The sequence below is a fragment of the Quercus robur genome, chromosome 3, assembly GCF_932294415.1.
Source record: "Quercus robur chromosome 3, dhQueRobu3.1, whole genome shotgun sequence".
Taxonomy (NCBI): domain Eukaryota; kingdom Viridiplantae; phylum Streptophyta; class Magnoliopsida; order Fagales; family Fagaceae; genus Quercus; species Quercus robur.
The window spans coordinates 35,161,250-35,305,428 of record NC_065536.1 but is presented as its reverse complement, the minus strand read 5'-3'; the positions used below and the strand labels follow the sequence as shown (position 1 = coordinate 35,305,428).

General features: G+C 36.9%; 4 protein-coding genes and 1 long non-coding RNA gene across 9 annotated transcripts; 4 read left to right on the top strand and 1 right to left on the bottom strand.

The window, feature by feature from the left end:
- The first annotated feature begins 21,971 nt into the window (after positions 1–21,971).
- On the top strand, positions 21,972–24,096 carry LOC126719571 (exopolygalacturonase-like). The gene is made up of 4 exons (XM_050422103.1): positions 21,972–22,091; positions 22,299–22,607; positions 23,237–23,752; positions 23,857–24,096. Exons 1-4 carry the CDS (start codon positions 21,972–21,974, stop codon positions 24,094–24,096), a joined length of 1,185 nt encoding a protein of 394 aa, XP_050278060.1.
- Positions 24,097–31,873: 7,777 nt separating this feature from the next.
- On the top strand, positions 31,874–32,779 carry LOC126719570 (uncharacterized). The gene has a single exon (XM_050422102.1). The coding sequence runs from the start codon at positions 31,874–31,876 to the stop codon at positions 32,777–32,779; it is 906 nt and encodes a 301-aa protein (XP_050278059.1).
- Positions 32,780–79,174: 46,395 nt separating this feature from the next.
- LOC126717909 (pentatricopeptide repeat-containing protein At1g61870, mitochondrial-like) lies at positions 79,175–80,687 on the top strand. Its single transcript, XM_050419889.1, has one exon. It carries the CDS (start codon positions 79,219–79,221, stop codon positions 80,422–80,424), a length of 1,206 nt encoding a protein of 401 aa, XP_050275846.1. The 5' UTR covers positions 79,175–79,218; the 3' UTR covers positions 80,425–80,687.
- A 7,447-nt stretch (positions 80,688–88,134) lies between these two features.
- LOC126716390 (uncharacterized) lies at positions 88,135–91,395 on the bottom strand. Its single transcript, XR_007652103.1, has 3 exons — positions 91,350–91,395; positions 91,210–91,256; positions 88,135–88,222 (listed from the first exon to the last, which is right to left on the bottom strand). It is a non-coding gene; the product is annotated as an uncharacterized LOC126716390 (long non-coding RNA).
- Positions 91,396–107,556: 16,161 nt separating this feature from the next.
- Positions 107,557–119,091, top strand: LOC126717908 (transcription initiation factor TFIID subunit 15). Of its 5 annotated transcripts, none has more exons than XM_050419887.1 (8): positions 107,557–107,714; positions 108,482–108,682; positions 108,781–109,136; positions 109,249–109,446; positions 110,695–110,778; positions 111,463–111,547; positions 111,626–111,752; positions 118,537–119,091. In XM_050419887.1, exons 2-8 carry the CDS (start codon positions 108,563–108,565, stop codon positions 118,761–118,763), a joined length of 1,197 nt encoding a protein of 398 aa, XP_050275844.1. In that variant the 5' UTR covers positions 107,557–107,714; positions 108,482–108,562; the 3' UTR covers positions 118,764–119,091. The 5 variants fall into 5 exon arrangements, with proteins under 5 accessions (XP_050275844.1, XP_050275843.1, XP_050275841.1 ...); XM_050419886.1 differs by having other exon boundaries at positions 109,246–109,446; positions 111,466–111,547; XM_050419884.1 differs by having other exon boundaries at positions 109,246–109,446.
- Positions 119,092–144,179: the final 25,088 nt, after the last annotated feature.

The following is a 144,179-nucleotide window of genomic DNA, read 5'->3' as shown; positions in this document are numbered from 1 at the left end:
GCTTAAGATTCCTGGCCAACAGGATTAGCTCCTCACATTCTACACGGGTAGGCTGCAATTCCAAGACAAGATTTGTGTTTGAAAAAGAGAAAGCCTGCCAAGAACAATAAGAGAATGGGGAAAGCATGAGAGAAAAAAGAAAGGGTCGAAGCACTTACATCTTGAACTCCCTAGGTAATAGGATAGCTTATCACATTAGGGTTATGTGCAAAGGCGTGCTCCCTGGCAACCGCATCTGGACCATAAGTATAAACCGAGTATGAAAGGAATATAGGACTCAGAAGGCCCACACCTAAAGGTGCAGCATCAACAAGAAGGATAGCAGGCTCTTCCTAAGATAAGAGATGAGAATTTGAGAAACAAGTGGTAATAGAGAATGCGTGTAAATAAGGAGAAAAAGAAAAGATTAAGAAGCATTCCACTGGGACTACCCTGAAGGGAGGCATAAGCTGGCTTTCACTGAAGAGGTCGTAGCCACCTCCTCACCTAGTAATCACTCTGAGAATTCGACCTTGTCCTCCTTGAAGTCAAGATCGCCATACTCGTCATGCTCTCCGAGGCCAACATAAAGAGAGGATGACTCACCGGAACTCAAGGCTCATCCATAGGCTTAAGCTGAAGAGCCACTTGCTCTGCAAGGTACACTGACCTTAGTCTAGCCCTTCCCAAGATCTGAGACGAGGATGTAAAGGTCCAACTGGCTCTCTCCTCCTTATTAAAGATCATGGGATCGCTATCCCTCCAAGGCATCCACAGGACCTGGTACAAAGGAGATGTTTCAACAAATAAACCAAAAAAAAAAAAAAAAAGAAGAAGAGAGAAATGAAAGGAAGAAGAAGATGAATAGTAAAAGAAAGAAAAGAAACAGTTAGTAATTGTTCGGAAGTGAAAATGTGGGGAAAGACACCTGATGGCTAAAGTACATGTAGTTTAGCCCATATTGTTAAACTACGTGTAGTTTTAGTCACCCTAAAAAAAAAAAGAATCCCCATCGACTTTTAGAAAAGAATAAGGATCAAAGAAAAATCCAAATCCTCCCTAGTGGCTCCAAAAGGATTAGAATTCTAGAATTGCTCCTTCAAGCATCAGAAATTACAGAAATACCCCTCAATGGGTCAAGAGAAATTGAAAACCATACAAAGGGGACTAGAGAGGTTGAAAGTACCAAGATTACCACTTGTAAGTAGATAAACTTCCGAGAATCTCCCTAATAAGTTGAGGAAGTTGGAAGCACACAAAGATTCCCCAAAACTTCAGGAATGACAAAGACTAATCCCCCATGAGGATTTGGAAAGGAAATCCCCTAATGACTTAGAAAACACTTAGAGAACCCCTAGGGTGAGTTCTTCCACCAAAGTTACAGAAGACTACCATCACCATGGGAAGACATCAAACTTTGTGCTCATATCCTTCGAGAATTGAACATTCAAGCACAAGTCCTTAGGAACTTTGGATACCAGAGCAGAAAACACCAGAATTCAAGTACATATCCTTAGAATTGAACATGTACACCTGGATACCCATAATGCAGAAAATATTGAGATAGAAACATTTGCCACCAAGAATATAAGAGATTGAGACAGAGGCAAGCGCTATAAGAGGCAAAAGCCACCCAAAGAAGTTCAAGGCAAAAGCCACTGATGGACACCATAGATATGTATCCTTTTAAGCTTGTAAGAGTACCTTGTTTGTTTGGTTGACGGTTGACAGTTGTTGGCCATGTTTGTTTTCTTTTTAGTGACTCTAGGATAATGAGTCACTCACCTTTTGCTTGACAATTGGCAAACTAGGTTCTTGGATAATGGACCTGTCATTGCTTGTTTTTTGAGTAACACCCGTGGGACTTTGAACATATGAATCCCATGCAACTCTTTGGAGTTGCACCCCGCCCCATGTATGCATGTTGTTTGCTGTGTGCGTGGGTTGGGCCCAAGCCATATGTTGAAAAAAAATGTTTTGTCTCTTTTTATTTTGATTCCCTTAGCGAAGCTCACGAATCGAAAGAGGGACAACTATAGACACCTCATTTTGTATCCCTTATGACTCGAGCTCCTGTTCCCCAATGATGATAATACTAGGAGGTCTAGGGTTGATCTTGGGCCTGACTATGGAAACACTTTAGTTGAAAGATGCTTTTGGGAGAAAGAAAATCCTTACAGAAACCCTAAGGGTGTGTACACGGCCTTAAGCCAATGTCGCAGCCATAACCCTTGTATATGTAGCCACGAGCCTGCGTACGCAGCTAGGGTTCAAAAAACCTCTATAAGGCAAGTTTTATGAAAATCTTGGTAGAGGCAATCCCACATCACTCATAATTGCCTCCGCCTCTTCTCTTTGGACACTATAAAAAAGCCCTATAACCATTTTTCCAAAAACGCACAAAAGTTACTCCAAATAAGTGATTCAAGAGAAGCTTTTTACTTTGAAAAGCATCCTAAACTAAAGTTTCTTGGCTAGGACATATTTTAGTCCAAAGCTTTCTAGTTAAACTTACTAACCCTCTGGGTATTTTGTTTTGTAGATTGACTGAGGGGAACGATCAAAATAAAGCTTTAAAAACTTGCTTGTGTAAGGTACTTGTTCTTGCTTTTATCCTTTTTTTTATTTTTTTTTTTATTTTTGTTTTGTTGCTTTAAAATCTTCCCTTGTAGTTTAGGTTTGTTGGTTGATTTGTTCATAAAGCATGCTAGGTTGTTTAGATTAGGTTTTGATTAGTGTGTCTTTGTTGCATTTATGGGCAGGTTTGCATATGCAAGCTCGTGCATTCGTATGCAACTCCATGTCCCTACGTACGCCGGCTCAGCCCAGAAACCTAGAATTGTTCGTTCTTTTTGTGTGTGTGTGTGTTTGTTTAAATGCTTGTTTTAGCTTCTGTTTAGTTTATTTTTCACATGTTTAGGTTAAGGTCAATAATATAACATTTTTTAATATCTTTTTGCTTAGATTATATGATTAGGGTTTTATGCTTGATGAATAATATGAAGGTGCACATAAACATGAACATGCATTGATTGCATAGGTGTTGTGATGCAATAAGGTAAGTGAGGTAAGTCATGCGTATTCACATATATATGCATTTGATCTGGTTGTCTGAAATGAGTTAATTGATGAATATGATGAACATGCTTGTTTAGTGCTATGATGCCATGCTTTAAATCATTTGATGTTATGTGAGGATGTTCCTACCTTGATATACTTGCTGCCTTTGGATAACACAATTGAATGCCATAACAGACGAATGCTAGGGTTTGGGGATGATATGGTATGTTGTGTGTTTAGATGCATGTTAGTGTGTGTGTGTGTGTGTGTGTGTGTGTGTGTGTGTGTGTGTGAGTTTAGATAGCCTATTAGAAAACTCTTTGATAGGACAAGGATTTGGAACATAATGGGTGGATGCCGACTTACGAGTTGGGTGGGGTTGAGTGCCTAACATCTTCCCATCCCCATGCCTAAACTCTGGACATGTGAGGTAAGTCATGCATAATCACATGAACATGCATTTGTTTTGGATGATAAGTATGTTTGGTTGATGCCATGATGCTCTATGCTTGCATGTTAGGAATTCGATTGATGTTTATGCCTTGTTGATGCTACTTCCTTATGAGATGCTTACTCCCCTTGGATATAATGCATGGACTGATTAGATGAACGGTAGGACCTTATATCATGTGTTGCAATGGGATGATATGCCACATTGAATGCTAGATGCATGTTAGGGTGTGTGTGAGTCTATAATAACATGTTAGTGGACCTTTTTATGGGATTAGAATTTGGAACACAATGAGTGGAGTAGGGATGGCAATGGGGCAGGGTGGGGCTGAAGAATGGGGTCTTTGCCCCTGCCCCGCATGATTTTGTCTTGCCTTATCCCCGCCCTTCCTTGCATTACGAAAAAATTTAATTGCCCATCCCCTCCCCTTAAGGCCCTACGAAGCCCCGCCCCACCCCGTAAAACTCTATTTCTTATTAATTTGCCCATAATTGTTACAATTTTTTTAGCAGAACCTTTTTCATTAATAAAAATATACTTGAAATTATAAATAAAATTTTTACATCAAATCAAACTAATTTTTAGCAAAAACTGAATAGTATTATACAAGTGTTTAACAAGACAATATCACAAAAAAAAAAAAAAAAAAAAAACACATAATACAAAATTAAAGATACAATAGTATATAAATTTGTTTTTAATAAAGACAAAAGAAAACGTTAAAATTTCTACCTTATTTTCAACCTTGGTAGAGAGAAAAAATGAGGCAAAGAGCCACGTTGGGTAGAATAAAATAAGCTAATGATATGTTTGTTTAAATAGTAGGGTTTTAAGGTATAAAAAATTTACAATTGAACCCTTATCAATGCAGGGCAGAGCGAGGATGGGGTGGGAACAAGCCCTAAGAAACAGCTCAGTTTGTGCTATGGAGACAAGCCCATAATCCTATTAGCCAAAGCTTCAAATTCACCTTTATATAGAGCCATAGATGAAGTCTACCTCAACCCAGTCAAGGCCTCTATTGGATCATCATAAGCTGTAGACCCAAACTGAATTAGCATTAGTTGAACCAAGGCCTCCCAATTACCAAAAACTCTAGCATCTTCTCCTTCTTGAAACTAGACCAAGGCTTCTCCCTCCATATGTAAAGATGCCATCATCAACTTCTCAGATTCTGGAATTCTGTAATACTTGAAATACTGATTAGCTTTGTAGATCAAAGAAGTTGGCTCCTCTCCACAGAATTTGGGAAAATCCAATTTCACTGGTCTCGACAAACTTGAAACAAGATTGTGACAAGTACGGCCTTTTGAAATATGTGAATTCTTAGGGCTGTGCTCAGCATTATCCACTGAACTTAATTTCTGTAAAATGGTAGTCAATTGTTGACTCATTTCATTCAAGGTACGGGTATGGATGTTGGTAATTTTGTGAATTTCTTGGATGTCTTTGTTGTGGTGATCTGTGGTGGATTTTAGGGAAGCTATGGTTTCATTGAGAATTGTGGTCGAGCGGGTTTTAGTCATGGTGGAACTTGTAATCACAGGACAAGCCTGCTCTGATACCAATTGATAAGATCCTAAAGAATCTAACAAGGATTAGCTGAATTCAAGGACAACCAGGCTCCAAGAATGAAGGAATGTAGAGAAAAAGTGAGAAAGAGAGAGAATAGAGCAGTAAAGGAAGCAATGAATCAACGTGTTATTTCTTATGATCCAATTAGAACAATCCAACCTATTTATGTAACAGAATCCATGGTAACTAACTAATTCCTTAATCAAGGATTATATCTCACTAATCAATGCATTAACAATAAGTAGGCAACTAATTAACTACCCATAACCCCCTGCTCTAACTGCCTAACTGACTAACTACCCCTGAAGCCATCACATCAGCAGCCCACACACCTCACAACAACAGCCCACGCACAACACAGCAGCAATCCACGCACCCCAGTACACACCCCAATGCGTACATTTGTGCATTACACAGAACACCCTAATGCACCAGCTGCCTTAGCACATGCCTCAGTATTTGGCCTTATATGACTAGTAAGGGAGAAAAGGAGTTTTTTTTTTTTTTTTTTTTTTATTAAATATTTTATTAAGCAATTTAGATAATTTAATTACACAGATTCACTACATACATCATGGTGAGTTTGGTTTTGGTTAAAAGGAAGAACTGTTCCATTCACACCACAATCTGACAAATATTTGTGCACTTTTAGCTAAAGGAGTAGAGAAGTTTTAAAGGGTTATTAAAATTATAAATAATTTTAAAATATCGAGTTTTTAGGAGAAAAAAATTACAATTTTCAATGCATACTTTATAAATCTAGAAATTTAAAACACTATTCAATCTAATATGTGAAACACTCAAAACAATAAAGAGCTAATATTAAAGCCTTACTTTACTTCCTAAGCCATTATAAGTTATGATAGACCAAAAAACAAAAAACCTTAACTTTCTAAATTTTATAATTCAATTGTTATATTTGGGGAGAGAGAATTTAAGCCCCAGATGTCTCAACTAAAAATACCAAGAGATTTTAGTTGAGTTATAATGCTCTTGGTTATCTATCATAATACTTAATTTGACCCTCAATCTGGTAAGAAGTAAGATAAATTTATATTCTTTTTACCTAAAATTTGTCAAAAGGCCATTCATGTTGGACATAGTTTTCAACATCCTGTTAAGGCTTAGTTGGGCTCAAATTTCAGGCCCCGATAGTTTGGGCTAGAATGAAGAAAAAGCTAACTTCAGCCCCAATACCTCTGTAAGGTTGAATTTAATCAACCATCTTGTTGGCTTTATTCCGTGCCAAATTTGCTTGTATTTCAGCAATTAATAACCCTGTATTTAGGTGGGATTTTTGTAAGGGTAATGGGTGAGATAGTGTGGAGAAATGCTCAAGAGTGTGCAAGAAAAACAGAGACTCGCGACTGGATCTTGCGGGTGACTCACTGCTGTAAGCCGCCAGAATCTGCAAACGTGCCAGGCATGCTAGAAGTTAAAGCGTCATGCTAGCTGGAGCACTACAGGACAAAATAGGACAACTGGCCGTTCAGTTATTTGGCGGCTAGATCTCGCAACTTAGTCAAGCCGCGAGGACAAGCCGTGAGCCAACCCTATTTTGAAAAACCTGATTCTTCACATTCCATTCTCACCCAAGTATAAATACCACTCATACCCACGAAAGTAAGAGAGCTTCCAGAGAGAATTTTGAGAGAGAAACCCTAGAGTAAAACAAGATTGATTCATCCACAATCTTCATAAAAGAGACTCTTCAAATTCCTCTACTCTCTTCCTCTCCATTGTTAAATCCTTGAGAGGCCTTTTACCAAAACCTTTTCTTACCATATCCATTTCTGGGAAGTAGTTAGGAAGGAACCAATATCACCTTGGTTGATACTGTGGTCAAGTAGCGAAATCTGGGAAGCTAGAAAAGAAATAGGTTCGGCGCAACTTTGTTGGAGCAAGAAGCTTGGAGGGCTTAGGTACATTGGGTAGATTAGGCTTGGAGGGTCTATTGTTGTTCATGTATCCCAACTACATTTTCTAGTGGATTACTTACCGCTTGGGGGGCGGCGGAGAGGTTTTACACCGAGGGCTTCGGTTTCCTCTTCGATAACACATCGTTGTGTTGTCCTTGTATTTGCATCTCTCTTCCCTCAATCTTTGCCTTTTATTTTTTGCTATGGATGTGATTTTAATTGGCTTAGATTGTTTAGCTTGTGTTCATTTTCCGCACACTTATTGTTTGTCATAAAGCTTGAATTGGTATTTTTGTTATTGGGGGTCTAAACGTTCAAGGGTGTTTTATACACTATTTGAACTTTCAACCTCAAATTATAGACTGATGTCTATGATAATAAGGCCGAACTTGGATTTACAAGTCTGGACTAATATATGGTATAGTTTTAGAAAAGGTCTCACACTTGATGCCTACATGATAATTTTATGTCCAACTTGCAGCTCGAAGTGTTAATTGAACTAGTGGAATGAATGATGAATCACCGTTTTTCACAAAAAGAAATCAATCCACCAAGACACCAACCCAACAAATTGGGCATTCATAGGTAGCGAAAAAAAGAAGGTGATGGTTTTTTTTTTTTTTTTTTTTTTTTTGAGGAAAAAAAGAAGAAGGTAAAGGTGATTGCAATAGAAAAGGAGAAATAGTTTAATTACGTAAAGAGGCATAAAGGGGGATTATTGGACTAAATTATTCAATTGCAATCATTAGCTTTATGCAAAATTGCTTAATTGGTCACTTCCATCAAAGAGAAAGTCTATAAACACAAAAAGAAAAAAAAATTGACAAAAATTTTCACAACAGCTAATATAGTAGATTGTTATTAATAGCTAAAAAAAGTGGTGTCAAATGTCAATAGTTGGATCAGATAAGAACTAGTAAAATTTTCCTAACTCAACTGTTGTGAAATTTTTTTGTATATGTATGTAATGTTGCTATTCCATCAAATATATTTTTGGAGTTAAGATGGGACATATTTTCAATAGAATATCATTCATTGTGTATGTTTCTCTCCGCTATCCACATACATAGGCATTTGTAACATGTTTGTCTTATGGTTGTATCCGTTACACCTAGGAGGCATTGACAATGACCCTAATCATAAACAAATTCCACACCTTGCTAACCAAAATTGAACACATAAAAACATAATTTCAATCCCCATTACACCACAAACAAATAATCAATGACTAAATCACAATTTCTTTTAGTTGAATAAAAAGGGTACAAGGAGACTACTATTGGAAACTACCTTCTATGTCATCTGCGGATAAAGAATTAACAATAGATGTGCTCTTTTTATAGTATTTCTTGGTATGCTCTCCATCCAAAAACCTTGATTTTATAAGGAACCCAAAGTTTCCAAAGATTTCTCCATACTTGTTGGCCAATTGGATCCTTAGAGCTTTCAACCCGATTCTCTTCTCTCAGCACCTTCCTTGCCACATGGTACCTGGATTGAATAGAATACATACCATTCTTATTATTAAGCCATACAACTGAGTCAAACACAAACCTATGACTTAGTGGTATATATTCTGCAAATGGCCTCGGCATCTTTCCTATGAAAGGTTGCCATGATGAGATCACGCCTCCACCAATTTAAATTTGGATCTATGAGGTCAAAAACCCGCCACTCCTCATGCATCAGATAGAGAACTTTATTTGTTAGGTGATTTGGAATCCATTTATCTGCATGTACTCTAATGGATAACCCATTTCCTACTCTCCAACAACATCCACTCTTCAAGATAGGCATTGCTGCCATAATACTTTTTCATACATAAGAGTTATTGGATGACTCAATAGGATCAAGAAAGTGGCACCGTGGAAAATATATAGCTTTGAAACACTGGAAAATAAGTGAATCCTAGTCATGCAACATTCTCCAACCTTGCTTTGCTGACATAGCTATGTTGAAATATCTCAAATCCCGAAAACCCATCCCGCCCTCTTTCTTAGGTTGAGATAATTTACTCAGCTTTTCCAATGAATCTTCATATCATTCCCAACTTGTCCCCACCAAAATTTTGCAACATTGTATTGAGCTCATCGGATGTGTGGTGGTTTTAGTTATCCACTATCTAGTATTGATTCGCGTAATATTAATAATAAAATTCCTAGTTTTTTGTTTTTTGTTTTTTTTTTGGGCATAAAAGGAGATTCATTACTAAAACAGATAGAGTTTTTTTGGGCATAAATGCATGACATACAATACTTGATAAAGCATAAAATGGAAACACTAAGTGTTTTACTTTATTTTTTTTTTATCACCTACACCTTGTCACATATCCATTTTAATCTTTTCCTTTATAAAGTAACCCAGTGGTGGAACTAGGAATTTATCTTTGTGGGGGTCATACATAAAACTAGACAACAAATTTTTTGTGAGTGTATGAAATCTAGAATAGTAATGTATAATACAATTTAATAATCAATATAAATTTCAAGAATGTGTCAATAGTCCTAAACTTACTAATGAAAGACAAACAATCATTCAAATTTTGACCCATAAAAAAATCTAATAAAAAACAACTAAATACATGTTATATTATTTCATCAATAAGTTAAATGTTATATAGTAGTATATTTTAATCAAGTACATTTATAATGCCATATGATTTATATATATATATATATATATAACTGTAATAACAAATAATATATTATAAGGAAAATTAAAAGAAAACAAATGAAAAGAAAAGTGCATTATTTGGTAATTAGGAAAGTGGGGTAACAAAGGGGGTTAGGGGCACAGCTACATAGGGGCCTACCCAGAAGCTTGGGGAACTTTGGTTGTCTTGTCTAGTCTAGTTTGTCATTATTATTTACACATTCACATGGAAGCTTTGTTAGTTTTTACATTGTAAATCATGGAACTACAGCAATGTAGCCTAAAGGAGAGAAGAATTGGAGAGAAAAAAGAAGAAGGCAAATGGAGACAGAGACAGAGAGAGTCACCTGTGTGAGCACTAATCAAAATGTTCTGCAATTGTGTGGTGGACTTGGTGGTGCAGCAGATCAACAAAGCCTTTGACCTTCATTTTATAGATGCTAAATGTCTAATTATTGCAATTTTTTGACACATATATTTATCACTAATTGGATTGTATTCTATTTAAATAAATGTTATATTTATTTTTAGACTTTCTTAAATCTATGTTTGCAAAAAAAAAAAAAAAAAAAAAAAAAACCTTTTATTTGTTGAGGTAATTGTTAAAATACTTCTGTGTTCATTTTATAGATGCTAAATGTCTAATTATTGCAATTTTTTGACATATATATTTATCACCAATTGGATCATATTCTATTTAAATGAAAGTTATATTTATTTTTAGAATTTCTTAAATCTATATAAGCATATTATTGAGTATGGGTAACCAAAATAATAAGGGTTCTTTAAAAAGTTTCAAATTAATTAGGATAATTCCAAAAATATATATATTTCCTTTTTTTTTTTTTTTTTTTTTCAAAAATTCAGTCTAAATGTGGCTTCACCACTAAAGTAACCAAAATTAAAACTTGAAAAAGTCAGACACAAGATTTAGAGTCTATTTGGTAAAAATATTAGAGGGTGTTTGGTTTGAGAAAAAAAAGTGGAGTTTTCAGTTTTTACTTTCAATTTTTGTGGGACCAACCACAAAAAACACTGGTTTGGTTGTGTTTTTTGTACCTAGTTTTCATTTTCAGTATTAAAAAAATTGCGTACAATTTTTGGGCGTTTTCATTTTCTTGAAAATGAATATCATGTTATTTTCGTAAAAAAACCAATTCTGTGGATCCCACTAACAATGAGTTGTCCTTTCAAAAGCCCTCTCTCTCTCTCTCTCTCTCCAAATATATATATTTCCTTCTTTTTTTTTTCCGAAAATTTTAGATGGCCAAGGCCCCCTTCAATCTTAATGTGGCTCTACCACTAAAGTAACCAAAATTAAAAGTTGAAAAAGTCAAACACAAGATTTAGAGTCTATTTGGTAAAAATATTAGAGGGTGCTTGGTTTGAGAAAAAAATGTGGTGTTTTCAGTATTTATTTTCAGCTTTTTGTGGGACCCACCAAAAAAAAAAAACACTAGTTGAGTTTTTTTTTTTTGTACGTAGTTTTCATTTTCAATATTCAAAAAACAACATACAAATTTTGGGCGTTTTCATTTTCTTGAAAGTGAATATCGTGTCATTTTCGTAAAAAAACCAATTTCATGGGTCCCACTAACAGTAAGTTGTCCTATCAAAATCTCTCTCTCTCTCTCTCTCTCTCTCTCAATGGTGGTGGTGATCAATCGATGAGAGTGATCCATGGCAATGCTCACTGGTAGTGGACTCCTTTTGGCTGTGGTGGTTTTTTGGTGGATTGGTTTGTTGAAATGGATATGGTGGTTATTTGTTTTAAGGCATATGTGATGGTGAATCTAAGGTGTTTAGGGGGTGAGTTTGCTGAAATCTAATGGTAGATCCATGGTTGTGTGTTGTATATTTTCAGGCATATCTGCTCTGATTATTACTAGTTTGTAAGAGGTAAATGGTTTCTAGCGAGTATTATAACTGCCAAAGGCTTCCTCTGTGTTTGTATTTGTTGGGGGTTGTTACAAAAAAAAAAATAGGGAAAACAATAGTAGAAAATTAATGCCAAACAAAAATATGAGTTGGAAAAAAAAATGAGTACAAGATTTGAGTGCAGAAATGAGTACATAAAATGAAAATAGAAAATGAATACAAACCTAAGACAAACCAAACAGACTCTTTGTTTTTAGCTTTTCGATTTTCACCTTTTGTCTTAGAGCACTAACAGCTAGATTTGCAATGAAGAAAAAAAGAAAAAAAAAAACACATATTTTAATACCAAAAAGTTACTTTATCTACTTTAAAACACCATTTTACAATTTATCCAACATTCTATTTATTATTTTTCACATTACACTAAACACTACTCATTTTTTATTCATTTCACTCTTGTACGGCACCGAGCTCCCAAAGCCCATACTGGCCTTGGGCCCAGACCCATCTAGGCCCCGGGCCCAAGCCCATACCGGCCTTGGGCGCAGGCCCAGCAGAAAGTTCCAGTTACCTTATGCCCTTCTTGAAACTGCCTTAGAGCAAAAACAAGTTTTGGGTATTAAGTTCCCGGGGTTGACCGGTTAATCTTTCCCGGTAGAGCGCATGAGTCATATCCGGGAAGGTCATGATATGCACGGGAACGTGAGTTGCCGAACATAATCGGTGAAAATGGAACCAAGTTCCAAGATCATAAATGCTGCACCGCCCTTTCACCTAAACAACCACTTTAACCAGATAATACTGGACCTTCAATAGCACTAACGGTGACTGTAATCATGATCTCCCCACTAACCTTGGCTATAAATAGAAGAAAGTTGGGAGAAGAAGGGGTCCAGAAAAATTGAGAGAAAATAGTCAAGGAGAGAGTATCAACTGAGTGTTGCTTTGAGTCTCTCTGCCGAGAACGACCCATTGTAGGAAATCCTTAAACCCACTACAAATAAATTGTGAGCCCAAGTGGTCTAAGGCCCAGAATTCTTGTACTTGGTTCTTACAACTCTCTTTCTTATTATCACTCTCACTTCATAGCAATGTCTCTTTCTTCACCCACATATCAAACCCTATAGCCAAAAAAAAAAAAAAAATTAGTAGTCACCACACCCACCAAGAATCTATCATCACCACCATAACAAGTCAAAGGTATTCCCAATCCTCATTACAAAAGGAAAAGAAAATTTAGCAAATTTGAAAGAGGAGAGTCATCCATGTCTAGAAGACAAAGACGCAATTTGAGATCCCCAAAATACAAGAGAAGGCACGTAGAATCATTTAGAGGATATCCGTGGCAAAACCCAAGAAGAGCATATTGGGAAAGACACATGAATGACTAAAGCGTCGTTATATGTAATAGTTTCATTATTTCCTTTTAAATAATGTGCTTATATGTTAGTGTGTTTTATTTTACTTTTTAGTTTTATTTTCCAATTTGGTGTGTTTGTATTTAACAAAGACAATATAAGTATATTTATTGTACTTAATTTGCTTATATAATAAAGAGTTTGGTGTGTTTATTAGTTTTATTTTGTTATTACGTTAAACACATTTTCAATATATTTCTTGGGTGGAATATTTACTTTACAATGACAATAAAAACCTCATTTGATTTTTTTTTTTTTTTTTTTATACAAGATAGAAATTCTACTCTAGCCTAATCTAAGTGTATATGTGTGTGAAATTCCCTCTTGGAGACTTGAACATCGGCCATTGCCCCCCACATCCTACAAGCACTTATACTTGTAGAGCGACCACTGCACCAAGGGTGCACGGTGGTAAACCTCATTTGATTCTAATTGTATTGAAATTCTCAATGGCATTAATTTCCATACAATGTCAACAACAAAACCCATTTATTGACGCATGAGAGGACTTTATATACATTGTCAACAACAAAACCCATACCAATAGATAAAAATTACAATGAGGAAATTAAAGTCATGGATAATTGGGAAGTGGATGACTCACTTGCTAAAGCTTCTATGCTACACCATATGAAAGACAATATAATACCTTTATTTGAAGATAAAGAAACTGCAAAGGAATTGTTGGAAGCATTAGAAGCTAAATATGGACCAAGATCTAACACACATGTACAATTATTGTTGGATAAATTTAATAGTACACGAATGAATGAAGGTGATTATACAGGTGATCATATTAATACCATGGAACTTTTAGCCAAAGAATTGGCCGATGCAGATAATCTTGTGTTGGACAAAATGCTAGTAACAACCATTTTAAATAGCCTTCCACCATCTTGGGATCATATAGTTACTACACTCACACATAGTGGTAAAGAAGTCACTATGATATCATTACCTGTTTTGTTAGTACTTGAAGAAGAAAGAATGAAAAGAAGAAAGTCTGAAAATAAAAATCATAATTTGTTGATGACTCAAACAATTCCTAAATCTAAACCCCGTAAGCAACAATGGAAAAATACATCATTTCCATATAAGAAAAGAAAATTCCAAAAACGATGGCCAAATAAGCAAAGAAACAAAGGAAGACCAAAAAATGCTTGTTATCATTGTGAAAGATTTGGTCATATTAGGAAAAATTGTCCTAATAATAATAATAATAATAATAAAAACAATGGAACAAAGCAAATAATAATGACCATTTCTGAAGCAATGATAATTAAGCCATTATCAGACAATTGGTGGATCGACACAGCCGCAACTTGACATATAGCAAGAAGTAAAGAATTGTTTGTTGATCTGAAGGAAAAGAAGTTAGGAGAACAAAAAGTCTTTATGGGAAATAATACTTATAGTGATGTATTAGGTGAAGGAAATTGTAGATTATCTATTAATGGTATTATTGTAATTTTAAGTAATGTATTATATGTACCAGATGTTCGTAGGAATCTCATTTCTGTCTCTATACTAGATAAAAAAAGGTTATGAAATTAGGTTGAAGTTTGGTCATGTGACTATTTGTAAGGGCAATATAAAACTCAAAGGAGTGAGAATTGATAATATGTACGTACTTGACAATAATATTTTTAATAAAGATTCAGTTTTCTATTATTCTATTGTGTCAGATTCTTCTTATTTATGGCATCTTCCAAAGATCTTACATCTTATGAATATTGGACTGGTCACAAACCAAATTTATCAAACTTAAGAGTTTGGGGATGCAAAGCCCATGTACTAATACCAAAACCATTAAGAGATAAATTAAAAAGGAAGACGTGGGAGTGCAAATTTATTGAATATGTTCAAAAGGGTAGTGGTTATAGATTTTATAATAAAGGAAAGGGATTAATAGAAAGTAGAGATGCTATTTTCCTTGAAAGCACCAATCCAATTACACCACTTGAAGAAATAAGATTACAAGAAGACCTTGATAATAAAACACAAGATCATTATAAGGATGTTGCTGAAAGTGGAAGCAAAAGAATATCAGATAAATTGGTACCAGATCAACAAATCTTTGATCCTAAGAAAAGTGGGAGTAAAAGGATTAGACGGCTGCCAACTATGCTCAAAGACTATCATTTATATAATATAGAGGAAAATTTAAGTGAGGACCCAACTAATTATGGACAAGCAATGGCACGCAATGATTCAAAACAATGGCAAGATGCTATGATAGATGAATTAGAATCCATCAAGAAAAATGATGTCTGAGAATTAACATCTTTACTAGATGGAAGAAAGGCCATTGGCTGTAAATGGATTCTAAGAAAGAAATTTCAGGCTGACGGTAATTTAGATAAATATAAAGCAAGATTGGTGGCTAAAGGTTTTAATCGACAATCTGGTGTAGATTTTGTTGATACTTATTCACCAATAGCTAAATTTACTTCCAATAGAATAATTATGTTTGTTGTAACAAGAATGAATTACAAGCAATGGCACGCAATGATTCAAAACAATGGCAAGATGCTATGATAGATGAATTAGAATCCATCAAGAAAAATGATGTCTGAGAATTAACATCTTTACTAGATGGAAGAAAGGCCATTGGCTGTAAATGGGTTTTAAGAAAGAAATTTAAGGCTGACGGTAGTTTAGATAAATATAAAGCAAGATTGGTGGCTAAAGGTTTTAATCAACAATCTGGTGTAGATTTTTTTTGATACTTATTCACCAATAGCTAAATTTACTTCAAATAGAATAATTATGTTTGTTGTAACAAGAATGGATTTAGAGTTGCATCAATTGGATGTCAAGACAACTTTTCTTAATGGTGAATTAAAAGAAGATATATTCATGTTACACCTAGAGGGTTTTGAAATAAAAGGACATGAAGATAAAGTTTATAAATTAAAAATATCCCTGTATGGACTCAAACAATCTTCTAGACAATGGTATTTAAAGTTCCACCAAGCAATATTAGAGATTGGTTTTGAGATAAGTCCACTAGATTACTGTGTTTACATATGGAAACGCTACAATGAGTTAACAATATTATCATTATATGTTGATGATATATTATTAGTTGGAAATAACCCAAACATGATTCCAAAGACAAATTCTTTCCTATCATCAAGATTTGAAATGACAGATATGGGTCCTGCTACATATGTATTAGGAATTAAAATAACTAGAGATAAAAATACAAAATTCTTATATCTAGATCAAGAGAACTATTTGGAGAAAGTGCTTAAGAAATTTAAAATGGTAGAATCAAAAGTTTTGAGTACATCTGTAAGTAAAGGAACTATATTAAGTAAGAATATGCGCCCTAAGAATAAAGTAGAGCAAGAATTTATGGAAAAAGTCCCATATGCCCAAGCTATGGGCAGTTTAATGTATGCAATGACAAGCACAAGGCCAGACATTTTTCATGCAGTAGGATTGGTAAGTAGATATAAATCTAATCTTGGAATGGCACATTGGCAGGTAGTCAAAAGAATTTTTAGATATCTCCAAGGCACCAAAGGTATGAAATTATGTTTTGGAATTATTGATCTAGAAATAATAGGACATACAGATGCTGAGTTTGCAGGAGACGTAGATGATAAAAAATCTACTAGTGGTCATGCAAGGTGGAACAGCTGTCTCTTGGTTAAGTAAGAAACAAGGTTGTGTTGCAAAACATACCATGGAGGCAGAATACATATCATGCAGCACAGCGGTAAGTGAAGCAGTCTGGATTAAGCGATTTGTCGACAGTTTAAAATTAAGTATACCAAATAGACTAGTTGATGTGTTTTATGACAATAAATCTGCTATCTTGTTGATAAAAAATGGAGCAAATAGCTCTAAAAGCAAACACATTGAAACAAATAATCACTATATTCAAGATATAGTGGAAAGGGGTGAAATACAAGTCCGATTTATCCCCTCAAGCAAGATGGTGGCTGATCCTATGACCAAAGGATTAACTCTAGATAAATTTAAAGTACATGTAGGAAATATGAGACTTGTAAATCCAAAAACCTAGATGATATACTACATGTATTTGCATATATGGAAGGACAGGGGACGCCCGGAGAACACGGCTATGCAACTTCTGCTTTAGGGACATAATTGGTCAATATCAAGTAGAATAGTATTGTATAAGAAATTAGTGTATGAATGTAAAGTCCACTAATGTGCATCATACATAATATAGCTTGCACAATAAAAAAAGGTCGCTGAAGTCATATGAGAAAACCTTCATGATACTAGCTTAGAGGAAGTATCAAACGATTTAGTGTAGGTCAACACATGTTTAATATGTGTGGCTGAAGGACATCGACTGGTGGTGTGGGTGTGGACTAAGAATCTCGACTAGATGTGGTAACAAGCATTCCACCTATTTGATGCCATTTATTTGAAATAATAGTGAATGATAAGATATCCGGAGTATACTATAGGAGTGGTATATAACGAAGGGTGCGGTCAGTGGTACATGGCAAGATGGGTACACAATTTTTGCCAGAGTCAGACACTAACATCGATCTATGAAAGACAGAGATGAGAATCAACACAAGGCAATGCCACGATGACATTATAGTATATGTTAATTGTAGCTAACACCATTTATTATGGTGCGATCAAGTGGGAGATGTTAGAATATAATAGTGAAAGGTGATCACACCATAATATGGTGCACCCTTACCTATATAATAACACCCACTTAGTGAATGGCGTTGCTTCACCAACCAATAACAAAGAATTAATTAAGTGTTAAAGTTAGTTATTTATAGAAGTGGTGTGTCTTTTAGATAAGTTGCATCTCTTGGTAAATAGACATATCTTTTTTCCAAGAGGCATGAGGAGTCTATAAATATTGGGACTCCTCATTCATTGTTACGTTACATAATTTTATTCTCTCTATTCGTGTTGGTGATTCCCAATCTAACGACATCACCATACATAATAAGGACCTAACAAATTTAACCCCACTATCACAACTCACCACCACAATCCACCACATTATAGACCAAAACCCACCACTGCATGATCCACCAAAACCCACAACCCACAATGTCTCCACCCCAAGACCCAAGCCGCCGCCATTGCACGATTAGAGAGAGAGAGAGAGAGAGAGAGAGAGAGGGAGAGAGAGAGAGAGAGAGAGAGAGAGAGAGAGAGAGAGAGGGAGAGAGAGAGAGAGAGAGAGAGAGAGAGAGAGAGAGGAATGAGATACAAAGAGAATGAATAAACAAAGGGAGTGACTCATAAAGAAGGAAGTGATAGAGAGAGTGAATCAAAGAGAGGAAAAACTAGATAAAGTAAAAGAGAGACAATGGGGTGTCAGAGAGAGAAGAGAGAAGAGAGAAGAAAGAGAGTCAAAGAGTTGAGATGGAGAGAGGTGAGAGAGAAGATGGATTCAGAGAAGAAAGAAAGTGAATAAAATAATAATTTTTAAGTTTAACACCAAGTTATAGTAAGTTGTAAAATTAACAATTTACTATAGCAAAGTGTCCAAATATTTTAGCAATACACACTTAAATAAAGTTGGTTTTGGGTGTATGGTTCTAAATTGACAAATTGGGGGGGTTTTACACCCCAATGCTAATGCTCTTTATAAATGCAGTTATAAGAATGATGATATCATGATAGAAATGGAGATTGTCTTTTAATTTGTAAGCTACATAGGCACTCAATGGGTCTTGAACCCAATTGAGCTGTAGCCGACTAAACATAATTTAGGCAAGATGATCCATAAGGCACTATTGACTCTTACTCTTTGAGCAAAGGTAAATGTAATAAATAAAGGGCACACCTTTGGTCAGGTGCAAACTCTTCACCCCAGTTGTAAAATCAGGCTGTTGAGTGAGAGACTGCACACGGATATACTAATAATAATCTACATTAGGTATGGATGCCTCGAAATATAGAGTGATGACTAGTGACTACAAATCAAAGAAATTAAACTCTAGTTAAATATTAAGAGTAATGTGTACAAAGGGTTCAAATCACAGAACAATATTATGGTAATTTTGACACAGTTTAAATGCATCATTGCTCCAGACACCATAAATAGAAAGTTTTGCCAGACTGACCCTCCTCTCTCTCCTTTCAAATATAAACATAATACCTATTGAGCTTCCAATTTATCTTTAACTGGAAGCATAAAGACATGACTAACTATATCTTATTGCACACTGCTCTAAACAAAGATGTAATATGGCCTACATTCATTAGAAATTTAAAATAAGATGTGAGGAAACTTTGTTACCCGAAATACACTCTAGAAAATACTGTTCCTTCATATCCTTGAAACTATCAACCTCAGTGTGCAAAGTGACCATAATTTTCTTCCTCCTAAAGGCACAACAAACACTAGTAACTCCAGCTTATGTTGAAGAGAAGTATATATCAATCTGCCCCAGACAAGACATTTCAATATCAGAGATAGTTTTTGTTTATTCAACAATTTGAAACTTGTTGCTTGTACATTCAAGAAGTTGCGACTCCTCTTCTGTCATGTTCTTAAGATCCATTTGCAATCTTGAGAGCTCTTCTTTCATGGCCTTTTTAGATTCAGCCAAGGCCTTGACCTTTTTCTGAAATATCCTTGACATCCTCTGAAGCTTTGCTCACAATTTGTTGTATTTCTTTCTTAAGTTTTCCTTAGTCACAATTGCTTGTCTCAAGATTGATGGTTCTGATACTACTTGTTAGGAACCTAGTGGTTCCTAATGGGGATGGATAGGAATTGTAGGGAAATTAACTTAATTCGAGGTAGTCACCCTCCATAGAGAAAGAAAGAGATTAAGAGAGAAAGACGCACTAATGCAATAAGCAATGAGTTTGTTTTATTCTTCAATAATGGTAATATGATTACAAGTAGGTATTTATAGAACCATAAAACTATTCTATTGGCCCACATGGCCTTACCCTAATGGTCCTATTACTCCCCATGTGCATTAATAATTTCAACATGTGTTAAATGTGATTGACATGCTTGGAATTGTAACTAACTAACTAACCAACTGACAAACTAAATACAACATTACAACAACTATTATCTATATAGGGGTTCCTATCAAAATTGAATCATCATGTTTATGAATACATTATTATGTTTAAGCTTGACTTGTTTAGTAGTTAAGCTTAAACTTGAGCCTGAGTTTCAGTTATTTAGTAAACCAATGAATAAAAAGAAGAAGTTATTTTTCTAAATGAGCTCGAACTATTTGATTGATTTATAGCCCATTCTTTTTTAAATTGTAGATTATTGTGAGATCTAATGGCGTAAACACTCAACTATCCAATTAACCATTATTGTTAATAACATCAACTTACCTATTCAATTTTGGAGAACACTAATTTCACTCTTCCCCATTTCTTGCTTACTGTGCAAAGGGGAGGGGGGGGGGGGGGAAGTCCATTCCTATGCATTTTTTGTTACATTACCCATTCTTTACAGTTCATACAAACATTCTCTAGCTCTTTTAAGGACGTTGACAAAGCCAACCCAAATGTGTGTTTAAAGCATACGAACTAGTAATTTGAAGTCATTCATGTATATCTATGTTAGATAAGATTCATAGCAAGAAAAAGTTTTGTTGATTATTGATTTAAGTTTCCAATGAAACTCGAGTTTCAAATATTGTCACATAACTAATATAATATGTTTCATGTTTTGTCACATAATAGATATGTTGGCAAAAATATCATTTTTGATCAATGTATATTTTCTTTGTTTCTCATCTCTCGTTTTCTCATCTTCTCGTTGAGTCAATTGTTTAGGTTCAAATCAAATAAACCCAAAAATACTCATTATTTTGTTCCTGCCTCACTTGATCTAGGCTACTAGTGTTTAAAGAATGGTTGGATATATATATATATATATATATTGTTTTTTGCTTTGATGCTATCATTATCAATTGTAGCCCAGACCCTGTCATCTAACATTCTGCCCCACCTAACCAACAACGTAAGAGACCTGGATTCGACTGACCGTTCAATTAGCAACAGATACCTAACCCATTCACCTGATCAAATAAAGTAAGCAGTGGTTCATCCCCAATACTAGGGGTATCAAATGGGTGGGTTTAGGGAGGGCTGTTGGTTTGGTTAAAACACATTTACTCATTTAGTACCCATGTAACTAATAACTTCTAACCCAATCCCAACCTAACCCAATTATTATGGTTAAACTCCAACCCAACCAATTACCTAATAATCATAATTACCAAAACGCCCATTAAACTCGAAAATGACTAAAGTACTCCTAAAATCCTTTAAAATTTCCAAAATACCCTCCAAACCAAAAGAAAGACCAAATACGCTAAAAAACACCACTTAAAATTACCAAAATACCCTCAAAACTTAAAAAATGACAGAAATAACCCTAAAACCTAAAAATTGAACAAAACATCCCTCTAAACCAAAAAAATGACATAAATACATCTCAAAACCAAAAAAATGACATAAATACATCTCAAAACCTAAAAAAATGATAGAAATACCTCCCCCCCCCCCCCCCCCCCCCAAAAAAAAAAAAAAACAAAACAAATTTACCAAAATACATCGAAAACTAAAAAATGAGTAAAATATTGGTGGGTTTCATTATTTGCTATTGTAAAGCGTAGACAAGCATGCTGCCTATGCTAATTTTGGAAAATTTTGGTAGATTTTACTAGACTTTTCCCCCCTTACTAATGGAAGTATTCACTTTGCTTACATGATAAAATGAATGTATTTCAGGTTGCTGCCATTTAAAGCAAAGAAGTTAAGATGATATAAAATGTAAAATAATCTTATCTTATACAATAACAAACGATAATTAATTAGTGGAGGAGAAAGCACAAAAACTAATAATAGTATAGAAGTTGAAGTATATACAGGAGAGTTCTTAGCAACCTTGCACTAAATTAGTTAATATTAGTTGAGTAGTTTCAATGGTGTGGAACTCAGGTACTGAAGTATAAAGAGCTTCAAACCAAATGAGGTTACCATAATATTGTACAACAAACTGGCAATAGAAAGAAAATAAAGAACAAAAAGATGGGAAAGAATTTAAGCATTGCAACAATTTCCTTGCTATTGGTGTTGGCATCCACCAAAGCCCAGCAGGTCTTTGACGTTAAATCATATGGAGCACAACCTAATGCTGATATAACCCAGGTATAAATAAGTAATTGACAAGAAGAGTGTGTTCCAGTTCACATCACTAGTAAAGCCTTTTAACTTTAACAAGAGAACTTAGGTTCAAACTTCGTTTACACCAGAAACGGATTGATGTCATGACCAAATGATAAAACATTAAAATGCAAAATGATTATTATTTACTGATCTTGATTTTTCTTTTTTCTTTTTTTACAATGTGTGTAGGCTTTGACAAAAGCTTGGAAAGCTGCGTGCGCAGTAGCAGGAAGTAAAGTTGTGATTTCAGCAGGGGTATACAAACTAGGTTTAGTGACTTTGTTGGGTCCATGCAAAGGTGCAATCGAGTTTAACCTTCAGGGAACCCTACAAGCCCCATCAGATGTTGCCTCCTTCAACGGTAAAGATGGTTGGGTTGCTTTTGAACGTATCGACGGTCTCACCGTGTTAGGTGGTGGAGTTTTTGATGGCAAAGGACAACAAGCATGGCAAAAAAATGAGTGTGCCGAAGACAAAAACTGCGACGTACTTCCTATTGTAAGATTTCAATCTTAATTAATTAGCATTTATATTTCATCATTTTCTATTAGATTAGATATACATAGACACTACAACTTTACAAAATTTACCCGTTAAAAAAAAATTCAAACATTTATATGTTAAATGATGTTTTACTAATAATTTGACAAGTTTTGTATAGTGATGTGTCACAACTCAAAAAAGAATTAATTTTAAAATTTAGATATTAGAAAGTTTATGGAGTACTTTTTGTGCCACAACACTAACATGTGCGACTATAAGCGATATAGAAAAAACAATGGTTAAATATAAAACCGATAATCACCAATCACAATCGCACATGTAATCTTTTGACAAAGCTTGTGGTCTCTGAAGAATTGTTTATATAATATAATATTATTGAAGTAGTACCAACCACGTTCATAGAAACATTAGTTTGTAAGTTTTTATGTAATAATATTTGCTACAACTTTACCATTTTTTTTTTATATTGATTTAATGATCACGTTTGTTTCCAAAAAAATTATTATTATTATTTTTTTATAATTCAAAGAATCGTTACCATTTTACTAATTAAAATCTTTTTAAATGAAACTCGAGCGCTCATATTTAGCGTTTTAATTTATCTAACTTGTAAACATGAACAGAATATAAGGTTCGACTACGTCACAAATTCAAAAGTCCAAGACATTACATCGAAGGACAGCAAATATTTCCACATCAACCTTTTGGAATGCAAGAAGTTGCAACTCCAACATGTTACCATAACTGCACCCGCAGATAGCCCCAACACTGATGGAATCCACATGGGACGTTCATCTCAGATCACCATTACCAATGCCACTATTGGAACAGGTGATGATTGCATCTCCTTTGGTGATGGAACCCAAGATGTTACTGTTAACCAAGTAACTTGTGGACCTGGCCATGGTATCAGCGTTGGAAGTCTTGGAAGGTACGAGAACGAAGAACCCGTTTCAGGAATCAGAGTTACTGGTGCCACACTTAGCAATACAGATAATGGTGTTAGAATCAAAACATGGCCTGCTTCCTCTTCTGGAGTTGCTTCTGATATACATTTCGAGGATGTTGTCATGAACAATGTTGCCAATCCTGTCATCATTGATCAAAACTACTGCCCAAACAGTCAATGCTCAAACCAGGTTATTATAAAACATCACAAATATATACACAAATTTTGATGTTAAAAAAAAAGTAAAACTACTAATATCGAATTCTTGGGTGCGCTTTATTGTTTTGTTTTCAGTCTCCCTCTAAAGTTAAGATCAGCAATGTTAGCTTCAAGAAAATTAGTGGCACTTCTTCGACAAAGGAAGCTCTGAATCTTATTTGCAGTAAGAGTGTACCATGCCAACAAGTGGTGCTTTCTGACATTGATCTTGCGTACAAGGGAGGTGGAGGATCTACTACTTCCACTTGTACTAACGTCCAGCCTGCAGTTTCGGGCAAGTTGAACCCTCCTGCTTGTACCAATAAACATTACTGAAATGCTTCCCAAGCTATTAAAACTAATCTAGAATGAACAAATACAATTTGCAGATAGGTTATCGGGGTTCTATTCTAAATAGAATCCCATCTAACATGTTCCCCTTTTCTTTATTTAAATGAAATTGGGGAATTTTTTTTTAGTTATTTTTTGAGTTGTAAAGGTTCAGCCTTTTGTTGAAATTTGCTATGATCTGTAGTGTTGTTGTAGATAGTAATTGTTTTGTTATTGCAATTGAGAACATTCTTAATTAAAATCAAAAAATTTATTCAACTCTTCCTAAATGCTTTTTATTCTTAAGTGATATTGTGCACCAATATTGTTAAGCATCTACTACCAATCCAATTTACTACACAATCGGGTAAGTAAACAAAAACAAAATGAACAAAATTTTAGGTTTCGATGGAATTTTGATCGTTTTTTAGGTTCCGGGGGTATTTTGGTCATTTTTGGGTTTTAGAGGTATTTCTTTCATTTTTTAGGTTTAGGGGGGTACTTTGGTTTTTTTAGGTTTTGAGGGTATTTCGGTCATTTGATGGGTTTAGGGATTATTTTGGTCATTTTAATGTTTTAGAGGTATTTTGGTCATTTTTTAGATTTAGGGGGTATTTTGGTCATTTTAAGATTTCAGGGGGTATTTATTTCTTTTTTAGGTTTAGGAGGTATTTTGTTAATTTTGGAGGTTTTATGGGTATTTTGGCCTTTTTAGTGGTTTTCGGGTACATTAGAGTTTGGTGATTTGTAGAAATGATATTTGGGCTTAATTGGGTACCTAGTTAAAACCCAATTAACATTAGTTATAATTGGGTCTAATTGGGTTACTACCCATTTAACCCAATTAATAATTGGGTGGGTTTAGGTTGTATTTAAGTTGGTGGGTTTGCGTGGGAAAACGGGCATGGGTCGTTTTTGCCAACTCGACTCGACCCATGGACAGCCTTGGGCATTACCATCATCAACCAAAACCAAAAGCCCATTCAATTGCATCTCTTTCACAGAGTCACTAAATTACATGCCAATCCTTTTGTAAAAAAATATTTTGAGGCTGCTAGATTTATCCATTTGGCATGATACTCACACGCCCAACACGTATCTATAGTACTATTTAAGGGTATTGCCCTGTTTGGGATCATCTATTCAGATGCCCAAAATACCCTCAAATTCATCCGTTTCTAAGGCTTAAATCATAAGGTTAGACATGTAAAATTAGTATTTCAAAAACACCTAATTTTTATCTAAATTAAAAAAAAAAAAAAAATTCTCCCAGCTCCACATTTCTCTCTCACGTTAGTTGTCAAGTACTAATACAACATCTTCTTTTAGGAAAAAAAAAAAAAAAAAAAAACTGTTTTTTCCTTTTTCCACAAACATACCATTTTTTTTTTTTATCACTGAACTGTTTTTAACCCACCTCCACATTTCTCTCTCGCATTAGTAGTCCAGTACTAATACAACTTCTTAAAATAAAAAAATAAAATAAAGCTCCCATGAGTAAAATGAGTAAACCCAAAAGATAAAAAATGAAAAGCATCATTGCACGTGCAAAGTGCATGTGATGAGGCTAGTTACTTTTAATCAAGCTTATGAGAATCATTTCTAACTTAAAGAGTAAAGACTAAAAGCCAGGCCAAGCACCCTACCATTTCAGTAAATCACATGCTAGTGTTCTTATATGCCATAAGTAATAAGAACATTAGGTGATATAACTCGAATAGAAACAACATCATTAGCACTGCTACCACAAAGACACCATGCGTAAGAGGCATAGTGCTAGAATTTCGAACCTAAGAACATCTTTAATAGGTTCCTAAGTGTCGGCAGTAGTCTCACAAAATATTCAGATAATTAGAATATTCAAATAAACTTAAAAAATAACACGATTTTGCAGCAAGGTTCTACTAGACAAGCCAGAAGTCACAGATTATGAGAGGATTTACAATTCCCTACACTGTAAGAACAATATTTCTCAAAAAATCTTTTTATATGAACATCCTTTAAACCTCTTGATCTTGACAATATTTAAGCAACAACACCAAAAAGGAATTGGAAGCTCTCCAAGATTTCTGTGTTCTCGTTAAAATATTTCTCTACTGTAAGGTTGAATTTATTCAACCATCTAATTGGCTTTATTCCGTGCCAAATTTGCTTGTAATTTAGCATTTAGTAACCCTGTATTTAGGTGGGTTTGTTGTAAGGGTAGTGAGTGAGATAGAGTGAAGATTGCTCAAGAGTGTGCAAGAAAACAGAGACTCGCGGCTGGGACTCGCGGGTGACTCGCGGCTGCAAGCCGCCAGAAGCAGCACACGTGCCAAGCATGCTGGAAGATGAACAGTCATGCTAGCTGGAGCACTACAGGACAAAACAGGACAACTGGCCATACGGTTAACTCGCGACTGGATCTCGCGACTTAGTCAAGCCGCGAGCCACCCCTGTTTTGTAAAACCTGACGTTTCACATTCCTCTCCCACTCCAGTATAAATACCCCTTTTACCCACGATTGAAAGAGAGCTTCCAGAGAGAATTTTGAGAGAGAAACCCTAAAGAAAAACCAGATTGTTTCACCCACAATCTATACCTTAGAGTCTCTTCAAATTCCTCATCTCTCTTCCTCTCCATTGTCAAAACCTTGAGAGGCATTATACCAAACCTGGTTCTCACCATCATCATCATTGTGAGACAGTTGTTTGGATTTCTGGGAAACAGTTAGGAAGGAACCGATCTTCATTGGTTGATGCTACGGTCTAGTAGCGGAATCCGGGAAGTTAGAAAAGAAAAAGGTTCGGCGTAACCTCGTTGGAGCAAGAAGCTTGGAGAGCTTAGGTGCACTGGGTAGATTAGGCTTAGAGGGTCTATTGCTGTCCTTGTATCCCAACTGTATTTTCTAGTGGATTGTTTACCGCTTGGAGGGCGGCGGAGAGGTTTTACGCCGAGGGCTTCGGTTTCCTCTTCGATAACATATCGCGTGTTGTCTTTGTGTTTGCATCTTCCTTCCTCTCTATCTTTGCCTTTTTATTATCTGCTGTGGTTTTATCTTTGTTATGGCTTAGATAGTCTTTAACCAATTTCGTATTATAGCATATGTTAAGTTTCCGCACACTAGTTGTTTGACATATTGCTTGAATTGGTTAAGTTGTAATTTGGGGGTCCAAACGTTCAAAGGTGTTTTGTACACGTCTTTGAACTTTCATCTAGCCCTGTTTCCTCTGCCTTTAGAGTTTCTTTATCCGTAGCAATCCTAGAGTTTTCAGTTATCACAGACTTTAGGCAATGCCTCCAACACGAAACTGGAAGGAGTTTGCAATAGCTAGGCTTTTCGTAGGAGAACTGAAATAAGGTAAAGAATAGGTAACACTATCAAAATGCTATAAAAAAAAAAGGTTTAAGAGATTGGATGTAGTTAAATTAGTCTACTTTTGTGACAAAATGAATCATATTTATCAAATTATGATGTAGTGACGGTTATTGGCAAATATTTATTTTTATAAATACACTCGTTTAGAATACCATGATTATAACTTTTAGCATCTACTCCAAGATATAATAGGAGATATACAGGACATATATGAACTTCCAAGATAGTAAGGAAAATGATAGAAGTCTCATCATCATAACCTTCTTTCGCTCTAGATATATGGTAGTTTCAGTGATATGATTTGGAGTAGCAATGCATTCTAAGCCTAACAAATAAGGTGGTTCAGAAGAGGTGGTGATACTAAGCCAAAACCCAACTTAAAGGATGTTCAAAAGTAGACTATTTGCATGGAAGAACTGTGCCTCTAAGAGAGTCATGGCAATAGATGGGGCTATAGCTCTTGCCAAGCCAAGCCGTTGGTTGTTGAGGACATGAAAGAATTTAAGACCAATAGCAGATAGTATAGTTGAGTAGAGGAGCCATTCCCTAATGACATGCTATTATCAGCTTTACACTTTAAATTTTTTATTTCCATCGTTCTTTACTCAAACGGCCATTTACATGTCTTTTTATTTACCCACCTATGCTCGAACAAGCCATAATATCCTATCCCCAAAAAAGGGGGGAGGGGGGAAGGAAGAAGAAACACTTGTGGGATGATAGATTTGCATATTATTTGAAACCTTTCTTAGCGTCAAGTTTTGTTGGCCTTACAAGCATTTTTTTAGTACCACTACTACTACTACATTTTTCTATTATGTCATACAAAAAATAATTGTTAATTTATCTTGACACTACTTGTGGCTTTTACCCTAAATGCACAAACAAATATGAATCAATATGTTGTCATAGAGTGCTTTTGTAGTTTGATAATTTTCCTCTCAAAATCTATAGCATAATAGAAAAAAATTATGTGCGTGAAGCCATGAAAGTCTGCCCACAGATATTTGGTTGCAACTAAAGTGAAACTCAAACTAAACGATTGATTTAAGAACAATTCAACATGTTATTCCAATGAAAACTTGAAAGAAGTGCTGAAATTATTTTATCAGCTTACCTATATCTAGATTGTAATGGTTTCTGTATTGTTGTCATATTCTTGACTCTCTTTGAGTTTTGACTTTTATTATTATTATTATTTATTGGTAATCTATACACATGCATATGTTTGAATCTCTACTTATACTATATACTCAAAAACTTGAACCTAACTTTGCCATTTCTCTTTTAATATTAACAAATTTAAAGGTTTTGTACATAGAGCAACAATTTTCATATAAACCACATGAACATCACAATTGATTACAACATCATCTTTATTGAGTGATTTTTAACATTTAGAGGTCCATCACACCAAAATAACCTTGCTTAGCATGAGAGGCAAAAAAGTCAAACGAATTAATAATTTTTTTTTTAAGAATTGAAGCACTATCCAGCATCCACGAGTCATAAGACTCAACAGGTTTCTTCTTTTTTCTTTTTTCTAAATTTAGGATGAATTTTTGTTATGCCTTGAAAGATATGGTTTCCTTCCCGGGTTCCTTGTGAACCGAATATGCTATTAGTAGGATAACTGGAAGAGGAAAAATCCAGAGCAAGCTATCCACAAGTTCAATGATTTCATCTCCAGTACGTGGTAGTGACATTCTCACCTTCAACTGCTAGACCTTATATGATGAAGATGGTAGACCCTCTCTCAATCTTTTTGGTATAACAATATACTTGTTGACACCCTATTTTGCAACCCGCATTTAACCTCACATAGAGGGTAAAAGGGTAATTTCACCTTGAAAATATGCATCTTGATTCTGGTCTTTAGGTCCTTAATCTCATTTCACCAAAATGATCATGATGTTATAACGATCAAATCGACTGGTCATGAGCCCTAATCGAACCATCAAACTGAAAGTTATCATCAAATCAAGTTTTAATGCCTGAGATGCACTATCACAAATCGAGTCCGACTATATGAGATTATGAACAATTGATTTCAATTGGTTATAAGTATAATCAATTTGAGATTGATGATGTGTCATACTTTGATCGGTTAGGACTACATTTTATGGTAGGGTTGCACACACCTAATTAAGTAGATAGTTAAACATTAATTATTCAATGAATAATTTGGGCAATTATCTTTTAATTAGAATAAATTTGGAACCAATTAAGTCTGAAATAGGAGAGATTGGAGCCATTTAATGTTAATTGGGAGCTAATTTGGGACCTATTAATGTTAATTGTGCTGAAACCATTTTCTAACAAATGACCTCTGCTCATCATTTCATCAATGTCTCTCAGAATATTTTGAATCTGTGAATGAAGTTAACTTTCCCAGAAACTAGACTTCCGGGGCTTCAATTTGAGCATAAGAATGAGACAATTCCAATCAGAATTGAGTCATTTATGATTTTTCAAAGTTGGTTTTACAGGCTGTTACAGCAGCTACGGAAAAACTAAACTTTGCTTGCTCCTCACTCTCATCAATCTCCACATTTAATGCACCAGATTTCCCCAAAGGCTAAAATGAGGTCTAGGTTCATGATTCTTTATCAACCCTCATTAAATGACCTTTCATTCATATTTCCTTCACCACTACTATATAAACCCCCCTTTCCTTCATTCCAAGACACAAAAAAACCCCCCCTCTCTTCTCTTCTCTTCTCTTGAGTTCTGGTAAAGTTGAGTAGTCTTTCCATATCTTGGTATTCCTGAGACTCACTCTCCCTCTCCTAGATCTTCTTTTCTTCCACCCTTAGAACCTCCATCAAGAGTCCTCTCTTCCGCCATATAGATCTTGTATGAAGGTATAATTCTCTTCTCTAACTATTTTTTTATGTTGCCATGATGAGAACTTAAGATTTAAGCATGATAATTCCCTTGAATATGTTTGAATGTTCTTAATTGTTCTTATGTATTCTTCACATGTTTTTGGTTGTTCATCACATGTTTATGCATATCACTAGATTTATTCTTAAATCCACATCAAAAATATGAAAAAAAAAATGTTTGTTTAAGAATTCTTTCAAATCCTTGAATTTAGGTTTTCACCATCCACACATATTCACTAAAATTTATTTTTTCAATCCAAATGCAATGCTTAATAAATTGAATTAGGATTTATCACATGTACACACATTAAATTTAACATGCAAATTGATTGATAACATATTGGATGATGTGATATGAATGTTGGCCACCATAGTCTAGAAGACTGGTTTCACTAGGCAAGGTGGGTGCCTAACACCTTCCTACCTTGTAACATAGCCTCCGAGCATAGATCAAAGGTTAGTAGATCAAATGCTTATCCATGTACTTTTCGATTTTTAGATTGTAACTAGGAAACAGAGCCTTGTACTTTATCTTAGATTGTATCTAGGACAAACGCCATGTAATTGCCTATGATCAATGTAAATTCAATTTCAAATTAATAAAATGAGAAATTTTTCAATTATGGTTTTCTTATTTTTCCAATAATTAAATAAGTGGCGATTCTATTGTAAAACCCTTAATCTAAAGGGGAAAATATAACTAGTCGAACCTCCATTTTGAGAAGCAATAACACGACTCCACCCTTTCACGTGGGTTTGGCCCAACATCCTATAAAAATGGGCTGGGGGCGTGGTCTCTCATAGCGGCGACTCCACTGGGGATATTGAGGGCTAAGTTTCAATTAGATTATGGTGGCCAACCATGTCATTGTTTGTTTATTGCTTTTTATATATAATATGTTTAATATGTCATTATATTGCATGTCATGCTTCATTTGCTTCAATGAAATTTATTTTATTTGTGTGCTAGCCCGGAAGCCCGGTAGTATTAGCCGTGGATTGTGGTCTTCTTGAGACTCACATACCCAGCGGTGAACCTACCACCCACCGCGACAAGGATCATCATGGTTATGCCATGGTTGTTCATAAGGACAAACTGTACCGTTCGGACCAACGCAATGCTCCTGGCGTCACAAGTTGGGAGGTACGACGTCCTAGCTTGTGGGGACCTTTAACCTACCTTCTACTCATGTTGTAATGACCCATAGAACCTACCTTTAGGTCGGTCCATGTAAATTCCATTTCATTACGCATTTATTTGGCCGTTGTTTGAACCATGATGACTAAAGTCCAACGCTTGAGCCTATCGTAATTGTTTAAACCTTGTATGCTATGAATGAACCTAAGCCCAAATGCCTGTGATTGAAGCCTACTCGCCATAGATGCCCATTTTGTTTTTCTAGAGATAATATAACATGTGTGCATGCAGTTTTCCAAGTAGAAGCCCAATCAAGTGAAGGTGCAGGCCTTTAAAGTTCCAGCTCAAGTCAACCAAGCTCATCGCTAAATTCATTTGCCAAACTCATTTCTTGTAGCCATGGTTGAAGAGAATACATCGAATGAGCCCATGACCAACTTCCATGAATTGTTCAATACTTTTGTGGCAAGCCAAGCCAAACTTCATGAAGAGTTCAACACTTTGAGTCAAAAGCTGAAAGGAAAAGATACTACCACTTTCCAAAATGATGAAGTTCAAGGCCCACAATTGACTGAAAGTGAGAAAAAGTTGAAGGAGTGCTTGGATCAAATGGAACAACTATTTCAAAAGTTTTGGTGGAAAGAAGATGCCATGAACTTCCATTCTCTTTCTCTCTTCCCACAAGTAAGAGCTCCACCCAAATTCAAGATGCCAAGCTTGGACAAGTTTGATGGAACAGGCCTCCCCAAAGCCCATTTGAAGATGTATACAAGGGCACTCCAACCCTTGGGAGCTACTAAAGAACTTTTGGCCCAAATGTTCCAAAACACACTTACTGGGGCTGCTCTTTGTTGGTTTTTGAATCTTGAAGACTCTCGAATCCCTACTTGGGAGGACATTTCCAATGAGTTCTACAAGCCATACAAATACAATATAGAAGTAGACATTACTAGGCATGATTTGGAGACCACCAAGCAAAAGCCCAAGGAATCTTTCTCAACCTTTATCACAAGATGGAGGTCAAAGGCAGCCCAAATGACAAATAGGCCCAATGAAGAAGAGCAAATCCAAATGGTTGTGAAGAATTTGTTGCCCATATACCATAAGCATCTCTTTGCCCAATATTTTCCCAACTTTAAAGCCTTGATCATAGCTGGTACTCAAGTGGAAGATGTTGTCAATAATGGCATATTAAAGAATGAGGAAAGCTACTCTTCCAAGAAAGCAGTGACCCACACCACCAATGGGGAAGTGGTTAATGTTGTGAATTTCCAAGCATCTTCAACTATCAATCCTAAGCCTTGAAGGAAGTTCGATGAATTAAACATGACCTTGAGTGAGGCCTTGGAGAAACTACAAGCTAAGGGGTTGTTGAAACCATTGGATCCTAAGCCCATACCACATCCTATGCCTAGAAGCTATAATCCTAATGCTCACTACAAATATGATCAAGGGGTAGGCCACATGACAGATAAGTGTTTTCACCTGAGGCATGACATTCAAGATCTTATCGACTGACAAGTCATTATTCCACCTTCATTAGTGGATCCATATGAATTTGTCTAAATTCAACTCCACAAGTTTTTGATAGTCATAGTTTTTGTTTTTAATGTGGTTGGTTATTTAGAGTTTGTTTATCGTTTTCCTAATCAATAAAGTCCATGCTATGCTTGTTGCATTTTTTTTTTCTATATGCTTGTTTGTTGCATTTTGTTATTGAATGAATATACCAAAATAAATAAATAAAACAAGATTGCCAAATCTTTCCAAAAAAAGAGAAAAAATTTCAAATGTCTTCAGACTAGGGGCATTAGGCCCTTGAGTCATTTTCAAAAAGAAAAAAAAAATTCTTTGAACTAGGGGAATTGAACTTCCTAGTGACTTTTTCTTAAAGGCCCAATTTTTTCTTTCAAGGATTTCAAGATTTAAAAAGAAAAAGAAAAAGAAAAAAAAAGTCTCATAAAAAAAGTCTCATTTTCAAAATGGTACATGAGGATCCCTTGAACAAAACATTTTCTAAATCTTGATGTTTAAAGGCTTGAGCAATCAACTTGTACCAAGGAATGATTAATTTCATTTGATCCATGTAAAGACTTTTGCTACTTGACTTAGAATATAAGAAGAAATGGTCTTAAAAGGAAATCAAAAAGAATCCATCCATCAGAAAATTCAAAAAGCTCATGCATTCATTCCAAATTTCTAAAAACTTTTGTGTCTCCAATAGAGCATTCATACTTTTTCTTTTAAGAGGAATTTATCAAAAGAGCTCAAGTCACTGTGCCTACAAGCAAGCATTACTAGGGATAGGAGGCCATCTTTGGTTAAACCAAACTATTTCCTATTACCTAGAATGTTCATCATCCATTGCTAGCCCATTTGAGCCTTCAAACATTTAGCCTTTTTTTTGCATGAATCCACTAAAATCTAAACTTGGGGTGGGAAAAATTCAAAGTATGCATACTTAAATCTCATGTTGAGGAGGAGTCAACCTTGCAACTTTAAAGCTAATTGATAAATCTCTCCTAGCAGACATGAAAGACAAGTAGAGAATTCATTAAGCTAAAGATAAGAGATCATCAAAGAAAAATGATCTTTCACTAAATCAAGGAAAGAGAAATGAAATTCAATCAATGTGAGATAAAACAAAATGTGCATCAAGTTTGAAGAACCTAAAATTCATCATGCCAAGAAGAGTTGAAGGTTCATCCAAAAGAAAGTTCATCAAAAAAGGAAAAAATTCATCAAGCACAGAAAGGTGCGAGTGCATCGAGGCAAGAAAGAAGTCTAGAGAGTGCATTAAGGCAAGAAAGAAGTCTATAGAGTGCATCAAAATGACCAAAAATCATTAATCTGAGAAAAACAAGGAGGTCAAAATGTCCCCAAAAGTTCATTCAATCAAGAGGTGAAAGACAAACAAAAAAAAAACAAAAAAAAAAAGGGAATGAAAAAAAGAAGAAGCCCGCTAGGCTGAAAACCCAAAAGTTCAGTCTAGGCAAAAGTTAGGGCCAAAGAAAAGAAGGAGAAGAAAAGAAAAAATCTACCAAGTTGGAAATTTGAGGATGCAACCTAAAAAGAGAAGAATTTTACAAGATGAAAGTCTAGAGGTATGATTCAAGATGAATGAGCATAAAAACAAATGTTGATACAAGTGACTAATGAAGACTAGTGAGAAGATGACAACAAAGAAATGGGAAAACTCCTCCAATACTTGATTTTTGAGTAATGTATACTTGGGGGAAACGTCATAGGGAATTTTGAGCCTTTTATATCTTTCATTTGATAACCCAAACCCGGCCTACATTACAACCCATGAATAAGACCTCCTTGAAGTCTTGCTAATTGTAGGCGCATCTTAAACTCTAATAATATTTTCTCTTGAATTGAAAAGGAAAAATGCTTAAAATTGTCAAACCCCACAGGATGACATGTCTGAGAAAAAATTTCTCAAATTCTCAAATCCTCAAAATGACTCAAAAGAACTTCCAAACTTGGAGCACTCTCCTTGTTTGCACCCAACAATGTGATTCATAAATATTATCACATTTCATGTCTTGATTGCCTTTGGAGACTTAATCTGACGATTTTCAAAAGGAAGAAGCAAATTTAATTACATGAGTTTAATGATCTTGATCCTTCCTAATCAATGAGATTTGTTTAACTCGTAAACACTTTGATTTGCCAAAATGGTTGTTCAGAGGATCACCTCTTGTTCGTAATTAAAAAAAATAAAAAAATAAAAGAAGAAGAAGAAGAAGAAAAAAAGGAAAGAGAAATCTCATTTAAAAAAAAAAAAATCACTCTTTTCCAAAATCTAGTTTTCTTGAACTAAATCTTGACTGGATCCTCTACGTGAGAGGTACGTAGGTAGCCTTTCAAAGGTCCAGGGTCCCAATCACCCAAACAATCTTGGGGAACAAATTCAAAACAATGTGACAAAATTATTTGGGTGTATGTTCGGCTAAGCTCGTTTGTTTTGCATCAAGCACGCTCAAACTTGGGGCATTGGCCTATTTATATTGTGTGCAGATATGTCCTTCTCGCATGAAAGCATGTTTTCATTAGAGGCATCAATCCATTTTTTTTGCAAGCGTGTCCACACTAGGGGCATTGGCGAAAAATGTTTTCATGATAATTGGTTTCTAACGAGCTAGAGAAAGAAAGCCATTTTGCAGGAACCAATGATGGCAGACGTGATCTTCTTTCATGTTCTCCAATGGTAGCAATATCAAATTAACTAAGCTTCCATCCAAGCATGGAATATGCCCCAAACTAGTGGCATTGGCTAAGTTCTTCCAATTTCTTGTAATGAATGACTCCATTGTTAATTGAAACTTGCTTTTTTACGAGAATCAAAGTGAAGGATCCTTTATCTCATTCAACACAAGTTATCTCAGATATGCACCCTCATATAGCCAGATAATGGCATGACCTATGCCATGTAGGATCGATAGTAGCTCTCCTACCTTCAAGGGATCAACCTTAGTTCTCCTGAAACCCATAGGATTGACCTTCGCTCTCCTATACACTGTAGGATCGACAGTAGTTCTCCTACCTTCAAGGGATCGACCTTAGTTCTCCCGAAACTTATAGGATCGACTTTAGTTCTCCTATACATTGTAGGATTGAGAGTATTTCTCCTAACTTCAAGGGATCGACTTTAGTTCACCCAAAATCCATAGGATCAACTTTAGCTCTCCTATACACTGTAGGATCGACAGTAGTTCTCCTACCTTCAAGGAATCGACCTTAGTTCTCCCAAAACCCATAGGATCGACCTTAGCTCTCCTATACTCTATAGGATCGACAGTGGTTCTCTTGCCTTCAAAGGATCGACCTTAGTTCTCCTATACACTGTAGGATCGACTGTAGCTCTCCTACCTTCAAGGGATAGACAATAGCTCTCCCAAAATCCATAGGATCTACAACAGCTCTCTTGTGTTTCCAAACCAAAAAAGGTGATGGCCGCTCAAAAAAAGCAAGCCTAACATTAAATTATTCATCTCGGAACTCATCCAAGCATTGCAACATGCCCCAAACTAGGGACATTGGCTAGGTATGTCAAATTTCCTTTAATGAATAACTCTGTTACTAATTGAAAATATTTATTTTGCAGGAACTAGGGTAAAGGACCCATACACTGGCATAAATATCACCTTCTACAAATCCATCGGACCTCTGGGAAGCACGTTCAAATTTCAAAGGACCTCTGGGAAGCACGTCCAAAATCAAATCCATCGTACCTCTGGGAAGCACGTCCAAAATCAAACCATCAGACCTTTGGGAAGCACGTCCAACTTCAATTCCATCAGACCTCTGGGAAGCACGTCCAAAATTCAAATCCATTGGACCTCTAGAAAGCATGTCCAAAATCCAATTCCATGGACCTTTGGGAAGCACGTCCAAAATCCAATTCCATCGGACCTTTGGGAAGCACGTCCAAAATCAAACCATCGGAACTCTAGGAAGCACATCCAAAATCCAATTCTGTCGGACCTCTAGGAAGCACGCCCAAATTTCAAATCCATGGACCTCTGGGAAGCACGTCCAAAACTTCAAATCCATCAAACCATTGGTAAGCATGTCTTGTACCATTGGTAAGCATGTCTTGTCACTGGAAGTGGGAAACATTACAAGCCATCCTTCTTAGAAAAATGTCATCATGTTAGGAACTTGGGAGAAGGACAGAAACTCGTTGGACTCAATGGGAATGAAGAGTAAGAAGAGGATAGGGTCTTAGCCCAAATGAAAAGGACTCAAATGCATGTATCTATTTGGGGTTTGCTAATAGCTTCTCATAAACACCGAAATGCAGTCTTAGAGTCCTTAACTAGGAAAGAGGTTTCCTTGGAGACTACACCCAGGTTCTATCCATCATGGGAGTAGAAGCCATGTCTTACCCTTCTCTCACCTTTTCTGATGAAAAAATCCCTCCTGAAGTGGCTACTCACACTAGGTTCCTACAAATCACTATTGAATGCATAGGTGCTATGGTTCCAATGGTGCTTATTGATAATGGGTCTGCTTTGTATGTATGCTCATTTAGGACCGCTCTTAAGGTTAGTTTAAATAGGGAGACTATCATTCCTTCTCCTTTAACTGTTAATGCCTAAGACAATACTTCTAGGAAGGTGATGGGAAATTTTAAGGCCGCTTGCAAGATTGGCCTCTTGGATTCGATTGTGGAGTTCCATGTGATGGACATCACCCTAGGCTACAACCTTTTCTTAGGAAGGGCATGGCTTCATCCTATTGGAGCTATCCCCTCCACCTTGCACCAAAAGATGAAGATCCCATGAAAGGGGGAGTTTTTGTGATACATGGGGATGGGGAGATTTTGGCTCCCATTTGTGAAATTGAAAGTGAGAACAATGAGCTTCAAATGAGTGGCTTTGAGTTTATGAACATGGTTGATTATGGATTGAAGGATAAGAAGTATGCTACAGATTTGCTTTCATATTGCAGGCATGAAGTAATCGAAATGATGAAGAAAATGGGGTATATGGACGATATGGGTCTTGGAAAAGAAGGAATGGGAATAGTTGAATTCCGCGATTTCAAGACTCAACTGACTAGGGAAGCTTTGGGATTCCTTGAAGGCTGCGATGGAATCAAGAAAAACCTTGGTACTCTCAATGGAAACTTTGTGAGGGAAGGAGGAGACATCCCTTTCTATGGTTTTCCCGAGCCTTGGATGGGTAAAGATGGAAAGATGTATCTAGGTTGGGAGATCTTCTTTGAGGAGAAGTTCACTTTCAAGGAGAATCCTATGGTTGTGATTGAAGAGTTTCAAGAAGAAGTCGACTAGAGGGACTACATGGATGCTGAAGCGATGGAAGCAATGTTGAAGGTTGAGGGGGACGTGCTTGCCATCACTTGTGAAAACCAAGTGATCCGTCTATATTCATCATGCCTTCTAATGGTTACTTTAGCATTTGGACTTGGGTCAGTTTTTAAAAAGTCATAGGAAAAAGGTCCTGTAACACAACTCCTGATGTACTTTTCAACATTTTTAATACAATTAATTCTGATTAGGCTTATTTTGATGTGTCCCATAATATTGAAATTTTGCACTGAAATGATTTCAATGAATTTGAAAATGAAATTAATTAACAATTGGAAAAGAAAATTGAACCGATGGAACTAATGCTTGAAACTCTTAATTTGGGCAGTGATGAGATTCCATTCATAATTAAAATTGTACAAGAGAAGAAAGATCTCAAAGAACTCCTCATTGAATTCCAAGAAGTATTTGCATGGTCCTATGAAGATATGTTAGGCATTGACCCCGAGATAGCACAGCATCGCATTGACACTCACTCCCACATCGTGCTCGTCAAGCAAAAATTGAGGCACATGAGACCCAAATGGCCCTTTAAGATCAAAGAAGAGGTTAACAGCAATAGAAAGTAGGGTTATCAAACTCGTGCACCAAGCTAGGTGGATAGCCAATGTCGTGCCCATACCCAAGAAAGATGGGAAGGTTAGAATGCGTGTGGTCTTTAGAAACTTGAACAAGGCTTTTCTTAAAGATGATCTTCTTTTACCCCACATAGATGTCTTAGTGGATAACACGGCCGGTAGTGCTTTAATGTCTTTCATGGATGGTTTCTTTTTTATATAATCTAATAAAAATGGCTTCTAAGGATATGACCAAAACCACCTTCACCACAAAATAGGGAATCTTTTGTTATACAGTGATGCCGTTTGGATTAAAGAATGCGAGAGCAACTTATTAAAGGATGGCCACAGTCTTGTTACATGATATGATGCACAACGAGGTAGAGGTATATGTTGATGACATGATAGTGAAATCTAGAAATAGAGAGGGCCACATAACCAACTTTAGGAAGTTCTTCGAAAGGATCAAAGAATACAAGCTCAGGTTGAATCCACAAAAGTGCATCTTTGGAGTAATCGTTGGAAAGGTTCTAGGCTTCCCAATAAGTGATAGAGGGATAGAGGTCGACTGATCAAATATCAAAGCCATCTTGGACATGCCTCCACCCAAGAGTGAGAAAGAGATAAGAGGATTCCTAGGTTGACTACAGTACATTAGCCGGTTTATTACTAAACTCACTTCCACATGTGAATCAACTTACAGGCTCTTGAGAAAAAGTGAGCCTCATACATGGAATGAGGGATGTTAGAAAGCCTTTGAGACCATCAAGGAATACCTTCTTTACCCACATGTCCTAGTACCTCCAGAACCAACCTTTGCTCCTCTACCTTTCAATCATAAAGGATGTCGTGAGGAACACGTTGGCCCAAGAAGACAATGATAAGAATGAGAGTGTCATGTACTTCCTGAGCAAGAGGCTGCATGACTATGACAATAGATACACACCCAAAGAGAAATCTTCTTTCGCACTTGTGTGGGCTGTACAGAAACTAAGACATGTCATCCTACCATTCCAAGTGTGGATAGTTGCAAGAATGGACCCCCTAAAGTACCTATTTGAGAAACCCGCGTTGAATGGAAGGTTGTCTAAATGTTTAATCCTTTTGGTCGAGTTTGATCTGAAGTATATGGCTAGGAAAACCATCAAAGGCTGTGCCATATCAAACTTTTGAGCCGAGAACCCCATAAAGGGTGAGGGTAGTAGGGAAGGCTTTCTCGATGAAAACATATTGAATATAGAGCTTGTTGCTTGGAGCTTGGAAGATGTACTTTGATGGAGTGGTGAACCAACACGGAAATGGGATATGAACATTGTTAATTACCCCCGATAGATCACACATGCCTATGGCTATTAAGTTGAACTTTGTGGCAACCAATAATATGGAAAAATATAAGGCTTGTATTGCCAAAATGGAAGCCCTACGAGAACTAAGGGCAAAGGAAGTTAAGGTTTATGGAGATACAACACTAGCCATAGCCTAAGCCCAAAAACTGTGGAAAGTGAAAGAGGAACATCTAAAGCCATACCAATAGTACTTGAAGGAATTGATAGGAACCTTTGATAAGATTGAGTACACCATCATTCCTAAAGATCAAAATCAATTTGCAGATACCTTGGATACTTTGGCCTCTATGGTTGAGGTACTTGGGAGAGTATGGACACGTCCTTTGGAGATTGAACAAAAGTATCAAGTGGTGCATAAGGAGAAGAAGGCCTAGTCATCTTGGCTATAGAGGAAGAAGAGATTCCTTGGCATTACGATGTCTTGATGTTCCTAGAGCTAGGAATTTATCCCGAGAAGGCTAATAAGAAAGAACATTGTTCGGTGAGAATGATGGTGATGTAATATATCTTGTGTGGAGGTTAGCTCTATAAGAGATCCTATGATGGGGTACACCATCGCTGTTTGAAGAAAGATAAAGCTAAGAGAATAATGGAAGAATTCCACCCAGGAATTTATGGTCCCCATATGAATGGGAAGATGCTAGTAAAGAAGATCTTAAGGATCAGATACTATTGGATTATGATAGAGACCGATTGCATAGATTTTGTGAAATGTTACTATGATTGCCAAATGCATACCAATCTAAACCAAGTGCCACCCAGTGAGCTATACAGTATAACCTCTCCATGGCCTTTCTCTGTATGGGGCATAGACGTGATTAGAAAGATAGCTCCCAGGGCCTCGAATGGACATAAGTACATTTTGGTTGCAATTGACTACTTCACTAAATGTGTAGAAGTTACTTCTTATTCTATTTTGAAGGCTAAACATGTGGCTCGATTCATATAGAATAATACATTTGTTGATTTGGAGTACCACAAGAGATCATCTCCAACAATGGTTTTCATTTTGAAGGGGAAGCCTGAAAGATCATAGAGCTGTACAAGATTGAGCATCACAAGTCTTCACCCTATAGACCTCAAACCAATGGAGTCGTAGAAGCAGCCAATAAGAATGTCAAGATTATCCTAGCCAAGATGGTTGTAACATACAAGGATTGGGATGAAAAGCTTCCATTCGCCCTCTAGGGCTTCAGGACCTCTATTCGAGCATCAACTGGGGAAACCCCCTATTCTTTGGTATATGGGAGTGAGGCAGTATGGGCGCAAGCATGCACGACGGGCTTTTTGGGTTTCCCTAAATCCGTGGGAAGTACACCTTGGCCTATGGTGGATTAGGCAGAGAGTGTAAATGGAGTTGCCACCTAGATTAGGTCTAGGAACCATATATGTAGTGCCTTTGTGGAAGAACTAATCTTTACCAGAGCATATGTCTGGAGTTTAGGTATGGGGATAGAAAGGCGTTAGGCATCCAACCCCACTCGATCCATAGGTCGGCCTTCACTTATTTTGGTCCAAATCCTAGTCCCATCAATGTGTCTTTTAGTAGGCTATCTTAGACTCACACACACACACGCATGTGCACACACGCACACACACACACACACACATTAACATACATCTAACATATAACATGGCATATCGTCTCAAAACTCTACAATTCATCTATCATGGCATTCATTCACATATATCCAAGGGGAAAAAAGTACATCACAAAGCAACAGCATCAACAAGGCATAAACATTAGTCAAATCCCAAACGCTTAAGCATGGCATCAAAGTATCAACCAAGCGTGTTCATTAAGCAAAACATGTTAATCAACTGAAATGCATGTCCATATTGTATGCATGACTTACCTCACTGCACCTATACATCAATGCATGCTCAAGTTCAGGTGCATGTTCATGGTGTTCATCAATAGAACCCTAATCATATGTTCTAAACAAAAAGCATTTAAAACATGTTATACTACAAACCTTAGACCTAAAACATGTGAAGAAGAACTAAATAGAACCTAAAAGCATGTATTTAAGAAAAAAAAAAAAGAATAAAACAAATCTGGGATCCTGGGCTCTAACCTGCTACGCAAGAACCCAAGGTCGCATATGCTGGCATGAGCTTGCGTACACAACCCTGCCCAAAAACTCAGCAAGTAAACATTAAAAAAAAATTAAAAATTAAAAAAAAAAACCTAGTTTAAACAATCTAACATGATTTCAAAATGAACAAACAACAAACCTAAGCTACGTAGAGAGACAATAAAGCAATAAACACAAAGAAGAAATCCAATAAAAAAAATAGATAAAAGCAAGACCAAGTACCTCACACTAGAAGCTTTGTAGAGCTTGATTTTGACCGTTCTTCTCAGTCGATCTACAAAACAAAATAACTAGAGGGTTAGTAAGTTTAACTAGAAGGATTTGGACTAAAGTAAGTCCTAGCCAAAAAACTTTAGTTTAGGATGCTTTTCTAAGTAAAAAGCTTATCTTTGAATCACTTTTTGGGTGTGGATTCTCTATCTATTGGGAAAAGAATTATGGGGACCTCTTATAGTGTCCAAAGAGAAGGGGTGGAAGCGATTCCAAGTGATGTGAGATTGCCTCCACCAAGATTTTGTGAAAATACTTGCCTTACTTGGAATCTAGAAACCCTAGCTGCGTATGTAGGCTCGTGGCTGAGTACACAAGAGTTAAGGATGAGTATGGAAGCTCAAGGTCGCATATGCACCCTTAGGGTTTTGTATGGAATTTTCTTCTTTCAAAAAAGCATCTTTCAAGTAAACATTTCTATAGCTAGGCCCTCGATTAGCCCTAGACCTCCTAGTGTTTTTATTATTAGGGAGCAGGGGCTTGAGTTGTAAGGGATACAAAATGAGGTGTCTACAGGTAGTGCTTCCTATTTAAGATGGAGATACAATCTTTGTGAGTGATGATTGAGACCAAATCCTTAGAAGGAGATTGGATGAGAGAGATATATGAGCAATTATCCTTGATAGATGAAAAGAGGATGCGAGCCCTTTATCACGTACAAGGTTATCAGAGAAGGATTGCAAGGGCATTCAATAAGAAAGTCAAATTAAGAAATCTGAAAATAGGAGACCTAGTTCTGAAGAAGCTTTGGGGAGAAATTTCTGACCCTAGGGGTAAGATGAAGCTAAGATGGTTTGGACCCTTTGTCATCAAGAAGATCATGTTAGAAGGTGTTGTAAAGATTATTGATTTGGATGGAGATGAAATGTTCCATCCAATCAACATGGATAGACTCTCGAAATATAACCCTTGAAAAGAAAAGAAAAAATCTTGCTAGGTTGAATTCAACCCAAATCTTCCAAAAAAAATTTCAATCAATTTGTCCTCAAAGCACAAACATTAAACACATTTTGCATTAAAATCAAGGAACTTTTAATCTTGGATGGCCACAACAAAATCACACACAATATAATGTACCATGTTTAGCAAAGAGTAACTTGTGTAGTGTGTGCAACTAGCAAAAGCTTGAGATACATGTGAGGTGATATGTAAATAGAAATCAATCACAAAGTCTACAAAATTCGTCACATAGAATTTGAAAGAGACTATCACCTAAAGAGTTACACCATATAACTCCCACATCTCCTAGAAAACAAGCTTGCAATCATGTAAGTTTCTTGAATTTATGCCTCATAATATACACAACAATTTTAAGTCATGTGATTTTGGCATCAAGCCTGATAGTACACACCAATTTTAAGTATTAAGCAATTAAACCGAGGCTTCACCTTATGTTCTTTTTGTGCATGTGCTACACTTTCTCGAGCACAAAATCTTACGATATGCACTAAGGTCTTCATGATTGGCTAGTGAACAGTGGTGAGATGGTTATTTATGCCTTTCTCTAAAGGTTCAAGTTCGACAGTCAAAGACATGTGACTTCAAGATCAAAACAAAGTGATCAAAACCATAAACATCTTTCCCACACAACATGCACTACAAAGTTTCAACTAGTAAAGTGCAATAAGTAAGCTCATCAAGGCTAAACAAGGTACATAAACTTGTTATGTAAAGATAATATGGCCAATCCTTGATTATAAATCCAAGATGTGAAATACAAAACACAAAAATCTTTTTGGTTTTAAAAAATTTATGACCAAAAACAAAAAGCACACATTATGCTAAATGAACAATGCAAATGCAATGCATGACAGTGCTTAACTAAGCTATAGAGGGTACACAAACAAGAAATATCAATTTCTTAATTAACCCTTGAGTATATGTACAAAGTAGTACATACTCATACAAAATCAGAAAAAGCTTAGCACTTATATAACACATACTATTCAAGTTTCTCCACAATGTCAAGCATGTTCTAAATCAAGAGAGATATCATAATTCATGTAATCCTCAAGAAAAATAAAACAAGACTCAAAATAAAATATTTTTGTCTTTTTGAAATTTTTCAATGTTTTTGAATTTTTTTTTATAAAAAAAAAAACTAAAAAACAAAACAACAAAAATAAAACATGTCCACAAACAATTGAAAGAATTAAATCAGGGACAAGTCAGCAACACTCACCTTAGAGAATTCTTCCTCACCCATATAGCACGAGTCTTCGGCTTTGTAGGTGAAAATCCATGAGAAGCAGAGTGTATTTAAGGGATTACACCAATCTTCTGAGAAAGACTGAAATTCTGCAAATTCCTTTCACAAGCCAACAAGCTCAAATTTTTCAAAAGAATATGAAACAACTTATATGGACTTATGGCAGAAGAAATATCATCACAAATCCTAGATTGAAACACAGAATACTTAAATTTCAATTTATGACAATTAGGACGAATGTGACCATGGACACCACAAAAGTGGCAAACAGGAACAAATTTAGGAACATCAGTATTCCTAGTGGGGCTTCCGATCACAAGCTTTGGTTCTTGCCTCAACAAAGAACAATTTGGTCTAATATGACCAACAACACTACAAAGGTGACAGGTAGGTACAAAAACAGATTTATTATACTCTCTAACAGCAGGTTTAGACATAGGTTTAGAAACTTCAGCATCTACATCAGAAATTTTACCTTTGTCTAACCTAGCAAAATAAGTCTTTTCTTTATTATTCCTCTTGAAATGAGGGATATAAACTTTCTCAGTTTTAGGCTTAAGAGAAACAGAAACACTTCTGTTATCAACAGCAGACTTGGTACAAGTCAAATTTTCAATTTTAGCTTTAAATTCAACTAACTCTTGTTCCAAGCTTTTCATCTTCTCATCTTGAAAGAAAATTTGATTTCTCAAAAATTCATTCTTTTTATTAGATTCATCTAATTTAACAATCAATTCCTCTTTTTCAAGATTAGCCAATTTTAACTCTTCCTTGAATTTCTTAGCAATTTTCATAGATTTCAATAATTCCTTACGAAGAGTTTCATAGGCATTAATAAAATCAACAGAAGCATGAGCAGAAATATGATCAGAAAGACACTTCAAATTATCCATGACAATAGGGGTCAAGGATCAACTCTTAGATCAAAAGATCTAAAACAAAAAAGCAACCCGCTCTGATACCACTTGTTAGTTTTTAGACCCCTTAAAACACAATTGGATTAACCTAGTTAATTAGCCAAGTTGTTACTTAGTCCAAATTCCAAGTCTAGGTTATCACAATCAAACTATCATATCATGCATAGCAGCGGAAAACAAATAAGACAATGATATGATCACCCAGGAAAACCAAACCGATAAAAAAACCTGGGGAGGATTTAACCTAGTTTTCCTCAAGGTAAAACGCAAATCCACTAGAAAGAATCGAAGTTTATACAATAAGACTTACAAGCCCCCACGCTCGACTTCTTATTGCCACCCACCAGTAGAACTTACTAACACGACCACGTGCAAGCTCCGAATCCACGGACTCCTTCTTTCTTTGGCCTTTGCAAAACACAAACACCCCCGTTTGTGACTTTGAAATCCCACTCAAAGGTTTAGCAACACAAACTCTCCTGTTTGTGACTCCAAGACCACCCTTAAAGGTTTAGATCATCAGCACCTTTGATGACTAAAGAATGCAGCAACTTCTACAATACTGGATCTTGAGATTCTTCAAAGAATAGTACCGGTAGAAGACATAAGAGAGCTTTTTAGGAACAAAATCCTAAATACAAAAGAGGCACACTCTTTTCTCTCTTTATAAAAACGTGTTTAGGGTTTCCTTTATATACTAGGAGAAGTAGATTAGAAACCCTAATCCTAAATGGGCTTGAACTGCTGTTTGGGCTTAATTAAAATTCTGCAGATACAACTTTCGATCGATCGAGCCTGTTCTTCGATCGATAGGCAGAATACGAAGTCTTCTTCCTGCAGCTTATATGTTCTTGAATCTTGACTTGAATCACCTTGTGTTCACGATTTGTCAATTGTTCTAAACATTTAGAACCTAACAATAGTGTTGTTGTAGATAGTAATTGTTCTGTTATTGCAATTGAGAACATTCTTAATAAAAATAAAAAATTTATTCAACTCTTCCTAAATGCATTTTATTCTTAAGTGATATTGTCCACCAATATTGTTGAGCATCTACTACCAATCCAATTTACTACACAATCAGGTAAGTATACAAAAACAAAATGAACAAAATTTTAGGTTTTGATGGAATTTTGATTGTTTTTTAGGTTCCGGGGGTATTTTGGTCATTTTTCAATTTTAGAGGTATTTCTTTCATTTTTTAGGTTTAGGGGGGTGCTTTGGTTTTTTTAGGTTTCGAGGGTATTTCGGTCATATGATGGGTTCAGGGAGTATTTTGGTCATTTTAATGTTTTAGAGGTATTTTGGTCATTTTTTAGATTTAGGGGGTATTTTGGTCATTTTAAGATTTCAGGGGGGTATTTATTTCTTTTTTAGGTTTAGGAGGTATTTTGGTAATTTTGGAGGTTTTATGGGTATTTTGGTCTTTTTAGTAGTTTTGGGGTACTTTAGAGTTTGGTGATTTGTAGAAGTGATATTTGGGCTTAATTGGGTACCTAGTTAAAACCCAATTAACATTAGTTATTATTGGGTCTAATTGGGTTACTACCCATTTAACCCAATTAATAATTGGGTGGGTTTAGGTCGTATTTAAGTTGGTGGGTTTGCGTGGGAAAATGGGCATGGGTCGATTTTGCCAACTCGACTCGACCCATGGACAGCCCTGGGCATTACCATCATCAACCAAAACTAAAAGCCCATTCAATTGCATCTCTTTCACAAAGTCACTAAATTACATGCCAATCCTTCGGTAAAAAATTATTTTGAGGCTGCTAGATTTATCCATTTGGCTTGGTACTCACATGCCCAACACGTATCTATAGTACTATTTAAGGGTATTGCCCTGTTTGGGATTGTCTATTCAAATGCCCAAAATACCCTCAAATTCATCCGTCTCTAAGGCTTAAATCATAGGGTTAGACATGTAAAATTAATATTTCAAAAACACCTAATTTTTAGCTAAATTAAAAAAAAAATGATTTTTTCTCCCAACTCCACATTTTTCTATCACGTTAGTTGTCAAGTACTAATACAACATCTTCTTTTAGAAAAAATATAAAAAAATAAAATTGTTTTTTCCTTTTTCCACAAATGTACCATTTTTTTTTTTATCACTGAATTGTTTTTATCCCACCTCCACATTTCTCTCTCGCATTAGTAGTCCAGTACTAATACAACTTCTTCTTAAAATAAAAAATAAAATAAAGCTCCCACGAGTAAAATGTGTAAACCTAAAAGATAAAAAATGAAAAGCATCATTGCACGTGCAAAGCGCATGTGATGAGGCTAGTTACTTTTAATCAAGCTTATGAGAATCATTTCTAACTTAAAGTGTAAAGACTAAAAGCCAGGCCAAGCACCCTACCATTTTAGTAAATCACATGCTAGTGTTCTCATATGCCATAAGTAATAAGAACATCAGGTGATATAACTCGAATAGAAACAGCATCACTAGCACTGCTACCACAAAGACACCGTGCTTAAGAGGCATAGTGCTAGAATTTCTAACCTAAGAACATCTTTAATAGGTTCCTAAGTGTCAACAATAGTCTCACAAAATATTCAGACAAATAGAATATTCAAATAAACTTAAAAAATAACACGATTTTGCAGCAAGGTTCTACTAGACAAGCCAGAAGTCACAGATTATGAGAGGATTTACAATTCCCTACATTGTAAGAACAATATTTCTCAAAAAATCTTTTTATATGAAGATCCTTTAAACCTATTGATCTTGACAATATTTAAGCAACGACGCTAGAAAGGAATTGGAAGCTCTCCAAGATTTCTGTGTTCTCGTTAAAATATTTCTCTAGCCCTGTTTCCTCTGCCTTTAGAGTTTCTTTATCTGTAGCAATCCTAGAGTTTTTAGTTATCACGGACTTTAGGCAATGCCTCCAACACGGAACTGGAAGGAGTTTACAATAGCTAGGCTTTTCCCCTCTAAGAATAGGCTTTTCGTAGGAGAACTGAAATAAGGTAAAGAATAGGTAACACTATCAAAATACTAAAAAAAAAAAAAAGGTTTAAGAGATTGGATGTAGTTAAATTAGTCTACTTTTGTGACAAAATGAATCATATTTATCAAATTATGAAGTAGTGACGGTTATTGGGAAATATTTTTTTTTATAAATACACTCGTTTAGAATACCATGATTATAACTTTTAGCATCTACTCCAAGAAACGAGCAAATTAGGTATAATAGGAGATATACACGACATATACAAACATCCAAGATAGTAAGGAAAATGATAGAAGTCTCATCATCATAACCTTCTTTCGCTCTAGATATATGGTAGTTTCAGTGATATGATTTGGAGTAGCATTGCATTCTAAGCCTAACAAATAAGGTGGTTCAGAAGAGGGGGAGATACTAAGCCAAAACCCAACTTAAAGGATGTTCAAAAGTAGACTATCTGCATGGAAGAACTATGCCTCTAAGAGAGTCATGGCAATAGATGGGGCTATAGCTCTTGCCAAGCCAAGCCGTTGGTTGTTGAGGACATGACAGAATTTAAGACCAATAGCAGATAGTATAGTTGAGTAGAGGAGCAATTCCCTAATGACATGCTATTATCAGCTTTACACTTTAAATTTTTTATTTCCATCGTTCTTTACTCAAACGGCCATTTACATGTCTTTTTATTTACCCACCTATGCTCGAACAAGCCATAATATCCTATCCCCAACAAAGGGGGGAGGGGGGAAGGAAGAAGAAACACTTGTGGATGATAGATTTGCATATTATTTGAAACCTTTCTTAGCGTCAAGTTTTGCTGGCCTTACAAGCTTTTTTTTAGTACTACTACTACTACTACAACATTTTTCTATTATGTCCTACCAAAAATAATTGCTAATTTATCTTGACACTACTTGTGGCTTTTACCCTAAATGCACAAACAAATATGAATCAATATGTTGTCATAGAGTGCTTTTGTAGTTTGATAATTTGGCTTTCAAAATCTATAGCAGAATAGAAAAAAAAAATTATGTGCGTGAAGCCATGAAAGTCTGCCCACAGATATTTGGTTGCAACTAAAGTGAAACTCAAATTAAATGATTGATTTAAGAACAATTCAACATGTTATTCCAATGAAAACTTGAAAGAAGTGCTGAAATTATTTTATCAGCTTACCTATATCTAGATTGTAACGGTGTCTGTATTGTTGTCATATTCTTGACTCTCTTTGAGTTTTGAATTTTTTTATTATTATTATTATTTATTGGTAATCTATACACATGCATATGTTTGAATCTCTACTTATACTGTATACTCAAAAAAGTTAACCAAACTTTGCCATTTCTCTTTCAATATTAACAAATTTAAAGGTTTTGTACATAGAGCAAAAATTTTCATATAAACCACATGAACATCACAATTGATTACAACATCATCTTTATTGAGTGATTTTTAACATTTAGAGGTCCATCACACCAAAATAACCTTGTTTAGCATGAGAGGCAAAAAAGTCAAACGAATGTTTTTTCTAACACTCAACAGGTTTCTTCTTTTTTCTTTTTTCTAAATCTAGGATGAATTGTTGTTCTACCTTGAAAGATATGGTTTCCTTCCCGGGTTCCTTGTGAACCGAATATGCTATTAGTAGGATAACTGGAAGAGGAGAAATCCAGAGCAAGCTATCCACAAGTTCAGTGATTTCATCTCCAATACGTGGTAGTGACATTCTCACCTTCAACTGCTAGACCTTATATGATGAAGATGGTAGACCCTCTCTCAATCTTTTTGGTATGACAATATCCTTGTTGACACCCTATTTTGCAACCCACATTTAACCTCATATTAAGGGTAAAAGGGTAATTTCACCTTGGAAATATGCATCTTGATTCTGGTCTTTAGGTCCTTAATCACATTTCACCAAAATGATCTTGATGTTATAACGATCAAATCGACTGGTCATGAGCCCTAATCGGACCATCAAATTAAAAGTTATCATCAAATCAAATTTTAATAGCTGAGATGCACTATCACAAATCGAGTCCGACTATATGTGATTATGAACAATTGATTTCAATTGGTTATAAGTATAATCAATTTGAGATTGATGATGTGTCATACTTTGATTGGTTAAAACTACATTTTATAGTAGGGTTGCACACACCTAATTAACTAGATAGTTAAACATTAATTATTGAATGAGTAATTTATACAATTATCTTTTAATTAGAGTAAATTTGGAACCAATTAAGTCTGAAATAGGAGTTATTGGAACCATTTAATGTTAATTGGGAGCTAATTTGGGACCTATTAATGTTAATTATGCTGAAACCATTTTCTAACAAATGACCTATGCTCATCATTTCATCAATGTCTCTCAGAATATTTTAAATCTGTGAATGAGGTTAACTTTCCCAGAAACTAGACATCCGGGGCTTCAATTTGAGCATAAGAATGAGACAATTCCAATCAGAATTGAGTCATTTATGATTCTTTGAAGTTGGCTCTATAGGCTGTTACAGCAGCTACAAGAAAACTAAACTTTGCTTGCTCCTCATTCTCATCAATCTCCACATTTAATGTACCAGATTTCCCCAAAGACTAAAATGAGGTCTAGGTTCATGATTCTTTGTCACCCTCATTAAATGGCCTTCCATTCATATTTCCTTCACCACTACTATATAAACCCCCCTCTCCTTCATTCCAAGATACAAAAAAAAAAAAAAAAAAACCCCTCTCTTCTCTTGAGTTCCAATGAAGTTGAGTAGTCTTGTCATATCTTGGTCTTCCTGAAACTCAAGGTATTGAGTGAGACTCACTATCCCTCTCCTAGATCTTCTTTTCTTCCACCCTTAGGACCTCCATCAAGAGTCCTCTCCTCCACCATATGGATCTTGAATGAAGGTATAATTCCCTTCCCCAACGGTTTGTTTATGTTGTCATGATGAGAATTTAAGATTAAAGCATGATAATTCCCTTGAATATGTTTGAATATTCTTAATTGTTCTTATGTGTTCTTCACATGTTTTTGGTTATTCATCACATGTTCATGCATATCACTAGATTTAATCTTAAATCCACATCAAAAATATGAAAAACATGTTTGTTTAAGAATTCTTTCAAATCCTTTAGTCTAGGTTATCACCATCCACACACATTCACAAGAATTTATTTTTTCAATCCAAATGCAATGCTTAATAAATTGAATTAGGATTTATCACATGCACACACATTAAATTTAACATGCAAATTGATTGATAACATATTGGATGATGTGATATGAATGTTGGCCATTATAGTCCAGAAGACCGGTTTCACCAGGCAAGGTGGGTGCCTAACACCTTCCTTCCTTGTAACATAGCCTCTGAGCATAGATCAAAGGTTAGTAAATCAAATGCTTATCCATATACTTTTCGATTTTTAGATTGTAACTAGGAAACAAAGTAATGTACTTTATCTTAGATTGTATCTAGGACCAACGCCATGTAATTGCCTATTATCAATGTAAATTCAATTCCAAATTAATAAAATGAGAAATTTCTCAATTATGGTTTTCTTATTTTTCCAATAATTAAATAAGTGGCGACTCCATTGTGAAACCCTTAATCTAAAGGGGAAAATATAACTAGTCGAACCTCCATTTTGAGAAGTAATAACACGACTCCACCCTTTCACGTGGGTTTGGCCCAACATCCTATAAAATTGGACTAGGGGCGCGGCCTCTCACAGTGGCAACCCCACTTGGGATATTGAGGGCTAAGCTTCAATTAGATTATGGTGGCCAACCATGTCATTGTTTGTTTATTGCTTTTTGTATATAGTGTGTCTAATATGTCATTATATTGCATGTCATGCTTCATTTGCTTGAATGAAATTTATTTTATTTGCTAGCCCGGAACCCCAGTAGTATTAGCCGTAGATTGTGGTCTTCCTCAGACTCACATACCCAGTGGTGAACCTACCACCCACCACGACAAGGAACATCATGGTTATGCCATGGTGGTTCATAAGGACAAACTGTACCATCCAAACCAACACGGCGCTCTTGGTGTCACAAGTTGGGAGGTACGACGTCCTAGCTTGTGGGGACCTTTAACCTACCTTCTACCCATGTTTTAATGACCCATAGAACCTACCTTTAGGTCGGTCCATGTAAATTTCATTTCATTACGCATTTACTTCGCCTTTGTTTGAACCATGATGACTAAAGTCCAACACTTAAGCCTATCATAATTGTTTGAACCATGTATGCTATGAATGAACCTAAGCCCAAATGCTTGTGATTGAAGCCTGCTCGCCATGGATGCCCAATTTTTTTTTCTAGAGATAATATAACATGTGTGCATGCAGTTTTCCAAGTAGAAGCCCAATCAAGTGAAGGTGCAGGCCTTTAAAGTTCCAGCTCAAGTCAACCAAGCTCATCGCCAAATTCATTTGCCAAACTCATTTCTTGTAGCCATGGTTAAAGAGAATACATCGAATGAGCCCATGACCAACTTCCATGAATTGTTCAATACTTTTGTGGCAAGCCAAGCCAAACTTCATGAAGGGTTCAACACTTTGAGTCAAAAGCTCAAAGGAAAAGACACTACCACTTTCCAAACTAATGAAGTTTAAGGCCCACAATTGACTGAAAGTGAGAAAAAGTTGAAGGAGCACTTGAATCAAATGGAACAACTCTTTCAAAAGTTTCGGAGGAAAGAAGATGCCATGAACTTCCATTCTCTTTCTCTCTTACCACAAGTAAGAGCTCCACCCAAATTCAATATGCCAAGCTTGGACAAGTTTGATGGAACAAGCTGCCCCAAAGCCTATTTGAAGATGTATACAAGGGCCCTCCAACCCTTAGGAGCTGCTGAAGAACTTTTGGCCCAAATGTTCCAAAACACACTTACTGGGGCTGCTCTTCGTTGGTTTTTGAATCTTGAAGACTCTCGAATCCCTACTTGGGAGGACATTGCCAATGAGTTCTACAGGCAATACAAATACAATATAGAAGTGGACATTACTAGGCGTGATTTGGAGACCACCAAGCAAAAGCCCAAGGAATCTTTCTCAACCTCACAAGATGGAGGTCAAAGGCAACCCAAATGACAAATAGGCCCAATGAAGAAGAGCAAATCCAAATGGTTGTGAAGAATTTGTTGCCCATATACCATAAGCATCTCTTTGCCCAATACTTTCCCAATTTCAAAGCCTTGATCACAGCTGCTACTCAAGTGGAAGATGTTGTCAATAATGGCATATTAAAGAATGAGGAAAGCTACTCTTCCAAGAAAGCAGTGACCCACACCACTAATGGGGAAGTGGTTAATGTTGTGAATTTCCAAGCATCTTCAACTGTCAATCCTAAGCCTCGAAGGAAGTTCGATGAATTAAACATGACCTTGAGTGAGGCCTTGAAGAAACTACAAGCTAAGGGGTTGTTGAAACCATTGGATCCTAAGCCCATACCACATCCTATGCCTAGAAGCTATAATCCTAATGCTCACTACAAATATGATCAAAGGGTAGACCACATGACAGATAAGTGTTTTCACCTGAGGCATGACATTCAAGATCTTATCAACTGACAAGTCGTTATTCCACCTTCATTAGTGGATCCATATGAATTTGTCTAAATTCAACTCCACAAGTTTTTGATAGTCATAGTTTTTGTTTTTAATGTGGTTGCTTATTTAGAGTTTGTTTGTTGTTTTCCTAATCAATAAAGTCCATGCTATGCTTGTTGCATTTTTTTTTTTTTTCCATATGCTTGTTTGTTGCATTTTGTTCTTGAATGAATATACCAAAATAAATAAATAAATTAAGATTTCCAAATCTTTCCAAACAAAGAGAAAAAATTTCAAATGTCTTCGGACTAGGGGCATTAGGCCCTTGACTCATTTTCAAAAAAAAATTCTTTGAACTAGGGGAATTGAACTTCCTAGTGACTTTTTCTTAAAGGCCTAATTTTTTTCTTTCAAGGATTTCAAGATTTAAAAAAGAAAAAAGAAAAAAAAAAGTCTCATTTTCAAAATGGTACATGAGGATCCCTTCGACAAAACATTTTCTAAATCTTGATGTTTAACGGCTTGAGCAACCAACTTGTACCAAGGAATGATTAATTTCATTTGATCCATGTAAAGACTTTTGCTACTTGACTTAGAATATAAGAAGAAATGGTCTTAAAAGGCAATCAAAAAGAATCCATCCATCAGAAAATTCAAAAAGCTCATGCATTCATTCCAAATTTCGGAAAACTTTTGTGTCTCCAATAGAGCATTCATACTTTTTCTCTTAAGAGGAATTTTTAAAAGAGCTCAAGTCACTGCGCCTACAAGCAAGCATTACTAGGGATAGGAGGCCATCTTTGGTTAAACCAAACTATTTCCAATTACCTAGAATGTTCATCATCCATTGCTAGCCCATTTGAGCCTCCAAACATTTAGCCTTTTTTTTGCATGAACCCACTAAAATCTAAACTTGGGGTGGGAAAAATTCAAAGTATGCATGCTTAAATCTCATTTGGAGGAGGAGTCGACCTTGCAACTTTAAAGCTAATTGATAAATCTCCCCTAGAAGACATGAAAGACAAGTAGAGAATTCATTAAGCTAAAGATAAGAGATCATCAAAGAAAAATGATCTTTCACTCAAAAAAGGAAAGAGAAATGAAATTCGATCAATGTGAGAGAAAACAAAATGTGCATCAAGTTTGAAGAACCTAAAATTCATCATGCCAAGAAGAGTTGAAGGTTCATCCAAAAGAAAGTTCATCAAAAAAGGAAAAAATTCATCAAGCAAAGAAAGGTGCAAGTGCATCGAGGCAAGAAAGAAGTCTAGAGAGTGCATCAAGGCAAGAAAGAAGTCTATAGAGTGCATCAAAATGACCAAAAATCATTAATCTGAGAAAAACAAGGAGGGCAAAATGTCCCCAAAAGTTCATTCAATCAAGTGATGAAAGACCAACCAAAAAAAAAAAAAAAAAAAGAAGGAAATGAAAAAAAGAAGAAGCCCGCTAGGCTGAAAACCCAAAAAGGGCGGTCTAAGCAAAATTTAGGGCCAAAGAAAAGAAGGAGAAGAAAAGAAAAAATCTACCAACTTGGAAATTTGAGGATGCAACCTAAAAAGAGAAAAAATTTACAAGATGAAAGTCTAGAGGTATGATTCAAGATGAATGAGCATAAAAACAAATGTTGATACAAGTGACCAATGAAGACTAGTGAGAAGATGACAACAAAGAAATGGGAAAACTCCTCCAATACTTGATTTTTGAGTAATGCATACTTGGGGGAAACATCATAGGGAATTTTGAGCCTTTGGAGACTTAATCTGACGATTTTCAAAAGGAAGAAGCAAATTTGATTACATGAGTTTAATGATCTTGATCCTTCCAAATCAAAGAGATTTGTTTAACTCGTAAACACTTTGATTTGCCAAAATGGTTGTTCAAAGGATCACCTCTTGTTCGTAATTTAAAAAATATATATTAAAAAAAAAAAGAGAGAAATCTCATTTCAAAAAAAAAATCACTCTTTTCCAAAATCCAGTTTTCTTGGACTACGTCTTGACCTGATCCTCTACGAGAGAGGTACGTAGGCAGCCTTTCAAAGGTCCGGGGTCCCAATCACCCAAACAATCTTAGGGAACAAATTCAAAACAATGTGACAAAATTGTTTGGGTGTATGTTAGGCTAAGCTCATTTGTTTTGCATCAAGCATGCTCAAACTTGGGGCATTGGCCTATTTATATTATGTGCAGATATGTCCTTCTCGCATGAAAGCATGCTGATTGAAACTTGCTTCTTTGCAGGAATCAAAGTGAAGGATCCTTTATCTCATTCAACACAAGTTATCTCAGATATGCACCCTCATATAGCCAAATAATAGCATGACCTATACCATGTAGGATTGATAGTAGCTCTCCAACCTTCAAAGGATCAACCTTAGTTCTCCCGAAACCCATAGGATTAATCTTAGCTCTCCTATACACTGTAGGATTGATAGTAGTTCTCCTACCTTCAAGGGATCGACCATAGTTCTCCCGAAACTTATAGGATCGACTTTAGTTCTCCTATACAATGTAGGATCGATAGTATTTCTCCTACCTTCAAGGGATCGACCTTAGTTCTCCTGAAATCCATAGGATCAATTTTAGCTCTCCTATACACTGTAGGATCGACAGTAATTCTCCTACCTTCAAGGAATCGACCTTAGTTCTCCCGAAACCCATAGGATCAACCTTAGCTCTCCTATACACTGAACGATCGACAGTAGTTCTCCTACCTTCAAGGGATCGACCTTAGTTCTCTCGAAACCCATAGTATCGACTTTAGCTCTCCTATACTGTGTGGGATCGACAGTAGTTCTCCTACCTTCAAAGGATCGACCTTAGTTCTCCCGAAACCCTTAGGATCGACCTTCGCTCTCCTATACCCTGTAGGATCGACAGTAGTTCTCCTACCTTTAAGGGATCGACCTTAGTTCTCCCGAAACTTATAGGATTGACCTTAGCTCTCCTATACCTTGTAGGATCCACAATACTTCTCCAACCTTCAAGGGATCGACTTTAGTTCTCCCGAAACCCATAGGATCGGCCTTAGCTCTCCTATACCCTATAAGATTGACAGTAGTTCTCCTGCGTTCAAGGGATCGACCTTAGTTCTCCCGAAACCCATAAGATCGACCTTAGCTCTCCTACACACGGTAGGATTGACACTAGCTCTCCTGCCTCCAAAGGATTGACCTTAGTTCTCCCGAAACTCATAGGATCAAGTTTAGTTCTCCTATACACTGTAGGATCAACAGTAATTCTCCTACCTTCAAAGGATCGACCTTAGTCCTACCAAAACCCATAGGATCGACCTTAGTTCTCCTATAAACTGTAGGATCAACAGTAGCTCTCCTACCTCCAAGGGATCGACCTTAGTTCTCCTGAAACCCATGGGATCGACCTTAGCTCTCTTATACATTATAGGATCGACAATAACTCTCCTACATCTAAAGGATCGACCTTAGTTCTCTCGAAACCCATAGGATTACCCTTAGCTCTCCTATAGACTGTGGGATTGACAGTAGCTCTCCTACCTCCAAGGGATTGACCTTAGTTCTCCCGAAACTCATAGGATCGACCTTAGTTCTCCTATGCACTATAGGATCGACAATAGCTCTCCTACCTTCAAGGGATCGACCTTAGCTCTCCCAAAATCCATAGGATCTACAACAGCTCTCTTATGTTTCCAAACCAAAAAAGGTGATGGCCGCACAAGAAAAGCAAGCCTAACATTAAATTATTCATCTCGGAACTCATTCAAGCATTGTAACATGCCCCAAACTAGGGACATTGGCTAGGTATGTCAAATTTCCTTCAATGAATAACTCTGTTACTAATTGAAAATATTTATTTTGCAGGAATTAGGGTAAAGGACCTATACACATTGGCAAAAATATCACCTTTCACAAATCCATCGGACCTCTCGAAAGCACGTACAAATTTCAATGGACCTTTGGGAAGCACGTCCAAAATCAAATCTATCGTACCTCTGGGAAGCACGTCCAAAATCAAACCATCGGACCTTTGGGAACAACTTCAATTCCATCGGACCTCTAGGAAGCACGTCCAAAATTAAAATCCATCAGACCCCTAGGAAGCATGTCCAAAATCCAATTCCATGGACCTCTGGGAAGCACGTCCAAAATCCAATTCCATCGGACCTTTGGGAAAGACGTCCAAAATCAAACCATCGAAACTCTAGGAAGCACATCCAAAATCCAATTCTGTCGGACCTCTGGGAAGCAAGTCCAAATTTCAAATCCATGGACCTCTAGGAAGCACGTCCAAAACTTCAAATCCATCAAACCATTGGTAAGCATGTCTTGTCACTAGAAGTGGGAAACATTACAAGCCATCCTTCTTAGAAAAAGTTCATCATGTTAGGAACTTGGGAGAAAGACAGAAACTCGTTGGACTCAATGGGAATGAAGAGTAAGAAGAGGATAGGATCTTAGCCCAAATGAAAAGGACTCAAATGCATGTATCTATTTGGGGTTTGCTAATAGCTTCTCATAAACACCGAAATGCGGTCTTAGAGTCCTTAACTGGGAAAGAGGTTTCCTTGGAGACTACACCTAGGTTCTATCCATCATGGGAGTGGAAGCCGTGTCTTACCCTTCTCTCACCTTTTTTGATGAAAAAATCCCTCCTGAAGTGGCTACTCATACTAGGTTCCTACAAATCACTATTGAATGCATAGGACCGCTCATAAGGTTGGTTTAGATATGGAGACTATCATTCCTTCTCCTTTAACTGTTAATGCCTAAGACAATACTTCTAGGAAGGTGATGGGAAATTTTAAGGCCGCTTGCAAGATTGGCCTCTTGGATTCGATTGTGGAGTTCCATGTGATGGACATCACCCCAGGCTACAACCTTTTCTTAGGAAGGGCATGGCTTCATCCTATTGGAGCTATCCCCTCCACCTTGCACCAAAAGATGAAGATCCCATGAAAGGGGGAGTTTTTGTGATACATGGGGACGGGGAGATTTTGGCTCCCATTTGTGAAATTGAAAGTGAGAACAGTGAGCTTCAAATGAGTGGCTTTGAGTTTATGAACATGGTTGATTATGGATTGAAGGATAAGAAGTATGCTACAGATTTGCTTTCATATTGCAGGCATGAAGTAATCGAAATGATGAAGAAAATGGGGTATATGGCCAGTATGGGTCTTGGAAAAGAAGGAAAGGGAATAGTTGAATTCCTTGATTTCAAGACTCAACTGACTAGGGAAGCTTTGGGATTCCTTGAAGGCTGCGATGGAATCAAGAAAAACCTTGGTAATCTCAATGGAAACTTTGTGAGGGAAGGAGGAGACATCCCTTTCTATGGTTTTCTCGAGCCTTGGATGGGTAAAGATGGAAAGATGTATCCAGGTTGGGAGATCTTCTTTGAGGAGAAGTTCACTTTCAAGGAGAAGCCTATGGTTGTGATTGAAGAGTTTCAAGAAGAAGTTGACTAGATGGACTACATGGATGCTGAAGCAATGGAAGCAATGTTGAAGGTTGAGGGGGACGTGCTTGCCATCACTTGTGAAAAGCCAAGTGATCCGTCTATATTCATCATGCCTTCTGATGGGCACTATAGCATTTGGACTTGGGTCAGTTTTTCTAAAGTCATAGGAAAAATGTCCTGTAACACAAGTCCTGATGTACTTTTCAACATTTTTAATACAATTAATTCTGATTTGGCTTATTTTGATGTGTCCAATAATATTGAAATTTTGTACTTAAATGATTTCAATGAATTTGAAAATAAAATTAATTAACAATTGGAAAAGAAAATTGAACCTATGGAACTAATGCTTGAAACTCTTAATTTGAGCAGTGATGAGATTCCACGCATAATTAAAATTGTACAAGAGAAGAAAGATCTCAAAGAACTCCTCATTGAATTCCAAGAAGTATTTGCATGGTCTTATGAAGATATGTTAGGCATTTACCCTGAGATAGCACAGCATCGCATTGACACTCACTCCCACATAGTGCTCGTGAAGCGAAAATTGAGGCGCATGAGAACCAAATGGCCCTTTAAGATCAAAGAAGAGGTTAACAGCAACTGAAGGTAGGGTTCATCAAACTCGTGCACCAAGCTAGGTGGATAGCCAATGTCGTGCCCATACCCAAGAAAGATGGGAAGGTTAGAATGCGTGTGGTCTTTAGAAACCTGAACAAGGCTTGTCTTAAAGATGATCTTCTTTTACCCTACATAGATGTCTTGGTGGATAACACGGCCGGTGGTGCTTTAATGTCTTTCATGGATGGTTTCTTTTTGATATAATCTAATAAAAATGGCTTCTAAGGATATGACCAAAACCACCTTCACCACAAAATAGGGAATCTTTTGTTATACAGTGATGCCGTTTGGATTAAAGAATGCGAGAGCAACTTATTAAAGGATGGCCACAATCTTGTTACATGATATGATGCGCAACGAGGTAGAGGTATATGTTGATGACATGATAGTGAAATCTAGAAATAGAGAGGGCCACATAACCAACTTCAGGAAGTTCTTCGAAAGGATCAAAGAATACAAGCTCAGGTTGAATCCACAAAAGTGCATCTTTGGAGTAATCGTTGGAAAGGTTCTAGGCTTCCCAATAAGTGATAGAGGGATAGAGGTCAACTGATCAAATATCAAAGCCATCTTGGACATGCCTCCACCCAAGAGTGAGAAAGAGATAAGAGGATTCCTAGGTTGACTGCAGTACATTAGCCAGTTTATTGCTAAACTCACTTCCACATGTGAATCAATTTTCAAGCTCTTGAGTAAAAGTGAGCCTCTACATGGAATGAGGAATGTTAGAAAGCCTTTAAGACCATCAAGGAATACCTTCTTTACCCACATGTCCTAGTACCTCCGGAACCAACCTTTGCTCCTCTACCTTTCAATCATAGAGGATGTCGTGAGGAACACGTTGACCCAAGAAGACAATGATAAGAATGAGAGTGCCATGTACTACCTGAGCAAGAGACTGCATGACTATGAGACTAGATACACACCCAAAGAGAAATCTTCTTTTGCACTTGGGTAGGCTGTACAGAAACGAAGACATGTCATCCTACCATTCCAAGTGTGGATAGTAGCAAGAATGGACCCCCTGAAGTACCTATTTGAGAAACCCGTGTTGAGTGGAAGGTTGTCTAAATGGTTAATCCTTTTGGTCAAGTTTGATCTGAAGTATATGGCTAGGAAAACCATTAAAGGGAGTGCCATATCAAACTTTTGAGCCGAGAACCCCATAGAGGGTGAGGGTAGTAGGGAAGGCTTTCCCGATGAAAACATATTGAACATAGAGCTTGTTGCTTGGAGCTTGGAAGATGTACTTTGATGGAGTGGTGAACCAACACAGAAATGGGATAGGAGCATTGTTGATTACCCCCGATAGATCACACATGCCTATGGCTATTAAGTTGAACTTTGAGGCAACCAACAATATGGCAAAATATAAGGCTTGTATTGCCAAAATGGAAGCCCTAGAGAACTAAGGGCAAAGGAAGTTGAGGTTGATGGAGATTCTACAGTAGTCATAGCCTAAGCCCAAAAACCGTGGAAAGTGAAAGAGGAACATCTAAAGCCATACCAATAGTACTTGGAGGAACCGATAGGAACCTTTGATAAGATTGAGTACACCATCATTTCTAGAACTCAAAACCAATTTGTAGATATCTTGGATACTTTGGCCTCTTTCGTTGAGATACTTGAGAGAGTATGGACACGTCCTTTGGAGATTGAACAAAAGTATCAAGTGGTGCATAAGGAGAAAGAAGACCTAGTCATCTTGGCTATAGAGGAAGAAGAGATTCCTTGGTATTACGATGTCTTGATGTTCCTAGAGCTAGGAATTTATCCCGAGAAGGCTAATAAGAAAGAACATCGTTCGGTGAGAATGATGGTGATGCAATATATCTTGTGTGGAGGTTAGCTTTATAAGAGATCCTATGATGGGGTACACCATCGCTATTTGAAGAAAGATAAAGCTAAGAGAATAATGGAAGAATTCCACCAAGGAATTTATGGTTCCCATATGAATGGGAAGATGCTAGTAAAGAAGATCTTAAGGATGAGATACTATTCGATTATGATGGAGACCGATTGCATAGATTTTGTGAAATGTTACTATGATTGCCAAACACATACCAATCTAAACCAAGTGCCACCCAGTGAGCTATACAGTATAACCTCTCCATGGCCTTTCTCTGTATGGGGCATAAACGTGATTAGAAAGATAGCTCCCAAGGCCTCGAATGGACATGAGTAAATTTTGGTTGCAATTGACTACTTCACTAAATGTGTAGAAGTTAATTCTTATTCTATTTTAAAGGCCAAACATGTGGCTCGATTCATAGAGAATAATACATTTGTTGATTTGGAGTACCACAAGAGATCATCTCCGACAATGGTTATTATTTTGAAGGGGAAGCCTGAAAGATCATAAAGCTGTACAAGATTGAGCATCACAAGTCTTCACCCTATAGACCTCAAACCAATGGAGACGTAGATGCAGCCAATAAGAATGTCAAGATTATCCTAGCCAAGATGGTTGTAACATACAAGGATTGGGATGAAAAGCTTCCATTCGCCCTTTAGGGCTTCAAGACCTATATCCGAGCATCAACTAGGGAAACCCCCTATTCTTTTGTACATGGGAGTGAGGCAGTATGGGCGCAAGCATGCGTGACCGGCTTTTTGGGTTTCCCTAAATCCGTGGGAAGTACACCTTGGCCTACGGTGGATTAGGCGGATAGTGTAAATGGAGTTGCCACCTAGATTAGGTCTAGGAACCATATATGTAGTGCCCGTGTGGAAGATCTTAGACTCGCACACACAGCGCACACACACACACACACATTAACATACATCTAACATATAACATGGCATATCCAAGGGGAAAAAAGTACATCACAAAGCAGCAACATCAACAAGGCAAAAACATTAGTCAAAACCCAAACGCTTAAGCAAGGCATCAAAGTATCAACTAAGCATGTTCATCAAGCAAAACATGTTAATCAACTGAAATGCATGCCCATATTGTATGCATGACTTACCTCACTGCACCTATACATCAATGCATGTTCAAGTTCAGGTGCATGTTCATGGTGTTCATCAATAGAACCCTAATCATATGTTCTAAACAAAAAGCATTTAAAACATGTTATACTACAAACCTTAGACATAAAACATGTGAAGAAGAACTAAACAGAACCTAAAAGCATGTATTTAAGAAAAAAAAAAAAAAGAATAAAACAAATCTGGGATCCTGGGCTCTAACTTGCTACGCAATACGACATGTGGGATAATAAGGGAAACGACAAAGCCCAACTAGGATGACACATTTTTCCTTGAAACCATAGCTAGTCATGGCCTTGATGTGCCATCATTCAACCACCCATTGGATGTCGATAGGAGTAAGGTGCTTCATGAGTTCAGTGAGTGCATCCATCTCTTTCTCTTTGAGCTTGTGGTCTTGATAGTGCTTCTGCTGATACCAATTGAATGGAATGAGAGGAGGATGAATCAACTTAAGTTTCTCATACAACCATACCTGAAGGAGAGAAAAAGAGAGCATGAATGTTGATTGGAAAAAATGAGAGATAAAAAGGAAAAATAGTGATATTTAAAGATGATATAAGGAGCCTCGATGGGTAGAAAACTGAAAGGAAAACCATGCAAAAATTAGTGGAATCTTGCTAGATTAAGGAAACTTAGGCAAAAATTAGGGATCATACTTGAAGAAGAAGGGGTCTCCTTGCATCGCAATGAAAGTTGCTTCTTTCCTATGGACCGCATCCAAACCATTGAGAGTCAAAGCTAAGATAATAGGCATTTGGCTTCCACTCCCCAAATTCTTGACCATGTGAAGAATTCCAGGATCCACCCGAAGAGTTTCATGCACCAAGAAAAAGCTCGCAAGGATGCAAAGACAAAAAGCATTAAGATGATGGAAGCGTCCGGTCTAGTTAAGGGTACATCCTTTTTGGTAAAGTATTTGAAGACCATGGAAATGTTCAATTTCCTAAACTTACACCACCTCTTGGCCATGGAAAGATGGACTCCTAGGATTTGGTGAGCAAGCTTAGAAAGATCCATGGACTCCTAAGACTTGGTGAGCAAGCTTAGAAAGATCCTTCTCAAGAGTACGAAGGATAATGGAACCCAAGTCGCATTCACCCATGATTGTGCTAAATTCCTCTATGGTAGGACTGAACTCTACTCCATTAAATTGAAAAACATGGCGAGAAGGAATCTAGAACTTAACATCTGCAAGCTTATCAATTCTGGTTTGAAGAATGTGAGAAGTTGGGATTGAGCTTGCTAACCCACAAAGAGACCTCCATTGGAGAGAATTTTGTCATTGGGAACCCTAAAGATGTTTTTCTATATATAAGTGAAGGAGTCGATTGTAGTTTCTGCCACCTAACTTGCGTACATAGCCTCGTGCTTGTGTATGTATGCATTAATGACACACACGCAGCTTAGAGCTTGCGTACGCAACCCTAACCAGATTTGGGGATTTTGTTGAAATTTCACTCCTCTCTTGAATTCTACTCAAATGAGCAGCTTCCCCCTAGTTTCTAAGATGGTTATGGATTTAAATCCACATGATAGAGCATTCATTCAAGATACAAGTGCAAAAGAAAGATAAAATTAAGACCGGGGCATGTTCAAGCATACATACAAGCGCACATACCATATAGAAATCTTGTTTCATTGTTGTAAATACGGACATATTTTGAAAAAAAGCTAAACTATGAAGATGGTCTTAAGTACAACCTAATGTCTCAAATAAAAGAAATGTGCTTAGAAAAGAAATAAAATGAAATAAATAAAAGGAAGAAAATACAGGAAAAAAGGTTTTTGTTGTTTTTGTTGAAAATACAAGAAATGTGTGGCCTCAGAGCTCTCACCCCCATCATCATCATCATAGCCTCCGCCTGTTCAGCTACCATTGGCCCTCCAGAAGTAGCCATCCGTGCCATTAATCTTCTATAAGTAGTTGGCCACTTCTAGCTTAAGATTCCCGGCCAACAAGATTAGCTCCTCGCATTCTACACGGGTAGGCTGCAATTCCAAGACAAGATTTGTGTTTGAAAAAGAGAAAGCCTGCCAAGAACAATAAAAGAATGGGGAAAGCATGAACAGAAAAAAGAAAGGGTCGAAGCACTTACATCTTGAACTCCCTGGGCAATAGGATAGCTTATCACATTAGGGTTATGTGCAAAGGCGTGCTCCCTGGCAACCGCATCTAGACCATAAGTATAAATTGAGTATGAAAGGAATATAAGACTCACAAGGCCCCCCTATAGTTGTAGCATCAACAAGAAGGATAATAGGCTCTTCCTAATATAAGAGATGAGAATTTGAGAAACAAGTGGTAACAGAGAAAGCATGTAAATAAGGAGAAAAAGAAAAGATTAAGAAGCATTCCACCGGGACTGCGCTGAAGGGAGACATAAGCTGGCTTTCACTGAAGAGGTCATAGTCCACCTCCTCACCTAGTAATCACTCTGAGAATTCAATCTTGTCCTCCTAGAAGTCAAGATCCCCACTTGTCATGCTCTCCAAGGCTAACATAAAGAGTGGAGGACTCACCAGAACTCAAGGCTCATCCATAGGCTTGAGCTGAAGAGCCACTCGCTCTGCAAGGTACACTGAACTTAGTCTATCCCCTCCTAAGATCTGAGACAAGGATGTAAAGGCCCAACTGGTTCTCTCCTCCTTATTAAAGATCATGGGATCACTATCCCTCCAAGGCATCCACAAGACCTGGTACAAAGGAGATGTTTCAGCAAATAAACCAAAAAAAAAAAGAGAGAGAGAGAGAGAGAAATGAAAGGAAGAAGAAGATGAATAGTAAAAGAAAGAAAAGAAACAGTTGGTAACTATTGGGAAGTGAAAAGGCGGGGAAAGACACCCGATGGCTAAAGTACATGTAGTTTAGCCCAATTGTTAAACGACATGTAGTTTTAGTCACAAAAAAAAAGAGTCCCCATCGACTTTTACAAAAGAAGAAGGATCAAAGAAAACTCCAAATCCCCCCCAGTGGCTCCAAAAGGATCAGAATTCTAGAATTGCTCCTTCAAGCATCAGAAATTATAGAAATACCCCTCAGTGGGTCAAGAGAAATTGAAAACCATACAAAGGGGATCAGAGAGTTTGAAAGTACCAAGATTACCCCTTGTAAGTAGATAAACTTCCGAGAATCTCCCTAATAAGTTGAGGAAGTTGGAAGCACACAAAGATTCCCTAAAACTTCAGGAATGACAAAGATTAATCCCCCATGAGGATTTGGAAAGGAAATCCCCTAATGAGTTAGAGAACACTTAGAGAACCCCTAGAGTTAGTTCTTCCACCAAAGTTATAGAAGACTACCATCACAATGAGAAGACATCAAACTTTGTGCTCATATCCTTCGAGAATTGAACATTCATGCACAAGTCCTCAGGAACTTTGGATACCAGAGTAGAAAACACCAGAATTCAAGTACATATCCTTAGAATTGAACATGTACACCTGGATACCCATAATGTAGAAAAGATTGAGATAGAAACATTTGCCACCAAGAATATAAGAGATTGAGACAAAGGCAAGCACTATAAGAGGCAAAAGCCACCCAAAGAAGTTCAAGGCAAAAGCCACTGATGGACACCACAAATATGTATCCTTTTAAGCTTGTAAGAGTACCTTGTTTGTTTGGTTGACGGTTGAGGTTGTTGGCCATGGTTGTTTTCTTTTTAGTGACTCTAGGATAGTGAGCCACTCACCTTTTGCTTGACAATTGGCAAACTAGGTTCTTGGATAATGGACCTGTCGTTGCTTGTTTTTCGAGTAACACCCGTGGGACTTTGAACATATGAATCCCATGCAACTCTTTGGAGTTGCACCCCGCCCCATGTATGCATGTTGTTTGTCGTGTGCATGGGTTGGGCCCAAGCCATATGTTGAAACAAAATGTTTTGTCTCTATTTATTTTGATTCCCGTAGCGAAGCTCACAAATCAAAAAAGGGACAACTGTAGATACCTCATTTTGTACCCCTTATGACTCAAGCTCCCGTTCCCCAATGATGATAATACTAGGAGGTCTAGGGTTGATCTAGGGCCTGACTATGGAAACACTTTAGTTGAAAGATACTTTTGGGAGAAAGAAAATCCTTACAGAAACCCTAAAGGTGTGTACACGGCCTTAGGCCAATGTACACAGCCATAACCTTTGTATATGTAGCCACGAGCCTGCGTAAGCAGCTAGGGTTCAAAAAACCTCTATAAGGCAAGTTTTATGAAAATCTTGGTAGAGGCAATCCCACATCACTCAGAATTGCCTCCGCCTCTTCTCTTTGGACACTATAAAAAGGCCCTATAACCATTTTCCCAAAAACGCACAGAAGTTACTCCAAAAAAGTGATTCAAGAGAAGCTTTTTACTTTGAAAAGCATCCTAAACTAAAGTTTCTTGGCTAGGACTTATTTTAGTCCAAAGCTTTCTAGTTAAACTTACTAACTCTCTGGGTATTTTGTTTTGTAGATTGACTGAGGGGAACGATCAAAATCAAGCTTTAAAAACCTGCTGGTGTAAGATACTTGTTCTTGCTTTTATCCTCTTTTTCTTTTTTCTTTTTTTTTTTTTCCTGTTTTGTTGCTTTAAAATCTTCCCTTGTAGTTTAGGTTTGTTGGTTGATTTGTTCATAAAGCATGCTAGGTTGTTTAGATTAGGTTTTGATTGGTGTGTCTTTGTTGCATTTCTGGGCAGGTTTGCATATGCAAGCTCGTGCATTTGTACTCAACTCCATGTCCCTGTGTACGCAGGCTCAGCCTAAAAACCTAAAATTGTTCGTTCTTTTTGTGTGTGTGTGTGTGTGTGTGTGTGTGTGTGTGTGTGTGTGTGTGTGTTTAAATGCTTGTTTTAGCTTCTGTTTAGTTTATTTTTCACATGTTTAGGTTAAGGTCAATAGTATAACATGTTTTAATATGTTTTGCTTAGATTATATGATTAGGGTTTTATGCTTGATGAATAATATGAAGGTGCACATAAACATGAACATGCATTGATTGCATAGGTGCTGTGATGCAATAAGGTAAGTGATGAATATGCATCTGATCTGGTTGTCTGAAATGAGTTAATTGATGAATATGATGAACATGCTTGTTTAGTGCTATGATGCTATGCTTTAAATCATTTGATGTTATGTGAGGATGTTCCTACCTTGATATACTTGCTGCCTTTGGATAACACGATTGAATGCCATAATAGACGAATGTTAGGTTTTGGGGATGATATGGTATGTTGTGTGTTTAGATGCATGTTAGTGTGTGTGTGTGTGTGTGTGTGTGTGTGTGTGTGTGTGTGTGTGTGTGTGTGTGTGTGTGAGTTTAGATAGCCTATTAGAAAACTCTTTGATAGGACAAGGATTTGGAACATAATGAGTGGATGCCGACTTACAAGTTAGGTGGGGTTGAGTACCTAACATCTTCCCATCCCCATACCTAAACTCCGGACATGTGCTCTAGTAAAGATTAGTGCTTCACATAAGGGTGCTATATATATATATATATATATATATATGTTTCCTAGACCTAATCTAGGTGGTGACTCCAATTTCACCCTCCGCTTGGTCCACCCTAGGCCGAGGCGTACTTCCCACGAGGAAGCTATTCATCGCAAGTGCTTGTGCCCATAATAGGTGTTGTGATGAAGTGAGGTAAGTCATGCATAATCACATGAACATGCATTTGTTTTGGATGATAAGTATGCTTGGTTGATGCCATGATGCTCTATGCTTGCATGTTAGGAATTCGATTAATGTTAGTGCCTTGTTGATGCTACTTCCTCATGAGATGCTCACTCCCCTTGGATATAATGCATGGACTGATTAGATGAATGATAGGACCTTATATCATGTGTTGCAATGGGATGATATACCACATTGAATGCTAGATGCATGTTAAGGTGTGTGTGAGTCTATAATAACATGTTAGTGGACCTTTTTATGGGATTAGAATTTGGAACACAATGAGTGGAGTAGGGATGGCAATGGGGCGAGGTGGGGCTGAAGGATGGGGTCTTTGCCCTTGTCCCACATGATTTTGTCTTGCCTTATCCCCGCCCTGCCTTGCATTACGAAAAAATTTAATTGCCCATCCCCGCCCCTTGGAGTCCTGCAAAGCCCTGCCCCACCCCGTAAAACTCTACTTCTTATTAATTTGCCCATAATTGTTACAATTTTTTTAGCAAAACCTTTTTCATTAATAAAAATATACTTGAAATTATAAATAAAATTTTTACATCAAATCAAACTAATTTTTAACAAAAACTGAATAATATTATACAAGTGTTTAATAAGACAATATCACAACAACAAAAAATCACATAATACAAAATTAAAGATACAATAGTATATAAATTTGTTTTTAATAAAGACAAAAGAAGACGTTAAAATTTCTACCTTATTTTCAACCTTGGTAGAGAGAAAAAAAGAGGCAGAGAGCCACATTGGGTAGAATAAAATAAGCTAATGATATGTTTGTTTAAATAGTAGGGTTTTAAGGTATAAAAAATTTACAATTTAACCTTTATCAATGCGGGGCAGAGCGGAGATGGGGTGGGATGGGTCTAAAAAGTATAAACCCATTCCTGCCCTGCCCTATGGTGCGGGGCTAAAATCTTTCCCCATCCATGCCCCACCACGTTTATGGGGTGGGAAAAATCCGTGCAGAGCAAAGCGGGGAGGGATGGGTTAAGCAGGGCGGGGCAAAATTGTCATCCCTAGAGTGGAGGTCATTCTATGGGTTGGGTAGGGTGCTTAACATCTTCCCATCCCCATACTTAAACTTTGGACATGTGCTTTAGTAAAGATCAGTCCTTCCACAAGGACTCTATAGATATGATTGCTAGACTTAATCTAGGTGGCATCTCCATTTACACCTTCTGCCTAGTCCACCCTAGGTCGAGGTGTGCTTCTTATGAGGAAACCACTAACCACCAGCTATACTTGCGTGGTGGGGCCGCTTGCGTCCACTGTTCTCAAAACCGCATAAAATCCTTATTGGGGCAATTTTTATTTCATGCAGTTCCTCCTGTTCATTTTATATTGGATTGGTTTTATCAGAATTTATCGCTAAATTCGTGGGAATATGGTGCGGTACAGCGTGCAAGCAAATGCGAGAATGCCAATGTGCAAGCAAATGCAAAAATGCTGGTGTGGAAGCAAATGCAAGATGCAGTGTACAAGCAGATAAAGTGACTGGTGCAACAGGCTTATAAATGCTACATAAGTTGATAAACATACATCTGAGCCCACGAAGGGGCAATGTCTAAGATACAAGTCTGGGCCTACTATGGGGTAACATAATACATACATGTTCGGCCTGCTACAAGGCAATAATAATACATATCCGACCCATGAAGGGGCAATATCTGAAAAGTACATACAAAGCTAAACATGCCCACGTAGGGGCTACATCAAGATACAACAACAAATAGCTAAGCTATGGGAGTCATCATCTCTGAATGAGTCATCAGCAAAGCGCTTAGCGCTAATGTCACCCTCAACGGCCTGATTAGAAGAAGGACCTGCTAGATCAACTTGGGGACCTAGAGCCTATCCTAGAACATGAAGCGGTGCCCATCCTGGTGCCTGACCTTGCACCCAATCTGGAACCGGTGTAAACCCCTAACCTATAGCAGAGCTCAGAGGTACCGGGATGTAATCTGGCATTTGCCTTTGCGCCGGGGACCCAAGTCTAGAAAAGTAGGCTTGGGAGGCACATATAGCCCTTGTCCTCTAAGCTCACCAATCAAAGTGCCGATATAGCCTCTGAGCATAGCCACCTAGGCAATGAAGCGATGCTTGTCTCTATCTCTAGTAGTAATGTGGCCATTGCACTCCCTCTGCCACCCCTCTCTCTCGTGGGCCAAGGCTCTAGTAATCTCCTCCTGTATAGCCTCATCCCTAGTTGCAGCATTGCTCTCAAGCTCCGTCATGCGAGCTTGTAAGGTAGCCACTTGTGATCTCAAAATGGTCTCTTCAGCTCGTCGACTGCAAGATATACCTTCGAGCACTTTACCATTGCTTATAGGGTAATCGTCAATGGTAGGTCTAGCAAATGACCGCTTAAACCAAGCAGCATAGTATGTCTCCTCTACGAGAAAGGCCTTAAAGGCACCCAGTGCATATGCAAGATCGTCCTATATCATCACAGGGCTTGATAGGGTATGAGGTGGATTTATTGGTACTCTAAAAGCCTGTATCACCTGGGGGTTTGTCCACTCAACCAAGAAGAACTCCTAACCCTTGATAGCCCAAAACCAGCGTCATGCACATGACTTAGCTACTGCTAAAGTAACATTTGGTCGACATAGTACCGCATCATCATAAGGGTGATGAGATCTGTCACCTCATGCAACGCAGTCCAATGCGGCACTGACAGGAGCCAACCGAGTTAGTGTAACTCTGGTAATGGTACAAATGGACCAAACCAGCGCTCTAGGAAATGTCATGGCCGAAAGACTGTCAAACTATGGCCGCAAAGAGGGAATGTAATCGTATGCTTGTAAACACCGCATTTTGTACCCCTTATCACTCAGGCCCCCGTTTTCCAATGATGTTGAAATTCTAAGACTCAAGGTTGGTTTAGGGCCCAATCAAATGTTAAATTGACTTGTGAAATGTTAAAGTGAAAAATATAACTTTTAATGAGCAAATAAATCTATTTTTGGAAAAATAAAACCAAGGAAATTCTCGGCCTGTTTGTGTAGGAATCAACCTGTGCGCGCAGCCACAATGCATGTGCGCGTAGCCACAATGCATGCGCACGCAAGCCCAAACCTGTGCTTGCATGTAGGGTTCCATAAACTATAAAAGGCAAGTTTTCTGCATTAAAGACTGAGATTTGGAACGAATCCCACATCGTTTGGGAGCTGTTCCAAACCCCCATTTTCACAATATAAATAGCCATACATGTTACCTTTTCAAAAGAGACAAATCCTAAGGGAAAACATGAAGATTCATTAAAAATAGTGAACAAAAGAAGGAGTTTTCACAAAACATGCTCAAGTCAATTTTTTTTTGGTTAGGGCCATTTCTAGCTTTGATCTTTGAGTTTAAGATTACGAATCACTTTTTATTGATTGTGAATAGATTTGAACAAGGGGAACAGTAAAAAATCAAGCTTAAAGAGCTTTTGTTTTGAGGTATTGAGTTCTAAACTCTTTTCTCTCTTTTCTGTTTTAATCTTGTTGTTAATCTTGTTTCTTTGCTTGTTTTATGTTGTAATATGTTTGCATAACCTAGTTTTAGATAGCCTTTATATTTCTAAGCATGTCAGGTTGTTAGATTTATTATTTTAAGTATTTATCTATTTTCTCTACATGCGAGTGCATACTGCTGCCCAGAAACCCTAATTCAAATTTCTACTTTATTTTCTTTGCTTATTTCACATGATATGCCTTTGTTTGTTCCCTCTTTTATAGGTTTTATTCCTTGTTCTGTGTTTGTTGTTCATTTGTCTTCCACATGATTAAATTAGGGTTTATCTTTGGTTGACTTGTTTTGATGCCATGAACATGCATTCACATGTTCATGCATTAATGCCATAAATGCTGAGATGCAGTAAAGTAAGTGAGGTAAGTCATGCATTCATATGTACATGCATTTGTTTGTGACATAATCTGGTTTAGTGTTGATGAACATGATATGGTGGTTTGAATAAGCATGTTTGTGTTCTTAACATTTTCCAATGACCCTTGATGATACCATGATTATTTGCTGCCTATATTATGCCTTGATTAATTGTTTATATGCTTATGCCTTGGATGTGATATGACGACATGATGCTAGATGGATGCTAGATTGATATGGGATGCCATGATAGATGTATGCTAGGCTTGGGTTGTGATATGCCATGATAGATGAATGATTAGGTTTTTGGGATGATTGATGCCATGTTGTATGGTTTGATGTATGCTAGTGCATATGTGAGTATAAATACAATGTTAAATATGCCTTTAATAGGGTTAATACATAAGACATAAAAAGAAGAAGCCAACCCTAAGGTTAGGCGGTTTTGGGTGCCTAACACCTTCCCAAAACCATACCTAAACTTCGAACCCATACTCTGGTAGTAAGATAAAAAAATATCCTTCCTCAAAAGGATGCTATATTCATGGTTCCTAGGCCATTGCAAAAACTAGGTGGCAACTCCCCGTCTTCCTCGAGAGGACGCTATATTCATGGTTCCTAAGCCATTGCAAAAACTAGGTGGCAACTCCCCGTTTGTGTCCATAGTCACGACTCCACTGCGGATTGTGAGTTTAATTTCTATGTGTCCTATGTCTTAACCTTAATAAAGGTTTATTCAATACTTGTTTGCACACACATCACTTGGTTCTATTGTCCATTTACCTCGGTTGGTGATGAATGGGAAGATGGAAGGCTTCATTCGGGCCTAGGTCTTTTGAAGTTCATCCCACCAACTCACAATCGATGCCATTGCCTATGGAATCATGGCCCACCTAGTTGTGAGTGACCTATTTATCAATCCTTTTAGCTTTATAGAGCCTACCCACACTTAGAAAGATCTTATATCCAATCAAAAGAGGGTACATTTTTATATTTCTTGTTTGTTCAAACATGTATCTTCTGATTGCCTAATTCTAAAGGACAAATAAAAGATGTAAAAATGAAAGGATGACCATAAAGTTATGGCATACCCTAAGACAATTGGGATAAAAGAAAAGAAATTCTCAGATGTAAGAGGCTTATCCCTAAATCCAAGGGTATATCTTAACTTGAAAGGTTCATAATACCATAGCCTAATTGCTATCATAAGCCCAAATTAAAAAGCCCTTATGAAAAAAAAGGACTTTAGGCCTAAGATAACAAGTATGCTATGGACTTAGCATACAAAATCCTACAAAGTCAATATGAATTTCCCTAATTTTGGGCCTCTTTGTTGTATGCCTAGGCCCAAAATGATGAGAACTTCATGGACCTTGAAAGGAAGGCTACAATATATTTTAACTAGAGGGCTACTTCAAAAAAATAAATGATGATATTGAAATGAAAGAGAAGAGCCCAAAGGTGATGAATACATTGTAAGCCCATGTTTGAGACAAATGGTTGAAAATCTCTAAGTACATTCTAATCAAAGCCCATGAGAGTAAGATGAGAGCATTATTGTAAATGGATCAAAGCCTAATGAAACAAGGGGCAAGGTTTATGAGAGGGAAGGGAGTGATTTTGTAATTAGGCCTTCATTACAAAATCTCTCACTTCCATGTAGAATACTATTTATGTAGTGCTCTCTTTCGGCTGCATAATTAACATAAGGTGCCCTATGCAGTTGTCTATGCCTCAATTTTCTTAACAATGCAACCCCCAAAAGGAGGATAAATGCAACTGAGGCAAGAATTGCTGCTTTGGTTTTTCTCTTCATCTAAAAATAACAAACACTATGGTCTAAGAGGTACATAAACAAGCATTCTATTTTAGACATTACACAGTATATACAACATCACAAAGACAAAACAACACAGCACACCCTGTCAACCAACACAACAATGTAATCTCTAACATAATCAGCATACAACCATGCTTAATTTTTGTTAAACCATCCAAATTCATGTAAATATTATAACAAGCCCAATTCAAGATCAATGCAAAAACACAACCAATGTAGCAGTGTGTCCACAGTATTCACAAGCTGCCATATACATTCACCAAAACATCCAAATCACATTGACAACTACGTACCATCATTTATGCACATATATTTCTCTACATATAATTTTAACACCAAACTACAATTATCAAGATCCGAATAAATCAATAATTAAATAAATAAATGGGTAATTAATAAATAAATAAGTAAACATATAAATATATATTTAAATATATATATATTGGATCAGAGAAGACAAGGGAAGAGAAGGTGTGGAAAATATGGGTTTTTGATGGGTTTGAGGGTGGATTTGGCTAGATGGGTTTGAGGGGATGTGGATCAAGTATTGTAGAGGGTGGGTTTGAGAGTAAAGCTTCGCTAGTGACGGTAGAGCCACGGATCAGAGATGTTAGAGAAGGGTAGGGCTTCGCTGGTGTGAGGGAGAGTTATGGCTTTATGGATCGGGTAAATGCAGAGCTAGAGGTGGGCTTGGAGTGGTCGGAGGTGAGGTTGAGCGAGACGGAGAAGAAAAGGGAGAAAACTCACTAGCGTGGAAGGGAAAACGGCGGTGGTGCTCGTCAAAGTGTGGGGTGGAGCTCGGACTGGCGGTGGCTTCACGTGAGGAGGGAGGGATGAGCTAAGGTGAGCTTTGAGTGGATAGGTAAGTGGAGTGTTCAGACCATGTGTGAGGAGTAAGGAAATACATAAATGAATTGAAGGTAAAATAAGGGTTAAAATGATTTTACAGGTTGTGTAGCCAATTTTACAGTCAAACTAAATTCTATTTTCAGTTTGACTGTATTTTCAAGTGGTGCCAAACGAAGACCTAGGTGTAAATTGTTTTCGGATTTCAGTTTACCACTGAAACAAAGCCTTAGTAAAGTTGTGTTTGATTATATGCCTTTTCTTTTATTAAATAATAATTTCATTAAAATATTATGAAATTAATAATTCCATTCTTTTTTTCCCATCTCTCCCTCTCCCCCCCCCCCCCCCCCCCACGCCACTCTTTTTTCCCCATCATTTGTTCAACCCACTTATTTTCCCCTTTGGTGACTCCTTCCTTATACATTGCTATCCTCACCTAATAGTGCTTGCCTAAATCCTAACACCCCTTCTTCTCTCACTCTCTCTCAAAATATATGGTAAAGGTTTGTTGTGGGGTTGCCAATTGTGTGGGCCTTTCGCTATTTTGGGGTTTGTTAATTGCAAATATGGCATGTGATTTTGGATAAAATATTATTTTGCTCCCTTAACTTTTACAAAAATTTGTTTTTCATCTGTAAAAACTTTTAAAATTTCTTTTTTCATCCCTAAATTTTGTAAAGAGTTTTTTTAATAGTTTATGCTCCATTTTTTTTGAAGTAAAGTATTTTTAAAAGTAAAATATTTTACAAGTAAAACTTTTTACGAATAAAACATTTTTAGGTGTTTGGTATAACAAGTAAATTTTTTTTAAGCAAACCTCCAAAATCGGTGGCTCAGCCATTAGAGCTGCTGGTATTAGAGGTTTGGTAATTGGATCTCAAAAACGATAGCTATGTCGATCGTCGTCGAAGCAGTCTCTCTAGTGATTGGATTGTCAGCACCGGTGGCCAAAGTGGTGTCCCTAACCACCAAATCACCAAAATCAGTGGCAGAAACAACGGCTTCAGTTATCAAATCTTTGACACCGATCGCTGAAATGGTGCCTCTGGTTATAAGACCGTTGGCATCAATCGTTGGAGCGACAACTCCGGGCACTGGACTAATGACCTAGCCACTAGATGAGGTGAAAGGAAGCCACAGTATGTTTTTGTAAAATGTTTTACCAAATTTTTAATGGTAAAAAGTTTTACAATTTTTTTATAAAGGATTTTATGGTCAATGGAAAATATTTTACAAGTTTGACACATTTTACATGCAAACAAACACCAGAAATTGGGAAAACATTTTTTGGAAAATATTTTACTTCAAAACAAACAGTGCATTAGAGACGAAAATAGATATGAAAAAATAACTTTCTTTTAATGGTTTAGGGATGAAAAACAAACTTTTTGGTAAAGTTTAAGAACATAAATAAAACATTTTCAATAGTTTAGGGATGAAAAACGAAATTTTCAATAGTTTAAGGATGAAAATGAACTTCTTAAAGTTTAGACATGAAAAAAAAAAAAGGCTTTTGATAAAGTTTAGAGACCAAAATAATATTTTACCTTTTGGGAGAGATTGATTTTTGCTATGTTTTGCTATAGAAAGAATAAGAAAACAGATGGGTCGGGATATATAGTGAAGGGGAGAAAAATGAAAAAAGGGAAACTGTAAGGAAAACCAACCAAAACAAAAAAACAAAAAAAACAAGACTTTCCATGAGTTCTCAATGTGGTCTTGCATATTTTTGCTATAATATATCATCAAAATAAATGACTTCACATCAAGGTGGTCGATACCGTACCGGTACCGGCTGGTATGTATACTGATATCGAAATGCTAACGTTTTATACCGGTTTAAATACTGACAGTATTGGCCATGTACCGGTCGATTTCGGGCATTACCGGCCGATACCAGGCGTTAAGGTCGGTACAAAAAAAAAAAAAAAAAAAAAAAAAAAAAAAAAAAAAAAAAGCATTTATTTTTTCTTTTTTCATTTTTAGTTTTGTAATTTTTGAATTTTTGTAAGGGTAGAATGATAACTTATTTGTATTAACTTATTAGTATTATTTGTTTGCTTAATATGCAATGAACAATTAAGTTTTCTATTTTTTATATTATGTTTTTTTCTTCTTCTTTCAATTGATGCTAAAGTCTAAAACCATGAATAATTTATTCTGAATTGAGATAATATTTTATAGTAAACTTTTATATTATATATATATATATATATATATATATTTATATTTATAAATATAAAAAATAATGGTAAACCTGAAACAGTACACCGGTATTAACCGGTATCGAAATATATCGTTCCACTGGTCAAACCAATACAACCTCTAGTACGAGATTGACTCCCTTGCTTCACATACTCCAAGCGACAGCTGCAACATCTCATGAAGGTGCTTGGAGCGTTTGTAAGCACAAAGCATCATTAAAACATTCAAATAATCAATGATGGATCACGAAAGTATTTTTCCACTCGTCTCTATGTCTAGTCCTTGCTCTCTCAAAAAAAGAAAAAAAAAATTCTAGTCTTTGTTTTGTGATAGCCACTTCTCAAGTCTATCTTGGAGAGGACCTTTTGCCCTTGCCAGCCAATCTTGCATATCATCTCTCCTAGAGATGGGAAACTTGTAGTTGATAATTATTTTGTTAATTACCTTACTAAATACAGGACCAACAATTCCTTCCACTAAGCAAATTAGGCAATGGCCTAAGGCCCTTCCATATCCCATCTTTCTTTGGTGCCATTGTTAGACAATAATGCAAAGACTACACAAGGGTTAATATTTTCGGGGAAATTTGTCATTAAACATGATTTTAGTAACTATTTCATTAATTGATATGTTTTCGAAACATTTTAGCAAACTAACATCTTGAGCTTTAGAAGCTCGAGTTCAGTGAAGAAACTCGAGTCTTACAGACTCGAGTTTCAAGCTAGTGTGGATAAATAATTCACGTAGAACTCGAGTCTCTAAAACTCAAGTTCCATAGAGCGTGAATAAGAAGCAGATTGAGGAAGGGGAGAAGAAGAAGATTTGAAAAAGAAGAACCCAAAAGAAGAAGAAGAAAAAGTAGAACCCACGACCATACCCTAACATGCATAAACCCAAATGTTTTTTGACAGAAGACTTCCACGTGGATTTTTTCTTCTACATCAGATTTCCACCACTTGCAACTCGAGGCTTAGAGACTCGATTCCTTCACTGAACTCGAGTTTCAAAGCCTTGAAATGCTAGTTTGCAAAAATAGTTTTGCAAACTTGACAACTAACCAAATTGTTTCAAAAATAAAGTCAAATGACAAATTTCTTGTAAAAATTTCTCTTAGAGCACTAGCATCCGGTCCTAGGATGCATACCAGTCTCTATTTTACACCCTAAAAACTTATTTTATCTATTTTATCATCCCATTTTATAACTCATCAATGTATGCTTTTGCAAGTAGGTTCTAGTTAGCTCAACTAGTAAAGTTTCTGATGGTTGAATAAGAGATCTAAGTTCAATCTCCACCTACACCAAAAACTGATTAGTGCCTTGATCTGATGATATAAAACTACTATTATCAAAAGCGGATCCCATAAGTTGAAACTCTTAAAAAAAAAAAAAAAAGTATGCTTTTGCAACTTGTCAATTTCCAGTGGGGTTGTCGTATAAGCTGCCCTAGTTAAAATCAACATCACTCGACTTTTGCTTAAACCCTCTAAAAGTCCTTGTCCTCAGAAATGGCCAGTTTGAGCAAAAGCCGTCGACTCTTCATCCACCTCAACCGCAATGTGGACGTACCAAAACCCCTCTTCTACTCCACCACCCCAACCCCAACCCCAACCCCACCCTTCCCTTCATTCCGAGCTGCCAAAGCCGCCATTATCTCCGAATCAAACCCAGACAAACTCGCCGAAATCCTCCAAAAATCCATCCACTTCCCCACCTTTCAACGCCACCGGCCTATCTACCACCTCTCCATCCGAAAACTCGCTCGAGCGAATCGCCCTGACCTCATTCACCGCGTCCTCCAATCCCACCCAACACCCAACTCCGAAGGCTTCTTCATCCGCCTCATCATGCTCTACTCTAGCGCCGCCATGCTCGATCACGCAATCAACACCCTCGAACTCATCAAATCTTCTTCTCAACTTTCCGAGAAATCCCTTTGTGCCATCCTCACCGCTCACCTCAACAATCGCCTCTTCGATCAGGTTCGTGATCTCTTTCAAACTCTGCCTTTGAAACTCAATGTCACTCCTGGTATTGCGTCTAATAATTTGGTCTTGAAATCTTTTGTTGAGGAAAATAATGATGTTGTGGCTGCGCTTAATTGGGTTGAGATAATGGAGAAAGATAATAAGGTTTTGCCCAATATTGATTCTTATAATGTCTTGTTAAAGGGTTATTTGAAGAATAATGATTTGGTTGGGTTTGATGGGGTTGTGAAGGAGGTTTTAAATAAAGGGTTGGACTTCAATTTGGCTAGTTATAATTATAGGATTTCGAGACTCTGCAAGAGCAAAGAGTGTGCTCGAGCTAAGAAGTTGTTGGACGATATGGTTTCCAAAGGCGTGAAGCCAAATTCTGTTAGTTATGATACTATCATTGATGGGTTTTGTAGGGTAGGGGATTTGGAATCGGCCAAGAAGGTTTTGGAGAGTATGTTGAGGGATGGTTATGTTTCACCGTGTTCGTTTCCTTATAATGCTTTGATACGAAATGCGGTTAAGGAGGGAGAGTTTGATTTGGCTTTGGAAATGTGTAAAGAGACTATAAGAAGGAGGTGGATTCCGCCCTTTGAGGCAATGAAGGGTCTGGTTAACGGGTTGGTGAAAATGTCAAGAGGGGAGGAAGCGAAAGAGATTGTTGAGAAGATGAAGAAAAGGCTTAAGGGGCCTGCTGTGGATTCCTGGGGGAAAATTGAAGCTGCTCTTCCTTTGTAGATCAGTAGCTTGGCAAATAAAAAGTATATTTTTCAATTTCATGGGAGTGGATTGAACTGACCGGTAACTTGTATAACTCAGCTTCCTGTAGTTTTTTTAATTTTTTATTATTTTTATGTGATCATGTCCCCTGCTAGTACTCCATACAAGTTTTGGAAGACTTCTAGTTGTGCTCGTTTCTTTTGTATCATGATTAAGGCTTCAAATTTGAACTAGTTCAATGGTCATTGGAATTCGAATCTATTATTCCCTTGTGTTCAGAAGTTCTATTGAGCGTTGCATTCTGTATATTACATGACCCTTTTGTTTTCAGTCTAGCATTACTCTGTGTGTGTGTGTGTATTTAGTTGTCTTTCAGAATCTTATGAAATATTGTTTAGGACTAAGAAGAAGTTTGGAATAGCGTGGTAAGAAAATTAAAAGAATGTTAAACTTGTATAGAAATTAGACTGCTCAATAGCTGAAGTTGAAATAAAACATATTTTAAGAGTAATTTAGTAATAACTGATGCTTCTTGTACAAAATTTCATTTAAAGTATTTATCAAAAATAAGAAGATATGAACATATTTTTTAGTCTTATGTTAAATTCATCCTATGAGATTTTTAATGGTTATGGGTTGTTCCTTTTTTATTCACAATCAGTCTATAGCATCCAACCAAGATTGAATCTGAATAAAAGTTAAATGAAAGATAATCAGTTGAACCAGGTTAACAGTACTAGGTGGAGTTTGATTTAGTCCATTTCAATTATAGTGAAAATGGTAATTTATCAAAAAAAAAAAAAATTTAGTGAAAACAGTAACAAAAATGGGGTTGGGAAAGTGTTTGGTTGGTGATCTAGAGAAAAAAGGACCTCTTTTGGGTTGATTTCTGAAAACACCTTTTTAGTTTAATCTTGTTTTTCTATTCAAAATAGAGAGAATTGGAGTAGTAATTTTGAAAGTTCAGAAACAAGGGCAGTGAACAGTGCCACTTGAAGTGAATGCAAACCTAAATATAAAGGTCTTTGAACATAATAGATAATACACATCCCCTCAAATCTCTCGGTATATGACACAAGGCTAGATCCAGCTTTGGTTGCAAATGCAGGCCAGATCCAGATAGCCAGGTGAGTCCTGTCCTCTCTCACTCTCATGTTTCCCCTCTTGAACTTTCTGATATGGCTTTTATTTTTATTTTTTTATTTTTTGGTTCTCCAATATTTTGCCATGATTGAACCTTCAACTTTGTTGTAACCTGAATCTTAATTCTTATTTTCCAAATTCTTTTTTTATTTCCCTCTTTTTTTCCCCTACTAAGTTATGAAATTTGATCATTTTTCTTCATTTATATTTAATAATTGACACCTGAAAAAGATTTCAGATATTGAAAAATAATTTATTGCCATGGAACAGAAATCATGGATACAAGTCTGTTTGTTCTCGAACCCCTCAAGAGTCAATACATCTAAAAAACATTGGACCTCAATGACCACTTCCAATACAGTCTACCTTCCCCATTTAAAGCATCATGCCAACAGTGAATTCTCTGACCATCTCTTCCAATAAATTTAATGCACTTTTCTTGTCATCCACTCCTGATACCTTTACACAAACCTATCACATGAAAGCCTCTAATCCCCTTCATATTCCACGGACTCCCACTGTCACCAAATTTTAGCCAATAACCTATCTCCATAAATGATTTCACCCCATTTTGTATCTCCATAACCATTGTCCTAATAATGCTTAATTCTTGTGGGGCAGTCTTGGAGAGGATCCTAAAATCCATTTGGTTAAATGGGCTACCGTTTGTTCTCCTATTTCTGCGGGTGGCTTAGGGATAAGGAAGATTAGACTTTTCAATGAAGCTTTACTTGGAAAGTGGCTTTGGCGATTTGGGGTTGAGGTAGATGCCCTTTGGAGGCAAGTGATAGAGACAAAGTATGGTTGTATGTGGGGGGGCTGGTTCTCCAGAGCTGTGATTGGCCCTTATGGTGTTGGTTTATGGAAAAATATCAGTTAGGGATGGCCTTCTTTCTCTCACCATATTATGTATGATATTGGCGATGGATCTAGAGTGAAATTTTGGCAAGACCGGTGGTGTGGAGAGACTTCTCTTGCTGTTAGATTTCCAGACTTGTTCAGATTTTGTAGGAATAAGGATGCTAGTGTGGCTGAGCTTATGATGTTCGCTCATGGTGTCCTCTTTTGGGATGTGAGATTCATTAGGAGTGTGCATGCTCGGGATCTAGAGTCTATGTCCGACTTCATGGCATCTATTTATGGTTCGCATATAAGGGGGCGAGGTGAGGATAAAATGTGTTGGATTCCTAACAAAGTTAAGGGTTTCTTGGTTAGTGGTTATTATAGAATTTTAGCTGGCACCGCTTCCATTGGGTTTCCTTGGAAAAGTATATGAAAGCAAAAGATTCCCTCTAGAGTAGCTTTCTTTGTTTGGACCGCTGCTTTAGGGAAATGCTTGACGATTGATAATTTACGTAAAAGGAAGGTGTGGATTCTGGATTGGTGCTACATGTGTAAGAGAAATGATGAATCGGTTGACCATCTATTTCTTCATTGTCCTTTTGCTTCGGATCTATGGTCTATGGTTTTGGGCCTTTTTGGAGTTTCTTGGGTTATGCCGCACTCTGTTCTGGGGCTGTTATGGTGTTGGCAAGGCAGCTTTGGTCGTCATCGAAATGGTTATATTTGGTCCATCATTCCTCATTGCTTATTGTGGTGTCTTTGGAGGGAGAGGAATAGTAGATGTTTTGAAGATACTGAGAATTCTATTCCTGACCTCAAGCTTCTCTTTTTTAGAACTTTAAGGGATTGGTTGTTTGCTTTGCAAGATAAATCTTTCCCCTCTTTTATTGATTTCCTAGACTCTTGTATTTTTTGTATTTGATTTCTTTTCCCTTGTACACTTCCTGTGCACTAGGGTGTTCCCCTTTTTTATCAATATATCTTTTACTTATCAAAAAAAAAACTTCATAATTCCCAACCCCCTAGAAGTCCCACAAGAAGTCATGCTTTAGCTTCCCATTCTGCAAGCAATGTGGATATGAATGGTAAAATGAGAAAAATATGTCAAAAGACTAGACTATTTATTCTTCACAACAGTAAGCCTTCCATCCTTCAAAAGATTAAATTTCTTCTAATCAATTATTATTTTCTCCACTCACTCAATAATAAAATTCCAGATTGCATGCGTCAACAGCTTTCTAGGTTATAGAAAGAGTAGTGCATAGCAGTGTTTTCATTGTCCATAACACACAAACACTCTTTTGGAAAGTGGGTCATGTCTCTTTAGTTTGATCGACATTTAATGCCTGATTTAAGACTTTACATACCTGCACAGCAATCAGCACAACTTTTTTTTTTTTGATAAGTAATAAGCTTCATTGATAGGAAAACATACACAAGAAGGCCAAAGCACATAGGTTGTGTACTAAGGTAAGCAAGTGAACAAACAGAACTAAGAAGTATTAAGACTACATCTATCAAGCAAATCTGACAAAGAAATAGAAAAGAAAACACCGGAAGCATTTGTCCATCTAAACAAAGTAAAAATGAGAACACCCGAAGCAATCAACACAACTTATATAAAGTCAAGCAAATGACTCAAACTTTCCCACTGACATGCCTAGCCAAGGACTATGTGGGCTATCAATACTCGCTATCCAAAAGAGGAAAACCACCAATACACATTCAATTTTCAGCCCCTTTTCCTACATACTTTCTGTTTTCAAACTTGACCCTTTAACCTTACTTAAAGGGACTGAGAAGCACACTAATGGTCTGATTGGATGGAGGAAGAGTAGAGAAGAGTAGAGTAGAGCTGTCTGGAAATTAATTTCCACATCAGAATCAAAAGCACTCAGAAAACTCATGCCATCTGCTGCCTATGGCTAAACACATCGCATACACTTATTTCCACACATCATTACTCTCTTCCTCACTTCAATCCACTAAAATCCCTTCTCAAGGATGGTAAAAGCCTCTCATTAAGGAGACCCATATCCTTCCATGTTAGTGACAACAAAGGGACTTGCCCAACTAATCCTCATGCGTGGTTGGTTAAATACTCCCCTCCATCACACTCAAGGTTACCCCTTCAATATGAAATTATCATGGAAAAACTTGTTATGGTTTATTGTTTCTCTATTTTTGGATCCACTAATCATTGAACTTTTTTTTTATTGATATTTTATAGTTGGACTCACAACCATACTAACCACTAGAACTGTTTTGTTTCACATTTATCTCACCACTAGACCTACATTATTCTATTTAACTTACTGTTGGAGTGTTGGACATTCATTTTTCCTGTTTACATTTTATTGCTGTACCTATACAATTCTGTCTTTCACTTTAGCACTAGACATAAATTAAAGATCATTCACTATCTTTACTATATTTTTTCACATCATTGTTCTTCTTTTTTTTTTTTTTTTTTTGGAGGACATGAAAGTGCACCAGTAAACATCGGTCTTCTTTGGATTGATGTCTAGTTTTGGGCTTGACTCCCAAAAATTAACCTGGGAGAGCAAGCCAACCCTCCAATGACCAACATTGGCCAAGCTCAAAAAAGCTGCCAACATAGGGTATGTTGAAATCATATGGGTACATGCATGGTAATTTAATTTATTATAAGGAATTTTATATAAGAGTCTTGATGATGGTTTGGTGTCAAAAAATAAAATAAAAAGGACCAAGATGTATTGAAAATGGTTGACTGTCATCAAGGTTTGCCAGTTGTAGTACTATCTATTGCTAACCCCTGCCCAATTTGGTGTCACTGTTTTTATACTTAGAGAAAAGGAAATAAAAGTGTTCAACTGAGAGAAGAAAGGGAAGAGAGGAAGGGGGGGGGGGGGGGGGGGGTGTGGGTGTTAAGGGTAGATATAAAGGAGGCAAGTGGTTGAAGAATTGTGTGTTATGGTTGTTAGTGGTGATGAGCAATATGGATTAATTGATGAGGAGTGTGATGCTGCGGGTGACTATGATGTGGATTCTGAGGAATATGTTGATGAAGAAGGTAAAAGACCAAAATAACCCTTATGGGATCAGGTCCTCAATAGTGAGGAAGACTTACTTGATGGAGGGAATGTAGCTGGTTTTAGTAAAGGCAATTTTTCATATTAGCCAAAGAGTACATAGGTCTAATGAGTTGGTAGAAGGGTGGGTTGTAATATTGGTAAGAGTGCTGAGTAGCTGTTTCCTAGAGTCACAACAGAGTGAATTCTTTGGTGGATTGTGCATCTGTTCTCAATAAAATTGTATGATAAATTAGTCTTAGGTTAGGACTTGATAAATTAGTATTAGGTTAGGATTTAAATAGGAATGATTAAATCCTAAAGTTGATGTTAAAAATAATAATGAAAAAAGAACAGAAGAGAGTCATGTGGACACTAAGAAAAATATTATTTGTGACATAGTAACAAATTGGATCTTTTAGGTTGTGTCTCTTAATTGTTTCAAGAATCTTAGGCTAATAGCTTAAACCTTGGGGCACAAGTGTAATTAAATAAAGCTGAGGAATGGACAAACCTTAGCCTCATTTTATAATCAGTCGCAGCTGTGCTTTCCACGTTTTCTTTGTAAAATTCTGGGGAAAAAAAAAAAAAAAACCAATAGAATTAAGGCAGAAGAAGGGAAAAGTAACGTGTGGACTTTTTTTTTGGAACATTGATTTCAATTTAAGTTGTCTTGTAATTGACTTAGATTTTCGGTTGACAAGTTTGGAGCTATGAAAAAGAAAAGATATTCACAATAAAAGGAGTATTGATTGGGTTGCAAAACTTTGTTTTGTAGTCAAGTCTTTTATCAAGCAAATTATGTAACAATCTTTTTATAATTTTTTTTTTCTCCTCTTGGAATTGAGATGAAAACAGATTTATTATTGCAAAGGATAAATTTCCTAGGAAAAATCTGATTTGTTAACCTAGATTTCTCACTCAACCTGTACAGTAGATGACAAATGTTATGTCTAAATGATTTTGAGTGCTAGACCAAAGCGGTTTCTTGGGTATTCTCTTAAATTAATTTTTGATTGTTTGTTAGAACTTATATCTTAAGCAATTTCCATAGTTCACTTTAGGTGAGTTGATGCAGGAAACCAAGATTAATTTGCAATTAATATTGTTTTTGAATTTGAACTTGGTTATTAATGTTGAGGGTTTTTAGGGATTTAAATTAGATATTTTCCATATTGGTGTGATCTCCGAAGCCCTATTTAACTAATACTCCCTCAACGGTGAAAGGGAGTTGAATTTGAATAAGAATAATATTATTATGAGTTGAGAAATGTTACCTCCTTTGTTTTGTCTGTTTGGTGGTGATGCCAAACGCCCCTAGATGGTGATGCCTAGGGTTTGCAGGGAAATTCTAGGCGGTGAAGCCTAATGCTCTGTTTGTTTCAGCATTAATGTTTTCTGGAAAATTGGTCATTTTTCAGAGAATATTTTTTGAAAAATTATCTTATTTTCCGGTGTATGGTAACGACCTTAAAAATGGGTTTGAGAGTGTTTTCTAGTGTTTGGTATTTACAAACATTTTTTGAAAAATTATCTCATTTTTCGGTGTTTGGTAAGTGCTTAAAACCAACATAAAATACATTGAAATGTATTAGATTCTACCCTTTTTTTGAGGTAAGAGATAGAAAATTTTATTGATATAAGTCGTATTACACAGTATGTACCCTCTTCCAGCATACCAAAAACAGGGGAAAGAGAAGAAAAAAAAAAAAAAAAAACTACCCGTATTGAAGGTAAAAAACTGCATTGTGCTGACTCGAACTAGTTCTTGGTTGAAACTGGCGCTTAAACTACTATAACATTGTAAATTGTATAAATCTAAGCTTCAGCAATGAACAAGAGTGTCTTGCATTAATTTGTTTCACGTAATCTTGACTCTTAATTCTACGTATGACTGGATCAATTCAGTCAAACCTGGTCTAGTAGCAGGAAGTTATCTCAAAGACTGACAGTCTAATTTTTTATTTTTTTATTTATTTTATTTTTTGATACCATGGTCAAGTAGCAATCAATATCCACTAGTAACAATGGCAAACCAATGATTCCAAATTAGAATGATTTTTAGCCAACAAAAGGACTGAAAGTTGCATCCAGTTCCACATGCCTACGAAACAAAAGGACTGAAAGTTGCAAACCAATGCCCATTAAATGATCTAGAAACCTACAAACCAGACACCAAATAGTTTGATAAATATCAAAATGCCAAATTCTCCAAATAGAAACACCTAAATTCTAACAAAAATGCACCAATATAATCAAAATTGGCTTAAATAATTGTCAAAGAAGTTCTGCAGCCATTGTCCACAGAGCTTGTCATTTTTCAACATGAATGACCTTACTTGTTTTTCATCCCCATTCAAATGGTCAAATGCAAACGCAAGCATATTTACTTCAAACCCGTCCATCTTCATAACTTATTCATAAAGACTATCAAAATTTAGTTGAATTTTAGAAATCTTTTCTATTGCAGAAGCAACCTTACCAAGTTGTATAGACAAATCTTGGTAAACAACATCTTCAATCATAGTAGCATGACTTCGTTTCTTGTGAGACCTTGTTTCATTTGAGGTCACATGTGAGGGATCAACTTGCTTTTTTTTGGATACGTCATCAACATCAGCATCAACAAGCGGAAGTGAGTCATCTAATGCTTCTACACCTATATCACCAACTCTCTTGGAAAAACCTCCTGTAGCTGTATCCTTATCCATAATTTAAGCCATCTCAGCAAACATCTCAATTTTCTTGTTTAGAAATTGTACATGATTGGGATGTACCTATGTAAAGAAAGGAAAAGAAACAATTATAATAAAAAATAAAAAATAAAAAATAGAAAAGGAAAAGAGTCATAAACTATTATGAGAGCAATAAGAGTAGTGAAAACATTTAAACTTTACAATGATACAAACTAAAAAGTCTCTACCTATAAAATAAAAATAATAAAAGTTTTTTACCTCAACTTCTTCATCATACACTGCCCTATAACTTGTGATTATTTTCAAATCATCATTCCATCCAAACCCGCTTTTCTTATCACGAAGCAATGCAATTGTATTCCAATTGGTTTTGACGGTTTTAAAGCAATGTTCCACATGCTTTGGAGCACATTCAATCATAAATTTCTCAGTAATTGCTTCAGCTACTTTTGCATATGGTGCATGTTTAAATGTGATCGATTGCTTATTTCCATGAAGAGCCTCATCTGCAAGTATCTCAAGTAATAAATTCCGCATTGGTCGTGACCACCTGAAGTTAGTCTTGGTGTCCTTGACCTTTTGAGTATCCTTTTTATTTCTCATTACAATTCTATTACAATGATATTCACAAAAAAAAAAAAAAAAAAGGAAAAAAGAAAAAGAAAAAGAGACAAAATGAAAGAATAATATAAATAATATTCAATACAAAATATGAATTGGGGATGTCCACGACAAACAAAAATAATTGTAACATAGAAGTCTTGAAAATATGAAACCAAAAAAAATCCATTACACAGCCAACTCACTCCACAGCATTATAATCCTCCCACATGTCACAACAAATATCATCTCGTTTCTGAACCCATTCTCTATTTTCTTCTTGGACTTCCCTTTGTGATTGTTGGACTCTTCTACTTGTATTTTCATTTGCATGAAGACTACCATGAAGCCCATTTCTCATAATTAAGTCTAAAGGGTCAACTCCTATTATGTGATTGTGAATTATGAAACAAGCTAAGGCTACATCCACTTGTGTTGGGAATGACCAAAAAGGTTTTGCATCTAACACATGAAAATGGTTCTTCAAAACCCAAAAATAACGCTCTATGCTAGTGGGTAAAGAAGAACGGCGAAGATTGAATAATTCTTTGTCATTTCTTGGCGGGTTATCAGTAAACTCTTTCAATTGGTAACGAATACCACGATAAAGGGATATAATTCCTTTCCGAACTTCATAACCAACATCACCAAGATAATATTTACCTACACATTTATAGTCGAAAGAAAAAGAAATCACTCCAAAAGCTATTATCCATAATAAAATCACTTTCTACTCCTCTAATACCTTCAAGAATTTTTAACCCCTTTGCCTAGAGAGTGTGTCATTTAAGACATGTGAATCATGTGCACTTCCTTTCCAACCAGCTAATACATAAGTGAATTTTAAGTCAAAGGTAGTAGCAGTGAGGACATTTTGTGTTGTACCATCTTTTCAACTATGAAACCTTCCTTGTATTTAAATTGGAACAGGTGCATGAACATGAGTTCCATCAATAGCTCCCACACAATCCTAATTACAACCAATATAAATTACATTTATCTTATATCTTTATACGTATAAAAATATGGAAAATGAAAGCCTTTGGAATTTACCTTGAAATAGGGGTTAAACCTACTGCTATTTCTTATCTCCAAGGGTGTATGTTTGTCAGGTTCTCTAATCATGTGTTTTTATAATTGCAAAACTGCTCTAAAGACATGCCTAAAGTATCGGTGCACTGTCTCAACTGATCTACAAAACCTCCCACCAACAACTCAAAATCTCACATCATGCCCAATAGTGTGTAAAAAAATTAAAACTTGTTCTTTAATGGACATATGAATGGTCTCTTGAAGTAGATTCTCACTTAAAATTTTTTACATAGCGCATAAAAAGCAATGGGTCTCATCCTTATATTATAGAGACAATGCGTATCATCTCTGCAAAGAATATCATTCATATATGTCTCTCTTTCATACTCTCAATTGACATGAGGTTCTCTAGGTCTAACTCTCCTAAATCTCAGCCCTTTCAAAAGAACAACACCCAAAGCAATAACGAATGTAGTTGCCCCCATTATGGCAGCAGGAAGTGATGGGTTATCCATCTATATTCCCAAAAAAAAAAAAAAAATTATGATTATGAATTAAATGTGTACTTAAAGAAAGCACTCATATAATACAAGTACTTAAAGAAAACACTTCATAAAAAACTGTCCACTTTAAATTTGATGAGACTAAACTAAAAGGTAATAAAATCATCACTCCATAAGTACTAGAAACAATAACTCTAGAGTTTGTTATTAAAGGCTAAAAATTGACAGGGGAATAGATGGTGAAGGAAGGACATTTGCTCCTTGTTGCTGTGTTGTCATGCTTGAGTCCCAATTTCCAATTAGCAGATGAGGAACTTTCTCAATACAAGAACGACAACAACAATAAAATAAAAAACTCTTTAATATTTCTAATTCCCCAGACCTTAAGACATGAATCTAATATGGAGATGTTACTTTGTTTGGTGAAGGAGGGACATTTTCTCTATACTCGTTGCTGTGTTGACATGTTCGAGTCAGTTCATCCCCCAGTTTCCTATTGGCAGTTGAGTAATTTTCTCAAAACAAGGACCCAAAAAAAAAAAAAAAAACTTTAATAATTTTAATTCCCCAGACATTAAGACAGGAATCTAATATTACTAATAGGGCATTACATAATCTGCATAATTCACAGTGAGAAAAAATAAAAGCAAGCTCAAAATTCTGCAGTAGTCTAGACAGGAATCCATCAAATCGAGAAGAAATAAAACCAAGCTCAAATAAAACCCACCCTATCCTAGCCATCCTCCCTTGATTCCTTCAATCAAATATGTGTACAACCAACATATACAAATAGAAATAAAATAAAAACAGAGAGTTAAACACAACTAAACCCTCAAAAACCACTAACACAACATTGGAAAAAAAAAACACCAAACAAGAACACTGATTATCTAATAAAATTGGGGTTTTGGTAGAGAGGAATGAAATAAATACCTTTGCAAGGAAGAGTTGTTGACCGTGAGAGACAAATAAAGAGAAATCTGTGGAAAGAGGAGAGACCAAAGGGGGAGAGATAGTGAGAGTATGAGAGGAGATAAAAAGCATAGGGAACAGAGAAAACTGAGAAAGCTTACCGTGAGATTGTGAGAGAGAGTAGGCACCAAAATAATTTCAATTTCCCACGACTATAAAGGTTAAAGAAAAATATGATATTTATAGGAGATGTGATGCGTGAGAGAGAGATTGTTTTCAAAAAAAAAAATTGAAAACATCTAATAGAAAATAAGCCTTATTTTTATTAGAGTTTTTTGTTGACTAAAGATAGTTTTCCATTGACCTTTTTTTTTTTTTTTTTTGTGTATTACCAAGTGCTAAAAAATGTGGAAAACTATTTATATAGAAGGTTTTCCAGCAAAACAAATAGAGCATAAGATGAAAGTGAGGACATTTCCTTGGATCTTCTTAGTTTGCTTTTTGCTAGTGTAAGAAAGGAAGATCAGAATGTTTCACCTACTTCATGGAATTGGGGGAGTAAATAATCAATAGGATTAATTCCCAGTTAGACAAAATAGTGGCACCCACTCAATTTTACACCTTTTATTTTTCCTTTAAAGTTAGATGAACACAAGATATATGGTTGAATAAACAAGAGATATAAAGGGTTGTAGATATCGCATTTTGTACCCTTTACAACTCGGGCCCCCATTCCCTAATGATGTTAGAATTCTAAAGCCTAAGGTTGGAAAAGAAAGGCATTGAAAACCCTAGAGTGTGCGTATGCATACATGCATATGCGTATGCATGCTCAAGCTCTGCATACATGTGCTCTCTGTATGTGTGCTTAAAATGCGTGCACATACACTTGCATGCATGCACATATATGTGCAAGCGTGCATATGCTAGGGTTTCAAAAACTATGTAAGACAAGTTATCTACATTTAAACTAGGGATCCAAAATGAAAAACATGTCGAGTAGGGATCCAAAATTCAGTGGCAGCATGTAGAAGAGGCTCATTCACTTTTATTTGATGGAAGAAAGAAATACAAAAAAGACCAAGAGGGATGAGAGCATCTTTGAAGTTAAGGTTAAGCTTCTTAATCCACATCAAGACCTCCAAAGGAGTGAATTTTGCCATTGGGCACCTTACAGAATGTTTCCTTGGTTTAAACCACGTTTTATGAAGGTTTGGAAGCATCCCATGGCTGTTTTATAGTGAAAGAAGTTGGCTAGGGTTTTTTTGTCTAACGGCATGCGTGCGCATGGTCCTAGATGCATACGCATGGTCAATGCCTACATATGCAAGCGCACGTATTCTTGTATAGGGTCATTAGGGTTTCAGATTCCCTTTCTTATTTGGAGTGTGATTTCCTTACTAAGGCTTCTCTCATAACTCCTATGGCCTAAGGGAATACTCAAGGCAGATTCAAGCTCAAATTGTCACACATCAAAGAGAAAAAGAAAAGGAAAAGCGAGAGGGAATAAAATACACATATATCCAAAGTTCCCATGAGTTGTAAAATAAGTACATGTCCTAAAATAAAAGCAAGAAATATAAAGATGTTCTTAAAATAAAAACCAATGTCTCAAATAAAATCTAAAGAGCAAAAGATATATATGCTAAAAAAAGAAGAAAAGAAAACTAGAAATATGCTATGTTGTTTGTGTCTGTGTTTGTGTCTATGTGTTTGAAATGTAGGATCATCATTGGTAGTGCCTCTTCTTTGGCCAATAGCTCGGAGTTGTCTAAGGGTCCCCACCACCACCACCACCACCACCATTATCATCATCATCATCATCATCATCATCACTAGGGTGGGCATACCCTTTAGGCCCGTAAATCTACCTAGAATACTCGATCACCTCCAACTTGAGGTTCCCAGCAAGCCAAACAAGCTTCTTGTGCTCTGCCACAATGGGCTAGATTTGAAAAAAAAGATAGTGTTAAGACAAGCTCATGGGATGCAGAAGAAAAGAAGGAAAAAAAGAAAGAGAAGGAAGACAAGGATAAAAAGAACTCATTGCTCATGTACTCGGAGGGAAGGGATAACCCATGACATTCGGGTTACGTCCCACAGGGTGTTCCCGAGAAAAGCCATCAGGATTATAAGTGTAAACTGACCAAGGCAAGTGGGGAGGGTCAATGGGGCCACTTGCGACAAGACCAGCCACATCTTGGCATGATCACTACATTTGAGCATCATCACATGCAAGATAAAGAGAAGAGAAAGATGAAAGAGAGAGGATACATACTCCGATAAGGAAGGTGGGAGGCAAGTCTCACTAAACTCCACCTAGTCAAGATTACCCACAAGCTGCTTAGCATGGGGAATGTCATTCCTCCTCAGCTGATACTCAGCATCAGTCATCGAGAGCGTGTCAAGCATGAACGGAGGAGGATCCATTAGAACCTGAGGCATGTCCACACCCGCCAGCTAATAAGAAGATCTTACAAGCAAGTAGAGAACCCTCAAACCAGCACCTTCCAAGGGTTGGGTGGCTGCAGAAGAGATAATGACAGTCGCCTCCAAACTAAGGTCAACATCGGGAGGAACACCCACTCAAGATCCCCAAGTGATCTGTAAAAAGCACTCATGGTTAGAGAGAAAACCTTTGAAATATGCAATGACAACTAAGAAAGAAGAATTTTACTCACATCTTCAGAGGAGAGGTTATTGAGATGAGCCCGAATTGAAGGGCGGTTCTTTAGGTCCACATCTGCACCACGGGTGACGAGGCCACAGTTCAAGGCCCAACACTACAAAGAAAAGAGCACAATATAGTTTGCAAGATGATAGTTTGCAAGGAAGTAAGGAACAGTTTGCAAAAGCATGAAATGCAGTTTGTATACCTAGATGACATATGAACAAATACATTTTGCAAGAGTATGAAGTACACTTTGTAAAACTACATAAGAAAAAGAAAAGGGTCTAACCTCAAGGAGCTTCCAAGGCACCACCAGCTGACGTAGAGTCCCTTGACTCAAGTATCTATGACCAAATAGAGGTAGGCAAGACAAGCCTAGCCCTAATTTGCCTCTTGTGCATGCCCAAAGTTGCGAAAGAGGGCAAGCCACCTCAAGGACACTATTTGCTTTCCATTGGCGAAAAGATTTCGCCCAACAGATACAGCAAGAATGTGCAAGCCATCAGGGCACAATCATTCGTCATCGCTTGAGAATAAGGCCTATAGCCCGCCCCTAGATCGAAATAGCAAATGCTTTCGCATGAGTACCTGTGCCCCAGTAAGACTACGCCCAGCTAAATGCCTGACTCACCCTCTAGATCAATGTGGGGCACATCGAATCTTAGACCCGTCATCTGATGGAAGTCATGGGGAGTCATCGTCATCTCCCTCTCAGCAATGTGAAAGGTATGGGTAGTATCCCACCACTTCTCAACTAGCATTTGCACCAAAATGCCACTCGCAAAACCCTTAAGAAGCTAATGTATGAAAGGCTTGAAGCTGGCTGTGTGTACCAAGGCCTTTGTATCTTTGGTCAAGACCCTATACCACAAAGAGATATGGCTAGTACTACCCCTACCCGTGAAAGGCGGTAAGAATTGAAAAAAAGATGAAAAAGAGCATAAGAATCATGATTGGATAAGGAAAATACGTGAAAAAAAAAATTAAACTAGACAAAATTAAGGTTTCTGAGTGCCTACATGTGCACGTAGGACTTGTGTATGCATACGCAGGGTCCCTCCATGCATATGCATGTTAAGGCATGTGTCCATAATGAATTGATGAACATAAATGCGTACGCACGAAAAGTGGATGCGTATGCATGAAGACTACTTGGGCACGCATGAACACATGCAAATGGTTCCTTTGACAGTTTCAGCATGCTATGAATCAAACTCATCATAAACATGTTCCTACCCCTCCTAGGACATCAGGATCTCATCTAGACCCATCCCACAACAAAACCTAAGCATTTACAAGTCCAAAAATAGATTAAAACAGAAGATCAAAAGCAAAACTTGAAAATAAGAAAAGTTTGAAAAACTTATCAATCTAGTCTGTGCACCCTTTGAAAGGTGGTTTTGTGGCCTGAAAGTCAGTGGAGCAGACTTCGTTAGCCTTATGGCTCCATCCTAGTGGGTGAGATTGAAGACTTCACCAGAAATTACATAGGAGGTTTTCTTGGTCTTGGTCTTTGGTGCCATTAGAAAAGATAAGAAAGTTTGGGAGAAAACGACAATTTCAGATTGTAAGAGATGAAGAGATGAAGAAAGGGCAGAGGTTTTCATAGAGAGAAAATGGAAGTTGAATAGTTAGAGAGAATGTGAAGAGATGAGGAACATGAAGAAGAAAAAGAATTGGTTAGTAACCGTTAAAGAAAAATCAAGAGGCAAGAAGGCATCTGATGACTAAACTATGTGTAATTTAGGCCTCCCACTAACTAAGTGAAGTTTAGCAAAAAAAAAAAAAAAATCCCTAGTGGACTCCTGGCAAATGGGAAATGCAAGAAAAAAATTCAAGTGGACCATGGATTATCAAGAATGTTACAAAGAAACACTACAGTGACAGAAATACCTTCAATAGGTTGAAAGACACGAGGATCCTGAAAGCATTCCTTAGTGGATTAGAAGTATCCTAAAAGCATCCCCAGTGGATTAGAAATCACTAAGGAAACTCCCCTGTGAGTTAAAACCATCCACCAACTCCCTAGTGAGTCACATATAGAAAAACTTTCTCCAAGTGAATTTGAGGACCTCCCTGTGGGTCCAAAGCACCAAGATAACCCCCTCGTGGGTTACAAGGAAAAGAATTCTCCTTAATAAGTCGAGTATTACCAAAGAAGCTCCTTCCTAAGTTAGAACTGACACCAACTCCCTAGTGAATCATAAAGTAAGGATCTTCCCCAGTGGATCCTGCATCATTAGAGACGTCCTCATAAGTCAAAAGCTACCCAGAAAACTCCCTCGTGAGTCAGAATTACCAAGAAAGCCTATGCATGTTGGGGATCCCCTCGAGTGAGCTTTTTGTTCAAAATCATCACCACACTTGTGCATATATTCATTGGAAATTGAATATGCAGGCATAGATCCCCAAGACAAGAAGAGAAAAGAAGAATATAGAACTTATGCACATATCCTTTGGGAATTGAATATGCTGGCATAGATCCTCAAGACAAAAAGAGAAAAGAAGAATACGGAACTTGAGTACATATCCTTCTTGGAATTGAACATGTACACCAGAATCGAGGCGCAAGCCACCCAAAAATGAAAAGATTGAGATAGAGATAGAAGTCACATAGAGGCAAAAGCCTCGCCAAATTAGAAGAGATTGACATAGAGATAGAAACTACCTAGAGGCGACAACCACCCGGAGAAGTTTAAGGCAAGAGCCCCAAATGGACACCACAGATATGTATCCTTTTAACTCATAAGAGCAATTCGTTTGTTTGATTTGTTAGGATTAGTGCCCTAAAATCCTATTGTATGCTATGTATGACATTATGTTATATGTAATAAAGTTGTTTTATTATTATTTAAAATAATGGTAACATGAATATTTGGACATTATCATATAATTCTTGAGATGCATAGTATGTGATTTAGTCACAGAAGATATAAATCACAAATTCTTTGTAAACTCAAAATCTTAGTTCGTAGTTAGTGATGAAATTGGGTATTTCATCTACGAAGACTATAACATGTCAATTAAGATGATTTGTCTTAATTATGGAAGTGAAGACTTCTAGTTGATATGTTAATATGTTTTAAGTGTACAAGACATATTGAATTAGATCGCTGTGAGATTTATTATTCTATTAACGACTGTCAAATGAATAATAAATCTCACGACTTTCATTTACATAAACTCTCAATCATGAGAGAATAATGAACCCGATCATGAAATGTAGGTTGCTTTAATATATCAGGAGTGAGATCTAAACAAATGGTCAAAATCTTAGTATGTTGGGTAACCACACATAATGTTGAAGGAACACATATTCTCAAGATGGAATTCATAATCTCTTTATAGAGATATAAAATATTTCCTTGAGATAAGTTTAATGAGTTTGATTATTCAGAGTGTTAAACCTAACCACTTTAGTAAAGAGTTATTAAAGTTTATATTTTATGAAACTAGATTTCATAATATATATATATATATATATATATATATATGAATAACTTAAAGGATTAAACCGAGTACTCAAGGATCAAGAAATAGTAATTTTCAAAGTGACAGTTACACATTATGGTTTTGTATTACTACGAATATTTTCATGAGGGGATTAAATGTTTAATAAAGTTCTGAGATATAATTTATTAATAAGGCCTAGAGTGCAATTATATTTATATAGTGTTATTAAATATAATTAATGGTAACTTTGGATTTGTCAAGAGTTGACAAATAAGTCCAAAGCCCATTGGAGTTAGAGCCTTATTTATTCCTTTTAGTCCAACTCCAAGCCATGCACTAAAGCTCAATTGGGCTAGCCCAAAATGTTTACCTAATTAGATAATCAATTATTTATTTAATAAGAGTTATTAAATAAAATAAATGTCAAGTGCAGAAAGATATACATATGATTAAAAAGAGAATCATTCAGTTTTTGTCAAGACACTTGGTTATTCTCTTGAACAAGTACATATAGAACTGATTGAGAGACCATACATCTTAGGCACATTGTGGAATTGGAGTGAAGATTGAAAGTCTTCCCAAGTTCAATCTTCATTTGTTTTGAATTTCGCTGCATCAAGGTACGCCTTCTTGTTCTTTGCTTCTAAAATTCAGATGTTACATGCTATCTCACACGAATGAAGTAGATTAGTTTATTTCCGTTGTGTGTTTTTGTATGAGATACAAAACTGTTTTTTCCATATGTTTTCCCAACAATGGTATCAGAGTGGTCTTCAATCTCATGTTTGTATAACATGTTGAGTGAGTTTTAGAATCAAAGAAAACTATTGTCATGGTTTTTGAAAATTTTGCAGTAATTTTTCTACATAGCTTAGTTTTAGAATTAATGTCTGATAAAACTGATATTGATGTTATGATGTTGTTTAAGTTTGATTTTAACTATGTCGTATTGAACTTTAAGATTATAGCATCAATGAAATTCAGTTTTGATCTCAATCTCATTTTGTTATTATCATGGGATTGTGTTTTGTTCAAGTGAAATGTCAAAAACGGTTACCAGAAAAACTTAAAAAAATTTAGTTTCACGAGTCTCGATTGATTGAGAATTTCTTTCGATTAATTGAACAAGAATTGAGAACCGATCGATTTAGGCAGAGACTTTGTGATGAATTTCTTCAATTTTTCAATCATTTGAGAATTCCTTTCGATCGATCGAATGTTCTTTTCGATCAATCGAACAGGAATCAAGAATAGATCGAGTCATCTAGAGACTTTGTGATGAATTTCTTCAATTTTTCAATTGATCGAGAAATACTTTCGACCAATCAAACGTACTGTTTTTGAAATTTCACCAAGTGTTAAAACATTGATGAAGTGCAAAGCCATGTGTGATGAGATTACACATGTTTTCTAAATAAAAACCTTTCTTTTAAAATTTCTAGTGGGAGAGAGATTCAAGGTTGAATCTCATAGACTCCATTACTAGTTCATAGTAGTGTGAAGTAGGCACCTTGTCTTGGCCTCAAGCCTTGCATTCCATGCGAAGGGTGTTTATTTCATAGTACTACAAGATTGAACTTCCAGGTTTATAGTTGTATGAGCAAACACCTCATCTTGGGCTTGAGCCTTGCATTCCATGCAGAGGGTGTTTTGTATCATGGTACTACTAGATTAAACTTTTGTTGGTAGATGAAATGTGGCTACACATGACTCTAGGTAATGGTGTATACTAGACTAAATATTATAGAATCCTCTATGTTGAGTTCTTACTATTATTATTTAAAAGCTAAATGAATAACGACATATTATTAGTGTTTGGTAAGAGTTATCAAGACAACACTAGTAATGAAAGATATTTTCAATCAATCATAGTATTTAATGTTCACTCTATGCTGAAGGATATTGAATATGGGATTGGGTTGTCGTTGCATATTTTTATATTATGGTTTTATTAAGGTTCCATACTATATGTTTATATGCTAAATTGATAATGTCCAATTTACTTATTATATTCACGTTTATTGTTTTTAGATTTAATCATAGCATCTTTTAGTCTACTTGTTACTATTTTTAATCAAAACAAATTGACTGAATCCAACTATGTTGACTGGAAAAGAAACTTAGACATCGTTCTTATTGTTGAAGAGCATAAATATGTGCTTAATAAACCATGTTCAAAATTTCCTTCATTAGATGTTCCTTATAAGGAAAAACAACAATATGATCGTTGGCAGAAATATAATGAGATGGCTAAGTGCTATATCCTAGCATCTATTTCAAATGTTCTACAACATCAAATGCAGGATGTGGAACTAGCTTCGGACATAATGTTAAGTTTGAATGAGATGTTTGGTGAGCAATGCCGCTTAGCTAGTCAAGGCACTATGAGGCTTATCCTGAATACCAAAATGACTTAAGGGACTCCAATAAGAGACCATTGTCTTAAGATGATCTCTTATCTAAATACACTAGAGGTTTTAGGTGCCGACATTGATGGAAAATCCCAAGAGGATATGATATTCTAATCCTTGCTAGAATCATTCAAAGAATTCAGGCTTAATTATAATATAAACAAAAAGATTTATACCTTGTCTGAATTAATGAATGAATTAGTGGCAGCGAAAGGCATTCTTGGGACAGCCAGTGTTAATACTAATATGGCTGAAGCTTCCTCTTCTAAGCCTAAGTTGAAAGGCAAGGGTGGTAAGAAGAAAAAGGACTTCACCAAATAAGATGGCAAACAACTTGCCTTAGGAGTTGCCAATAATGGAAAGAAAAAGGTAAAGGACTACACCAAAGGAAAATGTTTCCATTGTGGTGAGAAAGGTCATTGGAAGAGGAACTGTCCAAAATTCATAACAGGCAAGAATAAAGGTGTGATGAGATCATTCCTTCTTGAAACTTGTTTAGTAAATAATACCACGGATTCTTGGTGTGTGGATTCAGGTTGTATTAATCATATCTGCAATACTTTGTAGGGGTTTTAGGAGCCCAGAAGGCTGAATAAAGGGGAATTGTTTCTTACTTTGGCTAATGAGAGCAAAATTCCAGTTGTAGCTGTTGGAATGTTTAATTTATGCTTTGGTTTTAGGGTTTTAATATTAGAAGACTGCATATATGTACCTAATGTTCATAAGAATTTAATTTCTACAACTTATTTAGGTAGACATGGATATTGTGTTATCTTGAGAGACAATGTTATGCTAAAGAAGGATAAAGAGTTTATCGGTTTTGGCAATATTGTTGATAGTCTTTATATTATAACTCCTGACAAGCATTAATTGCACAATTCTGAATTAGATAATAATTCACATGTAAAATCATTAAAGAGAAAGTTTCCTTCTACTAGTAATGCATGACATTTGCGTTTGGGTCATATTAATTCAAACAGGACCCAAAGATTGGTGAAAGATGGGCATTTAGAACCATTAGATTTTAATGAATTCTCAGTCTGCGAATCTTGCTTGGAAGGTAAAATGACAAAAAGGCCTTTTAATGCAAAAGGAAATAGAGCCAAAGATTTGCTAGAACTAGTACATTCAGATGTGTGTGGTTCAATGTCTATCCAAGTAAAAGGTGGTTATGAGTATTTCATTACTTTCACTTATGATTACTCTAGATTTGGTTATGTGTACCTAATGAAATGGAAGTCCAAAGGTTTTGAAAAGTTCAAAGAGTTTAGGGTTGAAGTTAAGAATCAATTAGGTAAACACATAAACGCCATTCGATCTGATCGTGATGGCAAATACCTTCTTGGGGATTTCAAGGATTACTTAACTAAAAATGGGATTATACCCCAGTTAATTGTACCTAGAACACCACAACAAAATGGTGTAGCAGAAAGGAGGAATATGACTCTTTTAGATATGGTTAGATCCATGTTGAGTTATTTGACTCTACCAATTTCTTCTTGGGGATATGCCTTAAATACTGCAATATATCTTCTGAATTTGGAACCTTCGAAGTCTATTCCTAAAACACCTGTAGAGTTGTGGATTGGGTGTAAGCCTAGTATGAGACATCTCCATATTTGGGGTTTTCCAACACATGTGTTGAAAGAAAAGTCTGACAAGTTACAATTTAAAATAGAAGTGGTTTTCTTTGTAGGGTATCCAAAAGAAACTTTTGGAAGTTTATTCTTTAGTCATAAAGATAATAAAGCGTTTGTTAGTATTAATGCCAAATTTTTGGAAAATGACTATATGAATAATTTTACTCCTAGAAGTAGAGTTGTCTTAGCTGGAATGAATGAACTTGTAATTGAACAATCAATGGATGAAACTAGGAATGATGTGGTTGTATCAGATACACCACAAGATATTACTCATGTGATGACTAGTACATAGGAGCCTCGTCGTAGTGGGAGGATTATTAGGCCACTTATAAGATTTACAGGTCTGGGAGAAACTTATGAAGGTATCTCAGAAAAGGCTAAATCTGATCCTTACACTTATGAAGAGGCAATGAAAGATATAGATGCACATCATTGGGTCAAAGCTATGAAATCTAAATTGGATTCTATGTATTCCAATCAAGTTTGGGATCTTGTAAAGGCGCCAAATGGCCTTAAACCTGTTGGTTGCAAATGGGTTTACAAGAGAAAGAGAGGGATAGATGGAAAGGTTGAAACCTTTAAGGCAAGACTAGTGGTGAAAGGGTATACACAAAAGGAAGGTATTGATTATGAAGAAACTTTTTCGCTAGTAGCCATGCTTAAATCTATCAGAATTCTCTTATCTATTGCTGCTCATTATGATTATGAGATTTGGCAAATGGATGTCATGACTGCTTTTCTAAATGGCAATCTTGAAGAAGAAGTTTATATGACGCAAAACCAAGAGCATATGGTATGCAAGTTGAAAAGATCCATTTATGGAAATGAGCAAGCATTTAGGTCACGGAACATCAGATTTGATTAAGCAATCAAGTCATTTGGTTTTGAACAAAATCTTGATGAAGCATGTGTGTACAAGAGACATCAAGATAAAGTAGTAATTTTCCTAGTGCTTTATGTTGATGATATTCTACTAATTGGAAATGATGTAGGGGTAATGTCATCAGTTAAGATTTGGTTGTCAAGCCAATTTGATATGAAGGACTTGGGCAAAGCTAACTATATTTTAGGGATCAAGCTTTGGCGAGATCGAAAGAATAGAATGTTAGGCTTGTCACAAGCTGGATATATAGATAAAGTTCTAGCAAGATTTAGCATGCAAAACTCCAAGAAAGGATTGCTTCCTTTTAGACATGGAGTTCCTCTGTCAGATGACCAAAGGCCTAAGACTCTTGAAAAGGAAAAGACAATGAGACAAGTTCCCTATGCTTCAACAGTGGGAAGTCTCATGTGTGCCGTGCTTTTTACTAGACCAGATATTTGTTATTCAATTGGCATAGTCAGCCGATATCAATCAAATCCAGAACCAAAACATTGGGAGGTTGTAAAGCATACTCTTAAGTATCTAAGCAGAACGAGAGACTATATGCTTGTTCACCATTGTGAGGATTTAATACCTATTGGTTACACAGATTCTAATTTTCAGTCAGATCTTGATTTCAAAAAGTCCATTTCAGGTTGTATGTTCACCCTAGGAGGTGGAGCCATAAGTTGGAGGAGTGTTAAGCAATCTTGTATTGCCGACTCCACCATGGAAGTTGAATATGTTGCTGCTTATGAAGTAGCAAAGGAAGCTGTTTGGTTCAAGAAATTCCTTTTTGATTTTGGTGTTATGAGAATAGAGCAAGTTCCAATCACTTTGTTCTATGACAATAGTGGAGCAGTTGCACAATCCAAGGATCCAAGGAATCACAAGAAAGGAAAGCACATAGAAAGAAAGTTCCATATTATTCGAGACATTGTGGCTTGAGGAGATGTGGTAGTAGCAAAGATTGATAGTGCAAATAATCTGGCAGATCCCTTTACCAAAGCTTTGCCCTAGAAGACCTTTGAGTCACACCTGGAAGGAATGGGAGATAGATTAGTGCGCATTAGTCTTTAAGGGCAAGTGGGAGATTGTTAGGATTAATGCCCTAAAATCCTATTGTATGCTATGTATGAAATAATGTTATATGGAATAAAATTGTTTTATTATTATCTAAAATAATGGTAACATGAATATTTAAACATTATCATATAGTCCTTGAGATGCATAGTATGTGATTTAGTCATGGAAGATATAAATCACAAATTCTTTGTAAAGAGATAAAACAAAACAAAATAGAGAGATAGATACTTAGAAATATGAAAATTAGGTTAAACAAAAGCTAAACATGTAAAATAAAACAAGGAAAGAAGGAACATAAGTGAATTAGGGTTTTTGGGCACGAGTATGTGCGCGCATACAAAAGGGTATGCATGTGCATCCCAACTGTATGTCTACGCACATTTCGAGTATGTGTATGCATGAATGAAGCATGCGCACGCATACATACCCAAAACCCTAACCTAGAAACTCAGAACAAAAAAACAAAGAAAAAAAGAAATCTAACAACCTAGTATGTTTCTAGCATAAACACTATGTAAACCTAAACTAAACATATATGTTAAAACATTAAAACATATATACAAACAATAAAAAAAAAAAAAAAACAAAGAAAAGTGAAAAGCCAAAGTTAGAACCTTTACCTCAACACTAGAATTCTTTAAAGCTTGATTTTGACCATTCCCCTCAGTCAATCTATTCAAAACCAAATCAAAATAGGTTAGCAAAATTTAGAACTCAAAGATCAAGACCAAAAAGGTCCAAATCAAGTAAAATTTGACTTGAGGGTGTTTTGTGAAAAACTCCTTCTTTGATTCATTATTTTCTAGTGAATCTTGTATGTTTTGCCACCATTTTCGTCCTTCTTTGAAAAAGTGTCATTTATGGCTTTATAGAGGTTTAAGGCAGCTTCTAGACGATGTGGGATTCGTTCCAAACCAAAATTAAGTATGAAAAGCTTTCCTTATATAGTTTCTGGAACCTTAGCTGCATATGCATGCGTACACATTGCTTGAGTGTGCGTACGCCACGCGTGTATGCGTGCTCACACTTTAGGGTTTCCTGTGGCTTTTCTTTTCCAGAAATATTTTTATTCTTCCAAAAATAAGTTATATATTCTATAAATACTTTCCTCAAGTCAATTTTCATGAGATTTGGCCCTAAACCAACCTTGGACTTTAGAGTGCTACCATCATTGGGGAACGAGGGTTTGAGTCGTAAGGGGTACAAAATGCGGCGCCTACAACTAGCTACAACTATGGGATCTTAGGTGCCTAGCACCTTCCAAAGGTCATGCCTTAATCTTGGACTTAGTATGGACTAGTTAGACCTTCATTCACAGAGTCCACAATGGTTCTTGGACCTATAACTAGGCAATGAATCCTTCCATGCTCCTGTCTTAAAGGCATTAGTGTATTCTCGGGTTCATTGCCAATAATTAGCTCAAAGTGCAAAAATAAGCAAATCGCACATCTCACCCACCTAACAGGGGGAGTCGACAGGCACAAGAACCTAGTGTAGCCCACGATGCTCACTCGCTTCCTCACCCAATTTCCCATTTCATTTCATCTCACTAAAAGCCCTTCTTTAGCAAGTTAATAAGTTGTTATTGTGAAAACTTAGTTCCTTTCAAGTTGGTGATCAAAAAAGACTTGACTAACTTATTTTTGTGTACACACTCTCTTCCTCTATCATGCGCCAATTTGAAATGAAACTTCGTGGAATAACTTAATTTGTTTTACTGGTTCTCCACTGTTGGAGTCATTGTATTTTTCATCCTTGAACTTGTGTAAATTGTCTTTGTTTCATTTTTATCTTACTGGTGGAAATTTATTGTTTTGCTTTCATTTTACTATTGGACTTATGCCATTATTTTTTGATAATTTGATAGTTATAATAGGAGATAGGGGATTTGAACCATGGATGTTTCTGTTGGAAATACAAGGATGTGATAACCAGTTGAGTTACAAGGCTCTTGGCGACTCTATGCTATGAATTTTCTTTACTTTATTGCTAGATATAACTTTTGGCTTTTGTTTATTTTGCACATGTAAATGTGTATCGGTAACCATTGGTCTTTTTTTTTGGGAGGGGGGGGGGGGTTTGGGAGTGAGTTACAACTTACAAGTTTGGTTTCAAAATCAATTTTGAGTCTAACAATACCAACTCCCTAGTGGTTGGCATGTGGTCAAAAAAAAAAAAAAAAGTCCCCGACAATTGTTTTATTGTTATTGCAAGGAAAAATAGTCCAACCACATTAATAACAAACTTTTTTACAATTGATTTTTTTTTCTTTTTTTAAGAAAGCTATTTAATCAACAAGCCTATAATTTAGGAGAGACTTATGGATAGTACCCAATGGGTAAGATGCTATTATGGTAATGCCTAGATAAGGGAGTCATTCTAGTCTCCCCTTCTACCTTTTTCTCTTAAAAGGAAAAAAAAAAAAAAAAAAAACCACATGGAAAGTTAAATGTAATTCTTATTGTATTTGATCTCAATTTTTTATAGTGAGTTTGACTAATTGAATAGTGAACAAAGTTTGCTTGTAAACTAGTTTGGAGATAAACTCGTCAAACTCCTTATATATCTTTATATTAAATGTAAAATTTGAAAATCTAATAGTTAGATTGCATATTCTTATTATATCTTCATGCTTGCAAAATTTCAGAAATATCAAAGATCAATTGCTATGTCATCAAACAAATGTTAAAATTTCAAATTTTTATTATCTCAAATTGTGTATAAAAAATAAGTTTGTTGATCAAATATTAAATAACATCTGATTTGAACGAAGAGAAATGTTATATAAGAAGCATGTTAAATAACGTCTCACGTTAAAAACATAAGAAGTATGAAATTCAATTGTTAGATTTTCAAAATTCACACCCAAAAAAGAGATATATGAAAAACAAAATTATGAGATATTTTAAAAGAGAAAAAAAGAAAGAAAGGAAAATGAGTAAGAAACAAAATTAGCATTTAAGAGAAATGTTATATCACCAACATAATTACAACATTTTAATAATAAATCTTAAGTAACATGTCATCACCCACTATTATTAGTAGGCAAAAAAGTAACTTTAGTAATAGATTATTAGAAGTAATAAGAACTCATCACTTACTATCCTCATTGCACGTGCTTTATGCGTGCGAGAAGGTTTTTTTTTTTTTTTTTGGTGGGCTTAGTGTCATAATTTTCTATTCATTTTAATTTGAAGTTTATAGATTTGTCTACTGATATTACGCATTTGCGTACTACTAATACAACCAGTGGTGTCAAAGGCTAGCTTTAAAAAATGAACACCGAATTAGCATTGAAATCACCTGTTTGTGTGTAGATTTGTTCGTTTTTAAGCTAGCATTTGACACTAATGGTTGTATTAGCAGTTTGCAAATGTGTAATATTAGTAAACAAATGTGTAAACTTCAAATTGAAATGAATGGAAAATTATGACACTAAGCCCACAAAAAAAGTCTCATCGCATGCGTGAAGTGTGTGTGACGAGGCTAGTGTGTGTGTATATATATATATTAAAGCTTATAAAATTTGTTTTATAATTTTAAATAATAAATAAAATATTTAAAAATAGATATTAAGGTTTAGCCACTAATAATATATACATGTATCTATTCTATTGTTTACTTGATAATGAGAAAAGAATTGTAAAAGATAAAAGAAAAAATTTTGAAAAGATGTATTTATTTACACATTAATGTAATTTTTCGATTTGAATTTATCTATTGTTAGTGAGGTTACACAAGAAAGAATTTTTAAGAAACTAAAATTTAGGATTTTGAAATGGAGTAAACTGTTGAGTTAGTGTGTGCTAGTTTTTAGGAAAAAATATATCAAACGTGCCTTAGATATATTTAAATAAACAGTGTGCTAATTTTTAGTAAAAAAGTTTCTCTGATAGGTTTTTTTTTTTTTTGGTTGAATTACAATTTTTACCCTTTTTTTTTTAAGAATAGGATTATCTGATTAGATTATAAGTATTTTTTGACATTTTTTGAAATTATAACTAACTTTTAGAATCCTCTTCCTAAAAAAAAAAAAAAAACCCTTTTAATATATAGAGATGGTTTATTGTAAAAATATTGTGAGATAATACTTGTCTTAAAATAACTCTAAAAAAAGATTTTTTTTTTTTTTTTAAAAAAAAAAACTTAAAATTAAACGGTGTCGTCAAGGATATGTTTGAATAAAAGCCCCTACTACAGGTACAAACCCCGTGTTGTCTCGATCCCCATTCGTTTCTTCAATCCATCCTTCACTTCACTTGATTGAGCATTTCCTAATTCCTAATAAATTCTCTTTCTCTTTTTCATTCACGATTCGATTGTGCGTACGGACCCAATACTCTAGGGTTTCTTTAAATCTCAACCCTCAACGACTACATTCTTAGCTTCAATCAATCAAGGTTACTCTCCTTCCTTTTTCTTCGTATTCAACTCTTTCTCGCATATTATTTATTTTTTTGTATCAATTTGTTACTCTCATAATGCCCAACTCACCTATACCATTATTTTTATGCACATATACGTTTTATTTATGTATTTATTTTATAGATCGACTTTAAACTGTTTCTTTATTATTTGATTTTTTTTTTTTTTTTTTTTTTATAGAATTTACAAAATCCTGTGGTGTTAATTATAATAGTGATAGCTTTTAATTTTTATTTATTTATTTTAAATTTTGAGTTATTTATTTTTGTTTCACCTTAATTTTTTAATTTTATCTAGCAACTGTGATGACCTTACCAAACATTATTTTCATTGAATTTACTTATGTGGTTCCATTTTAAGGCTTGTTTTGTCAATGCGGTATTTGAGTTAATATCTTGTTTATGATTCGAGCCTTGGTGCGATGGCAAGTGCCTTCCCACCAAAGACGAAACGTTGCGGGTTTGAGTATGGGAATCAGCCTCTTCAATAAATTGGGGTGTAAGGCTGCCTACATTGACCTCTCCTAGACCCTGCAAAAGTGGGAGCTTTTGTGCACTTAGCACAACGATAGGACTTATACTTTTCCTATCACATTTTAAAGAGAAATTACAGCTAAAGCAAATAATGTCATGATTTCACTTGGGTTTTTTCAACTGCCATCTTATGAGTCCAATTGCTGTGTATCATAAATGAATTTCCTTTTTGGCTAATGTGTTTTTGCTATTCTATTTTCTTTGCTCAGCTGAATTCAGCCACACCATTACCCCTTTTTGTAGTGTTTAGTGGCTGTTTGTCTGCTTTGATTTCATGAAATTGGAGCACAATGGCAAGCTATTTGGGAAAAGGAGCCCCTTCAAATGGATCTGTCTATGTATGCAACTTGCCCTTTGGGACTGATGAAAGTATGTTAGCTGAATATTTTGGCACCATTGGGGTAATTAAGGTAGGAGGTCTGACATGGTATTACATAGAACCGTTCCTTTTTCATTGACATGAAAAAGCTCAGTAATTTGTACCATTTTGCTCCATTTTTTTTTACAGAAAGACAAGCGAACAGGTCGTCCAAAGATATGGTTATACCATGATAAAGTGACAAATGAGCCGAAGGGAGATGCTACTGTAACTTATGAAGATCCACATGCTGCGGTAGCTGCTGTTGAATGGTTTAACAACAAGGATTTTCATGGTAATACCATTGGAGTTTTTATAGCAGAGTCAAAAAGCAAGGATGAACAGGCCTATAACTCAGTGGCAGATCCAAGTGATGCTGGTGATTTTGGTGGATTGGAAGAAAACACTGGAGATATGAATGGTGGTGGTGGAAGAGGAAGAGGTCGGAGTGATGCTTCAGGAAAAGCATGGCAACAAGAGGGGGATTGGACGTGTCCGAATACAAGGTCTGTGATGTGAGATTGGTGAGCAGCTCTTTCTTGCTCTTTTTTTCACTGTTTCTGTTTTCTACGCTACGATTCTATGCAAATGGCTTCTGATATTACATTATTGTAGCAGTTGTTCAAATGTAAATTTTGCATTTCGTGGTGTGTGCAACCGCTGTGGAAGTGCTCGACCTTCTGGAGCCTCTGGTGGTAGTGGAGGAGCTGGTGGTCGTGGTAGGGGTCGTGGTGGCCCTGACTCTGGGGGCCCTGGCCGTGGAGTTGGTGCTGCCGTTGGAGGACTCTTTGGTCCAAATGATTGGCCTTGTCCAATGTAAGATTATATTTCTTTATTTTAAAATTTTTTTTTCCCCCTCCAAAATTTGTGTGTGTGTGTTTTTTTTTTCAAACTTTTGAATTTTTTTATAAAAATTCTTTCTCCTGTCTGATCTCTTGATCATCATTTTATAATCCAACTTTTGTCATGTACTTTTGTAGTTTATCTATGTGGTGAAAGCTTTGTTGTAGTATCTCATATATTGGTTTAATGAATTTTGGTTTTGGAGAAAGATAGTTGTTTAGAATCAGAATGGAACTTGGGTAGGATGATTGTTGATCAAGATTGATGTAAATGCAAATTGCTTGACCAGGAGCCTGGAGGGAGTATCATATTGAATTGACCGGTCCAATCTTTCACAAAGTTCAGCATTTTGACCTTTTGATTGGTCTAGTCCAAATTCGCCCATGTCTTCAAATTCATATGAAATATGAATCGACCTTGGGCTAAAAATTTTAGATTGATAATGAGTTCTTGGTGTTACATTAATTTTTATTTTTATTTTTATTTTTTATAAGTAATAAAGATTTATTGATATAAAAAAAGAGACACTCAAGTACACAGGGAGTATACATGGGGTATAGATCAATTACAAAAATTATATAAATCAAGTAAAACAAAAATAGGAGAAAAGGATTGGTTTCTCCACACTTATAACCAGTCCAATAATGTTCTTGGTGTTGCATTAATTGTTCTATAATCTACAATAATGTTTGCCAACATAGAACAGCTGGACTTTCTGTCTTAGTGGCAGCTCGTCAAGCATGGTTAAACAATACATGATTATTTTTGTCAACATCTGAAGTTTTTGATCCATCAATAGCCACCATAGCATATGATGTGCATAAATTGGTTGTCTGTAGAGGGGCACTAAGCTATATTGGTAAGAAGCTTTTCTTAAATTTTGTTAATCTCACTCTCAAATCTATTATAAACTTTGGGGGCACTTTATCATTATTATCTTGATTATCTTTTGGAAAAATTTTGGATTACGTTTTGTAGGGCAAAGTTTAATACTATCTGGGCAGGCTATATTGTTGATGCTAGTATGACTGAATTTAAGGGATATTATTATCATATTATGTAGAAGCTTCCACTATGAGATATATATTATTATGTACTCCTAGCCAGCTCGAATGTTAATTTAGTCAGTTACTTGAGCTGTTGTCAGTTATATCTATGCTCATGTCATGTGTTGAGAGGAATTATCACTATTGTTGCTTATGCCTTGCTTTTGTTGGTCAGGTGTGGTAATATCAACTGGGCAAAGCGTACAAAATGCAATATTTGCAACACAAATAAGCCTGGTCACAATGAGGGTGGTGTGAGGTATTTGTATATGGTTATTTGGATTTATGCATGTGTTTAGTTTTAATCAAGAGCTGAAACCTATTGGGATAAACTAGATGGATACTTATGCTGCATGAAGAGAACTGAAGAGAAAGTGGTGTCGTCCACTCTCATGATTATCATTTATCAACATAGACTGTGATGGAACTCATGAATAAAATAAAATAAAAAATTGACATGTAATGAACTAGAAAAGAAACCTTGGGCGTTTCACGTTTGAACCTAAATGACGTGAGTATAACTCTGCTGAATGTAATATTGCTTATAAAACCTACCTTTATCACATTCTAAATTTAATATAGTGAATCATTTGAACTATAGATGTATACTCTGTTGTAGAATGTTCTAGTGGCATATGGCATACTTCATACTTGTTTTTGCATTGCATGTCATGGCAATCCCGGCCTTTGATAACATTTTTTCTTTTCCAAGAGTTAGATTTTCTTAACCAACCAATGTTTTTATTCACTTTTTAACAATTTTTATGCAAGTGTAGATGCAATTGAAAAATTGACTTCTCTTATAGGGGCATTCATCAAATAAGATTTTGTTTATATTTATTTTGGCTTGTATACATACTGGAATTTAACTTGCATCAATTTCTAAACCTCAAACATTTTGTAGAAATAATACTATTTACTTTAGGCTTATTTATTTGTTAAGCAGAGGTGGACGTGGGGGAGGTTACAAAGAACTTGATGAAGAAGAGTTAGAGGAAACTAAGCGACGTCGGCGGGAGGCTGAAGAAGTAAGATCAGTTTGCACTAGTACTACATGAATTTTCCGGTTTTAATCTTGTTTGACATTATTTCTTTTATAACCTCAGGATGATGGTGAGATGTATGATGAGTTTGGCAATCTAAAGAAAAAGTTTCGTGCCAAAACTCAGCAAGCTGAAACTGGACGGGCACTTCCAGGTGCTGGACGTGCTGGATGGGAGGTTGAGGAACTAGGTATCTCATGTTTTTTAGCATTACTGATTCTCCTTAGTACATAATTTGAGATTAGATGATAACCTTCCTTATTATAATACCTGTTTGTTGCTTCATGTTCGTTGCATGCAATGCACTTCTCAGGACAATTTGAGTTGAATATAGATTCAGCTCCTCTAGTATAGCTGCATCCCGCATAGGCACTAACTGGTTATGGGTTCTGAACATGCCAAAGGAGTTTTACATGTTTCCATCTGTTAACTAGATATTAAGACCTTTTTTAGTGGAGGGACATTAGAGTTGTTTTTGATAACTCCCTTTAAAATGTTTCTGGATATAACCAAATGATTGGGCTCCTGCAACATAGTAAATCTAGAGGCACTGTTTGAAAAGCCAAAATAGTATTTAGATGTAAGTACACATTGACATCATAGTTGGTGGTGTGAACCTAAATGTGAGACTGTAAATCCATCTGTTCCAGCAAACTCTGTGATTTAATTCAGAAAAATGTAACTGAGATTCCTTTAATTGATAGATATAGTTAAGGGTGTTTTTTTTTTTTTGGTTGCAGAAATGTGCTATTCTCATTGAGACAATATCAACGTTTCCTGAAACTAAGAAATGCTCATTTTTAACTTATCAAGAGAAGAAACTTAAGTCATTTTTTTTTTTTTTTTTGATAAGTAATAAGAATTCATTGATAGAAAAAAGATACACCCAAGCACACAGGTAGTATACAAGGGGGAGCAAGTCAAGAATGAAAATTACAAAGGTCAAGTAAATCCAAAATAGAAAAAGGATGGTTTCTCCACACAGAGAACCATTCAAGTAAGGTTCGGAAGAAAAGAAGCTTGAGGTCAGGCATAGCACGCTCAGAGTCTTCAAAACATCTACTATTCCTCTCCTTCCAAATACACCACATCAAGCAAAGAGGAATGACCTTCCAAATGGCTCCATTGCGGAGGCGACCAAAGTGACCTTGCCAACAAGCAAAGAGACCAACAACAGACGAGGGCATGATCCAACACACTCCAAATAAACCAAAAACCATATCCCATAACTCCGAAGCAGCCGGGCAATGAAGGAAAAGATGGTCAACACTTTCACTACTACGGTTGCACATATAACACCAATCCAAAATGCAAACCTTTCTTTTCCTAAGATTGTCAATAGTCAAACATTTACCCAAGGCTGCAGTCCAGACAAAAAAAGCCACTCTAGAGGGGATCTTCTGCTTCCAAATATTTTTCCAAGGGAAAAAATGCTCACTATGACCAACAAGAAGATGGTAGTAAGAACTAACCGTGAACCCCTTACTCTTACAAGGCAGCCAAAGTCTCTTATCCTCCTCGATTCCCCTTACGGGAGTGCTATAAATGGAGTTGATGAAGCACCTGAAAGCTTCCAATTCACGATTATGCACCTCCCTACAAAACTGAATCTCCCAATGGAGGACTCCATTGGAGAATCTCATAAGAGAAGAAACTTAAGTCATTACGTATGCATAATCTATGAAGTGCGAAATTTCTTTAGGTTTCCTTTGTTACACCAGAATCTATTAAAAATCTAAGATTATGCCCAAGTACCATTTTGTTAAGTGCAGGTTAACATTTCCCCTATTCGTGTGAAATTTAGAATTTTTAGGACCAGGAAAGATGGTGGTTTGTCATTCTGGGTGTCATAGTATGTCCAAACACCATCCCTAGTTAGTACAAGATGGCCTTACAAATCTTCAATTGATAGCTTAGGCAGGCAGGGAGAAGTCAATTTTTGTATTAATTTTATTTATTTATTTTTTAAGTATCGGGAAATTCTTTTTTGATAAGTAAGTATCAGGAAATTCTGTAATTTTATGGTTTTTGGATATGGGTTTTACTTCTATTGGGTCTTATTTTGGGGGTCAATTATTTTATTGGGTTTTATTTATGAGTTTGGTTATTTACTTTGGGCTTAGTTATCAAAGCCCAAGTAGTACGAGTCCTATTAGGTTTATATATTAGTCATCTATTTATATGAATGTAATGTTTTCTCTTCAAAGGTGGAGAGATTGTGTTTCTAAATTTTTGAGGCTATGAAGTTTTATTTGAAATTTGTGATGCAACCTTCTCCAAGGTGTGATGTTGAGGAAACCCTAGTTGTGATGCTTACAAAGTCTAGGTGTCATCCTTAGAATTTTATCTTCTCCTTCTTATTCTTCTTTGTCCTTAAATTTCCAAAAACTTGAAACCTAGCAATCACATAATGATTGTCACTTTTAAAATCCTAAAATTTAAAAATTCAAAAGCCTAAACCATCTATCCATCAAATAGCCCCAAATAATTCACAAACAACCAAAGTATTGCTCTCAGGTTATTGTTCACACCTTGAAACGGCAACCTGTACCACGGGTTCTTTTTTTTATCCCAAAAATTTCACTATTCCTTTTAAAAATTAGATATAATTTTCCAGCCTTTTTCCTACGAAACCCTAACCCTTATTCTTCAAAATCCTAGTCATCAAAACTGCCAAATCTGATTTGGCTTCATTTCCCTTTTTCCTACATCAATTTTGGTATCAGAGCAAGTTACCACTGTGAAAACATAGTGGTATTTACACTCTTTAAATGATGCTTTAAAGAAAGCTTCTTCAAGATAGACTTACACAAAGACTTTATAAAGGGATAGTTTTCACCAAGGTAATTTGTCAGTGATTGATTATGCCATTAATAAAGCTAACTATGAAATGTGGAATAGTTGAACGTGAATGCATGAAAACTGCAATTGTGGATTGAGATCTGAATTCAAAAGAGGGTGTCTACTCTGCAATATTCTGGTCTTTTAGTTATTGATACAATCATCATGTGGGAAATGATCACAAGGGTTTTTAGGCTCTGATCAAAAAGTGAAGGAACCCACAATATCTAAAGCCTAAATAGAAAGATGAATTTTTAAGACAGAATGCTAAACAAGTATAACAGGCTGCTTAAAATTTGAACAAGAATAAAATCAAGGAGAAAAGCTAAACAAGATTTTTAATTGCCAAGAAACCTTGCAGATTGGTCTAAACAAGCTGAAAGGTTAGAAGCCAAAAAAAAAAAAAAAAAAAATGTAAAGAAGGCTTCTGAACTGCTTGATAAAGAGAAGTTTCAAGATAATGGCAAAGAACAAGAACCTAAAATTTCTATTGTAGCAATAGATGCTACCTAATCATTTGATGACTAGCCTAGAACCATGACTTGAGTTCCAGCTAAGCTGTCAAAGGACAGCACTGATTTTTATTGGAAACATTTATCAAAGTCCTTACGCCTTATGCATGAGTACTCCATTGATTTTATCAAAGTCACAAGTTGTCTAGTGAGTAGCCGATGTACGTTCAGAAGATTTATTTGTTACTATGCAAATTTTCCTATTCAAGATTTATTTGGGACTTGTGGTTTTGAAGGTCTAGGTATGAGTCTTAGGATTAAAACAGTTTATTATTTTAATTTATTTTCTCAGTTGTGGTTAGTTTTATATTCTGGTGCAAATATGTTATTTCTGCAATTTCTGAAAATTAATGGTAGTTTGGTGGTTTAATTGAGTCTAGAGAGATCCTAAGTATCAGGTTTTATTCCCCTTTGCGTTTTGTTCACACCATGTGGACAGATTCAATTTTCTTTTCACCTGTTTTGTAACTAAATTTTTCCCATACCAAAACTTTTGTTATTCTTTAAACCCTAAGCTTCTTTCTAAAGTTTTAAACAGCTTAACCTTGAGCCCATGAAGCAGATTCTCCAATCTGTCCTATCATAAACCTTCTTATATGAGTGGTCTTAAAGGGTTTAATTTTATATTATTTTATGCTAATGCTTTCCTATGATGCTGCCTCATGGCAAATAATGATGCCAGTTTCATAGTCTTATAGAAATTAATGGAATTTTTCTTAGAACCAAAGCATACTTGTCTTTATCCTTTTTTTTATTTGGCCAAAATGATATTGAGCATGTTTCCCATCTCTTCTTGAGAAGCAAATAGGCTGTTTCTTTGCTAAATTCTGTTGAATTTCATACCTGGCAGTTCTGCCAACATTTCCATACTGGTTAATGATGGTATGCTTTCTTATGTCTCTTTTAGCTTCTTGTTTGTGTCCAAACATGCAATATCCAAGTATTATTTGCTGACCTTTTTTTTTTTCTTTTTAATAATTGTGTATGAATAAAGTCGTAAACCAAATTCTCTTCATGCCCCCCCCACCCCCCCATTGGAGGAAATTGGTGAAAAGGAAGGTTGTTTTAGAAATCTAAGTTGCTTAGAGAAAAGAAAGAATGAACTAGTTCTTCAAGAGACACACTCTTGAAATAAATACCTCATAGGTAGAGATTTCTTGGATTCAAGTTTAACTGTTTAAAATTAGGGCAGCCTTGCTTATTTATAGTTACATAAAGCAAGCTGCTGAGTTAGTTACAAGAACCTACCATATAGGTGTCATGTGATTGGCTAAAGCCTAACAAACTTCTCTAACTAACTGATAGGTTATTGCACTTATCAACTAACAATCTTTTCAACTAATGAGAGATCCATACCAGACCTCAAGATATTTTACATTAGAACTTTATTGGATTGGTTGGCTGCTCTACAAAACCAATCATTCTCTTCTTTCTTGATTGTCTTGATTCTTGTAATTTTTGTACTTGATTGTTGACCCCTGTACACTCCCTGTGTACTAGGGTCCCCCTTTTTGATATCAATAAAACTTATTACTAATCCAAAAAAAAAACTAGTAAACAGCTAGCTTTAGAAATGGACCACGTTAGGAGTGTCCCTCTTTGGATCACACTTGTTCTCAAGTGTGGCTAGTTGTGAGCTGATCTGGTGCATGATAGGACAGCAGTGATGCACATTGAAACTTTTGGAGATGTGCATATGATCTGGTAGTTTGACTGATCTGCATTCTTGCTAGTTGCTGTATCAAGCTGCTGCATCATGCTCTAGATTAAGGATTGTTTCTGCTTTGTGCCAATGCTTTGCAGCCATGTAGATGCTCTTGCATCCAACCTTCTACATTTTGACCATTGGTTTGGGGCTAGCTTTCCCCTACTTTGGTTGCAATGTGTAACGATCTCCTTTCTTGTATAAGCTGAATGTGTTGCTCCTTCCACCTGGAATGGTTTGATATGGACACAATCTTTCACACCCAAGAAAGAGATGACAAACATCCATGGTTGTCACATCATAAAGAATATAATCTTGAAAGTTATTAATTAAGAACGCTAAGCACTTTCTTGAATCTCTAACTTCACCTCCTTTCTTGAAGCAAGATAGATTTTGTGGTTGGAGCTGGTCTTGATTCTTCGATTCAAGATTGTTAAAACCTTCTTGTGACACCATATCCTCGTAACTACTTCTAATCCACTCGTCATCCATTTCTTTCTTTGGAACTTTCAAGACATTTGTTACTAATGATAAAATCTCTTCTTCCTCTAGCATCTACTTCTTCTTCCACGTATTGATCATTTGTTCTTGAATGCATTCCCTTCCTTTACTGTCTTCAATTATCAATACACTGTCACACAGTTTTCTTTTTCTTCTTCATGTTGTTCATACATGTGTGCATTCATCAACATTTCTTCTTTGGATGCTAGAAAGGAGTTATCAAGGATTAAAGCTATACCTTCTTTGCATGTATTGGCTGCCTCTGATGAATCAGATGTGGCATTAACGAAAAAATACGTTGCTGTATTTCCCATATCATTCTTGGTCTGTCAAGAATCATTTTTGTAGATAGCTTGCATATAGTTGAAAGGCAGAAATTGCTTTTGCAATTTCGGCTTCATTTTGAACCATTCTTGGATCTTTCCTTTAACCCTCCTACCTCTCTGAACTTGGAGTTGTTCCCAAACACACCAAGTTGAAGCTCTCCCTCTCAACTTGATAGAGACCAACTTCACCTTCTTGGAATCTTGGACTTCATAGTAATCAAAGATACTCTCGATTTGATTCAACCAGTCCACAAATTCTTCAGTGTTCAGGCTCCCTTGGAATTTTGGAAGGCCAACTTTGATGTTTGGCTCCCATTTTTGCTCCTCTTTGAGGAACTTGCAAATACACAAGACCTGGCCTTGGTTCTTGCAAAGGCACTTGCTGATTTCTGATAGGCTATTGCACTTATAGACTAACAATCTTATCAACTAACTAACTTACTGTTACAAGTAAAAAGGAACTACTTATCATACAACATAAGCACTAGTAAACAGCTAGCTTTAAAAATGAACCGTGTCAACGCCCCCCCCACCCCCCTCCCCTTCTTTTTTAATCCTTTTGAGGTCGTAGTGCTGTACCTCTTTTCATAATCTTCCGTTACCTGGGTGGGTTTTGTTTAATTTTGAAAAGGTTTAGCTTTTACAGAAACATTGATCAGAAATGCTTTTTTTTATAATCAATTTAATCTTATTGTTTTGAATTCCCTTGCTGACAATTGCTTTGATAGATGTAAACAGTTTAGCACTCCTAACATCACACTGATAATTTTTAAAAGTTCAGCACTCAATCAGTAATCACTTGCTTTAGATACCATTTCTTAGGATTTATTTGTATCTAATGAGTCAATGTAGCTTGATACATTCCACTTGACATTTTTAACCTGCTTATGAAATGGTGAGTTTTGGTACAAGTGTTTGTTCTAAGCCAGTATGAATTTTAGAACAGCCCGGATATCTTTAGTTTGTCTGCACATCTTGGAATCATTATGGGATTTAAAAATATTGCAATAGTATTGACCCATTTTGAATGTTTGTCCCATAGTTGTGTTGTTCTACTCTATATACACATTACATAAAAAAATGTTGCAGGCGTCACTGAAAGGGATGGGAGAGAGAGAAGCAGAGACAGAGGAAGGGATCGGGATGATAGGGAGAGCAGCAGGAACAGAGATCGAGATGACAGGGACTGGCGTCGGAGTCGAAGTAGAGAGAGAGATAGAGGAAAAGATCGCGACCGGGATTATGATCATGACAGAGATAGAGACTATGGGCGGGAAAGGGACCGTGATCGGGACCGGAACAGGCACCGATATTGAGAAATGTAGGAACCTTTGATGGTTTTAAGCATTGTTTTGGTTGTGTTGCTGGCTTGAGATAGAGGTGGTTTTTTGCTTCCTTGGTGGGAAGAATGGCATTTGATTTCATCTTCATTTTACATGGTATGCTAAAATTCTGGGACCGATGCTTTTCCTGTTTTGAAACTTTTATTTAGAACGGTGACCTGTGCTATCATGTAAACTTGTTGTCCATACTTCATACTCCTAAGGTAGTATTCGGATGTAAATTAATATGCGAATCTGATTTATTCCGCTTCAAATGTGTAGCGAAAATGGTACTTAGGTTGCAGGAAGTTCATTTCTACTATTAGTATTGTCAAAATGGCTCAGATTAGTACCGTGAGATATGAAAGGTAAGATAATGAACAGTGAAATTGGTTAAATTACATAATTCTCATTATTATATATATATATATATATATATTTATATATATATTTACAAGTTACATAATTCTCATTATTTGGTTGTTGCAAATTAAAACCTATTTCTCCCTATTGTTTTCTAGTTTGAAATTATAATCTAGATTTTAGTAAGTGTTAATTAAAACCATGAATTTTTTAAGTTTCAATTAACAAGAGGTATATTTATTTAGAACCTATTTGTGGATCATTTTCATCTCCCCTCCCCCCCCTCTCAAAAAAAAAAAAAAAAAAAAAAAAACACTTAGCAAAAAGGATTTAAAGAATCCTAACACATAAATACATTTTAGGGAAGATTTTTTATAATTTTTATTAACACTAAAATGTTACGTGGTGTTCATATGATGGGCTATTTAGGTGTAAGCCTATTTGGTTTTCGTTACAAGTAACAGTGATTCTCTAAGGAGGTTCCTTAGGTGAAACATTTAAAATTGGGATAATTACATTGACCTCACATGAGGTATTTGTTCTTACACTCACATTCACTCTAGTTTGTAATAAGTTACTCACCTTCCATAAATATTTGATATGTGGAGTTTGGTGTTCAGATCTTTTGGGGTCTCTTGGGTCTTGCCAAGATCAGTTGCGGATACTCTTTTTGGGTGGTGGAATTGGTATGGAAAGCATTTGTCTAATATCTGGAATTTAGCTCCATTGTGCTTAATGTAGGCCTTTGGAGGGAGCGAAACAGGAGGACTTTTGAGGACTTGGATAGCTCGGATGACCAGCTATTGGCTTCTTTTAGTGGCTCTCTGTTTGACTGGTCTAGGGCTTGGGGACTCATCTCTAGTGATTCTCTCCCTATGTTCCTTAGCTCACTCCTGTTTAATTAGTATCTTTTCTTTTCTTTTTTCCTTCTTCTCTTTATTTTTCCTTTGTAATTTTCTCTCTGCCCTATGTTTTTTTGCATAAGGTAGTGGTCTTGAATATATATCATTATTACTTATCAAAATATATATATATATATATATATATTTACATATGTACGACCAACCTCTCCTAGATGATTGGAAAAAAAAAGAGTTAAAGGGGTATAGTGTAAATAGATTGCATTTTATGGAAGGTGAGTGTCTTGGTCCAAACTAGAGGGGATGTAAATATAATAACCGAAAACTTAAGGGAAGGTCAGTACAGCTTTCCCTCATAATCTAGGGTATGAAGTTAGACTTTTGTTAACAAGTGTTTTATGAGAATGGGTTAAGATGTATAGGAAATGATTCTCTCCATTTGAATCCTTCTATTCCTTCTCATTTTTAGTCAAATGTGATACATGACATTTATTTGATTTTTAAATGCCACACGTCTTACATCTAAATTAAAAATAGAGGGAACTAGAGGATTTAATTGGAGGGGATCTTATCCCATCTAATACTTGGGTTACATAAATTTCTTATTTAAGAAAAAAAAAACTACACAAGTTTCAAGAAAAATACACATACTTCAAATTAATTTGTGTGCAAACCAAGTATTCTAAGGGAATATGTTAAGAAATAATAAATATTTAATTATGAATAATAATGCATGTTTTTTGAAAAGAAAAATTTATTTGTCAATATTTTATTGGTTTGCACGCACAAATGTATTGTGCTTTTTCTCTTGATATTAATGAAGTATTGAATGCATCTTAATTTATGCTCTTAATACACATGTTAATACACCCGTTGTTATGGATTCTATTTTCACAGCAATGTAGCACAATTTTATTGGCACCCCATGCCATATCAACGTTATCTTACACAAGCAAGAAATAATAGGTTTTGGGTTAATCTCTTTTAAGCCCAAAAATGCCTAAATTTTATATAACTACACAGATCAGACTTTCTTTCCAAGAATTCATATATTTTCGAATTGTTGACTAATCTTTCTTTCCAATAATTCATATATTTTCGAATTGTTGTCTAATCTCTACTGACCAATAACCTCTCCACTTCCACGAGACAGTCTCACAACCCACATCTTATCTACATCAGGAAGTGGGCTCACAACCCATGCTTCTCTTGCGTCACAGATTGGTTTAAGCCCCATATATTTTCAAGGTTCACGACCCAAATTATTTGCCTTATATCTCATAGAATGGATTTCCCCAACAAAAAAAAAAAAAAAAAAAAACCATTTTTACACCGTTTAAAGGAAAAATGCCCAATTGTTGTCTGCGCCAGTAAAAGCCTCACACCGTTGAGAAAATATGGAAGAAATAATATTTTAATAAAATGTAAAATAGATAATATTTGGGTATTTTTGAAATGTGATTATGTAAAATAGAAAAAGGAAGATCTTATGCTAAAATAGATATGAATTTTGTACGTGCTAATGCTAATGCAAATACTCTTAGGGGAGGTTAGTTCAATTTCCCTCTTTTTAATCCTCTATTTTTGTGTTTCTCTATACGTCGTTCATATTTGACTCTAATGTCAGTTGATGATTATTTTTTCTCGGCATATGGCATTATTTCATTGGCAACCTGCACCACGTTAACATTATCATAGATTTTGGGTAAATCTCCTTTAAAGCCCCAAAGAGCCCATATTTATACAAAATGACATCAAAGCCCATCGTTCAAAACCCATGACGATATTATCTCATTAAAGCCCATGGTTCAAGCTCATGGCACAAAATCTCATTTTCAGCTCATGATTCAAGCTCATGAGTTGTCGACGCCCTGCCTCGATTTGAACAAGGCAGAAAAACCGCCACCATCATCGCGGGCCGTCGTTCGATTAGCTGCCATGGCGACAGCTCCTACGCACATGGGGCCCCGTTGGAGGGCCCCTCTCGATATGATGGTGTGGTTCGCGCGGGGCTTTGGGTGCTCTCTCTCTTGGTGGAGGAGGGTATTTGTCTACCTCTAGTTTTATGGCAGGAATCTAGGCCAAATTTTAAGGGATTACCAAAGGTGAGTGGAGTCGCCACCAATCATTGGGTTTTTCTAAGATGTGATTGGTCATCTATTTCTAGTTGATTTTATTACCAATCCTAGGTTAAGAAGGCATTTTTTCTAATCTAATGTGGATGGAAAAAAATCTTGATTCTTAGGTCCGAAAGTTTGGTTATGTGTGGGGAAGGTGTTAGGCACCCTACAACGCTTGTCCAAGGACAGTCATTTGTTTTGATAAAACCTTAATTTTTAGAAATTGGCAGTAAAAACATGATCTTGGCATTGGCTTTCGGGGCTTTGCATGCATGAGGGCTTTGAGGTTTTGCTTTTGAATGGGTGTGGTCCCAATCTATTCTTTCCTAAGGTGTTTGAGCAAAGTGCCAGATTTCTACAGCGAAAATTTGGCGACAAGTCACCTTACTTTCACGGTGGAAATTAGGCATTGCTTGCCTTAGGTGACACGGACTGTGACGATCACATTGGAGGGGGGCGAGCAAGTATATTTATACATACATCATGCACAATGCAAGCACACAGAGCAGGAAAGTAAATGCCTACATCCTTAGAGCATGGCCCAAAATATAAGTGCAGGAAAATAAACAGGGGTTACCATACTCTAGAGATGAGGACAAATGTTACAAGGCATGATATACCTAATACAAACTATCTAGCGAAGAAAGGGAGGAGGAAGGAAAAGGGTTTAAAAGAGTACATAACCAAAAGGGAAAAACTAGACTCCTAAACCTACTAAACATAGATGCTTGGCTTATATTGACATGCTTGCATCCACACCCTTTTTGCTTGCACCTGGGAAACCGTGCTCTAACTCCATGCGTCCTTGCTCCATGTGTGTACATATAAAGGCAAAGACAAGAAACCAACATACAAGCAATAGAAGGAAAAGATGCGAAGTGCATATGAAGGAGCTATAAAGCAGATAAGCATGATATACATGGCAAGCATAGAGACAAGGATGCGAGCAAACAAGCGAGAAGGCAAACAAGCAAGATAGCAAGAAAACAAGCAAAAATGTAAACAAACAAGAACGGAGACAAAAGATGGTGTCTGCGAGGGACAAATGTAGGTTTGAATCGAATATCCATAACTTCATTGTGTTGAAGCATGGACGACGTACTAGCAAGTAAGACTCATGCATGGACATATAAGCAAGCGTGTAAAGATGCATATAAAGCCAACGGGTGGCACAAACAAGCATGGCAAGCATATAATCGTACAGAGCGGAAAAGGGTAAAGGCATGCACGAAGCAACTGGCATCATGGCGATGCGTCCCAAGTGGTTGCATCCAAACAGGGCCTCATGGGCGTCAGATGTACCACAACCACATGCCCGCTAAGGACGTCAAGCGTGGCAAAGCCTAGAACAAGAGAGGCCAACACAAGCATAAAGCTTAGAAGCAAGCAAGCATAGACATGCAAAATGGGTGATCCAAATCCTTTGATATGGGCCAAGGTATATGTACAATGATGAAGACCATAGAGTCTAGATCGGGTCTGAACCAATAGCCTAAAACACAATAAAGAAAAACAAAGCGACAAAAGGGCTACATTAGTACATGGCATGACAAACATAGCCTAGGTCTAGGCACGCGAACATGGCATAGAGCGCACAAGCACATGGAAAATAACATGAAACATGTAGATAGCATAGATCCAAACACACAAGCATGTAGAAACATAGATATAAGAATATAGGCATAGGAACATACATGAAAACATGTAGAAATATAGCACATAGACATGGTAGAACATGAATCCAAGCATACAAGCATGTGAAGACTCGGATATAGGCATAAGAGCATAGAATGTGCATACAAACATGTAGATCTAAGCAAGACATAACCATAGACATGATATCAAGCATGTGAGGATGTAACCCTAACATTAACATAGAGCAAAAAGAGGAACAAAACATAGAAAAACATTGCATAAAACCCTAAGCATGTATATCTAACATATGAACCTGTGGGAACATGGTACTAAGCACGAAACATGGCATAAGACATAACAACAAAGAGATTTAAGCTAGAAACACATATAAAACAAGAAACATGCTAAAAAAAGCAATAGATCATGTTATTCAAGCAAGAAGAGCAAGACAAATGTTAGAAAAAGGTTTAGAGGTTAGGGGTGTGGATGATAGCTAAAAAAGCTACATCCACACCCCTAAACCCCAAATCCAAAGTGTAGAACCAAGGGAAGGAAGATTGGGTATAAGAACAATACCTTGTGTTTTTGGTGAAGACAGAAGAATCAAGAGGTTTTAATGTGTTTTTTAGGTGTTTTTTTGGTGTTTTGGAAGAGGGAAAAACGTGTAGCGAAACCAGGAAGAGAGCAAAAATTCAGAAAAATGTGTTCCTTTTTTGGTCTGAAGGGTGCTTGGGGCTATTTATAGCCCCGGCACGTGTTTTTAGGCGGCGGCCCTTCAAGAACCGCCGTCCTCAAAAGGCGTAAAATGGGGTTGATCTTGGCACCCTAGAAAGATTTTGACTTCCTGTTTTTGAAAAGGTATGGATCTTGAAAATCCAACGGTCGGATCAAAAGTTATGGCTCTCGGAAGTTAGTGGTGCATCGATCGATGTGTCATCTCGGTTTTCATGATATCTCAGCCATTCTAACTCCGATTTCGATCCATGAATAGTCTTTGGAATGAGAATTTGATAATCTTCATAATGGCATTGGTTTCAACCCGTTCTGACGGTCAGATAAAAATTAGGGTTTTTGGGCCCACCCGAGATCGACTTCGGGTCAAACTTGTTAAAAATCTCCGAGAAGCTCGGGTTTGATGTAAAACTATGAAAAGTGTTGTTTTGTGAGGGTCTTGACTTCGTTTGACCTTCGGTCAAATCTAGGGTTGACCAAGGGCATTTTGGACAATTTAGTTGAAAAGGCACTTCGGGTGCTCTGGTGCTAGAACGGGTTGCGCCACATCGTTCTAGATGTTCTCACGGCCGCATGGAGAAGAAATGAAATTTTTGAATTTTTCGGGGTCGGCACGCAAATCGAGGGAGGACAAAATACGGTATCAATAGCTGCCCCTTCTTTATCTAATATCTCGAGTGCAATGAGAGGTTTCGGATAAAGAATGTGATTTCAAATTTTGTTGGCCCCCCGGATTTGTGTGTGGAGACTATTCATGGATCAAAACCGAACTTTACCTGCTTGGACCGATCTGCTGCGGTTGCTATTGAAATATATTCTGGGCATGTCTCTACACTCTAGGAGAGGAGAAAGGAGAGGATTTTTATTTATTTATTTTATTTTTTTGGGTTTGATTGGGTCAACGTTGACCTGGTCAACTCTACCCGGCAGCCCTTATAGGACTGCTAGGCCTACCCAGCAGCCCTAGAAGGTGCGCCGAGCAGCCCAGGGCCTATAAAAGCCCTTTTGGCTCATTTCAATCCTCATTTCTCACTTTCTCTCTACTCCTCACTTCTACGAAAATCTCTAGAGTAATTTTGAGCTCAACAGGTCCATCCTTTCAACCTTAGTCTGCTATTTCAATTTGCTACTTCAGCCTTTTCTACACTTGAGGTCAAGTTCATTTTTCCTTCTTCACTTATTTTTTTTCTGCAAAATGTTAGTAGCAATACTACTAGAGATGCATGCGAGTGTTTATTTTATTTTTGGAATTTTCAAAATCATATACTTTTGCCATGATTTATGCCATGCTATCTTTGGAAAATATGCGTATATTTTGTTTTTGATATAAGAGTGCGTGAATATGCAGGAATTTAAATGTTGAAAATTAAATGTGGGGTACGGGTAAGGGGACTAGTGGAAATGTGAGCCTAAGGGTCATCAAATAGCCCACGACCCACAGCCCAACCCAGAAACCCGACGGCCCACCGAGCTAATGGGTGGCCCAGCCCGTTGTTATTGAGGCCCAAGGGTAGCCCACTAGCCTAGTAAGTCAAGCCGTGGGCTAGTTTTTATGCCCATGAGTACCCGGTGGGCTAGCCCAGTAGCCCAACCCGTTGCCCAACCCATTGGCCCAGCCCAATAACTCATAATTCATAACAAAAATATATAGGAATTGTATGAAGGATTGATCCTAAAATATTATAGGAGAATTTCTTAAGAGAACTCCCTCAACCACTAAGATACTCAAAGTAGTTGTGCTAAACTTAGTTTACTAAATATATATTTTTCTAGTAGTCTAGAAAAATTGAATTAACCATTTGACATTTTTTTTATTAAAGATAAAAATAAAAAACTATTTACAGTCTTAATAAAAAAATTAAATTGGCTTCCATTAACAAAACAAAAAATTAAATAGATTTGACTATAAAAAAATTTGTAATTAAGTATTAAATTCTTTAATTTTTTCCTTAAAAAAATAGATTGATTATTCCCTTATAAAAAATTGATTCTTTCCTTATAAAAATAATAAAATAATATGCTAACACAAGCCCATAGGTAGCCCATTAGGCCCAACCCGATAGCCCACATCGCTAATGATCAAATGGGCATTGCTTATGGGCAGGGTCATGGGCTGAGGTTTTCTCTTTTGGCCTAGCCTGACCCGACCCGTTAACTAGTTAATAGCCCATTATGCCCAGCCCATTGTAACCATGGGCCAAGTAAAAATGGGCTGGGCTGGCCCGACCCGGCCCATTGACGACCCTTATGTGAGCCTAGGGTGCGGCTACTAGTTTACTCACTATAAATCGGAAATCTTGAAAACTCTTGAATGAATGTGCACTTGAGGATGCTTGTCGCCGGTTCACCCACTGTAGATTGTGAGCCCGAGGACGCTTCTCACCGGTTAACCCACTGTAGAATGTAAGCCCAAGGATGCTTATCGCCATTTCACCAATTGTGGAATGTGAGTCTGAGGACGCTTGTCGCCGGTTCACCCACTGTAGACTGTGAGCCTGAGGATGCTTGTCGTCGGTTCACCCACTGTAAAATGTGAGTCCGAGGACACTTGTCGTCGGTTCACCCACTGTAGATTGTGAGCCCGAGGACGCTTGTTGTCAGTTCACCCGCTATAGAATGTGAGCCTGAGGACACTTGTCACCGGTTCACCCACTGTAGATTATAAGCCCAAGGACGCTTGTCGCCGGTTCACCCACTGTAGACTGTGAGCTCGAGGATGCTTGTCACCGATTCACCCACTGTAGAATATGAGCCCGAGTACGCTTGTCATCGGTTCACGCACTGTAGATGCATGTCGCCAGTTCACCCACTATAGAATGTGAGCTCGAGCTTGTCACTAGTTCACCCACTGTAGACGCTTGTCGCCGATTCACCCGTTGTAGATTGTGAGTCCGAGGACGCTTGTTGTCGGTTCACCCACTGTAGTTTGTGAGCCTAAGGATGCTTATTGCCGGTTCACCCATTGTAAAATGTGAGTTTGAGGATGCTTGTCATTGATTTACCCACTGTAGACTGTGAGCCTGAGGACGCTTGTCGTTGGTTCACCCACTGTAGAATCTGGGCCCAAGGACGCTTGTCGCCAGTTCACCCACTATAGATTATGAGTCCAAGGACGCTTGTCGCCGGTTCACCTCCTGTAGATTGTGAGTCCGAGGACCCTTGTCACCGGTTCACCCACTATAGAATGTGAGTCTGAGGACGCTTGTAGTTGATTCACCCACTGTAGATTGTGAGCCCAAGGATGCTTCGCTCCGGTTCACCCACTGTAGAATGTGAGTTCGAGGACGCTTGTCGCTGGTTCACCCATTGTAGACTGTGAGCTCAAGGACGCTTGTTGCCGGTTCACCCACTGTAGAATGTGAGTCCGAGGAAGCTTGTCACCAGTTCACCCACTATAGATTGTGAGCCCAAGGACGCTTGTCACCAATTCACCCACTGTAGAATGTGAGTCTGAGGACGCTTGTCGCCAATTCAACCATGTAGACTGTGAGCCCGAGGACACTTGTCGCCGGTTCACCTACTATAGAATGTGAGTCTGAGGATGCTTGTCGTCGATTCACCCATTGTAGAATGCTTGTAAGATTTTTTTTTGGTGAGATCTTATGCTTGGCATAGACCCGTATAACATGTTTAGGAAAAATGGTTCGTTCATCTGTGTTGCTATTTAACTTTTGGGCTTACCACTTTTGTCTGAATTTCTTGCTATTTTGTAGATCATGTCTCGGAGAGCTTGGTTCCAAGGGAGATCGGGGGAAGGCCCCTGTGTATGCCACGTCCCACGGGGATGATTCTTCTGATGATGAGACTGCTTCAACTGGCGAGCGGGTGGCTCGATTTTTGCAGAGCCACTTTAACCGCAGGGAGGAAGATATTGGACTTACTGGCAGTATATCTATAGAGACCCATTCTAGGAGGCGGCGCTCAGTCGAGATGGCCAATGTCTCCTTTGAGTCTCATATTGTTTCTAGCAGGTCTTCTTCACGATGCAGGCCGGCTAGAGGGAGGGGGGCCTCCGGAGGAGAGATGCAAGCTGAGGATCTTGTCATCGACATAAAGGCTGACTTTTCTAGGGATGAGGTCCATCTGGACTTAGGCGCTCGTAGGTGCAGTTTAAGGCCGAGATTCCCGCCACGCTAGGCTGGGGCCGATGCTCGCACTAGAGCTGTAGACAGAGGCATCAGAGACATTCACCTTCAGTGCAAGTTGAAGGATCATCATTCCATCCAAGTGCGAAAGGGAGAGGTATGATGTAATTCTTCCTTTGCCACTCAGATTCCGATTATATGCATGTGCTAACAAATAGCTTCAGATTTTGAATGTAGGGGGCCGACAAGATCCGGGGTCAAGGTGCTTGGTCCACCTTTCCTCGGCTGCTGTTTGCTCCGGGGACCCAGCAGCGATATGCCGAGTTTCTAAGAGAGCAGGGATTTGAGGATTTCTTGCGGATCCCTTCATACACTATAAGGCACAGGATCAGGGAGGCTTTTGTGTAGCAATTTCATGCCGAGATGGGCACTTTTCACTTGAGCTGTGGGGAGTATGCAATCCTTCCTCTTGATTGGACAGCCATCCTGGGTATCAGATTTAGTGGCTTCCCAATTCCAACCAATGAGATGAGCTTTGGGATGGCTAGCGAGCTTTTGGGCATCTCTCTCCCATTGACTGCGGACACGAGAGGATATTTCGGGCATACTGCATCGCCACAGATTCGCACTGAGTAGCTGCAGGGTAGCATTCCCTGGGGTGTGGAACCTACTGACATTCATCTTCGGCGATTCTTCCTATGCTTTCTCGGTAGTTGCTTTTTTGGCAACAACCGGTCAGTGTTGACTTGCCAGTTGCTGTAGCCTATGAGAGCAGTCTCCAATATTGGGAGATATGACTAAGGGTCTGTCACTTATGGCTTTTTCATCGCTTTCTTGAGGTAAGCCTCCCAACTTTCTTGAGGTGAGACTCCTAGCAAGATTTCAGGAGTTTGGAGGGATGCTGGCGGATTTTGACGTGGTGGGCATATAAGTAATTCCCAACCTTGCGACCACAATACTCTGGTTTGTCAGTGACAGTGTATCCTCGAGCGTAGGCTTGGGCTCTCTGTGCGATCACCAGAGTTATTGTAGTGTAGCCGATCACTATCTCTGCAGCCTTAGACTGGGTCATCCGGGATGAGATGATAGTTCGCCCTTATGATGGTTCATTGCTAGGGAGGCTGGAGCTCACTATTGCTATGGGCCAGTCGAGATACGACGGTGGTTTTGGGCCCTGTTGAGCTGGGAGTTCTTTTTGGCAGAGAGGACCTTCCATCAAGTTATGCCGGTCTACAGAGTACCTAGAGATCCTCCGTCTCTTGGGTTGTCATTCGAGTCCATTGTCCTAGACAACCTTGCTTATGTGATGGGTTCTTTTGATGCCTACGTGGATACTAGTAGAGATTATGGAACTTGGTTCGCTGAGTCCTCCACGGGGCCTATTAATGGAAATGTCCTTATGAGTGGAGGTAGGGTACTGGGAGGCATTATCCGAGCCTAGGTGGCCTCTAGGGTAGAGTGGAGAGCGCGTGCAGAGGCTCTGCAGGCCAGGGTGACAGAGCTTGAGGCCACCCTTGCCACTAGGGAGGCACACATGTAGGAGGAGACTGCTCGAGCATTAGCTTGGGGGAGGGAGCTCTGGCAGAGAGATAGGGAGGTTCGAGCTACCATGGCAATGAGAGAGTGGAGTCAGTTTTAGAGTGAGCTAGCCACACTTCATGGCTATACCATGCTCTTGGCGGGAGAGTTACGAGTGGCTTATAATCCTGTTCTAGCTGCTCCTCAGATTCTAGGCCGAGGGCCCATCATTCCTCCGTTCGAGCCCAGGTACATGCCAGTTCCTCCAAGCTCGTTATGAGGTTGGGGTTCTTTTGCTCAGGCTCCGGGGCCGTCCCAAGATCCAGGGTATGCTCTCGGCACTTTTGGCAATGTGGGTCCTTCCCCCAGCCCTTTTGTAGATGACGATGATAGTGATGATGATGATGATGATACAGACTAGTTTATCAGGGGTAATGATTCTCTATAAGGTTAGCCAGTTGTTGTAGCATGATGTAGCCCTTGCGTGGGCATGTATTTTTCCATGTATCTTGTAGACATTGCCCCATGATGGGCCAGTTATGTATGTATATTATTCACTACTTCTTGATAGGCCTGGACATGTATGTATTGTATTGCCCCACAATGGGCTTTGATGTATAAAATTATCTCTTTGCTTCATGGTGTATGTATGGAACAATGCCTCTTGCTAGGTCTTACATGTATAATTCTGCAAAAATGCATTTGAGAGGGCTACCAATGTATGTGTCGAACAATGCCTCTGATTGGGACTTATATGTATAGCTCTGGAAACTGCCTTTGAGAGGGCTGCTAATGTGTATGAAAGACAATGCCTCTGATTAGGACTTATATGCATAACTCTAGATAAATTGCCTTTGAGAGGGTTGCTGATGTATGTGGAAGACAATGCCTTTGATTAGGACTTACATGCATAACTCTAGATAAATCGCCTTTGAGAGGACTACCGCTGTATGTGTAAAAGACAATGCCTCTGATTAGGACTTACATGTATAACTCTAGGAAATCGCCTTTAAGAGGGCTACCGATGTATGGGAGAGACAATGCCTCTGATTAGGACTTATATGTATACCTCTGGATAAATTGCCTTTAGAGGGAAGCTAATATGTGAAAAACAATGCCTCTGGGTAGGACTTACATGTACAATTCTGGATGTCACCTTTAAAAGGGCTGCTGATGTATGCAAGAAACAATGCCTCTGGGTAGGACTTACATGTATATCTCTAGAAAATAGCCTTTGAGAGGGCCGCTGATGTATGCATGCACTATCATATTTTCATCGTGGATGGTGGTTTTGAACCAACTTGTATCACACTTATTTGTATTGCACTGCAGTTTCACGGGTTTGTCAATAGCTTTTGAATAATGATCATCCTGCTAGAGGGAGAGAAAGTGGAGAGATCGCATGAAATAAACTGCCACAGTTTAGGGTTTCATGCTATTCTCGACATGAGAGACACATCCTCAGTGGGATGGACCCAATCTTGTACTTTGGGCAAAGGGGAAGAGAACCGCGCAAAATAAATTGCCCTAGTTTATGGTTTTACGGGGTTTCGAGCCAGTATACTAGTTAAAAGTGGCCTTGACTTTGTAGACCATACCAAAATGCTGATAACGAATGTGAACACTCTGAACAAGATCTCCTTAAACATGCCATAAAGCGGTATGCACTGGTTGCTCCTGTTATTACCCGAGCGGGCTAAAAATCCATGGACGGGCTTCTTGAGGAAATATCGTGAGAAACGACTCCCTTTGTCCTCCAAATAAGCTAAAGAAGCTATTGGATGGCTGAGGACAAGCTCTCGCGTTTTTCTATTGCAAATTCTAACTATCGAGGCTGAACCGACCCTTGAACCAGGTGAACCAAGCTTTGAGAATGATGTTCAAGAAATTTGGAGGTGCTAAACAAGATGCAAAAATATAAATTTCCCTAGTGTAGGATTTGTGTAGGCTCAGATGTGCAAGAGAGAGTGTCTAGCAATTCGGTTCACTGCCGAGCCAATCACGCACTACAATGAGTGCTAAAATGAAGGAATCTTTGCTCCAAGGGAATCTTCGCTCCAAGGTGATAAAAAACATGATCGTGTGTAGGTTTGTGCCTGGGGTGCTGAAAAGCCCTGGCACGTGTCCAGAGGTCCGTGGCCCTTCAAGGGCCACCGCCTTGGGAGACGTGCATAAAAGCTAGGTTCCAGCTCATTTAGTCTTGTGATTTTTTTGGGCTTTCTTCTTCTTTTTTCTTCACTCAAAACTCTTAGAAAACACCGCTTTTCATCATTTTTGTGAAGATCTTCATCGAATCATTAAATTTTAGTAAGATCTGTTCATGGATGTTCTTGGTGCTCACTCCTACGACACCTTGGTTGAGCTTGAGAGGGAGGACTACCATGAGAGGAAGCTTAAGAGGTGGTGGGGCTCTTTTTCTTGTGGTGACCAGGCACTCATTCGGTAGCTTCTTGGAGATGCCACTGCTCTTCTTCACATCACACTAGATTGGCATTTGTTGGAGGTCATCGCCTTTTGCTGGGACCCTGCTTTGAGATGCGTCACCATTGGAGATGTTGACTTGGTGCCTACCTTGGAGGAGTATGATCATTTCCTTTCTCTTTCTACTCCTCTAGCTGCCGCACCCAAAGAAGCAATGATCCCATAAAAGAAATCCTACCATTTAAAGCCAAATCTTTAGCCTCTAGTTGCTATACCAAAATTAGAAAGATCCCATAAAAGATGTCTTACCATTTTCAGCCAAAATCATGAAATAAAATGCTGAATATTCTCATTAGTAGATGACATCATACAACTGACATCATCCAGTTGTGTCAGGACAGTTATTGTTGTGATAGACAACTGTAGCAGCAGTTATAGCAAACTTAAATTTCAGATTTTCTTCCTTTAGCTAAAAACCAAAAACCAACTAAAGAAATCACTCATTTTGCTAAAAACATTTCCTTATTTGCTAATTTTCCCTTCAACTAATTCTAACTAATTACATACTTGGCACTACATAAAGAGGACCAAGCTATACACACTAGGGGGACCATTACCCATCTCTCCCACACTCTCTTATTCTGAAATTTTATCATTTTGCTGCCCATAAACACATCTCCATCTTCTCCTCAATTTCTCTTACAAAATCCCTCTTCTTAGAAAACAACACAACCCATGACATAACACAAAAACCACTCCAGTAGCTCTATTATTAGATTTTACTATATTAGATTTCCATATCTCTCATATTTCTCATAGATTTCACAAAGCCATTTCTCACAAAGTACATATATACATATTTCTCATATATCTCACAAGCCAATTTCTTACAGAGTACTTGTACATACAAAGTATCTATACATATTTCTCATACATCTTACAAAATCACATCTCTCTCAAAGTACATATGCACATTCCTTATACATCTTACAAATCCATTTGCCCACAAAGTATCCATACATATTACCCATACATATTACAACACATCTATATTTCTAACCATCTCCATATGTATTAAAAGATACCAAACACTCTTCCAAGAGCATATTACAAAAGTCCTTCTCATGGAAGGTATATAAACATTGAATACTAAAAGCTCTTCTCCTAGTAGGCATAAAGATTTCATTTTAAAGCCATTCTCATTAAAGACATACAATTATAATACTAAAAGCCCATCTTGTGAAAGGTATAAACTTATAATACTAAAAAACCTTCTCATGGAAGGTAATGTCACTCATATTTTACTAAAAACTAAAAGAGCATCATCATGGGCAAATCATTTAAGTGTATGATAAAGAAGACAAACTTAACCAACCTCTGCACATGGCTTGACATACTCTTTCTTCCTCTAGTTGCATCCATTTTTCCCTTCCAACCTTGAAGTCATCATGAAAAGAATTCATCAAAGCATGTTGCCCCTCTACCGTTGGAGTCACATTATCATGCTATTGGAATATTATTAGTCCACTGATGTTATACGGCTGGAGCCACAAACTATATAAAGATAAGTCATTATGTTTTTATCTCCAAATTTACATTATTGAGTATATTTTACTTTATTATCACTTACCACTGGACTCATGTTATTATGCCACTGGAATGTTATTAGTTCACTAATGCTATACAACTGGAACCATAAACAATATAAAATGATGTTAAATGATTGGAATCACAAACCATATCAAGATAAGTCATCATGTCTCAATCTATAAACTTACATTATTATGTACATATTGCTTCATTATTACTATGCCATTAAATGCAAGTTGCTGTAATATTATCTCACTATTTAATAAACATGATTTTACTAATATTTCACTAATATATATATTAATAAATTCATCATCTCATTGCTGGATATACATTATCTAGACATAAACCACCACTGGACATATATTATTTGGACATAAATCACAGCTGGACATGTATTATATGGATATAAACCACTGCTGGACATATATTATTTGAACATAGACCACCGCTTGACATGTATTATTTGGACATAAACCATAGTTGGATATGGACTATTTTGGACTCATCCCATCACTGGACATATGACACTTAATTAATTATTCTCTAATGTTGAACATCATTTAATATGCATAATTATGATCCTTAACTCATAACTTAATCAAAGGTATTATATCAAACTTAACATATTACTTTATTTCAACCACTACCACAATTCTTAAACTTTGGGTTTTATCTATTTTTTTGGCTTAAAAATGCACCAGAAGCCATTGGTATCTTTGGCCCAATGTCGAGTTTCGAGTTTAACTCCCCAAAACAAATTCAGGTCTAGCAAGGTCACTGCTTTAGCGGATGACACGTGGGTACGCGCAAAAACAGCCCGCAACAATGTCCAATTTGTCATACCAATTGTTTGTTATATTATATGGGTACTTCTTGATATTTTTCTTACTGAGGGTTAGTCTAGGTTTTAATTTTTGGATATATTGTATCCTATCTAAAATCTTGAGGTTTAGTGTCCATTTGAGATACACTTATAAGCTAGCTTATTGCTTATTTTTCCTACTATTACTAGGCCTCACTTGAGTCACCTACTTATTTTATTCAACTTTGAGCTTTTATCTACAGTACTTTCAGCAAAAGTTAGATAAGTAGTTCCCAAATGGACAATAAATATGTCCCAAGTGTAAAATTATGGGGTTTTTATGCAATTTCTCAAGGGTGTGCATGGGTTGGGTTGGGTTATGGGGGTTTTTTTTTCAATCCAATCCACTATGATTAGGTTCAAAAAAAACCCAACCCATCATAGGAGTCCACCCAACCCATATGGATCAAGTTTGTATTAGGTTGTGTAGACATCGTATTTTGTTCGCCCTTAATTTGTGTGCTGGACCTTCAAAATTCCAAAAATGTTATCTTTTCTTGATGGGGCTGCGGAAACATCTAGATTGACGTGGCTCAACCAGTTTGGGTATCAGAGCACTCGAAGTGCCATTTCAGGGTCAAATTGACCAAAATGCCCCTAGTCAACCCTAGGTTGACCGAAAGTCAAAGTCGGTCAAAATCATCCTAAAACAATATTTTTCAAGTTTCTACATCAAACCTGAACTACTCGGTTGACTCCCGAGACACCAGAAACCTTAATTTTGATTTGACCATCAGAACAGGTTGGGACTAGTGTTATTGTAAAGATTATCAAATCCCCTTTCCAACGACTATTCACAGGTCAAAATCGAAGTTAAAATGGTTGAGATATCCTGAAAACCATGTAAAGTGCGTAAGCACACTTCCCAAGGCCATAACTTTTGATCTGAGAGTTGGATTTTCAATTTCTTTAGTGTTCTGAAAACTAGACATCTAGAGATTTCTAGGAACACCAAGATGAGCCCAATCCGAGTCTGAGAAGACCTTCAAATACACGTCCAAAGTGGGACCAAAAAAAGCCTGAACTATTGATGTCAGTAGGGGTGGTCGACGACCATACAAGGTGCGCCGGAAGTCGAAGGGTCAGTTTTTAGCTATAAAAGCTTCTAGACCCCTCATTTTGCAAAAAAGGGAAGATTTTGGGCAGTTTTATGGACATATTCTCTTTCTCCTCTCTTTAATTTCTCTCCTAAACACATCCAAATACATCCAAACACCACAAAACACCTTTGATTCTTCTCTTTTCACCACAATTACAAGGTAGTGTTCTTGCACCCAATCTTCCTCTCCTTGGTTCCATATGTAGACACTCGATTTTGCATCCATAATTTAATCAAGGAAGATGGTTAGAATGACCATTCATATACCCAAAATTCATGATTGCATTACATGCATTAATTCATTCATTGCATATCATAAAAATGATCTTGAGATTCTCATGATCACGATGATGTACCTGATTTCCAAATCGGACCATTGGATTGAAAGATATCACATGATCAGGTTTGCACGGTTTGCATGCATTTTGTTTGGGTGAAACCAACCACACATGATTAGTTTAAATTAATTCTGATTGGCTAGACAATTAAAATTAATTAAATAATTTTGTGATTGATAATTAGTTAGTGTTAAAAATAGGCTTGCTTGCATGGGAATAAAAGAGGATAATCAGATAACTACAAAATTGTGGATAATCAAGACTTTTTGGATTATTTATCTACAAGATAATCATTGTTGAAAAGACTTGAGTTATCAGAAAAAGAGTTTAATTATTAGAATATGGATCTAAGTGCAAGTCCCGGCTCAAAAAACCTCAAAAAAGGAGTCCAAAGTGGACCAAAACTCAAACATGGGACCGGCACCCAAAAGGGCCATTCGGCACTTTTGGAGTGCCGATTGGCACAAATGCGAACCATAGCCCGAGGGCACTTGGATTGAGATAAAACTCATCTTTTTCGATTTTTTAGAGATAAGAATGCGCCCCAGTTTGTATTCTGATCATTTAGCTAATTTTTCGAGCATCCCAGCCTCTATAAATAGGGGACACCTCTCAAAATTCAGCACACTTTTTCACGTTCTCTAACTCCCCTCTTTCTGGCTCTTTTATTATTTTCTTTTCCCTCTTATGTTAAAGACGTTCTAGAGGCTCTTGCCTTAGGAATTTCTTTACTATAAGCAAAATGTTTTAGGCTTCAAAGAGAATTGAATAAATTTCTTTTAATCCTAAAATATCCTTTCACAAAAACGAGCACACTTATGCAAGAGGTAGTCTACTTCTTTTCTTTTTCTTCTGTTCTTAGTATATTTTTGTTGTTATGATTTCTCTTTTGAGTCTCAAAAATATGCTAATTGACAAAGATTTTCTTTCTTATTTAAAAAAAAAAAAAAAAAAAAAAACTCAAAACAGATCTGTATTTTAATTAAATACAAATCTAATTTTTTTTACACATAAAAACTTATTTGTATTTTCATTAAGTACAGATCTGATTTTTTTACACATAAAACTGATCTGTATTTTCATTAAATACAGATCTGATTTTTTTTTTACACATAAAATTGATCTATATTTTCATTAAATACAGATCTGATTTTTTTAACACTTAAAACTTATTAGTATTTTCATTAAATACAGATCTGATTTTTTTTAGAAAAACTTTCTTTGTGACACAATTGCAAATTTTGGGAATTTAAAAGAAGAAAATAAAAATTAGGTTGAAGTCTTTTCTTTTTCTTAATATGTGATGCATGTAAAATAATTTTATCTCATGAGTGTGAGTCCTCTCTCAAAATGTTTTTCGTTTTATGTTCAATAAAAATTTGATTTTTTTTTTTTTTACATATAAACCAAAAGTCAATTTTCTTACTATTCAAAACAGATCTGATTCTTTTTTATAATATCATTTTTTTTTTAACTTTACACCCAAAACAAATCTGATATTTTTTTACAAAAATCTTGTTCCTTTCTTTATATAAAAAACATATTTGATTTTCTTCACAAAACTATTTTTTTTTTTTTATCTACACAAAAACAAATCTGGTTTCTTTTTTAATGAATCAAATCAATTTTTTTTTTTTCATTCACAAAAATAGATCTGAATTTTTTTTCTAAAAAAGAGGATACATTCAAAAGATGAATCTATTTCAGTTAGAGCTATTCAAGTTTTTGTCATATATATGCAACATATCATTCAACATTATGCACAAAAAGGGTATATTGGTCATTAGAGTTTAGAATACCAGACTTTGTCTGGGTGGAATGGGTGCCTAACACCTTCCCATTCCATAACCTAGCCTCCGAACTTAGTTATTTTGGATAGGTAGATCTATGCCTTATCTTTGTTTTTATTTTTGGGTAGATTGTAACTAGGACAAAGAGTCATGTATTCTTTTGGTAGATTGTAACTAGGACTCAAAGCCTTGTAAGATTTAATTTATCAAATTGTATTTATTTCTATTCAATCAATGACAATGAAGCATTTTGGTCATGTAATTTTGTATTTTATTTCTTATTCTTGTTTTTTTGTATAAAAAATAAGTAGCGACTCCACACCACTTACCCAAAAAGAGAGGTGCCCTTCAAAGCACCCGAATCTCTTTTTTTGAGAGCACCCCCCGAAATAATGCAGTCTCTCACACCATACATTAGCTTTGAGGTTTAGGGGTGTGGATGTAGCTTTTTAGCTACAATCTACACCTTTTATTTTTCTATCTTTTTCTTTTCAATAATATGCTTTATTGCTTTTTCCTAGCATGTTCTTGCTTCCTAGCATGTCTTTAGGGTTTTTCTAGCATGTTTCCTTGCTTATGCCATGATTTATCATTTTGATGTTGTTGGCCTAGCCTTTTTGGACTAGGATATGTCTAAATTTAATGTTTGTACTTAGATCCACATACTTTTAGGCTCCTCCCCATGTTTATGCCTATATCTATATGCCTATGTGTTCTTTGCCATGCTTTTACTTAGATCTACATATTCATGCTTAGATCTACATGCCTATGCTCAGATCTATGTGCTTAAGTGCTCCGTGTCATGCTTGTGTGCTTAGATCTATATGTTGGTTGCTATGCCATGTGCTTCTATAGCCCCTTTGTCCCTTGATATCTCTCTTTCTTGTGTTTTATCCCTTATTGGTAGGATGTAGATCTAGATCCTGTGGTCTAGGCCTACATCCACACACCTAGGCCTATACCAAAGGGTTTGGATCATCTCCTTACATGTCTATGTTTGCTTGCTTGCTTCTATGCTTTATGTCAATGCTTGCCTCTCTAGATCTAGGCTTTGCCATGCTTTGTTCCCCCCATGGGCTTGCTTGTGTGGTCGTATCCATCCTTCCTAGGGATTGATTAGGTGTAGCCACTTGTGAGATACGCTTCCATGGTGTTGGCGTGCTTGATACACACTTTTCTTTGCTCCATGCAATGTTGATATGCTTGCCTTACTTGCTTTGTGCCACCTATTTGGCTTCCTTCACTTCTTCACATCTTTGCATGCTTGCCTACATGTTCATGCATGAGTCTGTGTGTCGTCCATACTCCAATCCAATGGAACTATGGATATTTTATCCAAACCTACATTTGTGCTCCTAGGACACCCCCTTTTATTTGATAAATTTCTTGTTTGCCCCTTTCATATGTTTAGCATGCTTTGTTTGCTTCCATTTGGCTCTCTTTGTTAGTGTGTTCTTTGCATGCTCTCCCTATTTCTCTTGTTTCTTCCTTGGCTTATCTTCTAGCTTGTTTCTTTTGACTTTGCATGTACACACATGGAGCATGGATGCTTGAAGTGAGGGCACGGCCTCCTAGGTACAAGCAAAAAGGGCAAGGATGTAAGCAAGAGGATGTAAGCCCATAAAGGGCAATGTTTAGTAGATTAGGGGGCCTAGCCCCTCCAGAGTGATTTTCTCTTTCTCCTTCTCTCTAAGCCTTTTCTCTAGAGTTTTAGGGTCCCCCTCCATGTACCCCATTTCAATTCCTGGTCTTTGCTTGGGTTGCGTTTCTTGGGTATGGCAATGTCTATTTTACATTTTCTGTATCTTACTGGGCCATACCCTTGGAACTTTGGCAATGTTTTTTTTACTTTCATACTCTGTGTGATAGCATTGTGCATGATGTATGTATGTATGTATACATATATATATATATATATATGCCTCTATGTGTGTGGGTGATCGTGCACTTTGTATGATGGACTCTTATGGTTACATGAGCGACCCTCGCTGATCACAAGTGCTCTTGACCTTGTAGTGTGGGTATGCGTTCAAGGCAATTGTTGTAGGTGCATATTCATGCTATATTGTGCGCACGGTCATCGCGGTGTGATTGTCTTGATCCATGTCACTTGAGTGACATTGGTTTTCCCATGTATGCGACACGTATCAACATGCTTGATGCTTTGAAGGGTTTCGGCTTGTCACAGTACGAGCATGTCAATACGTGCCATAGCTCACCAAATGCAAAACTCTGCCAAATTTTTGCAGTGAAAATGGGGCATCCCCATTGCCATATTCTCACGTCAAAAGCTTGGTGAGAATCGCGTTTGATGTGCTATAATGCATCCAAGGCGAAGCGCTGCCAGATTTCCGCCATGAAAATAGGGCGAATTGCTGCCAGATTTTCGCTATGGAAATTTGGCAACTATTCCAAACACACTAGGAAAACATCGATCGAGACCACACCCATTTCGAAACCAAACCTCAAAGCCCAATGCGTTTAAAGCCTCTAAAGCTAATGCCAATAGCTTGTATTTAATTGCCAATGTCCAAAAGTTATGATTTTACCAAAACAAAGGACTGCCTACGAAAAGGCATTGTGGGGTGTCTAATACCTTCCCCATAAGTAACTAGACTTCCGAGCTCAAGAATGAAGATTTTTTGCCCATCCATATTAGATTAGGGAAAATGCCCTCTTTCTGAACCTATGATCTATAATAAAATCAAATAAAGTCAAGTGACCAATCACACCTTAGAAAAATCCAATGATTGGTGGCACTTCACTTACCCTTGGTAATTTCCTTAAAGTCAACTCATAATCTAGTCACACACCCGAGGTATGACACACCTCCAAACCATCATATAACTCTCACACTAAGACATAGAAAGGCATGCGAGCGTCGCCGCGATGGGTTGTCAAGCAGCTGTGAGGCGTCAACAGACTGGCGACTCCACTGTGGATACTTAGAAAGTTTAGCCTTTAGAACTTTTGATAAGATCCTAATCTTTGGACATTGGCTTTCAAAAACATTGAAATTGGCATTAGCTTCCGGGACTTTCCATTTTGAAAAATGCTTTTACTATATCCTAGTAAACTATTTTCAAAATTCAAAAATATTTTCCAAAACATTTTTCAAAATGGTTCTCCAAAAACTGGATTTAAGGTATTTTCTTATGTGTGAAGCTTTCCTGCTTTCCTAAAGCATGATTTATAGCTTTCCTTCACATGTGCAAACCTAGGGTAGTAAGATTTAATTTCTGATACACTCTATGCATATATCTATTGTGCTTGGAAAGTCTTTCCAATTTCATTTCAAAATGCATGACATCACCCCTCATTTTGAGTCGAACCCGGGCTCAGTGCTTTAAGGTTACCACTAGACGTGCAAACCATAGATAGTTACTGGGTGCCGACTTGTAGGCACTTTTGGGTCCATGGGTGGACAAGAGTAGCTAAAAAGGCCCCCCTTGATCCACTCTATCCCACAACTTCTATGAAGGGAAGGGCTACATCATCATAATGGTACAACATACATAACTAGCCTAAGGGTAATCATCATCTTTAACAACATCATTAGTAAAGCGCCCAGCACTGCCGCTATCGGCATCACCCGCGACAAAACCTGTAGAAGGACTGGCTTAATCTATCGAAGAACCTGAGGCATATCCCGGAGCCTAAAATGGTGCCTAATCTGTTACAAGGCTCCATGCCCAATCATCCAAGGGGGTATATCCCCAACTACCGGCTGGTCTCGGAGGAGCAGGCATATACTCTAACTCATGTCGTCAAATAGGAGGGTCTCTGCCAGGAATATAAGGCACAGGAAGTACAAGCATCCTTTACCCCCACATCTCGCCAATCAGAATGTCGATGTACCCACAAAGCATGCCTATCTCAATTATGAGTTGGCCTCTCTCTTTCTCTCTATGGCGATGGCATGTGCCTCTCTCTCTCTCTCTCTACCATGGATCCCTCTCTCGAGCTAATGATCTGGCAATCTCCTCCTGCACATACCCGTCTCTAGCGGTGGCTGCACCCTCAAGCTCTCTCACCCTATTCTATAGGGTATCTACATGTAACCTAAAGTGGGCTTTTGAAGTCCGACGAGCATGTGCTATGCCACCAAGCACTCTACCACCACTCACAAGGCTATCATCGATGATAGGTCCAGCCGAGGACTGTAGAAACCAAGTGACATTATTAATATCCTTCATGACAAAACCCTTGAAGGAACTTGTCCCATAGTCAGGGCCATCCAAAATCATCGTGGAACAAGAAAGCTCACGAGGTGGGTCCTTAGGGTACTCTGAAAACCGGCATAACCTGATGGTAGGTCCTTTAGCTAAGAAGAACTCCCAGCTTGATAAAGACTAGAACCAGCACCGCACACACGACTTAGCTATAGTAGGGGTAACCTCATGCTTAGCAACAATCGGCCATCATAGAGGTTATTGAGTATCTCACCACAGGTGACACAATCCAATGCAGTGTCGATAGTGGACAGCTGTGTCAAAACGACTCTAGTGATCGTACAGAGGGACAAGGCATATGCCCTAGGGTATATCACCGAAGAAAGACCAGAATATTGTGGATGCAGGGCCAAGATATGCTCATATGCCCACCATTTTAAATCTGCCAGCAACCCTCGAGGCTCCTGAAGCCTTATCGTGAGGCCTAACTCAGGTAAGCGATGAAGAATTTGTAAGAAAGGGATCCCCAATCATAGGCCCCTATATCTAACACTACTCTCATGGCCAACAGCAGCCGATAAGTCAACACCGATCGGTTGTTGCCAAACAAGCAACTACTGAGGAAATAGAAGAAGTATCTCCTGAGAACATCGTCCGAGTCTGCCTCCTAAGGTATGTTCATCTTTAGCCACTCCATGCAGATCCAAGGCTCCTCGGTAGGTCCAAAGTACCGTCACGTTGCCCGAGTAAGGGGGTAGCGAATGCCCAAAGGCTCACTCGCGACATCGAAGTCCACAAACTTGGTCAGGACATTATGTATAACATTATGTTTTATGTAATAAACTTTTTTTTTTATTATTATCTAAAATAATGGTAGCATGAATATTTGGACATTATCATATAGTCCTCGAGAGGCATAGTATGTGATTTCTGTGATTTAGGGTCCGTTTGGTTTGAGGAGTGGAAAAGTGAGAGGATAGAAAATAATGGGAGGATGGAAAAGTGAGAGGACAGAAAATATTTTAATTTCTCTCCTTTTTGTTAGGTTGGGAGTGGAAAAGTAGAGGGATAGAAAAAGTGAGTTTGTATAAATTTACTCAAACACCCTTGTTAAAAAATGATGGCCAATTAAAACATAAAAGTGACAAACAACCCAAAAAAAAAAAAAAAAAGCAATCACCCAATTTATTAAAAAATAAAAATCATATCCAAAAAAAAATCATGTCTAGTTAAACAAAAAAAAACAAAACAACTATTACGCCCACAATCCAGGATATATATATATATATATATAAGGAATTTCCAAGAAAGAAAAGAAAAAAAAAAAAAAAAAAGAGAGAGGCAATGTGCCCACCCAACCCAAGAAATCAAAAAATAAAAACAAAAAAACAAAAATGGGAACGTACAGGAAAGAAAATAAAAAGAAAGGAAAAAAAAAATAGAAAAAGCAACGTGAAAAAAAAAATAATAATAATAAAAATAAAAAATAAAAAAGAAAAAGAAAAAGAAAGGAACTGAACATGGGCATTTTTGTCCATTAAGCAACCCCATTTTCTCCTTTCAGTTTTCTCTCCATTTTGGAGAGAAAACTTTTTGGTGGGTCGAGGGAGAAAACACCCGGGCCCCACAATTTATTTTCTTTCCTCCCCACCCAACCAAATACACTCTAAAAATTTTTTCTTCCTATTTTCTCTCCAAAGTTTTCCACCCACCCTATTTCACCTTCAAACAAACACACCCTTAGTCATAGAAGATATAAATCACAAGTTCTTTATAAACTCAAAATCTTAGTTTGTAGTCAGTGATGAAATTGGGCATTTCA

What these genes read in the sequence shown, in the direction of transcription:
- LOC126717908 (XM_050419884.1), top strand. Translation starts at nt 108,563, where the DNA reads ATGGCAAGCTATTTGGGAAAAGGAGCCCCTTCAAATGGATCTGTCTAT. An exon ending in GCACCATTGGGGTAATTAAG is followed by an intron (nt 108,683 to 108,780) that starts GTAGGAGGTCTG and finishes TTTTTTTTACAG; the next exon opens with AAAGACAAGCGAACAGGTCG. An exon ending in GTCGGCGGGAGGCTGAAGAA is followed by an intron (nt 111,548 to 111,625) that starts GTAAGATCAGTT and finishes TTATAACCTCAG; the next exon opens with GATGATGGTGAGATGTATGA.
- LOC126719570 (XM_050422102.1), top strand. Translation starts at nt 31,874, where the DNA reads ATGGTTGAAGAGAATACATCGAATGAGCCCATGACCAACTTCCATGAA.
- LOC126717909 (XM_050419889.1), top strand. Translation starts at nt 79,219, where the DNA reads ATGGCCAGTTTGAGCAAAAGCCGTCGACTCTTCATCCACCTCAACCGC.
- LOC126719571 (XM_050422103.1), top strand. Translation starts at nt 21,972, where the DNA reads ATGGGAAAGAATTTAAGCATTGCAACAATTTCCTTGCTATTGGTGTTG. An exon ending in CTAATGCTGATATAACCCAG is followed by an intron (nt 22,092 to 22,298) that starts GTATAAATAAGT and finishes CAATGTGTGTAG; the next exon opens with GCTTTGACAAAAGCTTGGAA. An exon ending in ACTGCGACGTACTTCCTATT is followed by an intron (nt 22,608 to 23,236) that starts GTAAGATTTCAA and finishes AAACATGAACAG; the next exon opens with AATATAAGGTTCGACTACGT.